The sequence below is a fragment of the Mytilus trossulus genome, chromosome 4 (assembly GCF_036588685.1).
Source record: "Mytilus trossulus isolate FHL-02 chromosome 4, PNRI_Mtr1.1.1.hap1, whole genome shotgun sequence".
In the NCBI taxonomy this organism is placed as follows: Eukaryota; Metazoa; Mollusca; class Bivalvia; order Mytilida; family Mytilidae; genus Mytilus; species Mytilus trossulus.
Genome location: NC_086376.1, coordinates 43,123,846 through 43,268,024, shown reverse-complemented (window position 1 = coordinate 43,268,024; position 144,179 = coordinate 43,123,846). Strand labels below are relative to the sequence as shown.

General features: G+C 31.9%; 4 protein-coding genes and 1 long non-coding RNA gene across 6 annotated transcripts; 2 read left to right on the top strand and 3 right to left on the bottom strand.

Annotated features, from left to right (window-relative positions):
- Window positions 1–37,987: 37,987 nt before the first annotated feature.
- LOC134713953 (uncharacterized) lies at window positions 37,988–56,124 on the bottom strand. The gene is made up of 6 exons (XM_063575220.1): window positions 56,008–56,124; window positions 55,040–55,160; window positions 52,779–52,900; window positions 40,111–40,222; window positions 39,172–39,295; window positions 37,988–38,227 (listed from the first exon to the last, which is right to left on the bottom strand). The coding sequence occupies exons 1-5, from the start codon at window positions 56,092–56,094 to the stop codon at window positions 39,186–39,188; spliced, it is 552 nt and encodes a 183-aa protein (XP_063431290.1). The 5' UTR covers window positions 56,095–56,124; the 3' UTR covers window positions 37,988–38,227; window positions 39,172–39,185.
- Window positions 45,413–50,362, top strand: LOC134715331 (uncharacterized). The gene is made up of 3 exons (XR_010106662.1): window positions 45,413–45,543; window positions 49,376–49,517; window positions 50,136–50,362. It is a non-coding gene; the product is annotated as an uncharacterized LOC134715331 (long non-coding RNA).
- A 15,517-nt stretch (window positions 56,125–71,641) lies between the features above and the next one.
- Window positions 71,642–101,389, top strand: LOC134713952 (uncharacterized). Its single transcript, XM_063575219.1, has 7 exons — window positions 71,642–71,984; window positions 79,352–79,893; window positions 82,352–82,939; window positions 88,419–88,517; window positions 93,749–94,036; window positions 94,898–95,092; window positions 100,544–101,389. The coding sequence occupies exons 2-7, from the start codon at window positions 79,359–79,361 to the stop codon at window positions 101,368–101,370; spliced, it is 2,532 nt and encodes an 843-aa protein (XP_063431289.1). The 5' UTR covers window positions 71,642–71,984; window positions 79,352–79,358; the 3' UTR covers window positions 101,371–101,389.
- A 21,005-nt stretch (window positions 101,390–122,394) lies between these two features.
- On the bottom strand, window positions 122,395–126,963 carry LOC134716628 (metalloproteinase inhibitor 1-like). Its single transcript, XM_063579637.1, has 4 exons — window positions 126,852–126,963; window positions 124,828–124,949; window positions 123,089–123,200; window positions 122,395–122,513 (listed from the first exon to the last, which is right to left on the bottom strand). Exons 1-4 carry the CDS (start codon window positions 126,961–126,963, stop codon window positions 122,395–122,397), a joined length of 465 nt encoding a protein of 154 aa, XP_063435707.1.
- Window positions 126,964–131,797: 4,834 nt separating this feature from the next.
- On the bottom strand, window positions 131,798–140,523 carry LOC134713951 (metalloproteinase inhibitor 2-like). Of its 2 annotated transcripts, none has more exons than XM_063575216.1 (6): window positions 138,348–138,422; window positions 136,337–136,445; window positions 134,027–134,151; window positions 133,201–133,312; window positions 132,449–132,567; window positions 131,798–132,068 (listed from the first exon to the last, which is right to left on the bottom strand). In XM_063575216.1, exons 1-6 carry the CDS (start codon window positions 138,405–138,407, stop codon window positions 131,892–131,894), a joined length of 702 nt encoding a protein of 233 aa, XP_063431286.1. In that variant the 5' UTR covers window positions 138,408–138,422; the 3' UTR covers window positions 131,798–131,891. The 2 variants fall into 2 exon arrangements, with proteins under 2 accessions (XP_063431286.1, XP_063431288.1); XM_063575218.1 differs by lacking the exon at window positions 138,348–138,422 and adding an exon at window positions 140,332–140,523 and having other exon boundaries at window positions 131,804–132,068.
- Window positions 140,524–144,179: the final 3,656 nt, after the last annotated feature.

Genomic DNA, 144,179 nt, shown 5'->3' with positions numbered 1-144,179 from the left:
TTTCTATAGTCTCATATCAATTCGGATCACAACAAAAATAACTGAGAGTTAAAAAAGGTTTACAGTAAATACTTATTTACTCATTTTAATTTGAAAATGTTTACCCCATGGAATATACCCCGTCATATTATGTATGTATGTGCCTTTCCCAAGTTAGGAGCCTGTAGTTCAGTGGTTGTCGTTTGCTTATGTGTTACATTCAAGTTTTTTGTTCATTTATTTTTTGATTTTTTTTTTTTTATGTAAATACGGCCGTTAGTTTTCTTGTTTGAATTGTTTTACATGGTAATTTTGGGGTCTTTAATAAAGCTGACTATGCAATATAAGCTTTGCTCATTGTTAAAGGCCGTGCGATGACCTATAGTCGTTAATTTCCGTGTCATTTTGGTCTCTTGTGGTGAACTGTCTCATTGGCATCATACCACATCTTCTTTTTTCTTTTTTTATATTTATACATTTTCGATTGAAAAATGTCAAGTGTAGTTTGGGAATCCTTTGCTCATGATCCCTTACAGAAATAGTCAGATATAAAACTTCGTATTTAGGAAGGATGCAGGGCTTTGTCAAAATATACTTTAGTTTTGTTTGAATTTTTAAAATTAAATATATTTATATACAGATGAAAATGAATTTTTGAGAAATTTTTTAAATTTTGCATTCACTGCACCTAAAAGACCTAAAAGTACTAGTGGCCTTAGGATTTTAAAAATAGCAAAAAAAGTAAACGGTCATGGTACATTTCCAAATTCATTTCTGAATGGTAAAATGAAAGTACCTCAGTTAACTGTGAATGTATAATTTTTTGCAGTGTTAGAAAGTGGTGAAAATTCTAAAAAGGCTATCATTATCCCTTATGGCCAGGAAATACTACCGTGCCACCTAAAAGTCATGTACGTTCTACAACAAAGTTTACATTACAAATTATATAATTATCCCGAATAAACAGCTGTCATGGAGGCAATGAGCTATTGGAAAAACATTTATTTAAAAATATATAAATCTTTGTAACATCGAGTTTAAATATTTATAGTTTTTCACTTGCTTTCCATCACGATATAATTTTCGAGACGTTTTTTCAAACACAACCAAATCACCCACCATGACAGCATTTTGTCCAATCACAGAAAGGATTTTCGAGCATGTGTATTCTGTTGCCATAGTTAAGCGTCCTTAAGTTCAAAGGCCACAAACCGAAACTATACTGACTACGTTGGAAAAAAATATCAGCAAAAGAAGATCTGCAAACCAATCAACAGTTTAACTTAGAAGAATAGTCGTCTTCTGTGTTGTGACAATTCTGACTTATTAAGTAAACGTTTTTTTGTATATATCTTTTGCTTGATGCAATGCTGTACATTCGTGTCTACACTCACAATTCAATTCATTAGGCGTTTAACTGTTTAACGCACGCCTTCTTAAATGAAAATTTCCGGCTTATCATATACACATACTGTTTATAAGTCAATAGTGCCCTCTTTGTCGTATTTTGGCACACAATTATTCGACAGCATTGGTTTTTATTGCTCTTCAACATCTTATTCAATTTTTTGCTTTCAATCTGTAATGATTCTCGCGAGACAAGAGATTTATGTAGACAAAACGCTCATCTAACATCAAAATTATAAGCCTGGAATCTGAAAAGTTTTTACGCAAGTTTAGAAAGATTCGTTAGTTTGAAAACGTCGCCAGTCTTTAATTTTCTCTGTAGTCCGTTTGTCCTTCTGCCGTTTTTAAAAATTTTTTTTTTTAACCTTCATCACCAAAGTCAAAAGCAAGTCTAATAAGCGCTAGACTCCATTCAGCCTGGTGGACCTAATGTATAGATAGTGTGGTTCAAGTTTTCTTGGTTTCTGTGAAAAGGAAATATTTAATATTGATCATCTCGACTCAATTCGTCAGCCTGGAGGACCTCGTGAAGATACTGTGGTCAGAATTTTTTTTGCTTTCCCTTTTTGTTTTAGGATCAATACTTTTGAATTGGTAGGAGCCCCTTTTGATCCTAGATTGCCCCCCCCCCCCCCTTTTGAATATAATTTGCTGATGTATTGATCCAGGAAATGAATAACTACTATGCTCATCGTTGTATTGTGGTTTATTAAATGTAATTTGCATGCCTTTGTCCCTGTGCCAAAATAAACTATTATTATGATGTGTGAACGACTCAAACATGGTTGTTCGAAAAATGCATGAAATATTTGCCACTGGACATTAAGAAACCAACAACCAATCAATGAACTAATGGACTGAAGCTTATACAGAAGAATATGATTATGTATAGTTAAATCTTGATGGAAATGACAGAACTTGGCTTCTGCACCGAACACAATTCTACACGGCATAAACATAGCCGATGGTAACGTTATCGTCGACATGTCACAGATACAGCAAAGCCGGTAAATTTTAGCGCAATTTAAATAAATCGTCGTTTTATTTTGTGCTCATCGGTAAATCGAAGTAAAAGAAAGAAAGTGTGGTGAGTATATATGTATTTTGTACCTTTTTCTCTCGTACTCGTGTTTTCGGTCCTTTCTTTGTATACATGTAGCAGCCGGATATTTTTGACTTGGGTTTTATTTAGATTATTTTTAACTCTGTTTTCTAATACTGTTTTATTAACTTTGAGTTGACCTTTTTTCAACTACAACGTATTTATTTAAACGAAATTCTAAAGATGTATCTTTTTTTATACAGATATGGACATGTCAGCAAACTTAAAGGATAACGAGCCCAATCAGCAGCCTGTTGTCAAGTTGTGTAGGGCCATTATAAGTGTAGCTAAGTTCGAACTGAACTGGAGCAATTAAAGGAAGCTATAAAGATTGCAGAAGCCAGAGAAGCAGAATTTGCAAAGGAATTAGGTAATGATTTAGTTGACACAGTGCACGTCATTAGGTGCTGCATTTTTATTTGTTGGTAGCTAAAACTTTTAATTTTCTATAACGTCTCCGTTTAGTTATGTTAGACACTATATAACCCTTTTACACAGCTTTTATAGTGTACATGTATGCCCCTGGTACACATTGTCTTACGTATCGAATATCAGAAATGTAAATCTAACTTTACGCATCATGTCAGGCAAATTTTCAAATTCATTAATCTTTATTTTTGACAAAAAAACCCTCTTTCTATTGTATTTGAAGAAAGGTTCAGATATGGGGACAATTTCGATGAAAAAGAAATGTCGATTTTTAGCAGAGAATTCTCTCCAGCGAAGCAAAGTGTTGCAGAATTCAAATTTACTCTTAATTAGTTTTAATGCATCGCAAGGGGAATAAGGAATCGGAAGAAAAGGTAGAAACGAATTACTTACGGAAGAATTTAAAACAACATCAGTTGAAACTGGTAGAGGACAGTGAGATTGTAAGGACAAAATCAAATGAAGCTGGCACAGAGAACAGTGAAATTGCAAGGACAACATCAGATGAAACAGGTACAGAGAACAGTGAGATTGTAAGGACAACATCAGATGAAACAGGTACAGAGAACAGTGAGATTGTAAGGACAACATCAGATGAAACAGGTACAGAGAACAGTGAGATTGTAAGGACAACATCAGATGAAACCTAACACAGACGACAGTGAGATTGCAAGGACAACATCAGATGAAACAGGTACAGAGGACAGTGAGATTGTAAGGACAAAACTTAAATGAAGCTGGCACAGAGAACAGTGAGATTGCAAAGATAACATCAGATGAAACTGGTAGAGAACAGTGAGATTGCAAGGACACCATCAGATGAAACTGGTAGAGAACAGTGAGATTGTAAGGACAACATCAGATGAAACAGGTACAGAGAACAGTGAGATTGTAAGGACAACATCAGATGAAACTGGTACAGAGGACAGTGAGATTGCAAGGAAAACATCAGATGAAACTGGCACAGGGGAAAGCGGGATTGAAAGTACAACATCAGATGAAACTGGCACAGAGGCAGACGATATTACCGATTTGAGAACATAATTAGACCAGGACACTTGCACTACATCACCAGGTATATTGACAACTGCACTTACTTAAACAAATTGTCCTCAAATTGAATTCTTAAATCGGATTCGGTTTACTGTTAGTTTCTTTGATTTGCACTTCGTAATACTATTTCATTTTTTAAATGTCGATGATAAAGAAACTAGTAACACAACCAACTAAGTCAGAAATACTGATATTCGATTTAAAAATTGACAGATTAACCTTAGTATGGTAACCTTAACGTTTGTCTGGTATACCTTAACTGTAGTCTGGTCATCTTAACCTTAGACTGGTATCCCGTATTCTTTTTATAGATTCACGATATGTTGTATATTTTCTATAAGTTTTAAGTATTAATCGATATTTAATTATGACAGTCGGTGTATAGCTGTAGTAGTAGTTATAGTAGTAATTAACTAAAAATGTTTACATAAAAAAAGTGCAGTATAAATTCCCCGTTCAAGAAATGTAAATGTATTTTAGCCATTTTGCATGTGATCCTCTTTCTGGGGCCTTTTTCCGATTAAAGCTTAATTTACACTTTCAGATTTCATTTATGGAACATTTTATAATGATTGATTTTTTATTTTTAAGGTTTGATGATACCAAAAAGGCGTGGACAAATAATTGCATTAAACCCCTTTATAACGAGGAATTTTGTCAATTTCAAATATAGGGTACCATTCAAACTTAGTACAGCCCAATCAACAGTAACACTGAACAAGAGTTGACAGCAAAACGCATTGAGTGTGTAGGTAAAGGTTTTAACTTTCGTTAGCTTGTTTGCTATCTGAACTTTAAAATCATTTGTAGGTAAGATATACTATCCTTCGTTCAGGTAGCACAATACAAAGATTTTAAAACTCCAACTATCAAGTTTTAAAATCTGTAACTTCCTTAATAATGCCTGAAAATTTATAAAAGTGGTTGTTTTGGATAGCTAAAAGATTACTCTTTCAGATTAATGCAATGATAGTATTATGCAACAATTATGTTACCAATTATAATGTTAACTGTGTCTATAATATTTTTCACCAAATTTCCACTTTCAAATGAAATTAGATTCTGCATGGGTATCTCTAGAGGGTTGATTTTATTATATGTTGTTCCTATGGCCAATATCTACAAAAGGGTGTCTCAGATTTCAGATAGAATGTATAGAACAAATTTTACACCTAATTAAACATTATCTTTTTTATGTGGTTAGGATGTTTACACTAATTAGAAATTTATGAGAGAATGGAATACCAAAGAGACAATCTGAGACACTTTTTGAAGCCCATGATGTGTTTATTAAGATTCGTTAAAATTTTCTGTATAGTTAAATAGATGATAGAGCTAAATTCATTCAAGTGAACTTACCCAGATTTTGCCACTAATTACATAATAATTGATTACATAATAATACTGCATCCATTTAAAAGATTAATCTTTTATCTATCTATATGCTCTTTTATTATTTTCAATGCATTCATAAGAAAGTTACAGCATTTCAAAGGTTAGTGATTTGAAGTAAACATGGTAAACAAATCTTTGTATTGTGCTACCTTAAGAGTAGACAAGACAATACTAGTAATAGTTCAACAAGTAAGAAATATATTGTCTGACCAAAACTATCGGATACCTAACACTGACCGCGAGAGCTAGGTTTCAAGAAAACGTTTTTTGTTTTACTCTCGTACTGTACACCTATACTGACATGTTACAGTAGATAAATACATAGCAGGTTACAGACGTTAGAGACATTCAGAAATTAAGTTGGTGACTTCACCGGCAAAACGTTAAATCGCAATTTTTCGAGAAACAATATACAAGAAACGTTGGTCTATTTCACTCATAGAATCTAACTTTTTGAAAAGTAAATAAAACCCGAATAGATTTAAGCCAAACACATCTGATATTTTAGACGTAAGAAGATAATTAGAAGCACGCTGCACAAGACAACGTGTGACTTTAACATTCTTTCATTTCAGGAAACAGATCTGCCGAGTTTATTACAAAAACAAAAAGAAAAGATTGAAAAAGAAGAGATACTTAAAACCAAAAAAGAATCGAACTTGGAGAGGAAAAGGGCAAAGGAAGAAGAAATTATCTTTAATATTGATTTTTGATTCATGAAAATAATATTTTTGATTTTTTATCAAAATTGTTTTTTTTCTTTTCAAGTCGTGTCCAATATAGCTGTCCAAGTTAAGAAAAAATTCACAGCACAATACAGCACTGGTTAACTTACTATTATGTACAAACAATATCAAATCACTACGACAGAGAACATTCAAAACATTTTTATGGAATATACCAAAGATACCAACATTTCCTACATAATTCACTTTCCTGATATAACCTACAATAGTTGTACTTATTTGAAAGTTTGTGGTCTCTTTTTAATAATAAAGTTGGAAATTGAACATTTTTTGTTGTAACTCGAGATTGCTTCCGTCAAATTGTCAAAGGAGTGATTTTAACTTCACCACTTGGAATTATTGGCGTTATAGCTTCCTTGTGTGCGGCAACCATATATCAATGGTTGATTAAACCTTGTTTTATAGCTTGCCATAATTGTATGATAGATGTCAAAGTTCCAATCTTTTACTAAATTGGTTGAGCAACTCAAACAGACATAGTTCCCTTGGCAATTTTTGTGATCCAGCGGCCAATTTGTAAAAACATACGTCATAGTCATATTCAGACACACATGTATATATCGATCGTTAAAAGACCCCCTAAACCAAAACAAAAACTGTTAAAACTGAAATCAGGGATGCACATACATCGAACAACGCTAAATTTAAAATGCCCAAAGCGGCATATAGTACATTGTCAAATTAATAATATGAAACACACCATCTTAAATGAATGATTTTTTATTAGTTGTTAGTGGTTTTGAATTAGCTGTCAGATAACTGCGAGTATTCTCAGATCTGTTCATTGTGTCTTTTTGTGTCGGGATGTATACGTACCCGACCACGTCCACTTGTATTTTTGTCCATCTGATGAGTTAAGCCTTTTCAACTGAGTTTTATAGTTCGTTCTTATGTTATACTGTTATAACACTGTCCCAGGTTAGGGGGAGGGTTGGGACACCGCTAACATCAGTGGCGGATTCAGAGGGAAGCGTAAAGGGCTTTTTGATCGGATTTTTTTTTGTAAAATTAATGATTAATCAGACTAAACTTCATAAACTTTGCCATTTCCCGGGTATTTAATTTTTATACGACAAATCTTTACTTAAGATATTTTTCGCTGGTATTTACTGATTGTCAAAGTCATGTGATTTGCTATGGTGGAGTTGACCAGTGTGTTGAAAAACGGCACTCGGTCATTTTGAAATTCAAATTACATTACAGTAATACACCTGGCTTAGGCTGAGGATGTCATGTCAATCAGGAAACCTTCAAAGCGACACAGGATTGAGCAAGAACGTATTGACTTATATTTCACTATTCCACCAAACAGAAAGTAATAGTAAATACTCTATAGACTAGTACACTCTCATGAAAAATAAGTTCCACAATATTATTTACCTACGAAAACATGATTAACCCCAAATGCCCCAGATTATTTTATAAATAACAAAGATGGAAAATGATCCCCAGTTACCCCGCCGCATTTTTTTCCCTGTCCCAAGTCAGGAGCCTCTGGCCTTTGTTAATCTTGTATTATTTTATTTTTAGTTTTTGTGTACAATTTGAAAATAAGTATGGCGTGCATTATCACTGAACTAGTATATATTTGTTAAGGGGCCAGCTTAAGGGCGGCTCCGGGTGTGGGAATTTCTCGCTACATTGAAGACCTGTTCGTGACCTTCTGCTGATGTTTTTTCTATGGTCGGGTTGTTCTCTTTGACACATTCCCCATTTCCATTCTCAATTTTAGTATAAGCTCTAGTAATATTTCAAGTCTTAGGTACGAACCATTTGATTTGAGGAGGCAGTCGGAGATATTTGAGAGGAAAAAAAATTACTCCGATTCTTGTCTTAAACAAAAATTCTGGCCGTATCTGGATTGAAAACAAAAGTCTTGTCCACTTTTTTTCTATTAAAAACGAAAATTTCTAACAATATAAAATGTTTATAAAAAAGATGTGGTATGATTGCCAATGAGTCAACTTTCCACAAAAGACCAAAATGACACAAACATTAACAACTATAGGTCACCGTACGGCCTTCAACAATGAGCAAAGCCCATACCGCATAGTCAGCTATAAAAGACCCCGATAAGACAATGTAAAACAATTCAAACGAGAAAACTAACGGCCTTATTTAAGTAAAAAAAGGAACGAAAAACAAATATGTAACACATAAACAAACGACAACCACTGAATTACAGGCTCCTGAATTGGGACAGGAACATTACATAAATAATGTGGCCGGGGGGGGGGGGGGGGGGGGTAAACATGTTCAGCGGTTGATCCAGGATTTTGGAAAGGGGTCGAGGCGAAAAAAATTTGGACCCTTTTTGAGCTAAAAATTATAAAATAGGTGTAATATGCACTACTTAAACGGTTCCTGGCTTGGGGCATGTATATTTTATAGTTGCTGCAAAGTATAAGGGTTGGACAATTTTATGCTGTAAGCTCCCTATTAGTTGTCTATCATAAAATGATAGTATTGATCCAAAGCTATGTACTGATATATTTGATGACGGACTTGTCAGTAAAAAAAGAGACATTGAAATTCGATGAAATTTACAATACGACCGACACGACTTAAAAAAAGACAGACAAACAGTTTTTATCAAAATGTTTGATTGATGTGTTTCACCCAACATAATTTAAAGAACCGAAGTTAGGGGTTCCAAATCCACCAAAGACTACGAAAGTGTCTGAAATGACTACACAGTTATAAATGACGGTCGACAAATGGAGACATAAAGGTCACACCCAGCAGGCAGGTTACAGTCTGTTCCCTAAAAAGTATTCAATATAAATATATAAGTCCGGCAAAACAGACATTCCAGTCTGACATGCAAACCCCGGTCACCAAAAAATACGCCCGTTTTTATTTATATTCATTCCATGCTAAACATGCATTTTTCAACTGATTTTTAGAGTTCGTTCTTATGTTGTACTGTTATACCACTGTCCCAGGTTAGCTCAGGGGAGGGTTGGGATCCCGTTAACATGTTTTTTTACATAAATAAGGCCGTTAGTTTTCCCGTTTGAATTGTTTTACATAGTCTTATTGTTGTTTTTTTTTATAGCTGACTGCGGTATGGACTTTGCTCATTGTTGAAGACCGTACGGTGATCTATAGTTGTTAACGTCTGTGTCATTTTTTTTGGTGGATAGTTGTCTCATTGGCAATCATACCACATCTTCTTTTTTATATCATCACATAGATTTGCGTTCTTGCACAGGACTCGGAATCATTTTTTTGGCTCAGAATAAGAATAAGGAGATGTGGTATAATTGCCGTTGAGACAACTACCTACCAAAGTTAAAATTATCAATTATAAGCAACCGTACCGTCTTCAACAATGAGAAAACCCATACCGTAAGAGTCGGCTATAACGAGCCCCGACATGAAAAATATGAAACAACTCAATTTAGAAAACTAAACTGAAGCTTAATCAAAACTATTAATTAACGATAATCAAATATGTCAGATATAAGGTCCGAGATCACAAATATAGTGTTGACAGTGGGTTACTTGCTATTAATTTTTATAATTTTCCAAATGTATTCCTATGTTCAATACAATAAAACTAAAAAAATTTGGGTCCACAATTTTAAAGGAAAGTAGTGATTTGGTCCAGCTACATTAAAAAGGTTAAACATTAGCACATCGGAAGCTGTCAAAAGATTTTAAGACGCCCTAAACATAAAATTGTCCATATTTTGAGTTAGAGCCGATGAAGTTTTCCTTCCTTTTGATATAATTTGTCCCAAAAGTAGTACAGCACACTAAAAAATTCATTGAAAATGCGCAGGTGGGATTTTTTAATTTTCATTTATGTTCTTAAAGAAATGCACTACGAAATAATTGTGGTCTCGGACCATAAAACAATACTGAACAACCACTAAAATACAGATTCCTGATTTGGAACAGACACATTAAGAAAAATCCAAACGCATGAGTCGAAAATAACCTTGATAAAGGCAGCGCAAAAAAAAAAAAAAAACGAAAGACAAACAAAAACCGTATACAAACACAACACAGAAAGCTACTATACAAATCATTCAGCCAATGTATTTACAATATAGATTTATGTGTAGTAGTTTCCACAATTTATTACAATTTCAAGTTTATAGCCTAATTAACCACACAGATTCACAATTCTGTCACCAGCTGACATATCGTTCAAGTTTATCTAAAAGTCCATTTTGTGAATATTTTTTTTTCTTTCTAAATAATCCTTTTTCTCTGAATATTCAATTTTGCATTGATCCATTAAAAGAAGAAATACTTAGTATACCTAATAAATATGAAATGACGTTTGTTCGGCCTAAAACTGCATTTTACCCCTATAGTCTATTTTTAGTCATGTTGGTTTGCAGACAGGTTTATCGGACACAAATATCCCAATGATGAGTGCTGCAAAGTTTGGTTTCAGAGAAGATGTTAGAAAATGATCACATTTTTTTTTTAGGTCAATTGACCATTTTTGGTATGTGACTTTAATAGATCTTTAAATACTTTGCTAATCATTATTGCTGTTTACAGTTTATCGATATCAATGATAATATTCAAGATAAACACCAAAAACTGCAAAATGTCGTTATAACTACAAATTCAGGGACAGCAACACACCAACGGGTTGTCTGATTCATTTGAAAAAATGTGGCCAACCTTATGAAAATTTTACCTTTATGTGAAAAGTAAAATCACAAAAATACTGAACTCAGAGGAAAATCAATACGGAAAGTCCATAATCACATGGCAAAATCAAATAACAAAACGCATCAAAACGAATAGACAAGAACTGTCATATTCCTGACTTGGTACAGGCATTTTTAAATGTAGAAAATAGTGGATTAAACCTGGTTCTGTAGCGCTAACCCTCTCTCTTTAATAACAGTCTCATCAAATTCCGTTATATTTACATGATGCGTGAATATGCCTTAAATGTAAAACATTAGAAAACGAAAAACATTTTATATTAGATTGTAAATTAAATATGGAACTAAGAAATAACTTTTTTAACAACTTGGATTTTAATTTTTCTGTTAAAGATTTATCTGATGAAGAAAAGTTGATTTCTATACTCCATCCATCAACACCATCACAAGTAAATAAATTGGGGTCCTACATCAAAAGGTCATTAGAACTGAGGACAGGGGACACTGGAATAGTTACGGTAAATGGATGATTGTGTACATATATATGTGAAATATAGTTATATTGTTTATTATTTTATATGTCACAAACTTAATGTTTTAGTTTATAAGGCAATAAATATTTGAATTTGAATTTGTTAAATAAAGTCACAATTAATAAAATAGTCAAAATATGGGTACATCAGTCATCATCGATAACAATTTTAAAAGGGACAATTTAACAGAACACAAAAACATCTATCTATGAAGAACACAAAAACATTATCTATGAACACATGGATTGACTTGAGTGTCTGACGTCATAAAATTTGTAAACGTCACATAAATTTGTCGTTCAATGTGCATACAAACAGTTTTAAAATTTACATAGGCAATGTAAGCATACAGAGTTAAAAAATCAAAAGTATGCAAGAACAAATTACAGACATAGACCGAGATTTAAACTAGTCCAAAAGTTATAGTTAGAATTTATGAAAATCCAAAAATAGTTAATTCCACTACGCGATTAAAAAGTAAAATCACAAAAATACTGAACTCGGAGGAAAATCAATTTGGAAAGTCCATAATCACATGGCAAAATCAAAAAACAAAACGCATCAAAAACGAATGGACAAGAACTGTCATATTCCTGACTTGGTACAGGCATTTTCAAATGTAGAAAATGGTGGATTAAACCGGGTTCTATATAAATGCTTTTGACGTTTGTGGTTCAACGTATATAGACTATAGTAATTCATAATAGAAATATATCATAATGCTATATAATAGACCAAAATAATACTGACGGGATATTTTACAGTACAGAGTCACGTAATAAGAACAAAAGAAATACAAAGAGTCGCATATGTAGTCTACAAAACAAACCACCAAAAAATGAAAGCCAATACACACACATTGACGAGATGTATAACGGTACCGAGCCACGTCAAACGGATATCACATAAAACCATTCAACAGTAAAAGTAATATTAATAATAGAACAAAGACAAATGAAAGAACAGTAAAACATCAGTACGCAGAATCTATACATCGAGACCATCGTGAATTATTTGAGAAGTTGATACGGAATATTTATCAACAAGGTCTTGGTACCTTCCGATGAACTTTTTTAGAAAAAGGACGAGACGTTCTTTGACATACCCCTGGTTCATCAACTTTCTACTCAGACACTTATGACGTTTTACAAAGTCTGAGTAGGAGCTGCAAGCTCTTGAATATCGAATAAGTTGGGAGTTGGGAAATATATATCCCATATGCAGGTGAAGTTGGTATGTTGCTACTAAGGTGGGCGAAATTTATAATTTCAAAATTAAAATCGTCTCGTTTATTTTCTCTTAATGTTTTAGTTTCATGGCAAAAACTCAATTTTAAAAGGAACAATTCAACAGAACACAAAAACATCTGTTGATTTGCGTGTCTGACGCCAGAAATTTTATACGTCACATATATATTTGTCGTTCATTATACATACAAACAATTTTAAAATTTCACACAGGCAATGTTGGCATACAGGTTAAAATATCAAAAGTATGTAAGAATAGATTTCAGAAATAGACTAAGATTTAAAATAGTCTAAAATTAAAATAGAATTTATAAGAATCCACAAATAGTGAAAACCACTACGCGATTGAATAATTTTGACTTTTGTGGTTCAACGTATTTTGTAATTCATAAAAGAAATATATCATAATGACATATAAAAGAGAACAATGTCATGCTGACGGGATCTTTTAAAGTACAGAGTCAAGTTATAAGAACCAAAGAAATACAAAAAGTCGCATATACAAGAGGGACGAAAGATACCAAAGGGACAGTCAAACTCGTAAATCTAAAAAACAAACTGACAACGCCATGACTAATTTGAAAAAGACAAACAGAAAAACAATAGTACAGATGATACAACATAGAAAACTAAAGAATAATACAAAACACACTACCAAAAAATGAAAGACAATACATTTGAACACATTGACGGGATGTATAAGTACCGAGCCACGTTAAACGGATATCACATAAAACAATTCAACAGTAAAAGTAATATAAATAATAGAACAAAGACAAATGAAAGAATAATAAAACACGTTTTTAAGATGATAAACAACATCAGAACGCAGAATCTATAAATCAAGAGCTCGTGTTTATAAGATTTTGTTTTGACGGTATAGAGAACAGGTTAAACATAAATGAATATTTAGTTTAGTGTATACATATTCAATAGAAGTAAGAGACGTTGACCATCAGCAGTGTTTATGTATAGCTTATATTTATTGTCAAATTTGGTAACAATTCTGTATTTAAAACCAATAAATTATCTTTATTTCGTTCTCTATCAGCAGGACAAACACAAATATACAAAATCTGTTTGAATGTGTTTCAATGACACAAATTCTGAATTGTGTAACTGCACATGCTTTTTCTAGTTTTATATCAAAGCTACTGGTAATGGGATTGTCTATACAATGTTTATGAATTTATTATATCTATAAGCATTATAGTTAAATAAAAAAAAGAAGAAGATGGGGTATGATTACCAATACGACAACTCTCCACAAGACACCAAAATGACACAGAAATTAACAATTATAGGTCACCATGCGGCCTTCAACAATAAGCAAAACCCATACCGCATAGTCAGCTATAAAATGCCCCGAAATGGCAATGTAAAACATTTCAAGCGAGAAACAACTCTTGTCATTGAGGAATATTACAATAATTATTATACACCCTTATTAGACATAACTCAATTAACAAACTTAGAAGAGGAATTCTATATGTTTGTAGAAATAAACTGATCAGCAAATTTAACTCTCCCCTCCCTTGTTAATTAATGTTAAAGCTATTCATGCTTTTTCAGTGCGTTCATTTTCAATTGCAACATATAGGGGTCTTTGTCTGTATAATTGTAAAAAAAAAACCAACCAATAATAGCAGTTATTAATTTCGGACTATTTTTGCAAAATATAAGCACATTGGGTACGTTCTTCCACTTGTGTTCTCTGATGCTGAATACACATGTACTTTTTTTTTTTTAATTCAAATAGGACCAGCAACAAATGCAATAAGACAGAGAGAACATTTCAACAATTATTTATTCAGCACGTTAAAAAAACCAAAATAACTGAAAATAAGCATATAAACATATGAATGGTATAACGCTTTATAGGGCTACAAAAAAACATATTTTATAAAGAGGTCTAGGTAAGAGTAGTTGGTTTAATACAATCTTCTATCAAATCAGTTGAAAAAAACAGAGCTGGAAGTAGACTTTAAACTTAATTTTTCAACATTGAATTATATCCAGACTTTTTCGTAAATACCTCCAATTTGTCATCAGTAACAACATATTTAGATTTGAAAATGTTTGGTTGAGTGGTTCAAGAGTAAAACCACTGATTCGACTAGAAACGCCATTTTTTCATTCTTTCACGCACCTCCAAAACGGTGACAGTAAAATTCATCAACGTGATCTCAGAAATATTCCTAAAGTATTTATAAGGCTATGAAATAAACATATTGAAAACACAAAACAAGATTACAAGATTTTAGTTTATCAAATTTTCCAATCACTGGATTGTAGACACATTCGTAATGCACTCCTACCTCCAGTTCACATGTCAGGTTTAGAACCTTTTTACATACACCATATTTCAGTAGGCAATCTATTATCTGTGTTATATCAAGGAAGTGTTTTTAGCAAACATTGCAGTTTTTTTGTACGAACGACTTCCTGTCTGTAAATTTAAGAAAATCTTGTTTAAGTGTTTGGTTTTTCATTCACCTTTATTATACTAGTATTTGATTCACGATAATTCAAATGCTTAATAACTAAGCAATAAAGATTATATATTGCGTAAATTTATTGAAATATATAGAAGAAAAAAAAACATCTTTCTAGGATAGAAGTAGGCTGATTATAAATAATATTCAACGAAAATGAATGGAAGAATAATTGCAGCAATTAATAAAGCGCAAAAAAATTATCATATTGTTACAGGCGAGTGAGTAGGGGTCGAGTGTACTTTATATTCCGTATGATTCATTATTGATAGTGTTCCTTGGTCTTGTTTTGAGTGTAGTTTGTTGACTCAAGCATAATCACATATAACATTATGAATTCAGCGTTAACAAATGACTTTTATTCTTGTCCAGTATGAATCTATACATCTCAATAAATAACGTTTGCAAATATTAGCAATAACATAGTATAATCATAAATTGGAATAGTAAGATGCTGGCCTTCCGAACCCCAGATGTAACTTTTATATTCAGATTTTCAAGACTGTATCCTATCAATATTACAATAATGAGAGAATGAAATATACTTATTTCATGAAATTACGATACTAGAAAGTTTTTAACGTGGTAGGACATCGTATCTTTACATCTTTAATAATTGTATAATTTGCCAAAAACTGCTATTATAAATTGTAAACATTGAACTGGTTCCGCATCTTGTTTAAATATGAAGCCACTTCCTATTGAAGACCTGCTGAAGCGGGAATATTTATAAATACGGTATTTGGTTCCTGGATGTCCTTATGTAAGCTTTTAGTTTTAATATTCCAAAAGATGTAAAAAGATACATATAGACTTGAAATGCTTATCTGACGTCTCTGATGTTGCCTCCTTTCCCTCCTCGTCCTTGCTCAGCATCGGTAAATATCTAGCAGTCTCCGTGTTGTCTACCTTCTAAGAGGGCTGTCTTCAATTGGAACTGGTTTGCTTGATTTTTTCTTTTCTGCTGTAATCTGCAACTTTTTCTGATTGTTCCTGGTTTGTTGTGATGCTCTAAGCTTTTCTGGTTGTTCCTTTTCTACTGAGATAATTTCTAGGTCGCCTACATCTCCAAAGGAGTCCATGATCTCATACTCCGGCTCTTCTCCAATATTTGACTGGCCAGTTTCTTCCCTTGTTGTTTCCTCTGCCATTTTCCGGGACTTAGCTTCAAATGTCACCTTCCCCCCAAAGAGCTTCCGGACGTGTCTTTTACCAATCCCCAATACCTTGGTTAGTAGCCCTACTCTGACACAAAATAGTGCTTTTGATGTCCTTGTTAACTTAAACTAACCAACAAATTTGCAGAAATGAAACTTTTAGTGAAAGAGAAATATATCTAGATCATTTTTAGCCAAAATTTACTTGTTTATGAGTTTGCATTAAAAATTGAGCGCTCCATAGTATACTAACGTTAGATTTCCAGAAAACCAGTTTTTTTTTGGAGTACCTCTGTTTAAAGGTCAGTTACTTTGTTAGAAGGCTTTAACGTAATGTTGAAAATTGGCATGTAGAAAGCTGATACATGTACAATAAAGGATATATCTGGTTTCTATGAAGTTAAACTTAAGGTAAATATTTAGAAAGCTGTGAAAATTGCTAAATTTGGTTGAACAGATAGGGATAGCGCTGACCCTCTCAATTTGATGACAGCTTCATCAAATTCCGTTATATTTACAATAATGCGTTGCGTTAACTAAGCAGGTACAATAAATAAAACCGTCAAAATATAGGTACAGCCGTCATCATCGTGTAACAATTTTAAAAGGACCAATTTAACAGAACACAAAAACATCTATCAAATAAAAAAAGGCAACAGTAGTATACTGCTGTTAACACTCATAAATCCATGGACAAAAAACAAAATCGGGGTAACAAACCAAAACCGAGCGAAACGCATTAAATATAAGAGGAGAACAACGACACAACACCGAAACAGACCAATCACCAGACAAAACACCACGAGAATAACAAATGTAACATGAAAACCAAAAACATGAATTTGGGATAGACAAGTACCGTGCCACGTCTTATCTCATTATCTCAAAAATAAGAGAAAACACAAACGACTCAACGTGAAAATGCAACACAAAGAGAAACGAACAATATTATTACAATGACCATCTTCCTGACTTGGTACAGGACACTTTTAAAGGGGAATAAAAGTGGTGGGTTGAACCTGGTTTTAAGGCATGCCAAACCTCGCACTTTAATGGCAAAGTTAAATATAACATTGAAATGACAACATAATATTACAGGACTACAATACAAATAAATAGGAGAACATAATAGACACAGAAAAACATGATTAATAGATAACAAAAAGCATCAGGTTTAAAATTCAATACGCCAAAAACGCGCATTGTCCACACAAGACTCACCAGTGACGCCCAGATATAAAAGATCGAAAGTGAAAAAAGTACAAAGTTGTACAGCACTGAAGATCAAAAGTTGAAAAGGTTTCGCAAAATACGGCATTGTTTTTATGCCCGGGATAAGAACATTCTTATTATATAGAACAATTCATGCTATTGCAAACAGTAAATTTTATCAAATGAATATGAAAGAAATATACACAAAGAAACTAAAGTAAAACTAATTACAGAAAACTAAACCTGAATACATAACGCCTAGATATGAAAGATCGAACGTGAAAAAGATACAAAGTTGTACAACACTGAAGATCAAAAGTTGAAAAGGTTTTGACAAATACGGCATTGTTTTTATGCACGGGATAAGAACATCCTTATTATATAGAATACTTAATGCTATTGCAAACAGTAAATTTTAACAAATGAATATGAAAAAGATATACATAATGAAACTGAAATATTAACTAATTACAGAAAACTAAACCCAAGTTTATCACAAAATAGACACACATCCGAATCAGTCCAGGCGTCAACGTAATTAAAAAAGAGAGAGCCGTGGTGTAGTGGTTAGCGCATCGGACTACTAACACAAAGGTTCCTGGTTCGATTCCCGTTTGGGATGAAAATTTCAGGAACTCAATTTTCGGCTCTCCCTTGACACCATTTGCGAGTATGGTCTTGAGGAAACGATGATAGTCCGTCGGACGGGGACGATAAATGGCTGACCCGTGTTAAGAGAGAGCCATATCTCTTGCACGTTAAAGACACCCTTGTAGATTTCGAAAAAGAGTAGGCTAATGCCGCTACAAGGCAGCACTCGCACCCGCAAAGTGGAAAGGGATTAATATAAGTTGTAAAACTTGTTTCCCAATCCACTATAAATAAATATGTTTAAACTAATTAAAAAAATTGTGACGTCACATACGATGGCGAAAAGGCAGAAACGTTATGCCACATTTGAATTTATGAAATTTAGAAACAGCATGACGTCACATATGAAAAACTATCATTCATAAATGAGATAGAATTAGGATTGATTTAGAACTAAATACTGATAATTCATTTAAACAAAATGCATATTGCAATACTTATTAATAGCAATTAACTGTAATATATATATATGTGTCCAGTTTGTTATGAATCCAACTTCAAACGTAAATAATCGTACAAAATTTAATATAATTAATAAAGAGGAGGTGATTAATTTTTCTATACGTCATACCTAAATATATAATAAGAAGACGTCAACACATTTGACAAAATCTGATGAGAATTACAAATATAACATTAAACATGTAAACTAAATACATGAATTTGGGATAAACAAGTACAGAAACACGTCTTATAGTAATGCGAATTCACATTCAGCAAAACGGTCACAATCGGGAATAAGTCACGTTTGGTAATTAAAAGATTAGACGACATAATGACAAACCACAATCTACCATGTGGTAAAAATGTCTTTAGCTAGTTTGGTTAAAGAGACATCATATGGATCAACCAATTCGTGATGGTGTCCATAAAATTTACGGAGTGTCAATTTTAATCTGTCCTCCTCATAACTTTGTTGGAGCAGTTTCTGCGTAAGGAGCACACTCCTGTATATGAAGTCCGTATAGTGTGAAACATATCCATTGATTTGCGTGTCTGACGTCAGAAAATTTTATACGTCACATATATTTGTCGTTCATTGTACATACAAACAATTTAAAAGTTTCTCATAGGCAATGTTAGCATACAGGTTTAAAAAATCAAAAGTATGTAAGAATAAATTTCAGAAATAGACCGAGATTTAAAATAGTCCAAAAGTTATGTAGAATTTATAAGAATCCACAAATAGTAAATTCCACTACGCGATTAATAATTTTGACGTTTGTGGTTCAACGTATTTCGTAATTCATAAAAGAAATATATATCATAATGACATAAAAGAGAACAATATCATACTGACGAGAACCTTTAAAGTACAGAGTCACGTTATAAGAACCAAAGAAATACAAAAAAAGTCGCATATACAAAACACACTACCAAAAAATGAAAGACAATACATTTGAACACATTGACGGGACGTATAAGTACTGAGCCACGTTAAATGGATATCACATAAAACAATTCAATAGTAAAAGTAATTTAAATAATAGATCAAAGAAATGAAAGAATAATAAAACACGTTTTTAAGATGATAAACAACAGTACGCAGAATCTATACATCAAGAGTTCGTCAGTGAGGTTTTGTTTTGACGGTATACAGAACAGGTTAAACATAAATGAATATATAGTTTTAGTGTATACATATTCAATAGAAGTAAGAGACGTTGACCATCAGCAGTTTTTTTGGTATAGCTTATGTTTATTGTCAAATTTGGTAACAATTCTGTATTTTAAACCAATAAATTACCTTTATTTCGTTCTCTATCAGCAGGACAAACAAAAATATACAAAATCTGTTTCAATGGGTTTCAATGACACAATTCTGAAATGTGTAACTGCACATGTTTTGTCTAGTTTTATATCAAAGCTACTGGTAATGGGATTGTCTAAACAATGTTATGAACTTATTATATCTATAAGCATTAGAGTTAAATAAAAAAAAAAAAGAACATGGGGTATGATTACCAATAAGACAACTCTCCACAAGACACCAAAATGACACAGAAATTAACAGCTATAGGTCACCATGCGGCCTTCAACAATGAGCAAAACCCATACCGTATATATATAGTTAGGTATAAAAAAAAAAACGAAATGGCAATGTAAGACAATTCAAACGAGAAACAACTCTTGTCACTGAGGAATATTACAATTATACACCTTTATTAGACATAACTTAATTAACAAACTTAAAATAGGAGTTTTACATGTTGGTAAAAATTAACTGATCAGCAAAATTAAACTCTGCCCCCTCCCTGGTTAATTAATGTTAAAGCTATTCATGCTATTTCAGTGCGTCTATTTTAAATATTTCAACATATAGGGGTCTTTAGCTGTATAAACCCAATAATAGCAGTTATTAATTTCGGTCTATTTTTGCAAAATATAAGCACATTGGGTACGTGCTTCCACTTGTGTTCTCTGATGCTGAATACACATGTACTTTTTTTTTAATTCAAATAGGACCAGCAACATATGAAATAAGACAGAGAGAACATTTCAACAAATATTTATTCAGCACGTTAAAAAAACCAAAATAACTGAAAATAAGCATATATACATATGAATGGTATAACGTTTTATAGGACTACAGAAAGACATATTTTATAAAGAGGTCTAGGTAAGAGAAGTTGATTTAATAAAAATCTTCTATCAAATCAGTTGAAAAAAAAAACAGAGCTGGAAGCAGACTTTAAACTTAATTTTTCAACATTTCATTATGTCCAGACTTTTTCGTAAATACCTCCAATTTGTCATCAGTAACAACATATTTAAATTTGAAAATGTTTGTTGGAGTTGTTCAGGAGTAAAAGCTCGGATTCCACTAGAAACGCAATTTTTTCATTCTTTCACGCACCTCCAAAACGGTGACAGTAAAATTCATTAACATGACCTACGAAATACTCCTAAATTATTTATAAGGCTATGAAATAAACATATTGAAAACACAAAACAAGATAACAAGATTTTAGTTTATCAAATTAACCAATCACTGGATTGTAGACACAGTCGTCATGCACTTCTACCTCCAATTCACATGTCTGGTTTAGTACCATTTTACATACACCATATTTCAGTAGGCAATCTGTGTTATATCAAGGAAGTGTTTTTAGCAAACATTGCAGTTTTTTTGTACGAACGACTTCCTGTCTGTAAACATAAGAAAATCTTGTTTATCTATGTGTTTGGTTTTTCATTTACCTTTACAATACAAGTATTTGATTCACGATAATTCAAATGCTTAATAACCAATCAATAAAGATTACATACTGCGTAAATTTATTGAATTATATAGAAGAAAAAATACATCTTTCTAGGATAGAAGTAGGCTGATTATAAATAATATTCAACGAAAATGAATGGTAGAATAATTGCAGCAATTAATAATGCTCAAAATATTTACCATTTTGTTACAGGCGGGTGAGTAGGGATCGAGTGTACTTTATATTCCGTATGATTCATTATTGATAGTGTTCCTTGGTCTTGTTTTGAGTGTAGTTTGTTGACTCCAGCATAATCACATATAACATTATGAATTCAGCGTAAACGAATGACTTTTATTCTTGTCCAGTATGAATCTATACATCTCAATAAATAACGTTTGCAAATATTAGCAATAACATAGTATAATCATAAATTGGAATAGTAAGATGCTGGCCTTCCGAACCCCAGATGTAACTTTTATATTCAGATTTTCAAGACTTTATCCTATCAATATTACAATAATGAGAGAATAAAATATACTTATTTCATGAAATTACGATACTAGAAAGTTTTTAACGTGGTAGGACATCGTATCTTTACATCTTTAATAATTGCATAATTTGCCAAAAACTGCTATTATAAATTGTAAACATTGAACTGGTTCCGCATATTGTTTAAATATGAAGCCACTTCCTATTGAAGACCTGCTGAAGCGGGAATATTTATAAATACGGTATTCGGTTCCTGGATGTCCTTATGTAAGCTTTTAGTTTAATATTCCAAAAGATGTAAAAAGATACATATAGACTTCAAATGCTTATCTGACGTCTCTGATGTTGCCTCCTTTCCATCCTCGTCCTTGCTCAGCATTGGTAAATATCTAGCAGTCTCCGTGTTGTCTACCTTCTAAGAGGGCTGTCTTCAATTGGAACTGGTTTGCTTGATTTTTTCTTTTCTGCTGTAATCTGCAACTTTTTCTGATTGTTCCTGGTTTGTTGTGATGCTCTTAGCTTTTCTGGTTGTTCCTTTTCTTCTGAGATAATTTCTAGGTCGCCTACATCTCCAAAGGAGTCCATGATCTCATACTCCGGCTCTTCTCCAATATTTGACTGGCCAGTTTCTTCCCTTGTTGTTTCCTCTGTCATTTTCCGCGACTTAGCTTCAAATGTCACCTTCCCCCCCAAAGAGCTTCCGGACGTGTCTTTTACCAATCCCCAATGCCTTGGTTAGTAGCCCTACTCTGACACAAAATAGTGCTTTTGATGTCCTTGTTAACTTAAACTAACCAACAAATTTGCAGAAATGAAACTTTTAGTGAAAGAGAAATATATCTAGATCATTTTTAGGCAAAATTTACTTGTTTATGAGTTTGCATTAAAAATTGAGCGCTCCATAGTATACTAATGTTAGATTTCCAGAAAACCAGTTTTTTTTTTGGAGTACCTCTGTTTAAAGGTCAGTTACTTTGTTAGAAGGCTTTAACGTAATGTTGAAAATTGACATGTAGAAAGCTGATACATGTACAATAAAGGATATATCTGGTTTCTATGAAGTTAAACTTAAGGTAAATATTTAGAAAGCTGTGAAAATTGCTAAATTTGGTTGAACAGATAGGGATAGCGCTGACCCTCTCAATTTGATGACAGCTTCATCAAATTCCGTTATATTTACAATAATGCGTTGCGTTAACTAAGCAGGTACAATAAATAAAACCGTCAAAATATAGGTACAGCCGTCATCATCGTGTAACAATTTTAAAAGGACCAATTTAACAGAACACAAAAACATCTATCAAACACATCCATTGATTTGCGTGTCTGACGTCAGAAAATTTTATACGTCACATATATTTGTCGTTCATTGTACATACAAACAATTTTAAAATTTCTCATAGGCAATGTTAGCATACAGGTTTAAAAAATAATAAGTATGTAAGGATAAATTTCAGAAATAGACCGAGATTTAAAATAGTCCAAAAGTTATGTAGAATTTATAAGAATCCACAAATAGTAAATTCCACTACGCGATTAATAATTTTGACGTTTGTGGTTCAACGTATTTCGTAATTCATAAAAGAAATATATATCATAATGACATAAAAGAGAACAATATCATACTGACGAGAACCTTTAAAGTACAGAGTCACGTTATAAGAACCAAAGAAATACAAAAAAGTCGCATATACAAAACACACTACCAAAAAATGAAAGACAATACATTTGAACACATTGACGGGACGTATAAGTACTGAGCCACGTTAAATGGATATCACATAAAACAATTCAATAGTAAAAGTAATATAAATAATAGAACAAAGAAATGAAAGAATAATAAAACACGTTTTTAAGATGATAAACAACATAAGGACGCAGAATCTATACACCAAGAGTTCGTCAGTGAGGTTTTGTTTTGACGGTATACAGAACAGGTTAAACAAATGAATATATAGTTTAGTGTATACATATTCATTAGAAGTAAGAGACGTTGACCATCAGCAGTGTTTTTGGTATAGCTTATGTTTATTGTCAAATTTGGTAACAATTCTGTATTTTAAACCAATAAATTATCTTTATTTCGTTCTCTATCAGCAGGACAAACAAAAATATACAAAATCTGTTTTAATGGGTTTCAATGACACAATTCTGAAATGTGTAACTGCACATGTTTTGTCTATTTTTATATCAAAGCTACTGGTAATGGATTGTCTAAACAATGTTATGAACTTATTATATCTATAAGCATTAGAGTTAAATAAAAAAAAAAAAGAACATGGGGCATGATTACCAATAAGACAACTCTCCACAAGACACCAAAATGACACAGAAATTAACAGCTATAGGTCACCATGCGGCCTTCAACAATGAGCAAAACCCATACCGTATATATATAGTTAGGTATAAAAGACCCCGAAATGGCAATGTAAGACAATTCAAACGAGAAACAACTCTTGTCACTGAGGAATATTACAATTATACACCCTTATTAGACATAACTCAATTAACAAACTTAAAATAGGAGTTTTACATGTTGGTAAAAATTAACTGATCAGCAAAATTTAACTCTGCCCCCTTCCTGGTTAATTAATGTTAAAGCTATTCATCCTATTTCAGTGCGTCTATTTTAAATATTGCAACATATAGGGGTCTTTAGCTGTATAAACCCAATAATAGCAGTTATTAATTTCGGTCTATTTTTGCAAAATATAAGCACATTGGGTACGTGCTTCCACTTGTGTTCTCTGATGCGGAAACACATGTACTATTCGATTCAAATAGGACCAGCAACATATGCAATAAGACAGAGAGAACATTTCAACAATTATTTATTCAGCACGTTAAAAAACCCGAAATAACTGAAAATAAGCATATATACATATGAATGGTATAACGTTTTATAGGTCTACCGAAAAACATATTTTATAAGGAGGTCTAGGTAAGAGTAGTTGGTTTAATACAATCTTCTATCAAATCAGTTGTAAAAAAACAGAGCTGGAAGCAGACTTTAAACTTAATTTTTCAACATTTAATTATGTCCAGACTTTTTCGTAAATACCTACAATTTGTCATCAGTAACAACATATTTAAATTTGAAAATGTTTGTTGGAGTTGTTCAGGAGTTAAAGCACTGATTCCACAAGAAACGCAATTTTTTCATTCTTTCAAGCACCTCCAAAACGGTGACAGTAAAATTCATTAGCGTGACCTACGGAATATTCCTAAATTATTTATAAGGCTATGAAATAAACATATTGAAAACACAAAACAAGATTACACGATTTTAGTTTATCAAATTAACCAATCACTGGATTGTAGACACAGTCGTCATGCACTTCTACCTCCAATTCACATGTCTGGTTTAGTACCATTTTACATACAACATATTTCAGTAGGCAATCTGTGTTATATCAAGGAAGTGTTTTTAGCAAACATTGCATTTTTTTTGTACGAACGACTTCCTGTCTGTAAACATAAGAAAATCATGTTTATGTGTTTGGTTTTTCATTCACCTTTACAATACTAATATTTGATTCACGATAATTAATATGCTTAATAACCAAGCAATAAAGATTACATATTGCGTAAATTTATTGAATTATATAGAAGAAAAAATACATCTTTCTAGGATAGAAGTAGGCTGATAATAAATAATATTCAACGAAAATGAATGGTAGAATAATTGCAGCAATTAATAATGCTCAAAATATTTACCATTTTGTTACATGCGGGTGAGTAGGGATCGAGTGTACTTTATATTCCGTATGATTCATTATTGATAGTGTTCCTTTACTTAGTCTTGTTTTGAGTGTAGTTTGTTGACTCCAGAATAATCACATATAACATTATGAATTCAGCGTAAAAGAATGACTTTGATTCTTGTCCAGTATGCATATATATCTCAATAAGTAACGTTTGCAAATATCAGCAATAACATAGTATAATCATAAATTGGAATAGTAAGATGCTGGCCTTCCGAACCACAGATGTAACTTTTATATACAGATTTACAAGATTTATCCTATCAATATTACAATAATGAGATCTCGAGAATGAAATATACTTATTTCATTAAATTACAATACTAGAAAGATTTCAACGTGGTGGGACATCGTATCTTTACATCTTTAATAATTGTATAATTTGCCAAAAACTGCTATTATAAATTGATAAGATTGAACTGGTTCCGCATATTGTTTAAATATGAAGCCACTTCCTTTTGAAGACCTGCTAAAGCGGGAATATTTATAAATACGGTATTCGGTTCCTGGATGTCCTTATGTAAGCTTTTAGTTTAATATTCCAAAAGATGTAAAAAGTTACATATAGACTTGAAATGCTTATCTGACGTCTCTGATGTTGCCTCCTTTCCCTCCTCGTCCTTGCTCAGCATTGGTAAATATCTAGCAGTCTCCGTGTTGTCTAACTTCTAAGAGGGCTGTCTTCAATTGGAACTGGTTTGCTTGATTTTTTCTTTTCTGCTGTAATCTGCAACTTTTTCTGATTGTTCCTGGTTTGTTTTGATGGTCTTAAATTTTTCTGATTGTTCCTGGTTCGTTGTGATGGTCTTAGCTTTTCTGGTTGTTCCTTTTCTTCTGAGATAATTTCTAGGTCGCCTACATCTCCAGAGGAGTCCATGATCTCATACTCCGGCTCTTCTCCAATATCTGACTGGCCAGATTCTTCCCTTGTTTTTTCCTTTGCCTTCTTCCGGGACTTAGCTTCGAATGTCACCTTTCCCCCAAAGAGCTTCCTGACGTGTCTTTCACCAGTCCCCAATGCCTTGGTTACCTGATTTAAGGTGTGTTTTGATTCTGACAACTCTTATTCTGTTCTAAAACTTTGTGGCGGCTCGTGATCTGTTCCCCCCCCCCCCCCCCCCCCGTCCTTCTATAAATGTATTCATAGAAGGCCAGCATCCGGCAAATAAACTCAACTCAAACCATGCAAAAAACACCAACAAAACAACTAAAAAAATATCTATAACTGTTCATATCCTAAAATAAACTTGACTAGGCTTAGTCAGTCAGCATCCCTATCCTATATCTCAATGATTTGACTAGTGGTTGGACGGACCACCCCCAAATCTCTCTCCGACAGATCTGCCATAAAAATATTTACTGCAGTATATCCAAAAATAAAAGTATGAACAGGTACAGAATACTGAAGGACTTTAATATTCCTCTAATATTTAGCCAACTGGCTTATCCAATTGCTGGTCGTTATTTGCTTTCTCTAAATCCATAATTCTTCGAAATCTGCTTGCCCACGATGGTACATTCCTTCCTTGATACAGTGCTAAACGACCCACATGATATACAGTAGACGGCTGTCATAACCTTCTCTTTACTTGGTAAGTAACATCATCTTTGCTCTTTTCAATTATAAATGGTCCTTTCCATTTAGGTGTGAGTTCTGAACATACTCCCTTTGTCCTTATTTAAGTGCTTTCCTTGCAAATGCATGATTTTCTTTTAATTTATTTTGTAGGTGTGCCACATAGTCATCTGGCGACCGATTTCCTTGAATTTCAGTATCTGGCTGTGGGATCACAGCCTGCAGCGGTAAAGTTACCTCCCTTCCAAAGAGCATTAAATTTGGTGTCTTGGAAATAGATGCATCTACGGAAGATCTGAATGCCATCACCTGTTGTAGATACTGGTCCCATTGAGCTTGTTTTTGTTTATAGTACATCGATAGCAGAAGCAAGTGTTCTATTAAAACGTTCCACACCACCGTTGGATTGTGGTATGAAACTCGTAGTTCTGGTTTTATGAATGCCTAGTAGATTGCACATTCTCTGGAAAGTATCGGCTTGAAAGTTTCTCCCTTGATCTGAGTGTAGTTGTAGAGGGGCTCCAAATTTTGTTACGAAATGGTCTATAAATGCAGTACAAGTCGTTGGACTTTTCTGTTTTGGTAAGGCTATAGCCTCTGTCCATTTTGTAAGCAGGTCTGAGATGACTAAGATGAACTAATTGTTTCGTTTTGTTAACGGCAGTGGTCCAAAATTGTATAATGCTACTCTTCCATTGGTTCTTCTGAGAGGTATGTACCCAAAGGTGCTTTATTTCACTCTTTCTTGGGTTTTCATGCAAATCAACTGTCGCATGAACGGCAATATGATTGACCATATTCCTTCATGTACGGCCAATAGAATCCGTTCTTGAGCTATTCCAGTGTCTTGTCTACGCCTAAATGAGCAGCTGATGGTACGTCATGAAATAGTGTAATAGCTCTTGTGTTCGAATCTTAGGAACAATCATTTGTTTTCTGGCTGCTTGACCAATGTTTGTTTCAAACCTCCTGTATAAAACTCCTCCATGCATTTTTATTGTAAGATTCGATGTTCCTTTTTCTATTTACTTGTTTTTTTATGAACTTTATTTATCTTTTTGTCGTTTTCCAATTTGTCATGGCATTGTCAATTACTTTTCAGCATAAAACAAGGTAAACTGAAGATATTCTGACGTCATGATAAATGATAAATAAATGTAGAATGTGCAGGAGATATTTAATTTTTTCACTTGAAATTTTCGTTGATTTATAAGTACGAAAATTACTTTACATACGTATTTGAAAAAAAGTATTATTATCTTGTTTGAAAGGCCATGTAGCGAGCAGTTTAATATACTGATACTTCCATTATATGTATCAAATAAACCGATATGTTATAAAAACAAAAAAAGTAACAATATGAAAATCTTACTTTAGACAACCATCGTTATTTGTATTATAAAATAATTTGCATACTCTTCTTCACCACATGAGATCAACCCGGATTTTGTTTATGGGATGGGTAAAACATAGTTTTCAGGCGTTAGATATTTCATTGATTTAATATGTACATTACCAAAAGCACTTCCACAAAATGCCTCTTGCAAATGTCTCTTTCGTCTACATTGGCAACCAAAACATGCATACTGCATTAGTGACAACATGAACAAAAGAGTTATCAACAACATATTACCCTAGGCCTGTTTCTGCAAAAAATAATATTAAATTTCTGATTTATTTTTATCTTCGATCATGAGTTTATTGTATCAACTTATTAATTTCTTGAAGATCAAATGGTAAATAATTATAGTGAAACGTGTTAAAAATCATACACCTAGTTTTCTGTTTAGCAAATCAGTCATTAAAACGTAATTCTACAAAGGAACAGTTCGCATTTTACCCTGCTCTTGACTTTTCGAATCGTGTTGACACTAAACTCCGTAACAGTGGTGACATCTTCGCTTAGGTTGACTAAACTGGACCCCTGTTGTGTTCACTTATCGCTTCACTTACGGTGCGAAGGTTTAGATAGAATGGCAGACCAGTGTATACGTTGACTTAAAAATATAGCTAATTAACGTCACTACACATTTGGTGTTGTCATATGATACCTTTATATGCATCTCTCAATACTTTTAAGTGTGAAGTAACATAAAAGTATTTATCACTGCAGTGCAATAATCCTATGATACTATCGCAATATTTAAATCAAACTAGAAATGTATGAGTCGTTTTAGTTTCGGCTATTGAAAATCAAGTTGATAATATTACTGGTTAACATGGTTTATTTGAAAAACTGAAAAACATGGAAAACTGCCATAAGAAATACAGACACCAAAACCATAAGTCTTTTTTCTCTGTGCCTCAGTTTTGTGTCTTCAGCGATTTGTAGTCTTTATGAGCAATATATTAGTTTTTGTCGTTTACCGTTTTTGAAAAGGTTGCTATCCCTCTACGTTATTTTTTGGAGAATTGTCTCGATCATTTGCACTTTTACCACTTTTTATTATGTATTTGTTAGATGTTCGCCGATTTATGATTTCTGAATACTAATTTCAAAGGAGCATAAAAATACACACAAAAATTAAGGGATTATTTTTTCAGTTAATCATGCTATTGTATTATTTTGCTTTCTTGTCTTACGTTTTTGCTAATATGCTTTGTCTAAATGCCTTTTAGTTTATCTTTGTTGACATATCGACATATAATGATTAAGATTATAAGACAATATTGACTGCTGTACCCCTCTATTTTATTTTATAGAGTTTTACCTTTGATGTCTGTTTGTTTTGTTTACACATAATTGTCATAATAATAGAATTGTGCGCGACTATCATACATGCGAAAGGTTAAGCTAGCAAAAAAAGCCACAAGTTAATCCCACCATTTTCTATATAAGAAAATGCCTGTATAAAGTGAGGAATATGACAGTTGTTATCCATTCGATTGGTGTGTTTGAGCTTTTGATTTTGCCATTTGTTAAGGGACTTTACGTTTAGAATTTGACTAGTTGTTTGTTATTTTACTTCAAATAAAATGCACAATGTCATCACGTAGAATCTATCACTCAATACCATCCTGTATGGTTTGTGAAGAAACTCTCCATAGATGCTTAGACGGTTACATTGAATATTAATCTTTTAAGTCTTGGAAAATGCCGATGAACATTTTGAGAATAAAGAACGACACGCTCTTTGACAAAAAACCTTTCTCATTATTTTTTATGCAAAGACATCGATAAAGTTTTACAAAGTCTGCGTATCACTTGGTTATCGTTTAAACGGAGAAATGTATAATCCAAATACGGATGAAGTTGGAATTGGGCTGCTCAGTTGAGACAAATTTATTATTTGAAGGGAAACTTGCCATTGATCTGGTGTTGAGATTGTCGCTGTATTCAAATTCGAGATATAGGTCTAAAAGACCGAAGAAGATGTATCTTGTATCCCCTAATTAATGTGTAGCGAATGTTACACTTTTGATAGAGAAAAGGGTTTTCAATTTTCCTTGTGTTGTTAGGGTGCCAAAACATATAATATAACCCGTAAAACAGACAAAGAAGAACAACACAAAGCACAACACCAACACAACACAAAACAAAGTAAAAAATAAATACCAAAAACAAACCAATACACTTACTTTTATCTGTCGCTACTAATGTAAAACCTTTATCATTCACGACCTTCGACTGAATAATTTTTATTATTTCATTCACCTTTCGACATTTGTTTTGACAATGTGATTCTGATACCTCATTGTATGCCACAATTTTCTGGTAGAAGCCAGGTTTAACACTGTTAATAATATAAGTTGTTTCAATTTACCCATCCATATTTACAAATTTTACTTAGTTAAGTAAAAAGAGATACATATATATCTTTTTACATATCTTTAATTGAATATTCCCCTAAAAAAATAGATTTCATCCACATGTTATGTAAGTTGTACTAAATTCAAAGTCCGGCTGTACTTGTATAAAACTTTATTTGTTACAAGGATGTTGTTGATAGAGCCCGAAATGTAGATATAATCCGGGTAATTTAATCAATTGTTTGTTGTCCATTCGTTTGTTGTATTGTATCATTGGATTTTGCCATTCGATTAGGGACTTTTTCTGTTTTGAATTTTCCTCTGAGTTTAGTATTTTTGTGATTTTACCTTTTAATAAACTTTTTTTAAAAGATAACAAACTCAACACTTTAATTAGATCTTTGAATATTGTTTTTAGTGAATTTTAGGTTGTAATGATTGATATTTTAGTCTAAGATGCAGGCTTTTTTTATTAGTTGCTATTGGCTTTGAATTAGCTGCTATAGTAACTGCGAGAACTCTTAGATCTGTATTGTGTGTGTCTTTTTTGTTTAGATGGATTAATAAATACCCTGCCATGTGTATTTGTAAGATGCTTTTTTTGCTATGTAATCGATCTGATAAGTTAAGCCTTTTTATGTGATTGTTTTATAGTCTGTACTGTAACACCACTAGTGAGGACTGTGTTTAACCCGCAACATATTTTGGCCTGTCCCAAATCAGGAGCTTGTAGGAAGTGGGTTGTCGTTAGTTCGTGTCTGTATTTTTAATTAATAGTTTTATTATAATTAGGCAGTTAGTTTTCTCAATTGAATTGGTTCAAATCTTTCACGTCGGGGTCTTTTATATATATCCCCAGTTCTCAATGTCCTAAGTCAGCAGTTGCGTTGGTATGTTGGTGTTTTTCGTTTCTTGTTGTCTTACCCTTGGTTATCCTGTTTGAATTTGTTTACACTAGTCATGTTGCGTTCCTTGCTGTTTTGTATGAGACAAGGGTCTTTTGAACTATAATTGTTTTCTTATTACACATTGTGACTTAGATGGAAAGCTGTCTCATTGTCAGTCATACCACATCTCCTGATTCATATATATATATATATGAATAAAAAAAAGTACAATATATCCGGATTATACATAAAATATTTAATAATCACAAGAACTTTCATGTTTTTCAACAATCTTCAGGTGAAAGGCGAATAATTGTAACTATGAGACAGAAGTTAAGTATACGTAACGTCATAAAATAATTACAAAAGGGAGATAAACGTTCTTAAGTTAAATATGGAAAGTCACATAAGATGTAGTATACATTCGAGCGTCACTGATGAGTCTTTTGTTCACCAACGCGCGTCTAGCTTGAAAATAAAATTTCAATCATGGTATCTATGATGAGTTTATTTACAACCACTGCGTCGATGCCACTTTTGGTGGAGTGTAAATTCCCCAAAGGTATCACAAGCCCAGTAGTAAGCACGTCTGTGTTGACTTTAGTTATCATTGATATGTTCATAATTATAAATTAACTATTCAGGTTTTGAAATACTGTGGCTTTTCTTACTCAAGAATATGTATACATTCACTACAAAAGTCAAAAAGTCTGAAAAGACCAATTTTTGTCTGAATTTGCATGAATGTTTACTTGACATTCTTATGATGTCTGCATAATTTTTACAAATTCTTGACATAGTATTAGTTTGTCTAAAAAGGTTCTTGATTTTTCTTGACAAGTGTCTTGACAGTATTAACCTTGTCTTAAAATTTCTCAACACTTCCTGTATCATCTGATAAGAGTCTGGATTTGTCTTGACCAATTCTTGACTGTCTTAAATTTGTCTCGATCTGTCTTGACATTCTTAATAATGTCTGAATATTTCTTGACATATTCTTGACATTCTAAATAATGTCTGAATATGTCTTGACACATTCTTGACAGTATTAAATATGTCTTGACACTATCTCAACAATATAAATTTCCCCTGAAATGTGTACAGACTTATTCTGCACGGTTTATGACATCTTTGGGGTTTTTGTGGCTTAAGAAAGAGGAGGGGGCGGGGCTATTGTGTTGGTCAAATAATTTGTTATCATCTTGATTCAAACTCTAATTTTTTAAAACAACCCAAAATATTTTTCATTCAAATTTGGGTGTTGAATTTAATAATTTTTTATCAACAAAAATTTGTGATAACTCCTTCCTGAAAAGGAAAAAAAATGTTTAGATCTATATTTTGTATGTATGTTTGAGACCAATGAAAGCATTGTTTAAACATTATAAAATTCAACACTCAAATTTGAATAAAAAATAGAAATCATTGATGGGACCCATTATGAATCTTTTTTGTTATTATTATTCCTGGAGAGGTTGATAATTTTCTTTTAATCTTTGGAATCATTATGGCAGGTCATCTGATAAGTTGTATGGCTGCCTACAGGTAAATCAATAATTTCTATTTGACAGTTGCGTTTATTCTGGGGTGTGTAATGGAATACCCTAATTTTATGGGGAACATCCTGTCTATGTGTAATACTTAATATATATTGCAACAGATGACATTACACAAATATTTCTTCTGTTAAATGAATGATATTTATTTCAAATATTCAAATATTCAAATATTTTATTGGACAAAGCACATATGATACAATGCGTATTCCAAGATATAAACACATTAAACATGACAATTTATGCAAATACAACATAAAGAAAACATTTGAAGTACCAATATTTATATCATCATAATTTGCTATTTATATAAACCACATTTTTGTACAATAATTATTTACCATATTAACATTGGATATTATGAATGTAGAGTGAAATATGTCTACCGTATGATTGGTTTTAATCATTTAATTCATAAGAATTTGTATTTAAAAAAAAAAAAAAACACATTTAAATTGTTTAATATCAACACACCCTCATTTAAATTATTTTTTACATTCGATTTCATAGCCATATTTGCATTTGTGAAACTATTTGAATAACCAAATTTTCAATTATTTTACATGTCCAACTTTTATATTTGTTGTAAGAAGTGTAACTTAAAACAACAGTATATTATGTAAAAGAAATAAAGATTAAAGTTATATTATGAATATTTGTCATGATTTGTAAAACTCAGAACTGTCAAGTAAATTTTAGACACAATTCAAAATGTTTAGAATATGTCAAGCCATACTGAGAAAGAATAAGAATGTCGAGAATATGTCGAGAAATTTCAAGACCATATTCAGAATGTCAAGAATATGTCGAGTAAATTTCATACACATTTGATATAAATGAGAATTTGTCAAGAAAAATTAAGACACGAGTCATACTTTTGGAGAATGTCAAGTAAAAGTTCATGCAAATCAAGACAAAAACTGGTCTTTTCAGACATTTTGACTTTTGTAGTGATTGTTTGACTAGCTTTGATACACTACAAAAGTCAAAAAGTCTGAAAAGACCAATTTTTGTCTGAATTTGCATGAATTTTTACTTGACATTATTATGATGTCTGCATATTTTTTACAAATTCTTGACATAGTATTAGTTTGTCTAAAAAGGTTCTTGATTTTTCTTGACAAGTGTCTTGACAGTATTAACCTTGTCTTAAAATTTCTCAACACTTCCTGTATCATCTGATAAGAGTCTGGATTTGTCTTGACCAATTCTTGACTGTCTTAAATTTGTCTCGATCTGTCTTGACATTCTTAATAATGTCTGAATATTTCTTGACATATTCTTGACATTCTAAATAATGTCTGAATATGTCTTGACACATTCTTGACAGTATTAAATATGTCTTGACACTATCTCAACAATATAAATTTCCCCTGAAATGTGTACAGACTTATTCTGCACGGTTTATGACATCTTTGGGGTTTTTGTGGCTTAAGAAAGAGGAGGGGGCGGGGCTATTGTGTTGGTCAAATAATTTGTTATCATCTTGATTCAAACTCTAATTTTTTAAAACAACCCAAAATATTTTTCATTCAAATTTGGGTGTTGAATTTAATAATTTTTTATCAACAAAAATTTGTGATAACTCCTTCCTGAAAAGGAAAAAAAATGTTTAGATCTATATTTTGTATGTATGTTTGAGACCAATGAAAGCATTGTTTAAACATTATAAAATTCAACACTCAAATTTGAATAAAAAATAGAAATCATTGATGGGACCCATTATGAATCTTTTTTGTTATTATTATTCCTGGAGAGGTTGATAATTTTCTTTTAATCTTTGGAATCATTATGGCAGGTCATCTGATAAGTTGTATGGCTGCTTACAGGTAAATCAATAATTTCTATTTGACAGTTGCGTTTATTCTGGGGTGTGTAATGGAATACCCTAATTTTATGGGGAACATCCTGTCTATGTGTAATACTTAATATATATTGCAACAGATGACATTACACAAATATTTCTTCTGTTAAATGAATGATATTTATTTCAAATATTCAAATATTCAAATATTTTATTGGACAAAGCACATATGATACAATGCGTATTCCAAGATATAAACACATTAAACCTGACAATTTATGCAAATACAACATAAAGAAAACATTTGAAGTACCAATATTTATATCATCATAATTTGCTATTTATATAAACCACATTTTTGTACAATAATTATTTACCATATTAACATTGGATATTATGAATGTAGAGTGAAATATGTCTACCGTATGATTGGTTTTAATCATTTAATTCATAAGATTTAGGAATCAAAATTTGTATTTTTAAAAAAAAAAAACACATTTAAATTGTTTAATATCAACACACCCTCATTTAAATTATTTTTTACATTCGATTTCATAGCCATATTTGCATTTGTGAAACTATTTGAATAACCAAATTTTCAATTATTTTACATGTCCAACTTTTATATTTGTTGTAAGAAGTGTAACTTAAAACAACAGTATATTATGTAAAAGAAATAAAGATTAAAGTTATATTATGAATATTTGTCATGATTTGTAAAACTCAGAACTGTCAAGTAAATTTTAGACACAATTCAAAATGTTTAGAATATGTCAAGCCATACTGAGAAAGAATAAGAATGTCGAGAATATGTCGAGAAATTTCAAGACCATATTCAGAATGTCAAGAATATGTCGAGTAAATTTCATACACATTTGATATAAATGAGAATTTGTCAAGAAAAATTAAGACACGAGTCATACTTTTGGAGAATGGCAAGTAAAAGTTCATGCAAATCAAGACAAAAACTGGTCTTTTCAGACTTTTTGACTTTTGTAGTGATATCTTAACATTTTGTGGTTCACATTGACATAGCCAGTACTCAAAAAGACCTTAATCATTGAGAAATATTCCAATGCTAACGGATAAACCATGTATAAATCTGCCCTTGATAAATAGATCCGAACAATGCCGTTACTAGTTGACACAATAAAGCCCTGTTACCTTCGCTTAACGTTTAGTGAAAAATATTTGTTCAGCATATTCTATAACTAAATGATCCACATATTTGACAGACAAAAATCTTCAAAATTACCATTCTTTATGATACAAATTAAAAGATAATTGATAATAAAAACAAAAAAACATAAATACTACAACAACAAAATAAATGAAAGAATGATTAAAAAATAAATTATACCAAAATACTAACTTTGATTAGTTTGTCTAAACTGAAAGCAAACATCTTACACTGCTTTCTTTTATTATTTTAAGCGAAAGCGAGCAGCTTGCACTGCTTTCGGACATTTTGATTTCATTGAGGTTCAAGTTTTCTCGTTTATTGTCAGCAGAGATTTCGCTTTTTTTGTGTTAGATTGTCGGCATTAATTATTATATGCCAACAAAGGCAAAATTATAAAACATTTTCATAGGTTTGATTTTGTTTTTTAATGCAAGCTGTTCCATATGTGTATATATACTATACTAATCACCTCAATTTTATATTTTTACTATATATTTATCATCTTAATTTTAAATTGAACATTACACACACCGTGTCGGGAGACATTAACCTTTGCATAACATAATGGCTAGTTATGCCCCTACTGCTGGTTCTCTAAATTTCCCAAAGATATCGCAAACCTGTTATCTAGCCCTTCCCTAGCAATATATAATTAAAATGATGTAATTGATATGGAACAGCATGAATATCAGCAAGATACATTTATGTCAGCCACAAAAAAATGTTTACCAATAAAATTGAGAATGGAAATGGGGAATGTGTCAAAGAGACAACAACCCGACCAATTAAAAAAACAGCAAAAGGTCACCAACAGGTCTTCAATGTAGCGAGAAATTCTCGCACCCGGAGGCGTCCTTCAGCTGGCCCCTAAACAAATATATACTAGTTCAGTGATAATGAACGCCATACTAATTTCCAAATTGTACGCAAGAAACTAAAATTAAAATAATACAAGACTAACAAAGGCCATAGGCTCCTGACTTGGGATAGGCGCAAAACTGCGGCGGGGTTAAACATGTTTGTTCAACCCTCCCCCTATACCTCTAACCAATGTAGAAAAGTAAACGCATAACAATACACAAATTAAAATTCTGTTCAAGAGAAGTCTAATAGTCATTTACTTTTTACGTACACGTACTTGTGTATTGTATTTGCTAAACGCACAAATCCCTTCGAATCTGGACCAAGTTTCGAAAAGATCACTTAAAATGACAGAATATCATTCTTATCCATTTGTATTCACCGTATTTTTGTACGTGTTTTGATAGCTGTTTTTTCTGCTTCATAATCGATCTGATGAATTAAGCCCTTTAAAGCTTATTTTTTATAGTTTGTTTTTATTTTGTACTGTTACATCACTATCATAGTTTAGTGGGCGCCTTCTAACAGGTTTAATCCCGCCACCACATTCTGTATGCGTCTGTTGCAAGCCATGAGAGCCTGGTGTTATCATTTGTCCTTAAATTTTCTAAATTTAATTGTATCATAAATGTTATGTCTGGGCATTTTAAAGTCGACTATATGGTATAGGTTTTCTCATTGTTGGGGGCCATACGGTTGCATATATTTGCTTAAATCCACTTCATTTGAACTTTGGTGAATAATTGTCTTACAATAATAATTGTAATTATACTGCATCTCATTTTTATTATATTGAAATGAAAAATATACACCAATTGTAGACATCTAACATCAAATTGCAAACCAAAAAAAACTACTCGAAAACCAATTATATTGTAAGACATGTTCCTTTATTTTTCACTTCCGACAAAATACATTATTTTTTTCTAAATGTAACAATTATACATAACTTCAAGTATGCACACACATTTAACTTTTCGTCTTCTTTTCATTCCGATTTTTTTTTTTTTTATTCTTTACAGCTTTTGTATGTCAGTTGAGAACCAATTGCATTTCCAAAATAAGTTCATAGATGATTCGTTAGTTCTTTGTTGTTAGGACGTATCTCCTGTAAATATCATGGGAAATATTATATTTTAGATTAAATACTTTATTCAAAGAATATTATAGGTTTATTGCATAAATATTGGGGAATATTGTCCCGAGTAGAATTTTATATTGCACGAGCTTGCGAGTGCAATATATGTTCTACGAGGGACAATATTCCCCAATATTCATGCAATAACCCTTTTATTGTATAGCAATATAATATTTGAACGTACAAATTGGTTTAAAACTAAGATTTTGTCGTTGATGACGTCATGAATTTGAAGATTTATTGCACTAGTGCAATATTAGAATTTATTGCACGCTAACTTTTGGTTACTTTCTGTAGGGAATATTATATTGATATACAATAATATATAATCTTATAGTGTAACAAATACGGAACAAATATATAAACATTGAGAATACTGATAGATTAAAAAAAATCGCTGGATGATGTAAGTGATAACATAATTTAACCTTTTTTGAAACAGAGAGTAATGAACTATTTACATTTTGATCAGTAAAACAATTCTTGCAGAAAATTCCTATCATCACGTCTTAAATATTCTCTTCGAAAAATGAAATTCATTTCTGTTCCTTAATTTGCTTGTTTGAATATAATTTGCGATCAACGTTTGTCAAGAAAGGGTAGATTATGAATTCAATTGGAGCCCAGTTTTACAGTTAGTTATAATGTTATTTCTAACAAAATTTTGCTTAAGAAAGGTTTAAGATTTTATCAAGTTTAGACTCACTCTTTCAATTTATAATATGTATTTTTGTATATATATGTGTAGTTTAAATTGTTCATTTGAAATTTATATCATATATAAATACACATATATATCTATTTTTAATTCGAAAATCCCTTAGAAGAAATTAAAAGAATTACTGGTTTTGAAATTATCAGATGTTATATCTTACAACGATATTTGCAGAAGATGTTAATAAATTACGACTTACTAAACATTAATTTATTAGCAAGAGTATTCTCCTCTCAATCCTTCTAACTGTAAAGGTGTCACCCCATTTCGTTCCTTGTGGGAACATAAACTAAAGGTTAACTGACCATCGTCATTAACTCCGCCTGAAACATAAAAACAATTGTACCTATAAAAACAGTTTTAAAGAACATACTTGAACCAAAAAAAAATTTCTGACAAAAAAGGTTTGGAAAAAGTATCTGTATCATATTTACCACTAAACCGGATAGCGTAGAAAATAATTGAATTTGTGGTTAAACCCAATAAAAGTTTAAATGATTTAAAAAATGGCATAATTTATATAAATAAATACGGCAGATTGTACTAATCTAGTAAAAATTACATGTCACATTATTTAATACGACAACAACCCATTTAGTGTACAAATGGATAATAAGTGACACCAGAATTGAAACAATTCAGATATAATATACTTATAAATCGAACAGTTTGAGAGCACTGTTAACAAACCAGAAGTTCTAAAGACTTAACGTCCGAACTGTCAGGGGCCATATGTGCTCTAGGGTAGTGTTTCAAATAGAATTAATATGTTTTTTTTTGGAAATGTTTAACTATTGAAATAAGCAGCATCAATGGTTTGGAAGGTCCGTACAGAAATAATAACTAAACAAATAATCCACTAGCTGTAACATTCACCCAGTCGTTGTAACTTTTGATAAAAAAAATACAAGGCCTATAATAATATAAAGTACAAGTGTTTTGTTTACATAGGACTCCTCGGTAGTGCTTGCACCAAATCAGTAAGTTAGAAATATTCATTTCGAAGTCTAGTAAAGATTAACAATTTATATGTCGGATAATGAAAATTACACTATTTATTTCGTGCGTCCAATGCACTTCAATAACAGCCCACATTATTTCAAATTGATATCAAAACAAGCACATATAAATATACAACCTATAATTAATTGTTCGGTATCTAATTCTAAATTTCCACCACACAACGACCCGCTAGCATCAGTAACAGCTTGGATAACATCTCCTGGTTTCACTTGAACGTGTTCAGGTGCCTTTTGCAAGAATAAAAACAAATGTCAAATATATATTTTTTTTAATCTATACATTTTTATTATGTTAAGGCACAAGCGTTTAATGTTTAATTTTTCATTTTTTTTTCTATCGGGAAAGCATTTTTTATTAAGTGTAATAAATAGCTTTGTAGTCAAACGCGTGTGTTTCTTTGCTCATAGCAGTGTTAATGATAGTTAACTAATTTGTATTTTGTCATTGCGAAATCGTTGCGTTTCTCAGATGTGGTATGATTGACAAAGACAACTGTTCAAAAGAGTCCCTAAGAAGTTGATTAAATCCTATTTCTCTAATTCTATGAAAATTTATCCCTTTCCGAACCCATTGTATAAAAAAAATTAATCAACGTGTGGTTGCTGGTGATTTTAAAAGATCAACGGATGATTTTAAGGGCCATGACCTTTTTAGCTAACTGGATGAATCAAAATTAGATAACAGGTGTTAATGAAATTGACAACTTCGTGTAATGTGAAAGGCACTCGAAGGGGATCCTCCCTCCGCCCGAATCCCGATTCCCTCCGCCTGAATCCCCGTTCCCTCACTCCGGATCTGTCCGGACCACTCCGGAATATTCCGGACCCAGGTGAATCCCGATTCCCTCACTCCGGAATATTCCGGACCACTCCGGAATATTCCGGACCTGGACGTGAATCCCGATTCCCTTACTCCGGAATATTCCGGACTGGTACGGAATATTCCGGAGTCACCTTGGCTCCGGACTCCGACCACTCCGGAATATTCCGGACTCACTTACCATGCCCAATTTTGAAATTGCAATCCAGTCCGGAATATTCCGGAGCACATTTTTATGGCCTTTTTGTGTTTCAGGAGAACGTTTAAATCAAAATCAAGTAAACATTCGTAAAAATAACAGATTGAAGTCCTTCTCAGTGCTTGAAATTAAAATTCAGTTTAATAATGAGTTCGTGCAGTGACAAATAGGTGTAGTTTTTTCATAAGAGTTATACGTTAAATATGGTTCCAATAGCTTGTTTCTGTGATGATATATATAAAAAGTAACACGAATAAGAAAGAGATAAATGAAAGAGAGATGAATATTTGGTATTCAAATCAAATATATCTTTCTTGTATTTGTATACTTCAAATGCCCTTTAATGGGTCAGTACATTTATCACGAAACACTTTCTTCACTTATTTCACATTTAATATAAATTCTTTGTGGAGTATAGAGGTCGTCATGATTATGGAAATTAAACTTGGAACATCAGGTTGGTCAAAGATTAAAATTAAACATTTCGTGGTTCCTTTTGTTTCTGGTACAAAAATGATGTCTGAATTTTTTTTTACTTTTTTTAAATCGCAAAATAATTCTGGGATCGGTTTTACTTCAGAAATGTCTCTCTTTCAAATAAGGGTGTCGTAAATGTCCACTATGAAACAAAACATGAATCTAACTCATTGTTGAGGGCCTTGCGACAACATACAGAGGATAACATTTAGTCATTGGCAATCTTACAACATCTTACATAATATATAACAAAGTTTAAACCATTGCCATGAAGATATAATTACAGTAGATGTATGTTTCATTATAACACGTTATTTTGATTGGCTACATTGCAATCTCGCGTTATTCCTTAATCAACTTCATAACACAATAAAATTTCTCATGCATAATGACACGCCGAGGTTCCACAATAAAGTGCACAAGTAAGTTAAATGAAAACTTGATAAAAACCGTGTTTTCATGATCCTAGCTAAAAGAAATGTAATTATAAGTATTGAATGCTTCATTTTGTAACTTCGTAAGGTTGTAATAGCGTTGACCGTGTGCACATTTTTTTAAATAGAGCGCTTCCGCGCTTCGTACAAAATGTACTTCGTTCAACGCTTTTACATTCCGATGGAGTTACAAAAAGAAGCATTCAATTCTTAAATAATGGTTTTTAAAACCCGGTTAGAAAAAAACTAATTTGACAGAAAGCAACCGAACAAGGGTTCACATAAGCGCTGCATGTGTCTTTAGAGTCTCTGCATTATGATTTCACATTGATGTTGATTACAGAAACCTCAATGATTGTTATTATATAAACAAATGTAAACTAAAATTTTATGTGTTGCTCTCCTAGCTACAAAATGTATCCAAAATCAAAGATGTGGAACATAGGCCGTGTTCACATTGACCTAAATTTGGTGTTGTGTTCGTGTAACTCACACATAAACTAAACATAATTACGTTCCCATTGATAAAACTCAATGTTTACATGTAGTGTAAATCGTGTTTTGTATACATGCAGTCCATAGTCGATGTAGGCCTTGTGTAGGTTAAGTGTACACAAAAATAAGCATTCAGAACTCTGATTTTCCCATGTATATTTAAAAAAAGAAGCAATTTTTATATAAAATTGATACTTATAACACTTATGAATAAAGTTATTTACAAAAATATTTTTCTATACTTGATATATTTATTTGTTATAAAAACACTTTACGTAGCCTTATTAACCCCATATCAAGACAGACAAGACTCATTCACCATTATTGCCGAACACATAATCCATTTGAAAAGGTCTTCCCGAATCGACTGGACGTACACACTGACAGAAATATTTGCCACTGGCCTTTACTCAAACAATGATTCACTCAAAAATGCATTACTGAAAAAGGGTGAGGTTTAGTATCTCAGATCCGTTAGATAGTAAGAAATAACAAAAACAAAAAACATCACCCCTTCCTTTTTTGCTAAATACTCTTTGGAGAAAAAATATAATTTGAAACAAACAGAAAAGATAGAAATGTAGTGATCCTTAACATCGCAATTCTGTTTCTTTGTCTTTAAGCACGCTGATGCAGCCTATATTTTTAATGCGTAGTCGAGGCATCTTTAGACTTCTGCAAATCATCCAAAATGACTTTTTAAAGGAGCAACCACTTTACCTAAAAAGGGGGGGGGGGGGTCTTAGTCTGATTTTTTTCTCGCGCGAAAGTTAATATTCAATTTTGTTCGATGGTACCAATTCAATATTTAACACCATAATGTATGGGGAAACTTTGGAATCAGACTATATTTTCATTTTTATCATCTGTATGACCCGTTTTTTTTTAATCAAATTGTGGGAAAATCCATCCTCCCCTTTTTTTTTTTAGGTCAAATGGTCGTTCCCTTACTGCTAGAAAAGTTGTTCGAAAATTTGAGTTCGGTTCTACGTAATGACATTTAAATGACATATAGTTTACAAGTGTGAACAAATCTTATGTACAGGTAACTAAACAAGGTGTATAGATTTGGACAAATCTTATGTGAAACTAGTGTAGATTACATTAAACCAAGTGTAAACATGCTTACTGTACACGGCGTTTGGTGTGAACACGGCCATATTCTATCATAAAAATCATTTGGTAATTAATGCAATTAGTGTCTCAGTTAACATTATTAATAACACCATATAGGAAAATCGCAGAACTCCTTTTGTCATATAAAACACTGTCACACCTCCAAACATACTATCCACACTAATCTGTGTCCACACTTGTTGTGTATGTAATATATATTTTGAACTTTACTGAACTGATATATTACACATGTCACTATAATAAAAATTACTTAATTACTGTTAACTGTTTTACCAATTCATATGAAGACATGGAAATGTATCAAAATAACCAATTATCTAATTGGTTACAATTTTACATGAACATTTGTGATTTTTCAACCTACATGTCTATGGAAGGAAAAAGTCGTAAACGTATGCTCAACCCGCCACGATGGCGATTAGATATCACCTAACTTCATTCCATTTGATATTAATATATATTTCTTTTTGTTTGAAATTGGATTTTCGCCGTTTGCTATTTATAAGAATTCTATATAGATTGGAACTAGTAGTATAACAGTGGTCATTGTATCGTACATAAATATTTTGAGGCCTACGCATGAGGCATGAGAAATCTGAACAAATATTTATTATATAAGTTAACAGAGTTACACAAGGGAAATGATATGTTATGAGGAGCTACTTGTCCTATTTCTGTGTTTGTTTCGTTGGTACCGTAAATGATTGTAGAGTAAAGATTCCTATGAGCAAAATTTAAAGACGTTTGATGATCAGCTAAATAAAAGGACAATAAGAAGTTCCACTTTCCAAATTGTTTTGGTTCCTGTATTTTTGTTCCACACACAGACACATATAAAAAAAGACGATGTGGTATGATTGCCAATGAGACAACTGTCCACAAGAGACAAACATGACACAGAAATTAACAACTATAGGTCACCGTACGGCGCCCAACAATGAGCAAAGCCCATGCCGCATATGTTTTAAACCGAAGCAAATTATCTATTTTATTTATATTTTGATTAAAAACATTTTGGAATTACAAAACAAAACTATGTCCATGGCAGTTGATTAATTGGTTATTTTTTGCTTTCTATATTATGGCATATAATTCCGACATATTAAAAAAAAGTCGGACATGTGTATGTACCTGTATGGTTTTCAACTACTTCAAGTTTACTTTTTCTCGCCCTCACAAAAACAAAAGCAAACAAATCTTGATATAATAAAGTACAAGTTTTACAACAAAAAATTACGAAAAAAGTGTTACTATATTGAATCAAGTACTAAAATACTGAACATAGGATTAACATCCTTTGTTCGACCTGTTCGTCAAATGCGTTGTTCACTGTTCGGTCTTTTAAAAACGTCATTTGTGCTGTATTTAGACACCTCTACCAAGAAATTTGTTTTGCATGCACATGTGTAAAACAAAATCCAAAGCAATATCATAGGTTCGAACGTTGTTTAAACTTGTATATACATGTATATCATATCTGTACAGCCTTCAAACCTATGAAGCATAAATAAATAATAGAAAAAATATCGTTAGTGCTATTTGATAAATAATGTAACATAAACGCGACAAACATGTTGCAAACAGAACCTTTTGCTGATTGCACTTCAATTTATTTATTATGACAGAATACGGTATTTTTCAGTTTTAATTCGCTTATAATTTTAAAATACTTCTAGTAAATGTAGGTTCAGTGAGAAATAATATAATAACACATGATATCTAGAATTCAAAACCATGCAGAAATACAATAGGCTGGTCCTCTATCTCTAATATACCGTACCGGGTATCTCAAATATCCTTTAAAGGACAGGGAACAAGTCTTTCAATGTAGGTATTTTGATTGGTTTAATCAAAATGTTAGGTTAAAAAAGTACTGTCATATGTAGTTTTGCAATTGAATTTCGACAGAGCGACAGTATTTCTTTCATCCAGCAAAAAGAAGATTGGTAATGGAATATCGTCAACGAGAAAACAAAGATAGAATACGGTACTTATATTTTGGTTCTTCAAGTTGTTTTTGTTTTAACAGTTATAATTGATCAAAATATAAAAAATATATTTTAATTTAAGATCATTTTCGTAAGAAATTTAAAACAAATAATAGTTTGACTTCGGGACAGATTTAAGAATAGCATTGTATGAAGTATATAGAGTTCCCATTTTTAGGAAGGAGTCTCACTCTTGACTGAAACCCTTTTTCATCTTTTATTTGATGTTATAGAATAGAACGATTAAGTTTTCATCTTTGTTAAATTGAAATTACATCTAAGAGTCGATTTGATTAATGAGACGATTCCTATGACTTTCCGAATATACGATTGTTTGAAAAAGGCTAAAGGCACATACATGTCCTTAGTAAAAAAATCATGTCCTATAGTCCTAAAAGCGCTTTGAAAAAAGTCATAGGGGACTATGTTCCTATACATATATGTATTTTAGCTATCATTTACTTGAATTGATTATACCCTTTTGAGCCGTTTGTGACAGTTCTTATCTATAATAGATCACAATCCCAAAAACAGATCAGAGAGCCCTATCTATTTTTTGGTAAACGGACAGAAAGTCACAGGACAAAAAATCACCTAACAGTCACAGGACAAAAGTCACAAATAAGCTGTTGACAATTGTTTGAATATGTAAGAGAATTATCTTGAAATGATTACTTTTTAATACATATATTCATAATAAAGTTTAGAAAATGTGTCATTATACTTGAAAAATTATTTAATTTATTTAAATTTATTAATGCAAAAGAAAGATTTCTGGGCACCATGAAGCCATTTAAGTGCCAACTGAAGCCACTTTGACATTTTGTTTTTTTTAAATATCATTTCATCATGTTTGATATGCTTTTGATAAATTTTGTTAATAAGTTGGTTTATTTACAATAGTTCAAGAAAAATACTAAAATATTTTTGTAGAAATAGGCGTTTTTTATTCAAAGAAAATATCAGAAAAAATGAATTGTGACTTTCTGCTTTACTTTCTAGTTTTTGGGGTCCTCATTTAAGTTATAAGGGAACTTTTTCTAATTTTCGATTAAGTCTAATATATAATTCATTCTAACGATTTGATTAATTATGTTATGTAACAATCATTTCATTAACTCTTTAACAAAATAAGTTTTGACATGGTTGTTATTTATTACTGTATATTGCAATTGACAAATATCCTCATTAATACTATTATCACATAGGTATTATTATGTAAGATTTTATAATGTCAGGTAAAGTCTGGTAACAAACAAAATTACACGGACACTGTGTAATCGAATTTAACATTTACCTGTAATCTTTCGAAAGAAATTATGTTTAGGTACGATCTTTTTTCCTTTTTATGAGAGATTTGGAGTATGAAAGCGGACACGTTTTTCTTCTTCTTCAAATACGTTCTTTGCCACTAAATTTATTTTTAAACGCCCTTCATAGTAAGGGCCGCATAGAATGCCATTTCTTTAAAGATTACTAAATGGTATTGGTTTTGTACATCGTTAGAGGCCATACTGTGACATATATATATATATATCTCGTCTTTTGGTCGTTCGAATATTAAAGGAAGTATATTTTTTTGCGTTTTGCAAGTTTTAGATATGTAATATATTTATATGCATGCTTCTTTTTCTGTTCAACATCCAATCCAATGAAGGAAGTCTTTCTTTTTTACAAAATAGAGTAACCACTTAGTAACTGTTATGCCGTCCGATTCGAGGTGTCTGGAAAGTAGTACACTATAGTATAGAGCAATTCTACATATACAAGAAAGCCGGTAAATGTTTAAGTGGTCATGTTCCAGACCATATGAGTATTTGGACCGTACGCGTACGGTCCGGACCGTATACGTATACTCGTACGGTCCGACCATACGCGAACGGTCGGACCGTATGAGTATACGCGTATGGTCCAGTACGAGCAAACAATAGTGTCATTTGATCATATGGGTTTAATCTAAACAAATACATTCTTTCTTTTTCGTTTTACAAATTAATATTACTTCAATAAGATAAATAAAATGAATTAACGAGTAATTGAAATCCAATATTTGTTTAATTGTATCTGAATCCTATTTTGGTACTCTCGCCCAAGGTGACACTTGCTACCACAAGTATAACGTACTACTATTTTTTATTTACACGTTTGCAGTTCATGCATGTTCCGTTGCATTTGCATTTTTGTAAAGTTGCTAAAATATTTTTAAAAATATCCTCCCACATTATGTTTATTTCCTATATCTTTGATTTCAGTGATCATGATTTAATTAATGTATTACAGATCGCATGCTAAATACACGAGATTAACGGAATTAATTAGCGTAAATTTTTAAGATAGTTAAAATATATTTTTTACTTCAATTACAATTAAGTTAAGTTATGTTGATCTGTTATACATGGTATATGCATTTGTATCTTATGAACTTGACCAACTTCTAATAATTAGCCAGACCGTACGCGTACGGTCCGACCGTATGAGTATTTTGAAAAAGTACGCATACGGTCCAAATCCTCATACGGTCTGGAACAGTTATCTTATAACATGAAAATGAGAAAGAATACCGATTAACACGTATAAAAAATATACCGAAAAAATAACAAGGGCGTATCAAGAACCTGGAAGTCAGAAGGGGGGGGGGGGGGGGGGGGGTAATAGTAATATCAGAGACATATAATATAAATTGTATTATATGTCTCTGGTAATATTTTATTCATTATAAGAATTTAATTGATTACGCTATATTACAATAATTTCGTTAACTTTTTTAAATGGTCTTGTTTCTTTGAAATTGGTCTACTTAATATTTTAAATCACAGATGTCAGATCATCATTTCTATAGTTCTCTATCGTTATTTTTTCTAACATTTCACTTTATTCTTTTGTCAATTAATCTTTATTATAATTGTCCTAACATGTATGACACGACGTTAAGTAACCAACAATCACCTCTTTAATTTTTACAATATGCAATTGCGGTTTATTAATGATTATATATAAAAAAAAAATGACAAACAAATTCTTTTTTTTTTTTGTGGAAAGAGGGTTGGGGCAGTATTTTTGTATAAAAGTTGTTGGTTTCCTTTGAAAATAGGATTGAAAAGAAAACACGACATTCAGTTAGAAAATCTTATTTTGAAAATAGAAATTAAAATTTTTAAAAAGATCATACTTTTCATATCAACAAGTACATGTATATACATTTGTTGTTTTTAACATCAAATCTTTTAAAAGGAGGTGTCAATATTTACACACCAAATAATAAGTTGTCATAAATCACGCATGTTGAAGCTGGGATTAATTAACGGATAAAGCTATAAGATGTCAAATCAAGCTGAGATTTATTTCCGGTTTAGATTTATAATCTTTTATTCGTCAGCAATACAGCTTATAGAATTATAAATATTACAAATATTCAATTACATCAGTGAAATATATTAACATTTAAACAATTAGTCAAAAATTCATTTGAAGTTCATTATTCTTTTCACATACTAAAATAAAATGATATTCATCTTCAATTACTTGTTTATCAAACATATTACAAAATCTCAGATGTCTCTCAATATTTTAAAATCGATCAGTATTATATTCAAACAGCGAGCAGATATGCGATATTTACAAATAAATGGTTTATAAATATAATTAACAGCATGATCTTAATAACAAAATGTAACAGGCACGTGTCAGACGGTTCATCGATTTTCGGCATATCAAAGAAAAACGGACACGTGTCTAAATAATGTTGAATATCTTGTTTATTTATGATTATTTTCCGATACAATTTGAAATTTATGCATTTAATATCATATGTAAAAATAATACATATTACAGCACTCCTTCTAGTCCTTCAAGAGTGGCATTGTATAGTCCTTAGTGCACTCAGGAATCCTTCACCAAAGATTTAACAGCTGAATGTCCTGAATAGGAGCACGTTTCCTATGACATTAATATGCAGAGAAGCATTTTGTGAAAGGTTATTATTTACAAAAATATATTTTGATTTATCATGAAATAGAAAAATATACATACAAAAACGTTATATGGTTATGTCATACTACTGATGTTACGCGACATTTCTCCTCGAACCATCGTCCCAGTCAGCAAAAACACAAAATAGCAAACACGCACTTGACCAAAAATAATTTGATAACAGCGACCTATGATAGATACTTGTTACAGTTTAAGAATACCGAAATATATTTTTTTTTATCTTGATGCCAATACAATCTTCAATTCATTGTCGGGTTAACAAGAACGAATTCACAGACCTTTGTTTCATATTGATTAAAAAAAGTATCTAGACTAAATATTGACTGATTTCCATATATCTGTTTCAACTGAACCTAATACTGGTACAATAGAAAATGAGTTCCAAAACCGAAAGTCATTGAAATTTTCTGACGATCTTCCGTATCTTCCAAGAAAAATGGTAGGTAAAATACTTATTTCACATATTAAAGTGCATGTCGTAATGCTAAACCTTCACATCACATTTTATTTGTTTGTTCAAAATAGGTGTTTGAGAAAAGGGAATTGCATGCATTGATTCATTCTTATTTATTGAGTGTACATTTTTATATTTCTAATTCAGCAGTGACAAAACCCTTTAAAGGTATCTAAAGGCGACTTGGCCAAAAATCCTGGCAGAATCCAGCCTAGCTACGGATCTGAAATGGAGTACTGGGTACGGCTCAACAGACCCTCATGAACATGATCCAAAGTTGTAGTGAGGACGGAACCTTTTTGGGAAAGCATGGCCTATATTTCATTTAATTTCATCCGTTTGTCTTTTGATTAAATCATGTTAATGATACGTAATATTCTTGTTTTTTTTTTCTTTCAAATTTCCAATTGTTACGTCATAAAAAGGCTTTATATATATAGTGATGGGGTAAGATTGCTAATGAGAAAACTCTTTACAAAACGCTAAAATTAAGAACAAAAGTTCAGCAATGATCAAAGCGTGTACCACTTATCAGCTATAATAAAAGGTCCATCAATGACAAATGTTAAACAATTTAATCGAGAAAAACTAATCAGAGTTATACACAAAACAATAAACCAAAAAGCAAATACGTGACTTAGCAAGTTAGCAACAAACGACACTGAACAACAGGTTCCTAACTTAGTTCATATCCATACATACAGAATGCGACGGTGTTAAACATGTTAGCGGGCGCCAAACTCTCCGCTTACCATGTTCATAATGCTGTTTCCACTAAAACTAGATGAAATTATATTTAATTACTTCCTTTTAACCAACAGTATGCTGCGATAATTGCATGTTCAATATCCCCCTACAAACTTATCAATCATTACTGAAAATCATTAATAAAAAAGTAATAAATTTGATCCAGACCATGAGTATTTGGACAATACGCGTATGGTCCGGACCGTATGCGTATACTCGTGACCATATGAGTATTTGGACAATACGCGTATGGTCCGGACCGTATGCGTATACTCGTGACCATATGAGTATTTGGACAATACGCGTATGGTCCGGACCGTATGCGTATACTCGTGACCATATGAGTATTTGGACAATACGCGTATGGTCCGGACCGTATGCGCCACGTATGCGTATACTTGTACGGTCTAGTTCAAGCTGGAACATATCTTTTATTGGATTTTAAAAATCAATTTTATTATAATTACATGAATAAGATGAATAAGTGAACATTGGATTTTAATTGAAATTAAGTATTTATTTAATTGTCTATATGAATCCTTATTTTTTTAATTACTTAATTTATTTCCATAATAAAATTTTTGTTATCTTGATCTGTAATATATATTTTAGTCTAATCAGTGAACTTGGTTAAAATTAGCCAGACGTACCGTAGGAGTATTTTGAAAAAGTACACATACGGTCCAGACCCCACGAGTATTTTGAAAAAAAAGTACACATACGGTTCATACCGTACGCGTACGGTCCAAATACTCATATGGTCCAGAACATACTAACATAAATTATAATATAGTAATGTATGTGTCATTTGGACTATTGTAAAGCGTTATCACTCCTACCACGTCTTTTTTTTTCTCACAATTTGATTAATTTGGAACTCTCTTTGTAGTTGAAAACAGCAATTTGTATTCTGAGAAATAAAACAATTTATTGTAGTTATTAATTTCTCAATGACAGGGTTTCATTATAAGGAATTGCTACTCGTTTGAAATTTGTCAACGTTCAGAATATTCATGACATAAAGTTGTCGTACTTTTCAAACATTTTACTGTGTACAAAGTTTCAAATAATTGTTCGATCCTTAAATTTAACTGTCTTGTGTGGAGAAATATCGTTGCCTTGATGGCATCTAAATTTTTCGGTGGTTTCCTTTTTCTGGTGTTAAAACATGTCTGGACAATGGATGGACATCTCAATACGTTCTCTAACAGACCGTTAAAAGAAATCTGGACATATCCGTAGTGATTAAAATAACAATTCAATTGGTCACATTTGACCGGAGTCGAACTATTAATTCAGTTTTGATACTTTTGGAGATTTTCGGTTAACAAAAAAAACAGAAAATGTCTTTTTAATCACGCGTAACAGATTATTAAAAAGTTACTCGTGGATTATCAGATTTATCCAATCTCGATAATTAAATTATAAATTTTAAAGTGCTCGCTGAGGCGGCTCAAACTTTAAAATTGATAATTTAACTATCTCGATTGGATAAATCCGACAATACACTGGTATCAATGTAAGAATCTATATATAAATATCCGTATAGTCTTTAACAATGACTATACTGATACAGTATAAGTAACTATACAATTTCAAATTCAAGCAAACCACTAACGGCTTAATCAATTGTAAGTGATCTTACTTATAAGATTGGTACTATGCAGAAAGAAAGAAAAAAACCCCGATACAAGCCGATAGACTAAAATAATGAACCTTTCTAAATTCATTTCAAATATAAATAAATCTGTAATAGTATATTTTTACTAAAACAGGGAAAACCAATTCAATATTACAAGACGCCAATAAACAACATTAATAAAAAAAAACGTGATATGACCCATTATATATTCTTTTAACTGTGTATCAAATTAACCAAATATCAGTCGTAGTTTTCCGTCAAATGTTGACTAATCTCCTATGGCTACATCAACGCCTTATATAATGACCTCAATAGGCTAAATGCCGATAGAGGGTGCTGAATTATTCGAATTATGTATCAACAGGAACGCTCTTTCTAAAATGACCTATGTATGAACTCACCTTAAACACTTCTATTACGTTGACGTCATATATTCTCTCGACATCCCAATACCTGTTGCTGCTGTACAAATCGCCTTCAATAGGTGCACTGAGTTCCTCCTTCACTGGTTTACCTTTTATAACTAAATTCAGAATGAAAAATGGGCAACAAATAGATAAGCATGGCAGAAATCAAAAAAGAAGGAACATCTTTTTTTTTTTTATTTTGTTCTCTTTTACTTTATACAAATTTTAAAACTACAAACAAGTAACTGTTCAATTCTAAATATAATGTTTTGAAAAACCAAATATGAACTTGATTTTGTGTAGAGTAAAATTTAATATTCAATGAGAAAATAAGGCAGCTAAATATAATTAATGTTATAAATACAAATAATGGTTTGCATACAATATGTTTTTGTTTTATATCGCATAGGATATCAGTATATCTGGAATACGATTTTCGTAATTGTCAATCGGTTCAATACAAATGAATGATGATCGTCTTAATTTGGATGAACTATATCAAATGTCTACCACGAAAGCAGTTTTTACTTTCGCAAAGTTTCGCGATTTGAACTAGCACAATTCTAAAACTCCTTTTTAACGGCCGTTTGTTCGCGCCGTTTATATATTCGGACTCTTTTTGAGCTACTTTACTCTGTCAATTTCAAATATTTTTAAATTTAGTTCGTTCAGTGCTGTCTATCTGGTAATTTTACAGACGTTATCATGCTTATACATGTTATACCATCATAATTCCCGATAAAGTTTTAGAATTGTGCTAGTTCAAATCGCACATTATTATTTGTATTTAAAGCATATATGTGAGCTTTCTGTTGTAATAAGCCATATAACCTAGGTCATGTTTAACAATTGTTTAGAATGGTGCAAGCGTCTTAACTGATGTTCGGTTAGACTTTTCTATTGTATAAATTTCAAGATTTAGGAAAGTTTAATCTAAGAAGACTTAGATATGATTCATTAAACATCAGAATCGGACTGCGGAAGGATATCTGTCATCCAAAATATTTATAAGTAGTTACATTTATAGTTACCTTGTTATGTATTTGGAGTTGTTGTGTACACTTGTTTAGGCGTTTATATTATTTATTAATTGTGTACATGTATCGTTACTCCGTAACTATCCAGCGCCCTCGTGGGAAAAATCGTTGACTACTATTCAGACGTTTATATATATATATATATAATTTAAAAGTAAAAAACACAAAAAATCACATAATAAATCGAACCGCTGGAGATGCGGTGAAAGCGCTAACAGAAACAATGTTCGATATATGATGTGATTTTTTGTGTTTTTTACTTTTAAATTATATTTTCTGTACCAAGGACTTTTTATTTATATACAACTCGCCTAAACATCAACCCAACAATGTTAGATCTGTAAATTTGCTTTCGCAAATTTTTGGTTCTTCCCTCGCCGGGATTCGAACCCATGCTACTGTGATATCGTGACACCGAATCGCCTGCACTGCAGCCGTCCCGCTAGACCACACGACCACCTGGGCTCTCAATAAAAGAGCTTTCGGTGGCCATATGTTACCTTTCCACGTCAGTTTTAATCTAGCGGCGTACTACAGTACATGATATATAAGGCATGAAGATGTTATTGTTACAGATCAGCTAAATTATCTATAGTAAAGGATCCTACAAATTAATGTAAGATTCAGTCACAGAAAATAATTATATTCATAATCTATATATACAACTCGTCTAAACATCAACCCAACAATATTAGATCTGTAAATTTGCTTTCGCAAATTTTTGGTTCTTCCCTCGCCGGGATTCGAACCCATGCTACTGTGATATCGTGACCCCAAATCGCCTGCACTGCAGCCGTCCCGCTAGACCACATGATCACATGGGCTCTCAAAAAAAGAGCTTTCGCTGGCCATGTGTTACCATTCCACGTCAGTTTTAATCTATCAGCGTACTACAGTACATGATATATAAGGCATGCAGATGTTATTGTTACAGATCAGCTATATATATATATATATATATATGATTTTTAAAAAAAATAATAACTCTTGCGTTCTTTAAAGAACTAACTGAAAGACAAAAAAGACATTATTGCATAATAAGATCGTTCTTTCACAATTTGCGTCATCATTTATTTGTATTGCAAATCTTTTTCAATTAATGTTGGATACCCATTCATTTCTAGTATGCTAAATTACAATCAATCGTTTTATCAGTTCACACTTTCTATATATATACAGTGTAACTGTTTATACCGTGAATCAAATGAAATACTTTACCAAAACTGCTTCTACAAAAGGCTACTCGAAGAGGCCCTGTGGGGGCACATGAGCAACCAAAACATCCGTTCTCCGTTAGGAACAACATCAACAATAGAGTAATAAACCACATCGTCAGTGTCTGACAAAAAATATAAAATGTATTCTTATTTCAGATCAGAAATCTATAATGGCAATATTTCAATAGAAAGCTTAAAAAACATCAGCCCCTTAGTGACAAAACTATAAAGCACCTGAGATCAACCCCAGTTGTTGGTGCGATTTTTGTTGCTAAGTCTATGATGTGTTTTGTGTACTGTCGTTTGTTTGTTTGTCTGTTTGTTTTCTTTTTTAGCCATGACTTTTTAGTTTATTTTCGACTTATAAGTTTGAATGTCATCTAGGTATATTTCGCTTCTCTTTAAACATGTTTAGGTATAACTATAAACATTTTAAACACTGAATACAATTATGTTCCCTACTTTGATGTATATGTGTATATACAGCGTGGTTAAACTTGTTATTTTTTTTAATCTCAACCCTGACAATGGAATGCCGATCATTGTAGATGTCATTTTTTGTGGATTAAAAGAACATTGTATTATCGTGCATATTTGACTTTGTGGTTTTGTTAAAGTCTGCATACAATCTAAGTCTTTTGAAAATGTGCATTTGGAATATACTGCCCCGGTTTATATCGTATAAGGTTACTTGCACAAAGGACTGATACATGTATCTATTAGTACCAGCTAGCGCACTGTGTAACTAATAGTATACAAAAACCAAAGAGTAAAAACGCTTATCTTGATATTGGTTTAGGAGAAAACAATAGTACAAAAACAAGCATAGCAATAACGTACATTATCATATTAGTTGCAATGAATTAGCGTGATTTCTCAGTAAAAAAACCCCGATGATTTCACAAGTGAAAAAAATCTGTAAGAATAATACAATAATAAAATAAAAATAGAATTATATAAAACACTTACTTTTTTTTGATTGACTACAAGCGAACAGCTTACACTGTTTTTGTACATTTTATTTATATAGAGTGAATATAAATTGCCAGTAGACATATTTCTATGTTTAAGACTATGGAAATTCGGCATTTGTTAAATATCATATACAAACGATGGCAAGCTGTTCCTTATGTTTATAGATACTATATTAATCATTTTCATTTTACATTCACCTAACATTCCGTATCGGGAGGCATGATTATAACCCTTATAATGTCAACAATTATATATATTCCCTAATAAATTACCTTTCGGTTCATATTGACAATACTCTTGATGCTATGTACACCTCTAGCATGTAACTTGCCTTTGCGTAATGTAAATCTAAAATAACATAGATTTATGAGAATTGGATAGCGGTATACTACTTTATTAATGGTTAAATACGTTGCTGTAAAATGTTGAAATTATGTCCTTTTAACCTACCTGTTTTGGTAAGATTTGTATTTTTTTTAATTTACCGGTCTGTTTACGAGTTATTTCTAGAGTGTGATAATGAACTGAATTGTGTTGAACAGGAGAAGAAGGAGAAATTCTATAAACTGATGGACAGTTTGAAGGAATTGTCCGATAATTAAACCCAGTATGTAATACCAGAGTCCAACTGCTCCATTTTGAGAGCCTGCTCACATTCTTCTAGTGTTTGAATAATTTGTGTTTCGAAATGGATGAACACATTTCAATTAACCCAATTTTATTGCAGCATTGGATTAAGGAATACTAAAAGGGGGTTTTGGTTGAGTTAGTCGACACTAACAATGGCGTTAAACGGCAGAATAAAACTTAAGTATGAATAGAATACTTAAACACGAAAAAAGGCAGTATTTGAGCCACTTAATTTCAACGATCATGACAAAAAAGTTCTTAAACGATTCTTATATCAAGTTTGTAAAGTACCTCTGTAAGGACATTCAAGTAAAAGAACAGTGTAATAATTATTTTTTTGTTTGGGGTTTCAGTGTCGCTTTTAAGCGCAATTATTTGGTTTCGGTTGGCAATTCTGATTTTGAAGGTGAATCTGGTTGTGATTCCTCATTTTTTACTTTCTTTTTTATTGATTGGTTTTTGCTTTACGCCGCATGAACGCACAACGTTTATGTCGAGGCTAGAGCCTATTAAAATATTTTTACAATTTAAAGTATATCTTTAAAATCATACAAGGGGTCCTTCAATAAACTGAAATTCACGTCTAAAGCAAATTGATAATTTACAAATAAAATTCAACACTATGCTAATGTGATAAAAACTAAAATCATTTTAAATTTATACAATAGTTATCAAAGGTACCAGGATTATAATTTAGTACGTCAGACGCGCGTTTCGTCTACATAAGACTCATCAGTGACGCTCATATCAAAATATTTTAAAGCCAAACAAGTACAAAGTTGAAGAGCATTGAGGATCCAAAATTCCAAAAAAAGTTGTGCCAAATACGGCTAAGGTAATCTATGCCTGGAATAAGAAAATCTTAGTTTTTCGAAAAATTCAAAGTTTTGTATACAGAAAATTTATGAAAATGACCACATTTAATGATATTCATTTTATAAATAGTTTCAAATTCTTTAAAGAATGAAACAATATTTGTAATAGGAACACTATTAAACACATTTTTTTGACATTGAAATGCTTCCTACGAGTATCAGCAAAGTCAATACTATCAGATCATTACATTGCATTCTTCATATCGCATGTATTATCAGCACTAGCTTTAATATCAGCCGAAGAGCCGCATGGCTTGAGGGCTGATAATATATGCGATATGAAAAATGACATATTATGATATTTTTATCATTTGCTTCAACAATGGAAAAAATAATCCATTAATATAGTGATCCTTTTACGTGGGTCTCAAATAGATGTTCAAAGAGTAAAAAGTTCACGGACGTCGGATCCAAAAAGTAGTACATTCGATATGAAATCTTTCTATCATATGCCTCAACACAGAAGAAAAACAGCAGCATGATATATTTTAATATGGAAGATACAAAAAATGATTCAATAATATACATAATGTACACTATTTGGAAAAGTCAACATTTTAAAGAAATTTTCTAAATTATGTTTGAAAATTTCAAAAATGCATTTATTTAATCATTTGTTTGTTCGTTCGTTTGTTCGTTTGTTGGTTTGTTGTTTTTTTTCTTTCATTTTACACAATATATTTCCTTCATGCAAATCTTTGATTCCTTTCACGGATTTGGCTATACTTTTTGGATCTTGTGGATTATAGCTCTTCATCTTTAATATTAGCTTTGGATTTGAAATATTTTGACCACCAGCATTACTGAAGAGACATGTATTGTCGAAATGCGCATCCGGTGCAGGACAATTGGTACCGTTAATGTTATTACTACCATTGGTTCGATGACTCTGCTAGTGGACTGTTAGTCCCTAAGGGTATCACCAGCCCAATAGCCAGTACTTAGGTACTGGCATGAAAATACGAATGTTTTGTGTTTTTAAAATTCGCTGTTACAAAATGTTAGAAAATAATATAAATCAAGGAATGTATCTACCTCATGCAAAACTCTGATTTCTTTCACGGATTTGGCTATACTTTTTGGATTACCATCTTTTATTTAAGCTTTGGATATCAAATAGTTTGGCTACTAAGTATCACTGAAGAGACATGTATTGTCGAAATGCGACTCTGGTGCAGGGAAATTGGTACCGTTAATGTTATTACTAACACTGGGTCACTGCCTCTGCTGGCGGACTGTTAGTCCCCGAGGGTATCACTAGCCCAGCAGCCTGTAATTAGGTACTGGCATGAAAATTCGTATTTTTTGTATTATTAAAATTTGCTATTACAAAATGTTAGAAATTAATACAAATCAGGGTATGTATCTTCCTCATGCAAAGCTCTGATCCCTTTCACGGATTTAGCCATACTTTTTGGACATTTTGGATTATAGCTCTTCATCTTTTATATAAGCTTTGGAATTCAAATATTTTGGCCACGAGCATCACTCAGTAAACATGTATTGTCGAAATGCGCATCTGGTGCAGGGAAATTTGTATAGTTAATGGTAATCCAGTATCCAAATAATTGTTTTATGCAATACTTTGTAATGTTTTTTCACTGAAAACGTACCATTGAGGTTTATTTTCCGGAATTTGCCGAGTATTACCAGAATGCAATGCGATAACGTAACGGAAAGTTGTGATAAAAGTTGAAGCTTGTGATAAACTTTTCATATCAGCCCGCTGAGCACCAATTCGAAAAATATTGAGTTATGTAAATTTAATGCTATTATCATACGGGAAAAATCAAAATGTTATATAGTCTTAAATATGTAATGAAATTAATTAAAACACGTTTAATAGTATACTTGCATTTGCAAGGCAGTAGTATGAACATTGCGGTTCACCTTTATTTTTTAAAAGATACTCGTGTGTTATTCTACTATGATCAATACGGCATCTAGAAATAACACACTGATCTTTTCTGTACATAAAATTATGAAGAGGTTTCATTACATTTAAAATCTGGAGACTTGAGAATTATCGGGTTTTTGAATTTTCGTATGTTGCATAGCTTGTAAGCATGAAAATGAATAGGAACATATGTAATTCATTGATATTACACATTTCCCCTCTACTGACTCCAACCAGATCACAAAGACGCCTGGCAAACATAATACATTTTTTCCTAAATTTTCTACTTCGTGTTTAAAATACCAAAATTGCATTTTATTAGATTACATATTTCTATGATTATTTTGTTGCAGCAATAAATTTTTTGGCTGCAAACTATGCAAATGGTCAACCCTTTTAAGATGAAACAATGCTTTCAAAATTTTCCGCACACACGTTGAAATGGTTGTTTTCTGTCAGACAGTTAAAAAATTATTTTTATATAGGTTTTATGCCCCGCAACTTATTGCTATATTTCATTATTTGTTATAATTAGCATTGCCATTAACGCGGGAGGTTTGGCATGCCACAAAACCAGGTTCAACCGACTATCTTTTCTTAAAAAGTCAGGAAAATGGCCATTGTTGTATTATAGTTTGTTTCTGTGTGTGTTACATTTTAATGTTGTGTTTCTGTTGTGTTGTAGTTCTCTTTATATTTGAAACGTTTCTCTCAATTTAAGTTTGTAATCCGGATTTTTTTTCTCTGTCGATTTATGAATTTTTAACAGCGGTATGCTACTGTTGCTTCTATTTATACCCGGTACATCCGTCCGTCCCATTATGTGTATGCAGTTATACCAGATAACTCCTTCAGCTGTTTGAAGGATAGGAAGTTATCACTTTGTTGGCTGTTTATACATAAATTGAAAAAATGCATGTGTTCAGGGTTTTGAATTTTATTAATAATTGCTCTTTTCTGGGAGATAATTAACATTGTCCTTATTGGAGTACATAGTTGCATAGTAGGTGCATTACATTTACAGTGAACCATAGACCTATGCGCTTCCATGCTCTTCTTTGTGTACTAGTATTTCAAAATAACACTTTGCATCTGCGGGGGGATCAGTTGTTTCTTCCAGGCACAATGATATCTCAAAGAAAGTTTTGATGTTCAAATAATTTAATAGAAAGGAAAGAAAGACCGAGAGAAATTCACAAACTCCCCGATCTTCTAGAGGAAGGTCGAATAAATTTGCCTGAAAACCCATACAGTAAGCAGTGATGAATGTGACGAATAATATTAAGCACGCTATGACATATTATAAAAAAAAGATCAAGATAACATCCAGGCAGAGCTTGCCCTTCTTTTTGGATCAACAGAAGATGACGAAATTGAAGACTTGCTTCCATGCCCAGTTAACTCCTTTGAGGATGTTGTCCAATGGGGGATAAACTGGAATAGAAGCAGTCTACAAAGAAATTGATAAGACAGTATTTGTTTTGAATAAATAATATAAATGGAGAAATATTTTCTCTCATACTTCTATTGATATCTTAAATGTATTTTTAAGAAATAGGTATAAATATAATAATTAACTTTTTTACAGATACAGAAGATGCTCAATCAAACATAATATGGAGAGGAGGATTTAGAAAGACATGAGTGAGGCGATTATAGAATATCATCAACTGATAGTACTTCATGCCCAGAAATTGACAAACAAAGTTAAAACTTATCTTTTACTACATTAAAACTTTAAAACACTCCGATTCTACTATATGTTGTATTTGAACAGTTCCTATCCCTAGATATGTGAAACTTAACACCATGACGTTCCCATGTTAAATACAGGCGACAGTAGTATACCGCTGTTCAAAACTCATAAATTCATGGAGAAAATAAAATCGGGGTCACAAACTAAAACTGAGGGAAACGCATTAAATATAAGAGGAGAATAACGACACAACATTAAAATATAACACACACAGAAACGCACTAAGCATTTGACAAAATCCTATGACAATAACAAATATAACATCAAAACCAAATACCTGAATTTGGAATAGATTAGTACCGTGACATGTCTTATAGTAATGTGACCAAACACTAAAAAATAAGAGAAAACAAACGACACAACGGAAACACAACGTTAATCCTGAGGTGAGACCGAACAGGGTAAAGGAGTACTATGTATGCAGATAATGAAGTTTTTTGTTGAAGGTTGCGGTTCACACATATTATAATATGTTTAAAAAATTAGAGGGGAATGAATACATACAAAGTCAAACCATGACTGATAAATGTTTAAATTAATGAACGGATCAGCTGAAAACAAACAGTACAAAATTTATAAAAAATCCAGAATATTTATTACTAATGATACAACAAGTATATGTACGTTTGGATAGACCGCAGACAAAAAGTTTTATGAGTTCCAGGGAGATAAACAACCCATTAGCCAAAGGATAGAAAAGAGCATATCGGGGACCCTAGGATAACATACGTGTGGAATTGATGTGTACAAAGAGGGATTATTCCATGTCCATTTATTGACTCCCTGAACCACCCCCTTAAGTATCTGCGACTTACCAGTTTTTTTGTTTAACCAAAATATGAGCTTTAAATCAAAAGTCATAGATTCATAAATACTTAGTGTCAACAACAAGAAAATTAAAAGTCAATCCTAAACTGCCAATGTCTTATCAGCATTCAAGGACTAAAACTGTCTTTTCATCAATTAATCAACACTTTAAAATTAATCTTTTCTCCAAATCTTCCCAGTAATTTAAGTTCATCGATTCCTCAACATCTTTCACACAGCGTGAAGCTTGAAAAAACCAACAAACTGACACAGCAGTATCATTCTAATAAATGCATTCACTTCAATCAAATATAACTAGTAATTGAAACAAGTCTCCATCAAAGTTTCTAGAAAGTAAATGAACACAATCTTCCTCATTTTCAAGAGGTCTTCTTAGAAAATATATATATACACAACAGTTTCATCAGACATTATACCTCTTTCTAGTTCATTAATACAGTTGATCAAGTTATTGTCACTTTGTGAATTATATGTAACCTTACTTTATGAGGAAAACATTTTTTAGAACCATGGTAGCTTGAAGCAATGTGTATCTGTATCACCAATTAACTCATTAGCTATAGGATGAAGTAAATAGAAATCTCTAGACCTGCTATGATAACTTGTAAAAATTAAAAAAATGTAGAATTTCTCACTTGTTGTCAAATAATTACATTATATGTATGTTTCATTATAATACGTTATTCTGATTGGCTAATTGCACATCACATGTTATTCCGTAAGATATTGCATGAGACAATAACATTTCATTCATGATGACACGAGGTCCCACAATAAATTGCACAGGAGAATTTAAAAATTAAACTTCATGAAAATCGTGTTTTTATAATCCTAGCTAAAAAATGTAATTATAAGTATTGAATGCCCCTTTTTGTAATATTAAAGGGTTGTAAAAGCGTTGACCGTGCGTACATTTTCAGAATGAAGCGCTTCCGCGCTTCATACAAAATGTACTTCGGTCAACGCTTTTACACCCCAATAAATTTACAAAAAGAAGCATTCAATTCTTAAATAAATTGCATTTGGCAAGAACTTTTGAACTAATCATAAATATTTCATCGATAATCAAAGTGTCTGTTGATTCAATAGTGTGTTTAACATAATCATAAATTTCGTCTGATTTTATTGAATGAACAATTTCGTCGTTCAGGTTCCGCCCGTCACCCATACCTGACCACTTGTGTACCACCCAATTTTCCGTAATGGTTCGAGGGTATGTCAGTTGAGTAAGCAAAAGGGAAATTTTCAATCCTTTATCTGGGATCATTTATAACTTTACTCAGTAAAAATGTCTAACCATAGCCTGATTGACCAACAGTTTTTAAGTTGTGGCCATCCTTAGCTAAAACATAAATATCAAAATATGTATATAATCTCTGGTAAAAACTGGTGTCAAAATGACATTCTGATTGGTTTGAGGTAAGGGTTGTCCAGATTTATACTGTTTTTTTGTAAGAAAAAGGCTTAAAATGCCATATCATAGGCAAGTTATATTCATGAAATTAAGAAACAGTGAACTTTGCCTTAAAGATATAACGAACAAATATGAAAAGGTCAAGGCATCGACAATGTCACAAACGAGTTGTGTCTGATGAGAATAAAGTGTGAACAAGGGCATTTAAACAAAAACAACTATAGTTCAGCGCTAAAATTAGAACATTTCAAAGCATCATTGAATAATGACAAATGGATCATTGTCATAGACAAGATGGTCAACGACAAAGATGGATATGTTATAACAGGTGTGACATTAACAGTTAATAAGTTGTTTTAACATTGTACTTGACCAGATAAAGAGAAAATAACCATTCTCTGTCTCAAATATAAAATCTATTTGTACAAAGACTAGAAACAGGACGAATCAGAAGCTTTGCAGAACATTTCTATATTAAAGCTGTACCTCCAAAACTGTAGAAGGAGATATCTTGTCAAACCATAATCTCTTTATACATCTAGTACCATCAAATTCCGTATAACCTGTCCTTTTCAAAATATTTTAGAAAAAGACAAAACAATTCCACCAATCGGTCTTCAACGCAGCAAGAAAATCCCGCACCCGGAGGTGGTCTTCAACTGGCCTCAATAAAAAAAATGTTTACTAGTTCAGTAAAATTTAAAAAAAACACACAAAACTAACAAAGGCGAGAGGCTCATTACCTGGAACAGGTGCAAAAGTACGGCGTCGTTAAACTAAACATGCTTTGTAAGATCTCAACCCTTCCCTAATCCTCTAGCTAATGTAGAATAAAGAAACACAAAGCAATACGCACAGTAAAACTCAGTTTAATAGAAGTTTATTTTAGATAACAAATATTGACATTTTTACTAATTCCTTGGAAATTCTTTCAATAAATTTGTTGTCATTTGGTGTTGTTTTCAGAGGTTTTTTTTTCATTATTTGATTATCAAGTTAAACGTGGTTAAAAGATATTTATCAGCATTTCAATGAAACTTTACCTTTACGAATATAAATTATGTAAGTACACAGTCTCATTTCTTTCATCTTTAAAGAACAGAGAAGTAGAGATTTGTTATAGGTTTTAAATGAATCAATACATGTCAACTTCCATGAAGTAAATTTTCCTTAGTTTCTTAAATATTTTAGCAATCATTGTTATCTTGTAATATGTTTTATAGGATATTCTATACAGGATATCTTTGTCACTACCTTCCTTTAAAGTTGAAAGAAATATTGATTAAATATGCACTATGATTCAGTTTTGTATTGCACTTACCTTTCTACATTATAGACTGAATGTATGTTAGAAAGGTTGAGACTTCTTTAGTCATTTGTTATAAAAGGAAAAAGGATAAATCACATTGTTTTCTCCGATATGTGAAAAACATTTTGGTATGTATTATGAAACATTTTGGTACGTATTACGAAACATTTTGGTATGTATTATGAAACATTTTTGTATGTATTATGAAAAATTTTGGTATGTATTATGTGGAATGTATTACGAAACATTTTGGTATGTATTATGAAACATTTTGGTATGTAATATGAAACATTTTGTAACCAACTTTTTCATTGATTGCACCAAAAGATACAATTTATCTTTTATATTATACTTCAAATGTAAAATATGGTTGAAAATGTTTTATATTGCTGTTCAATTGAAAAAAGTAAAATCACAAAAATACTGAACTCCGAGGATAATTCAAAACGGAAAGTCCCTAATCAAATGCCAAAATCAAATTAAAAAAACACATCAAACGAATGGACAACAACTGTCATATTCCAGACTTGATACAAGCATTTTCAAATGTAGAAAATGATTGATTGAAACTGGTTTTATAGCGCTTAATATCTCACTTGTTTGACAGTCGAATCAAATTCCATTATATTTACAACGATGCATGAATCAAAACAGACATGATAGGTAACATTGTAAAAATATGGGTACAGCAGTTATCGCTGTGTCACAAAATTTTTGCAGAATGCTACAAGTTTTGCTGTTTCTGGTATTACATTTTGAAATAACCACGATTGCAGTGCTGTTTAAATATTTTCCAGCAGAAATTGGGAATATCTGACTGATGATATATATTGACTTTCCGTATTTATCAAACCGGAAGTTAATGGAACACGTATAACTACGAACTCTAACAAGTCAATCGGTAATTCTCGGGTGACTCCGCTACTCTCCTTGATGAGGTACGGAATCGGCCGAGTTGTGACGAATATTCATCAAGACTTTAGTATGGCTTGTACAGATAACGACAGAAAACTATGGTTGAAAAAGTACTGTTTACTCTAAAGATATCCTGTTTATAGGTATTTTTGGTTTGTTCGTTTGACTACGACGTTGCCTGTTTATCTATAACATACGACTATTGTTGTCCCTTGTGATCAATTTTCGTGTACATGCAAAAACAGTGAACACGGCAGTGAAGTGACATATGACGTGTTCAAACACGGGAAAGGGGCATCTACATTGTAATGTAATGATTAAAATAACATTTCATTGCAATCATGGTCTTTGTAATAACAGCTTCACCATTTTAGAAAATGTTATTAATTATTCGTGTACATGCAATTATTCTTCTCATGTAATATAGCAAATCACAATTACTCTTCTTATGCTTATAAAATGACATTGTTCATTACTATTCTTACCGTTTGAATTTACATATTTTGTTTATCTAGATTTAAAAAGAAAAATGGATGCTGTTATTTCAAATTGTAATGTTTAGTCGTCATTAATATCAGATTAAACCACAATTTGATTTAACAGTTTTAATCAAGAACCTTTTTTTTATTCAAATAAATTTCACAATAACATTAAAATAATCAAAGGATATACGCATCACCTAGGTACATTGTGTTTGATCGTCACATTAGACTAATATCAAATTATATATAAAAACACTTTTTGTCTTATATCTCTGAAACTAAAGAAAATATACACTGGTTGCATTGTTGCAAGCATCAATTGTAAACAAAAAAAGCAGGTGTGGTACACAGGCTCCTTAGAGCCTCTAGTTAATTGTATGAACTTTTCACCGTTTTTGAAAGGTGTTGGATGTTCAAATATTTTTACTGCGAGTATTGTTAATTATCGAGATGGGTATTTGATGAAGTAAATTTGATACTGTGTATGTTGCGAATAGAATAAGAATAGTCTACGAACTATTATCAATAGAGTGAACATACTTTACTCAAACAAATATTGTATTACTAGTATTGATTTATAATGTATAAATGTGTTTCGCTTGAATTGTTTTACATTTTCTTATCGGGGCCTATTATAGCTGACTACTGTGGATTCATTATTATTCGTTGGATACCAATTTTCGTGGATTTCGTGGGCACAGTCAAACCAAGAAATTCAATATTCAACGAATGATAATTTTTCTATAGGTTTGAATGCAGACTTCAGCAAAACAACGAAATTAAATATCCACGAATACGCAAGTTTTCTAAATCCACGAAAATTGGTACCAACGAAAATAAATGAATCCACAGTACATGCGGTATGGGTTTTGCCCATTGTTGAAGGCCGTACGGTGACCTATAATTGTTAATGTTTGTGTCATTTTGGTCTTTTGTGGATAGTTGTCTCATTGGCAATCATACCAAATCTTCTTTTTTATATATTAGATATTGCAATATTTGTATAACTAACGTGACTTATAAATTTGAGAATGGAAACAGGTAATGTGCCAAAGAGAGATTAACCCGACTGAAGAACAAAAAGGCCACATATAGGTTTTAACACAACGAGAAAAGATTTATAAATATCTTATAATCGATGTACATTTTTAACACTTTAAGAAATCATCGATCACTTAGGAATATTTAACCAATATTGTCAACAATCGTTTATCGATATTCCATTTTAACGTTTCAATGTACAATATCCTATTTTAGAAAAAAAAATCTTAAGGACTCGCATGTACCAATAATTGAGGAAGTCTGGTTGTATCGACATGAAAAACATTTCGTGCCATTGAATTTTAACACAATCAGGGGGAAAATACATATTTGTCAATGCTTTTATATTAACTTCCGGATATCCTTCTGTATCCACTTCAAGGGTGACTTGGGAAAAGAAATATGGTCACTTTTGCCTTCTTCCGACGGCGATAAAACCCTTACTAAAGTGTAGGGTCCGTTTTCAATGTATGATGTACAAGTTAAAAGAGACATTTTTTTCAGAATGAGGCCGTTATATCCGATGCCTCGTGAAAAGAGCGTGACACGCTCTTTTCACACTGAAAACTATTGCGACAACTATCTAAGAGGTCCGTTGGTGGCCTGTAGCAAAGCCAAGTATCTGCTCCAATCCAATATACTCACATTTGCTAATGCCAGGCAACATTTCACTCGGAAAGCATCTATTTCGAGGTCTACCTATTGTATTTATTTATTATTTGTTGTCGACCTGAACATGTTTTCAATATTTGCAACTGGACGTTTAACAATCATGTTTTCTTCTGTTGACAACCATGTCGCATGTGGACTTGTACACAAGTAGCGGGAAAAAATACTGGGGAAACACCTTTAACAGACAACAATGTCTGGTTATCTATAGACATTTAAATAGGAGTGACAGGAAAAAAGTTAAACTTGGTAAATATAAACGGTACGAGATAACTATAATTCTGTAGAAGCATTATGATTGAAAAAATGTACATTCTTAAACATTTCCACTGATTTGTCCATTTCTTTTTTTACACTTTAGTAGTCCAAAACGAAACACAAAGATAATGATTGTTCATTGTTGTTGAACTGGTAGAGATTGTATTCAAATGTTATATGCCACTTATAGAAATTTCTATCGTACTTTTAAATTCAGTCGGTTTGAAAAATTATTGTGGCATTCCTATAATGCAGGACAAAAACATTTTTATTCTAAATCTATTAAATAAGAACAAGAGTAGTATGGCTAGAAGATTAAGTGCTCAATGAGATTAAAACTTCAAAAAAGTTTATAGATTGATTCAGATTTACCATAATCACGAAACATATTTTCTTTCAGTCTTTATTACATACTTTGTTGGTTAGGACACTGATTTACAAAGCATATTTTAATTGATTATAATTATTTGGCAATTAAGCAGTAAAGAATTTACATTATATGTATTTTGAAAGATATTGATAATGATTTGAGTATCAAAAGATGACAGCAATCCTATTTTATTTGCTATTTTATTAAAACTATAGAGAAAATAATGGAAACTTGGTGAGAAGCTAATTATTTTCAAATAAACTTAAGTTTAAAAAACTAGGATTTCAAAGTTGAAAAGTAAATGATACTAAGAACGAATCAGTTCTTGTCCATTTGTACAAGCAATAAGAACAACATATTCACATGACAATTTTTATTTCAATCTGCAGAGTTTTGCCATTGATACATATAGTTATACAGCAAAGCTTTATTGTGTAATACATTTTAATTTTGTATTTCGGTTTTGACTAATTTCTTTATTTGCAAAATTTAGTGGAATTATTTTTTTTTTAAATTTTGACATAGTTTAGTTTTTTTATATGTTGACAATTGTATATGTGCGAAAGAATTTATCCTCCACCAAAATAAAACACTGCTTGTTAGTGAATATTCTATATAATATAAATGTTATTTCAAGGTAAATATAGTAAACCAATCTCATATAAAATTATTTTTTTTAAATCTCAAGAAGCGATTCTATATGAGGTTATAGGGTTAAATATACTACCACAACCCACCACCACCCCTATAATAAACTCAGTTTTGTGTTCCGCAAGTGTAATAATTTTTTTTTTTTAATTTTGACATAGTTTAGTTTTTTTATATGTTGACAATTGTATATGTGCGAAAGAATTTATCCTCCACCAAAATAAAACACTGCTTGTTAGTGAATATTCTATATAATATAAATTTAATTTCAAGGTAAATATAGTAAACCAATCTCATATAAAATGATTTTTTTTTAAATCTCAAGAAGCGATTCTATATGAGGTTATAGGGTTAAATATACTACCACAACCCACCACCACCCCTATAATAAACTCAGTTTAATAAGTGTAATAATCAATGAAACGAGAAATTAAAACTAAAGTTATTGTGTTACACAGGTAAATTATGACGTATGTGAGTACATCGTATGGATGTAATTTTTAATCATCTAGTTAATTACGATGAGAACATGTTGTAAAAGTGAATTCCCAAAGCAGAATCCTTTCTACTTTTATCCTTGCTGAATTATTCACTAATCTTAGGCCGTGTTCACATTGACCTAAACTCGGTGTTGTGTAAGTGTAACTCACACGTAAACTAAACAAAAGTATGTTCCCATTGATAAAACTTAATGTTTACATGTAGTTTAAATCATGTTTTGTCTACATGAAGTCGATACTCGATGTAGGCCTTGTGTAGATTAAGTGTACACAAAACTAGGTATTTAAAACATTAGTTTCACCGTGTATATTTGAGGAAGAAACAATTTTTGAATAATATTGATATTTAATACAATTATTAATAAAGTTCTTCACAGAAATATTTGTCCAAACTTGATATATTTATATGCTCTTAAAAAAAAACTTAACGTAGCTTTAATAAGCCCTTATCAAGACTCAAACCAGCATCATTGCCGAACGCATAATTCATTTGAAAAATAAGATCTTTCCGAATCGACTTGACTTGCACAGAAATATTTGCCACTGGTCTCTACTCAAACAACGATTCACTCATAAATGCATTACTTAAAAAGTGTGGGGTAAATGTTTTGTTTGTCTAGTATCTCGGACCCGTTTACACTTAAATTACACTTCAAACTAAAAAGAAACATTTGCCGATCCCTTTGTCGAATTCTCTTTGGAGAAGAAATAATATTTGAAACAAACAGAAAAGATAGAAATATAGGGAACCCTTATATATCAATCCTTCTTCTTCGCCTGCAAGCACGCTGCTGCAGCCTACGTTTTCTACTGCTTAATCGAGACATCTTAAATATTTTAAACTACTGCAAATCATCAACATGGCTTTTATAAAGAAACAACCACTTAACTTAAAAGAGGAAAAGGGGGGGGGGGGGGGGTATTTATTTATTTGAGCCAGAAATTTTTTCGCGCAAATGTCATATTGCGGTTTATTTTCGATGCTGGTAATCAAATTTGTCAAATACTCCTTGGAGAAAAAAAATACCATTTGAAACAAACAGAAAAGATAGAAATGCAGTGATCCTGACCATCATAATTATTTTTCTTCGTCTGTAAGCACCCTGATGGTGAACCTACGTTTTTAATGCGTAATTGAGACATCTTTAAACTACTGCAAATCATGCAAAATGGCTTTCTTAAAGGCGCAACCACTTTACTTTAAAAAAAAAGGGGGGGTAGGGGGAAAGTTTTTTTTTTCGATGGTACCAATTCAATATTTAACACTATAATGTATGGGGAAACTTTGGATTAAGAATATTTGTTCATTTTAATCATCTGAATGACTGGCTTTTCTTTAATTAAATTGTTGGAAAATCCACCCACCCACCCTTTTTAATGTCAAATGGTCGTTCCCTAACTGCTAGAATAGTTGTTCAAAAAATTGAATTCGGTTCTACGTAATGAAAATTTAAATGACATATAGTTTACAAGTGTGAACAAATCTCATGTCCAGGTAGCTAAACAATGTGTATTGATGTGAACAAATTTAATGTGAAACTAGTATACATTACATTAAACCAAATGTAAACATGTTTACTGTAAACGGCGTTTGGTGTGAACACGGCCTAAGCCGATTATAGTTTCACATTCATTCTTTCAAAATAAAAATAAAATACTTGCAAGTCTGACTAATAGTACTCTCAAATAAAGATTGGTTTTCAACATATATTTTAACAGTCCAACAGATGTTTTATAGTATTTTGTAAACATAAAAAAGGAAATACGAATTTTTTGGTTATTTCTTTAATTTCAGTCAGTTGTCGAGTTCTTGGTCGTTTATAACGGTTTTATCATTTTTCATTTAAGTTGTACTTTATACAAAATGATAACCTTTCTAAATATTTAAATCCCCATTTGGTATTGTCAATCTTTAAGAACAGTGTCATGATCAAAACTAGGTGCATTTATATTACGTTTCAATATATATTTTTATACACTGTCATGCGCAAATTAACGTTACATTCATATGATTTCATGTGTTATTTTACCTTGGGACAACTTTACCAGTATACGTTTATTGCAAACTAATGTCTACCTGAATGGAATGAATATAAAATAACGAGAAGTGGTATGAAACACAACAATCCAAAACATGACATATGACGTAGATGTAGGCAACTAAAAATATCCGTATGGATTATAACTATGAGAAAAACAAGATTTCGTATTTCAAGCTAAACCGATGTTTCCACAAACCTTACGTTAAAATTATACAGGATTACTAATTTAAAATGAACCACCAGATCATGAATGTATGAACATTGCGAGGCGCTTATAAACTACCCAAATCAGGATAACGAATATACATGAAGTGTTCCAACAAATAATTCAAGCTAAGTATGCATATTCATTCAATATTTCAAATGTACACCTTTTAGTTTTAAATGCTTGATCAACATGTATAATAGTTGAACAGATAAGGAATTTAAACATTCTGAAAGCTATTGAATTCATATAACAAATATGACATATCAACCATAATAAGACTCGTTTCTGCTCGTGTGTGTCGACATCTGATGTCATTTGTGCACTTTTAAGTCCATTACATGCGGTCTCGTGTATAGAAATAATAAAACAAATGGTTCTGCAGTAGCAAACATACATTGACATTCGTTATGAAATGTTATTTTGTAAAAAGGAGACGAACACCCAATAAACAAGAATGTTTCCTCAGTACACGAATGCCCCACTCGCACTTTCATTTTCTATGTTCAGTTGACCGTGACATTTGGATAAAAACTCTAATTTGGCATTAAAATTAGAAAGATCATATCATAGGAAACATGTGTACTAAGTTTGAAGTTGATTGGACTTCAACTTCATCAAAAACTACCTTGACCAAAAACTTTAACCTGAAGCGGGACAGACGGACGGATGAACGGACGGACGAATGGACGGACAAACGAACGGACAGACGAACGAACAGACGGACGAACGGACGCACAGACCAGAAAACATAATGCCCCTCTACTATCGTAGGTGGGGCATAAAAATTCAAATAAGACTGTTGCACATGGTATACTACTGCATATAGATAAAGTATTTTAGAAATTATTAAACATATTTCAAAGGCAAAAAAAATACTTATTGTTTATCATAGAAATCGAAAAAATTAAAGAAAATGCTTAACTTAAATATTTTTGTAGAAAGGAATTATCAGAAAGTCCAATGACAAGCGGAGTGTATCAAACAGTTCAACGCATACAATTATAAAGCAAAGTACATTACATTATACCAAATTCAAGACATTAAATAATTGATAACCAAACAGTCATGACTAAATTGTATAATTATATTTTATAAACAAACACATATTAAAAACCGCCATAATGAAGAGAAAAAGTATTGTCTAATTGTTTTGGAATTAACACTGCGTTCATAACAGCCGCGCAATGACTATATGGCTGCAAAACTTGTGAAAATTTGATAACAAATGCTCAATTCACTAGCTATTTAAATAAAGAGTCTTGTTTTACTAGAAGTAACGATGATCTGAACTGTAAATCTATAAATGTCGTCTATGGATTAGAGTTCTAGTGTAACCTTTGTGGATTGGTTCACGTCGATGATACGAAAGGAAGGCCAAACAAACGTACAGCGACCATATATCAGATATAAACCTCAATGCAAACGACATTCTGTACCAGCATTTTAATTAGCCAGATCATTCCATCGTTTCTATGACAGTTCGTATAATCGAAAACAATATACTAAAAGACTAACAATCCTCAGCTTGCTACGCCTCGCTGTAGACAAAAAAAAATGATTACTGGATTAGTCAATTGGGAACTGCGACACCTTATAGTTGCAATCTCACAATTGATGGTTTATGTATTTGACCTAGTCCTTCCTGTAGATCGGTAAATGTGATGAATATTTCCAACTCTACTCCTCGACGTAGACGCAGTCATGGTCATCGTCATTATACATCACCTACTTTGCACGATGCATTCATTAATGACTTGCTATTTTTTACAAAAAAAAGCCGTTTGGTATTCATCACATTCCCACGAAACTGTATTCATCGCCCCCGTCAAAACTTTATTCCCTGTTCAATAGATGCTCGGAAACCACTGTTTTAAACCCTCATTCAAACCAATACAATCTTACAGCTATCATTTCGGATATTGCAACTCACAGACGTTTCAAACCAGTTTGCATTGGAAAAGACGAAAAAAAGAAAGAATTTTTCTTTAACTTTCCTTGCCAACAAAATTCTCGATGGCGTCAACTAAGGCAGTATCCTTCATCATAAATTAGTTCATTCGCAAATAACTCCATATTTTTAAAATCAGCTTGTACCAAAAATCTATACCAAACCAATTGCATCTAACATTTTCAATTACAAACACGTTTTGCAGGTTCTCCACATTAACGAGTTTAAGTTTAAAACCTCCTGATTGCACCTGTGATAGTTCCCAATTCACATATAATCTGGCCGGCTACGTTATTACCGGGAACCCTAACATTTCCAATTACCCTTCTATGCGAAATTTGTTATCCAAAACTCCGAAATATCGTGAGCATAAATCCATCAATTGGAAATACAACTTAAAAAAATACTGAAGAATTCAGTCGAGGATTATCCCAGCCAATGGGCTAAACACGAGAAAGAAGACGTAGATATTATTTCCAAATGGATCAAGACTGTGAGGTCGTTGATACAAATCCAAATTAGGAAACTAAATGGGTATGTGAATACCCACGCTACGCCAATTTTTAAAGACCAAAATGTTGCAAATCCCTTGTCCTACCTTCAAGACAAATATGTTGTTATCCCTGCAAAAAAAGCCCTAAACAACACCGGTTCTGTTTGTAAATACCATTACATAAACTGCTTGATAAATGAATAAGGTATTGAAAATTCATTTTGAAACTTAATATATACCCTAATGACACTTACCAAAGAGGAAATCATGGATAATGATAGGTCTGTTCTATGTTCCTTTGAAATTTGAACCAAAGATGAAAAACTGGATCTTCCATCACTGTATTGGATACTTAAACTACATAAGAGTCCTACCAACCAACGGTATATTGCTGGGTCTTCCAAGTGCTCCACGAAACCTCTTTCTCAATTATTAACATCCATTTTATCAGCAATCAAAGGCGGGCTCCAAAGTTATTGTAAAACTGCATATTCTAGAGGTGGTGTAAATCAGATGTGGATACTCAAAAAATCAAAAGATATTGTAGAGAACACACAATTTAAGACTCTAGCATTAAAACATTTGATTTTTCTACACTTTACACAAGTATTCCCCGTTCCAATCTACAAGACAAATTAGTTCATTGAAAACAAAAATGGCGACCGCAGATACAAGTATCTTGTCTTGGAGAGGGATACATCATACTCTGTAAAGAATCACTCTGATTCAAACAAAAAATTCTCTGAAACTGACATTATCAATATGATAGATTTCTGGATTGACAACATATTTGTTAAGTTTGGAATTCCAATGGGAACCAAGTGTACACTTATTCTTGCAGACTTGCTTCTTTATCATAATGAGGCTGACTTCATACAGGAACTTCTTCGGAAGAAAAACAAGAAGTTAGCAATATGCTTTAACTTTACCTTCCCCTATAAAGATGATGTTCTCTCGCTAAATAATACAAACTATGGTGACTATGTTGAATCAATCTATCCCATCGAGCTAGAGATAAAGGATAATGATTTACTTGCTGCTCACAATGAAGCTATTAAACCAACAGTTCCAAATGGTGAAGTTGGAATCATCTATTCGTCAATTTTACGGACGCCATCACGATTTATTTGACCGTTATAGAATAACCATTTCATAGATGATATCGGATATGTTCCTTTTTTCGTTACTACAGTAACCTTCCCTTTTCACGAATTTGACCTACCGAATTAAACTCTTTACCCAATTTGAAATACCATAAGCAACACGACGGACGCCACATGTGGAGCAGGATCTGCTAACCATTCCGAAGCACCTAAAATCACCCCCGGTTTTTGCTGGGGTTCATGTTGATTAGTCTTTAGTTTTCTATGTTGTGTCATCTGTACTATTATATGTTTGTCTGTCTATTTACTTTTGGCCATGGCTTTGTCAGTTTGTTTTCGATCTATCAGTTTAACTGTCCCTCTGGTATCTTTCGTCCCTCTTCGATAAAAACTTGTCAGGATACGTGGAAGTTCAAATGAGTAGACGGTGTATATCTTATTGTCAGCATATATAGATTAAGAATAGTTTTGCAGGGTAAGGGATTACCGGATTTATTAAAAGATCGAACTATTATTCAGTATACGTGAATTATTTTGCATCTTCATGTTCTTGAGATTAATATAAGAGATAGGCTAATTATGTATGTGTAGTGGTCGCTTATGGCCTGTGGAAAATACGTTAAGTCTAATTATTTTCAATGCAGGATCTGATTTTTACTAGGCAAAACCCTTTTAAAAGACCAACACTTTTCTTAATTAGATATATGTCAATGTATTGATTTTCCGGATAATCAAAGAATTTGTTTCAAAGTAACTAGTTTGTATAATTTATTTAATGTCATTCCTGTAAAAAAAATTGGAAAATATTTAACATTTTAAAAAAGTTGAACAAGTATAAGTATATATAACGATTTTAAACATTTATCACTTAATCGTTTTGCCAAGTTTTATATGTATATGAGTTAATGAGATCTAATAAATTGAAAGACCTTTAGTCTGAATTTTAAACACTGTCTTTTGTTAAAATGCTTAAATTTGACCTCGTCGCGACATGTTGCTGGTGATCGGACACTATGCCAAAAATAATTGAACGCCACTCTATAGCAACAGTACAAACAATCGATCTTTCAATGATATTGGTATATCATATTTCGTGTATTTTTTGTTGGAGAAATATTATTTACAAAGTTTTAAGACATTTGTATCTATGATTTTCTTTTCTTTTTAGATAATATAAAAACAGTTATTTAAACTATGATTATTGCCAATGAGGCAACCAGTCAGTAAAGATTGTATGACGCAATAATCACTATTTGATAAGAAAACGTATTCGACTTTTTAAATTAAGCGAGTGTACAAAAATATGATACACAAGTTAAAACTGTATTAAATAGAATTCAAGGTCGGTGCAAGAAAATGTGAAAGCCGATTGACAATCTCAAAGAAATTTATATGTTTTGATAACAATATTTATTTATCAACCATCAGTGTCTGTTATAACAAACTTAACAAAATTCATAATAATCCATTCAATGAATTTGGAAATAATTGACAAATAAGACACTTTAATCATTTTAAAAACTATTTTTTGAATGAAAGAATAAAATGTGCACATTTTTACATCTGAATGATAAGTTTTAAACGTAAATCTTGGTGTTTTTTTTTGTTTCTTTTTTTGTTACATTTTGACAGGATATCACGCACGATACATTATTGGATAATAATATTACTCATATTCGTTTTGAGTTAATAAAACCCAATTCACATGCCTTATCACTCTTTTCTCACATTGTTTTTCTATGAGTAATTCATATAATTTAAATACGAATAGTTAATTACAATATATTTGCAGTATTGGACGATAGGGATTTTTGAAAAATGATTATTGTTGTGATGGAAGTATATATTTTCCGTCCTTTTTTCTGTACAAGGACCGGTCTAAACAGTTGTCCAGCCTGTCGTATGCTAACTTATGCCAGTCCAAGGCAACTAACATGTTATCATGTTAAAGTACGGTACAGGTTATGACTGAATCCATCACTCTCACTTGTTTTCTTTTCCTAAATGCCAAAGGCAAATATACAAACATGGTTTTGTTTTTATAAAAAGCATAAACTTCAACATAATGCCTGTTCATTACATTCAAGGATCAAAATACGAATAAAACTTAACACATTGCTTGCAGCGTTAGAAGCACTTTTCTGGACTGACGACATCATAAACACTCAAAAACCAAAACATTTAAAACAAGGACTGTATAAAAACGCTAAATTTCAAAAGCTGAGTGATCGAAAGGAACCTGAAAAGAAAAGACAAACTCCTTTTAAGTATACTGTGCCTACTATAGTTGTCGTCCTTTCAAGGAATGTTTTAATAAGCACTTGTTCATGTCTTATTGTTTTAAGTTTATACAAGTTTGACATAATTTTAAAGGCAGTATTTATTGCACCTATAATACAATCAGATGTCCGATCAAATCTTTTATGGAACAAATACTTTAGAGCTTTATATGTAATTTAATAACAAAGTTGTTCTGTAACAAATATTAGTCAATTGTATTGAATGTTCAAATCGTCACACAAGTTTGAAGTATAAATAGATCTGTGACATATAGTAGAGATTAGATATGTAATTCAATCATTGTTTTATTTTAATAAATCAGATCCTCGTTTGTTAAACATTCTGTACGTAAGGTATGGGTTAATAACTAGATTTCTGAAAATATATTTTATGGCACAAAATACTTAAGATATTTCTGTACGTAAGCTATGGGTTATCAATATTTGTTTTACAAATTTTTTGTTGTGCACAGTAGGTCAACAGAAATTGAAAGCCAATATAAATAAGACTAGAGGCTCTAAAGAGCCTGTGTCGCTCACCTTGGGATATGTGAATTAAACAAAGGAAGCAGACAGTTCATGACAAAATTGTGTTTAGGTGATTGTGATGTGTTTGTACATCTTACTTTACTGAACATTCTTGCTGCTTACAAATATCTCTATCTATAATGAACTTGTCCGTGTAGTTTCAATGGAAAATGTTAGTAAAAATTTACAAATTGTATGAAAATTGTTAAAAATTGATTACAAAAGACAATAACTTCTTAGGGGGTCAATTGACCATTTTGGTAATTTTGACTTATTTTTGAGTCTTAAATTGCTGTACATTATTGCTGTTTACAGTTTATCTCTTTCTAGAATAATATTCAAGATAATAACCCAAAACAGCAAAATTTCCGTAAAATTACCAATTTAGGGGCTGCAACCTAACAACGAGTTGTCCGATTCATCTAAAAATTTCAGGGCAGATAGGTTAACAAATTTACCCCTTGTCAGATTTGCTTTAAATGCTTTGGTTTTTGAGTTATAAGCCAAAAACTGCATTTCACACCTATGTTCTATGTTTAGCCATGGCGGCCATCTTGGTTGGTTGACCGGGTCACAAAACACAATTTCTAAACTATGATTGATTGATTGACAGACGACGACAGACGACGGACGCCGGGCGCCAAGTGATGAGAAAAGCTCACTTGGCCGTTTAGGCCAGGTGAGCTAAAAAGGTGTGGTGATTGACAATAAGAAAAATCTCAAAAAAGAGACCAAATGACACTGAGATAATCAAGTATAGAAATCAAGCTTGAAATGATCCGAAATTAATAGCATTCCTGTTTAAAAAAAGACAACTGAAATATTTGAAGAAAACATATACTGCTGATATCAGATGCTCTGAAAGGCTTCACATGTTGCACTCGTCCTGATCACTTTATTTAACTTTTTTTTTTTGGGGGGGGATATATAGTTGGCCTGTTGCGAGTTTAAATACATGAACCTATCAAATATAGCGTCATCCTCTAGTGGCAGTTTAATTTTCCCTAACCTTCATCCCGGACGACCTCATATTTGACATTGAAGGTTAATCAAACACATCATTAATTTCTTATTCGCCTTTCGAATTATGCAAACGTTGACTTAATAAATAAAATATTAAACGTCTATTTTGGTATATATTTTAGACACAACATGCCGGCAACATCAACAGAAATCCAAGCGGTGCTAGGTAGTTTTGTCCTTGGACTATTTCCACAAGTTATGCAATGGATAATAAAAGAATACATTACTTCAAGAGGATTGACAGAGAAATATAAACAGAAAGACATACGTGCCCCTCTAACGGTTAGTGAAATAGCATTGATGGACAAACTTCCCGATATGGTGGATTTCACAATCGAATTATGCTACAAGATATTACGTTATGAACATTTATTGCCTGAACCGATGTGTAAGTGGGGGAATGTTCCAAGCGATGAAGACGTTGAAATCACCGATGATATTCAACGAATATTAAATAGAACGAATGAAATTATCAGAATGATGTCCGCCGATATTTCCGAAGACTACTATGAAGAAGTGTGTACTACAACACATGACGTACTAAAGAGGGTAGATAAATTTCTTAATATGAATACCTGCGCAGAATTGTATCACACAATTTGCCATTCGCAATTAGATCCTACTGTCATAGTTTCAAAACTTAGGGAGGTCAAGCAGGTCAATGGTATGTATTTTGATATACTACTCGTGTACCTCCACAAGGGAAAAAAAAATGTTTTAAAAAAAAGCTTCAATATTTTGATACGTTACGATACCATAAATATATCAGCATAAAAAGCCAAAGAAGAAAAAAATAATTCTCAGTTGAATTAGTTCAGGAAAAGATAGAAACAAGAAGGCATACAACAATACTAAGCATTGCGTAGTGAAACAAAAACTGAGATACACGAACCTATCAAAAACGGTGTTAAACTAAGAAGGGTCAGCAGCTCCTGCTCTACTTAGACACTTGTCATTTTATTGTGTTTAGTTATAGTAATTGGTTACATCCAGTGATACGCACCCAATAGGCGGATTGGTCATATAAACTATAAACGTAACAGCTTCCTGGTAATATAATAAAAAAAGTGACAAAATATCGATTTCTAAGGGGGAAATTCACTACGGAAAGTCCTTCATAAATGGCAAAATCAAAAGTTCTAACGAATGGAAAACATACCTGACTTGTTACAGACACTTCCTTATGTAGAAAAATGTCCGAGCAAAACAAACAAACATCATAGAACAAACGTCCAAAATGAGCACTCAGGAAATCCCAAATACAAAAATATATCATTTGACAAGAATGAATTTTTGGCGATTCATAAGTCCTTCGTGGCTTCAATGAACATTACATTGAACAACAAATCTGAGAACTTATTTTGTTTGTATTGGATACATGAACTTCATAAAATTCCGTACAACGTACAAACAACGGTTCATAGCCGGCTCATCTGCATGATCGACTAATGAATTGTCCATTAGTTTGACAAAAATTCTGTCCGTAGTGAAAAAAGAACCTAAAAATACTGTGAAACTGTTTACTTGATTTACCATATGTGGATTCTAAAAACCTCTAAAGAACATCTGGATAATTATGAATCTCGACCTTTTTCTAAATTACTTTTATCAATTTTTTTCAACCCTATATACCACCATTCCCAATGTGAAATTGAAAAACCTTTTAAAATAAAGTAATCCGAAATGCTTTTCAACATAAACATGGTACATACGCTACACATTTATTACCTTTGGACTGCAAACGGCGTTTTTTGTTAATAGTGAACAAAAAGGTAAAACATGATACATAGAGGAACAAGTGATCAGCATGGCGGAGTTTCTAATTGACAACATATTTGTTGAATTTAGAGGCATTCCTTTGGGGGCTAATTGTGCACCTCTTCTTGCCGACCTCTTTTTATTTCTATATGTATCGGTGTTTCTTTCAGACACTTGTCTAAAACAAGAGGACCAAAGAAGCCAGGTCCTTTAATTTCACATTCAGATATATTAATGATGTTCTTTGGAACTCTCAAAATAGAAATAGGTGCTAACTTACAAATTGTGGCTATTTGTAAACATAGGACTTGTTACAGACAAAACTATTTCACGAGTTTATTCTATTACAGAAATTAAATCATAGTTAAATTGAAATATTAAGGCAGAAGTTTTCTTTTTTTTTTAAATTTTTCTAGTACAAATTATTCTTATTTTAAAATGGCGAAAGGAGTTACACATGCAGCAATAGTTTTCGTCAGAGTGTTTTTTTTTGATTGCCCGTATACCTAGGTAAGCTAAAAAGGCCCTTAAGAGCACGTTATTATCTCAGTTATTGCTATAATTTACCTTTCGAGTGCATGGACTTTGGTATTGCATTATTTGGGAATACACGCTTTGGTTCTGCATTTCTTCCTTAAACCCAGTAGGCATTTTTAATCTTAACCTTATAATGCAATTGTGTATTCCCTATTTTGTTTTCTTATCATTATATTTTTGGTAGTTCACTTACCATAATATAGCCATGTTATTGGATTATTTTTAAAGGGCGCATATTTTTGTTGATGTAAATCTTTTTAGCCGTTTTTATTTATCATCGATATTAGTTGTGTTGCTTTCTTCATAAATTTTAAAATCAATAAATCGTCATCCCACGATGTAATTCTCAACCTGTTTTTTTTAAACCTATATTGTTGAATGTGTTTACCTTTTATAATTATTTAGTAATGTATGCTAGCAGAACCTCTTTTTTCAGCAAGTAGTAGTCTTGATAACTGAACTTTGTACTTTTTTACTGCTACTATGTTAACACATTACCAGATATTAGCTATATGTTTCACCCAGCATAAAGCAACTACTATGGTATATATTAACTCAAATCAGTTATTTATAAATTGAATAAGATTGCTTCAAACCACCAAAATGTCCCTCTAGTTGAATACATTAGAAATGGAAGAAAAATAGTGTTATAGCTCCTATTAAAATGATCAAACTATGAACATTGTTAAACGGTCTATGATAATTTATGTATTTCAAACATACAAAGACATTGCCATTTTCCAAAGAGGGGGGTATATAAAATTAAATTGAAAGTTAAACTGTATTTACCTTTGATGCATCTCTATAACCTTTTCACTTACTTGCAGTGACCCACAATATTCAAGAAGTTGATGAGAAGAAGGAACGTTATTCAAGACTGTTACTGGTTGTCATTGAAAGTTTTCCGAATATGCTCAGAAATGTAATCCAATTAGTTAAACCAGCAATGGAAATGTACAAAATGTGCAAACCTCGTATGGAAGACTTTACGTCTGATCAGCAAGCTAAACTAGAAAAGTTAAAAAAATCAGAGTCTTATGATTCGTTGGATATATCAATGATATACAGATTGCTTAAACAGTTTTCGCTAATACAGTCTCCGACAAATCACTGGGGAGGTGTTCCAGGCGAAAAAGATACAACAGTAGCAGATGACGTCGAACGCATACGCTATTTTAGAAACAAACTAGCTCATATGTGCAGCACAAATATCGGGAAGGTTGAATTCGATGATTATTTCAACCAGTTTATTGATATTGGTCGTAGAATGGATAGAATACAAGCTAGAAGATTTGGTCAAAACTTCCAAGATACAACATTTGAAAGTGACATTATTGGACATAAGACGTGCAATATGGATACCCAAATGCAGATCAAATACATGAACGCATTGAAGGAGCTTGAGAACATTAAATGTGAGTCATATATCTAACTTTGAAAAAAAAATATTGTAAAAATGTGTTTCACTTAGTTATAATAGAAAGTAATTTAAACAAATATAGAACTCAAAGAAAATTCTGAGCGGAAAGTCCTTAAACAAAAAGACAAAATGAAAAGTTCAAACACATCTAACGAATGGCAAGTAAGTGATGTTGTCGCTTATGGTTTGGTTTGAGTCATGTACTCGTGAATTAAAATACAACAAAACAGACTGCTTTTAGGTCTTTAATTCTAATCACATATCAGAAACTGCTATGCTATAAGAAGAGTTTAGCTGCCTATTTTTTGAATGATTTATTCATATCTCAGTAATTGCAGCTTTTTTCATGTCTTACAATAGTAGAGGGGAAAAACAATGAGATGATTACTATGCAAGGTAGATGTCGATTGAACTCAGTTTTCTCTTTACGCGGCTTATTACAAGAAAATCAATAAGATAAGAGAAGTTCAACTATGATAGTTAGTGTTAGCTCTTCGTGGACTTTTTTAAAATATGCTCAGAGGTATAATCCAATGCTTATTACGTTAAGTATTATATACAATATGTGTCTGAATCACTTCTCACTTGATTATCAATCAAAAATACAACAGTTGCAATCGTCAAATACTTACGATGCATTGAATTTATCAATGATTTGCACATTGTTTTAACATTATATAAGTTTTTTTCTGCTAATATGTGGGACGGAGCATCGTTACAGGATGATTTAAAGTCGAAATGCACATACGATGCAATTAATTGTCATCTTTATTGTTATTACATACCATGTAGACTCATTTACCGTCATCGATCAGAAGAAATATTAAAGTTTTCTGTTCGTCTGCTGATAAAAATATGTCCCTTTTAAGTGTGCTCGCAACATTTATATAAACGTGACAAAAAGCATTCTAAGTTATATGCAAGGGCAACTTTATACAAGTTACTGCTGATTAAAAATGCTAATATGCTTATCTATATTTAGATAAAGTCAAACGTGTTCATTTAGTGCGGTGACTGAAGGTAGATTTTTTTGAATTTAATCTCCCCACCGAACACACACCTATATAATATATCATTGGAAAGAGGAAATCGTTTACTATAATAATATGCCTGTCGTCAGGACTTGGTATGGTCACATTTTTTTCAAATTGAGGTCAAAGATCATATGTGAATATCTGTGAAAATTTGGGAGGGTTTCAATTTTGACATTTTTTTCTATTTCTAAACTCTACATAAATACAAACGATACTGTTTTGGCTTTATTAATGTTTGTTATTATACATAAACCTTAATCATTAAGATTTATTTTATCAAAAAAATCCTAAAACGACGTTTTATAAACAAAACTTCAAAAATTAAGTTTTCAACCTATAAAATGTTAAGAGCACCTTAACCTTTTGAAAAATTTCAATTTCAGGTAAAAATCAAGTATCATGCAGGACAATACTTTAAAATTATTTTTTAAACTATCATATTGGGTGAGGTATCAAATCAAAGCAATAGAACAATACAGTCAAATATGACCTCAAATTGAATTGCGGATATTTCAGGTTTTATTATAGACTATTCGTTGCTTTTGGGTTTTTTTTCACTATTATTACTGCTTCCATATAGTTTTATCTGTTGTTGCGTATTTTACTCTGGTTAATATCTATTACATTATAAGTTTTGTACCTATATCCCCCCTTTTTTTTCCTTGCAACGTACCACAAACTTCAAAAGTATTCCATATGAAAAACAGAAGATGTGATATGATTGCAAATGAGGCAACCCTCCAAGTGAGACATAAATTACCAATACATCCAGTACGGGCTTCAACAATGAGTAAAATTTATACTGCATAGTCTTCAATTCACGAAATGAATATTGTAATACAAACGAAAAATCTCTCGACCTGATTGATGTACAAAATGAGTAGGAAACAAAAAAAAAATAGTATATAGAAACATACGACAAACACTGCATTACCGTCTCGTGACTTGAAACAGACACAAACAGAATGTGTCGGGGTTTGACTTTTTTAAGGGCACGCCAACACTCCCCAAACCCGGGGGCTGAGACCGTGTGTTTCAGTTCAACAAGCTCTGTACCTAATCAACCGTTTTTTCTATCATCTTCATTTTCACCAACCGTCACAAGACATGTTTTTAATATTTATATACATTTCACTCATGGCCACAGGTATGCACATGAAAGGTTCTGCTCAAAGCAAACACGTTATTTTGAGTTTTTCTTTACAAGTACATACAAGGTATTGTAGGAAATCCGAAGACATTTGTTCCCAAAGAAATACCAGCTTTAAACCATCCCTTTCAATTCATCCAACTTTGAAGATTTAACAGAGATCTAAAATGGGGTTAAGATGACATCCATATGCTTGTCTGCAAAGATGATGGGGAAATATTATGCATGAGACATACACACTATCTTGATTTCGCTCAATTTCATGGTTGGCAACACATTAGATGTAGCGTCGCACTCTACTTTAAGAAGTATAAAATCCATTGGCATTCAATATTTCAACAAGGTGTTTCGAACCAAAATCATGGTACATTTGTAAAGCCAATCCTAAATGAAAAGGAGTAAAAAAAAAATGGTCACACAAACGGTTGACCCAACAATTGCTTAAGCAATTACGCAATTTCTGTGATGCCATTTCCTGAGAATAGCCTTGGCTATGCAGTTTCATCGAGTTACCATAAAATGAATTGCAATAAAGACGAAGGCATTGACTGAATTGAAGAAGAAAGAGACAATTCATCCGAAGTTGGGTATACTTCTGTAGAGTTTGTAGAGCTGTCTTTTCTATTGTATACTTGCAGTGGAATGACATATCTGTCCGTTATTTGTGTCTATTACATTTGACATACAAAATTTTGAGTTCAGTTTTCAATCGACTAACAGCTGATATGGCATCTCAAATAGTTATTTTGCTACAAAATATTGTTATATTTGCCTTGAACTTGTTGAAGTTGTTTGACAACTGAATTTCTATAGAAATCAACGAGTTAAGACTGCATTTTAAGTAGAATATTTTAAATTAAAATCAGCTGGAAGAAAAGATCTACTACTAAGTAGTATATTTATCAAGTAACGGTGTCATGAGGAATGACCATTACATCGTTGTCAATTGCCAAAATAAAATTAGTAAAAGCAGTATTGTGATCTGAGATATCTGCTTATTTTTCCGTTTTTAGCAAATAATTTGTAATGCAACCAAAATGACAGAGTGCTCAAGAAGTTTAAAAGATGGACGGGAAACTATTTCAACTTTAACTTTATCTGACACGGTTAAAACGTTCTTAATACGCTCATCTGATTCAAACTTGAGTAGTTTTTTATCTTTCGAAAATGTTTTGTTGCAACAAAATATACAAGCGCTCCAGTTGAACGACTGCATTCTAGAACGCGTACACATACCCGAAACTGAGGGACAACAGTCCGATAATTGTATGTCGTCATTAAATATCAGATTAGAAGCTTCCTCGCTCTAAAAGGGGGGACACATATGTTTACTTGTGTAACCTTTGAAGCATGAACAATGATACACAGCTTGCACGGAATTCTGTAAATTAACAGCTTTCGCATGAAACAGTTTGATGTTCACCTCATCTAATCTTTTATTCAATACAGATACAAAAATCGACTTTCCTATACTGGGAAATTGACTCAAAATTTCAGTCCATTTTTTCTTTTCTTTGCAAATTAAGCACTGCATAAAATTTAACAACTTTTGTCTTTTCTTTGGACTTAATGGAGCAAGTTGAAACATACTTGACATATCACGGAATATTTACTGAAACTATCCGTCAATTATTTTGATTTTACAATTAGACTTTTCTGACAAAGTATATTTAATGTTTTATAACAAAAAAACAGAGAATATAAACACATACAAACAAAGAATGTAGCATATATCAGTGCACATATGTGTATATACTAGCGAAGAGGTAGTAATATCATATATCAGTTGAGAGCAAATTATTGACTAATAAACAAAATGTGACGGAAGGCAAGTGATTAAGTTCCGTGTTGAAATTGAAGTTTTTTATTCCATTCTTTTTCCATTGATTTCTTAAGTTTTTTCTTATATTTTGGTTCCGAAATTTTTATCACTGATTAGTTTTATGAAATACTATATGCTAAAAATATTATAGAATAATTTTTATTGCTACTATGAAGAAGAAACTAAAGTTTGTGTCTGAATTTGCAATTAAAAATCCCTCAATTTTTAACAGTATTAACTTCGCAAATTTTATAGAGTATAAGAAAATGAAATACTAAATAGAATATTTCGATATATGAAAATAGCTTCAGGAAAAACTAATTCAGTTAAATGTAAGTGAACATACACAATTTTTCATTTTGAAAAAGGGGGGTTGAAACTCTCCAATATACTACTAGTCATTAAAACGACTTTTTAGAAAAATGTGACCGTACGAAATTCTGACGACAGGGCAAAAACTTAAGAAGACATATTTGTCTTTAAGTTAAGACCATTTTTAGCCGTGTGTTATTTGGGGAGATTAAATTCGCGATCTAGACGACTTTTTACACTTCTGTCACCGCACTAATTTGTCAAATTATTATTGTTTATTTTAAACTAAGTGGTGTTTTGTAATTTGTTCATGTTTCAATGCCTTATATTTCAGAAAAAATTTGCTTTAATACAGCCGCGTACCATATTTTATATCATGAACTAATATATTCTTCTACAGGATAATCAGTTACAATGGTAACTTTAGGTGAAATAAAAAGTACGATTTATAAATTTCCTGCTTTGATGCACTTTTCCGAATTTACCTTCCTCATGTATCATCAAAGGTAAATATCAGGTAATTTGTTAAAGATTCAAATTTTTTCACGATATGATATGCTATAGAGGGTTGCTGCTCACTAGGAAGCTATAAAACCAAGAGTTCCAAATGGTGAAGTTGAAATCATTCCTTCGTACATTTTATGGACGCCATCACGAGTTGGTTGAACGTTATGGAATAACCGTTTCAAAAATTGTATCGGATATGTTCCTTACGTCGTAATTACTACAATCCACGTCACTTTCATGAATGTGACCCACCGAATTCGAGTATTTACCGGATTTGTTACTACATAAGCCACACGACGGGTGCCACTTGTGGAGCAGGATCTTCTTACCCTTCCGGAGCACCTGCGATCACCCCTAGTTTTTAGTGGGGTTCGTGTTGTTTATTCTTTAGTATTCTATGTTGTGTCATGTGTAATATTGTTCGTCTTTTTGTCTTTTTTATTTTTAGCCATGGCGTTGTCAGTTTGTTTTAGATTTATGAGTTTGACTGTCCCTTTGGTATCTTCTGTCCCTCTTTTATAAAATTTCGAGTTATGACGAAGTTGCTGAAGATTATCATTTAATTGTCAACCGATTGTATTTTTGAAAATCATATCGACAGACTCTAATGTATTTTTATAATATTCTATGAAAGTTTTCCATTTTACAGTGAGATACGAAAAAAGGCCAATAAAATTTTTCTGGGGAGACAGCTTTCAAAGAAGTTTGGTAAATCTGAGATCACTTTTAGAGGACGCAAAGTTAGAAGGTAATTTTCCGATTTTTTTTTGTATATTGTTTTAGTTCTGATTGCTTAAAGAAAAGGCAAAAGTATTGAAATTGTGACTCTTAAAAATTTTTCGTATCCAATCGAACGAAATATGATATTAAAATAGTGATACTCAAAACTATTGGGATATCCTGCAATGTATTACAAAAAAAATGCATCATTACAATTGGCTTTTTGTTAGGTTAATGACGACTTTCAAAAATCATATTTCTCTCGATTATTGGGATTTGTTTATTCTACAATGAAATTCGAAACACTCACATGCTTCAACTGAACATAATTTTTTGTCGAATTTGTTTCTTCTTTCAGGCGTACAAAAAACTAATGAACGTATGTTGTTAATAGTAGTATGTGTCAATGACTTACAATACCGTAAGCGGACCGAATCAAAGAGAAACATCGAAATTATTTCCAGATTATTGTTATCATAAAAGAAATAGGTCTGATGGCTCTTTAAAAAATCACGTCGCTTGTTTTTTTTTGTATTTCTTTTTAAATAAAAATGATATTTATTATTATACTGCAACTTATCGATTGTTGCTCGTAATGGAAATTATTATTTCGCAATAACAAAAAAGAGAGTACTACGTGTTTTATAATTATTATAAAAAGAAACATATTCCAATGTGCAGACATGCAATAAGGATTAACTTTTTTATTTCCAATATATCCAAAGAAATGTTTGCCGGTATTACATTTATACATATTGTTTCTCTTAAACCGTTAACATCAGCAATCAAAGCCGGACTTAAGCGTTATTTTGATACTACTTACTATAGGGGTGTTTTGAATCGGATCTCGTTAAATCTTAACGTCTCTCCTCTTGCAGTTGACTTTTTTACCCTTTGCAAAGAAATTCTTCATTCAAAACGTATTTGTATTCTCTTCAGCTTCGTACTTGTAAGGCTTTCTAACTATTTTGATATGAGAGTCATTGATGAGTTTAATGAAGACGAAACGCGCGTCTGGCGTATTAAATTGTAAGCCTAGTATCTTTGATAACCATTAAGATAACATAATGCTAGCTAGCATTATTTTTTAACTTCACACTTTGCTATAAATATAAAAAGAGGGACAAAAGATACCACAGAGACAATCGAACTCATAAATCGAAAATAAAATGACAACGCCAAGACTAAAAATGAAAAAAAGACAAACATACAAACAATAGTAAACATGACTCAACATAGAAAACTAAAGAATAAGCAACACGAACACTTCCAAAAACTATGGTGATCTCTCAAAAAATTATTTAAAAAATTCCTAAACGCATTCATCCTATCGAAATTAGAATAAATGACACCACGGCCGACACTCGACTAACCGTGAGATTGGTCGGTTAATCTATATTGAGTATGTGGCTATATGGGTGATTGGTCTCCACATTTTCCACCTATTAAAACATTTCATAGTCTGCGAAATTTTCAGTAAAACTAAAAGGTGTTGCGCAAGTATGCAGTATGTATGCTTATACGCATACCAATTTTTTTTATAAAAGGCGAAACAAACAATTTAGATATCATTAAGTCGGCCTCATATCTTGACTTACATCTAGAAATTTACAATGAGGGTAGGTTGAAAACAAAACTTTACGACAAAAGAGATGATTTCAGCTTTCCAATTGTGAACTTTCCATTTCTAAGTAGAAACATTCCAGTTGCATACGGGGTATATATCTCCCAATTGATACGATATTCCCTTGCTTGCATTTCCTATCATGATTTTCTTGATAGAAGGTTGCTACTCACAAAGAAGCTATTAAACCAAGAGTTCAAAGTTTAAATCATCCCTTCGTAAATTTTACAGACGCCATCACGTGTTGGTTGAACGTTATTGAAAAACCGTTTAACAAATGATATCGGACATGTTCCTTACGTCGTACATACAATCCCCTTCCCTTTCATGAATGTGACTTTCCGAATTAGACTATTTACCGGATGTGTTATCACATAAGCAAGACAAATTTTTCGAACAATGATATCAATATAATAATAAAAACACATAATGTCTGTCTTTTTTAGATGTAACAAATATTGCATGCAAACAAATTCAATCAACGTGTCATTTTGTGTACAATTTGTGTGTGTAAAATGTGTATAAATATATTGATGGGTAACCCGCCTTTTCATTTAATAGATCGTACATCGAAGCTAGAAACATAATATTTACACCACTGGATTCAGTACATTGAAATGTTTTGTTAGACATGAATTATGTTTATGATAAACATATATTTACAAAATTAAACAATGGAACATGTTGAACTTTAAATGACTTTCTTAATAACACCTGATTAACAAACTTTAGCCAAACCGATTAACAAACCAAACGCCGATATAGCCGCATACTCAATATAGATTAACCGACCTATCTCGCTTAGGCTTGTGTCGGCTGTGGACACAACAGATAATGATAAGTCTCTTTGATACCATGACTTTCATCTAAAGCTTAAGTGTCGGAAAAAAATATGACAATATTTATTTATCTTCCTATTCTTTATAGCAACATTAAAGAAGGGGTTTAGGTATGGATTTTATATCTACCAGATGATATGATAGTCCAGAGCTTGTATGCGGTTCACTGTATTATGAATTTTCGAAATGTTAACAAACCCCATGCCGACGTATATTATGTTCTCTCGTAACCATAATTTTGTTCCTTTTCGCCGAAACAAAAAATCAATAAACTTGTATCTTCACGATCAACAGGCTTCTTTAATGTAACACATATGATCGATAATACATAGAAAAGACCTTTTTCAACTCTCGAATGTACCCTACCAAAAAGATGTTGTCATCTTTTAATTATAGTTCGTTCTAACATATTTAAAACCGTATTCATAACACAAATATATCATTACTAGAAGATAAAAATGATATTCAAAATATTGACAATCGTCAAAAATATACAAATTGAAACACATTTTCTATAGTTACTGTATATATGATATTTCACTTTTTAGCAAGTACTTTAAAGAGTATATCTAACGGTTAATACGGCGAATTTTAGGAGAGACCAACGTTTAAACAGCGAGCTTTTGCCATCACTCAGCGTCTGTCGACGCTGTCGTGGTCCGCCTGGTGTAAACTATTTCAAACATCTTCTCCTATTAAACTGCTGAATCAATTCCAACCTTAAGATGATTTGTGGGTTTTTTTTGCGTTTCGTCAAAAAAACAAAGCTGCCATGGCAATTAATGGAACATAGTGGTGAAATACAGTTTTTGGCTTATATCTTCAACACCAAAAAATTTAGAGTAGGTCTGATGTGAAGCAAAATTGTTGATTAGATCAAGTTCAATAAGCCAAGGAATTTTTAGATAATTATAACAACCCATTGTTTGGATGCTGGCACTAGATTGGTAATTTTAAGGATTATTTGGTTTTGGTTACTATCTTTAATATTATTAATGATCAACATAAAGTGTAAACAGCACAAATGTTCAACAAATTATTAAGATCTACAAATAAGTTTAACGACTAAAATTGTTAAATTGACACCTTAAGGAGTTATTGCCCTTTAAAGACAATGTTTCACAATTTGTTCATTTAGTTTGCTTACTTTACAAATCTTCATCTTTGAAACGGCTGAATCAATTTCAGTCAAACTTGGGCTGAAAGAGTTTCAGAGTATCTTGTATAGATTCTATATTTCATTTCCTTGTACGTCACGAAACATAGCAACTATAGCTAAAATAGAACATAGGGGTAAAATGAAGAAAATATGAGAGATGCAGAGAACATTTAAATTGAATGTTTGAGCCACTCATTAAAAGAGGGACAAAAGATACCAAAGGGGCAGTCAAACTCATAGATCGAATAGCCAGACAACGCCATGGCTAAAAAGGAAAAATACAAACAGATAAACTATAGGACACATGACGCAACATAGAAAACTAAAGAATAAAAAACACGAACCCCACCAAAAACTAGAAGTGATCTCAGATGCTCCGGAAGGGTGAGCAAATCCTGCTCGATCCACATGTGCCATCCGTGGTGTTGCTTATGTGATAAAAAATCCGGTAAAAAGTCTATTTCGGTAGGTCACATTCATGAGAGGGAAGGGGACACAAGGATCATATCCAATATCATTTCCGAAACGGTTATTCCATAACGGTCAATCAACTCGTGATATCGTCCGTAAAATTTACGAAGGGATTATTTCAACTTCACAATTTGGAACTCTTGGTTTAATAGCTTCATTCTGAGCAACAACCCTCTATCAAAATAATCATGATAGGAAATGCAAGCACGGGAATATCGTATCAGTTGGGAGATATATACCCATTAGGCAGGTGCTGCTGGAATGTCGCTACTTAGAAATGGAAAGTACATAATTGGAAAGCTGAAATCATCTCTTTTGCCGTAAAGTTTTCATCCGACACTCATTGTCAATTTCTAGATGTAAATCAAGATGTGACGCTGAGCTAACTGTATCTGTGGTATCCTTTATCTCTAGTTCGATGGGATAGATGCGTTCCACATAGTCACCAAATTTTGAACTATTTAGAGTTAAAATTAAAAGGATATCGCTAACTTCTTATCTTTCTTATTAAGAAGTTCCTGCATGAAATCAGCCTCATAATAAAAAAGAAACAAGTCGTCATTTGTTCCTATTAGAATGTCGACAGTCGGTTGAAAAACACGTCCTCCGAACGTTACAAATATGTTGTCAATAAAGAAATCAAGAATCTTGAAAATTTCAGTTTCGGAGAATTTTATGTTTGAAACAGAGTTATCCTTTACAAAGTAGGATTTATCTCTCCCTAATAGAAGATACTTGTATCTACGTTGTCCGTTCTTTTTTTATGAAGCAAAGCAATACCAACTCTTCAATTTGTCTTTTAGTTTGGAATGTGGAATACTTGTGCAAAGAGTAGAAAAGTCAAATGTGTTAATACTGTTCCAAGATAAAAGAGAGTTAGATTGATGTTCTTTAAAAGATCTTTGGAATTCTTAATTATTCACATCTGAATCACGCCACCTCTAGAATAGATAGTGTCACAATAACGTGAAAGCCCGTCTTTGATTGTTGATAAAATATTGGTTAATAATTTAGAAAGAGGTGTCGTGGAGCACGTAGAGAAAAATAAATTGAAAAGCAAAAACAATCATTGAGGAAAGATTTAAGCAAAAATATTACAGGTTAGCTATTCAGGCTCTTGAGAGCTTCTTCCTTATAGAGTTCTGAAAAATTTCCTTTTGTTGCAGGAAAAGAGAAAATCCGTATACAGATAATCTTCGAGAACCAATCTGATGGGGAGAAAAATACAAATATACTTAATGCCATTAAAGACGAGATAAATGAAGGTTTGAGTGGGATAGAATTCATATCGGCAACACAAGGGAGTTTAATTCTGAATGTAGATGTATTGCTAGATATGATGAAAACAGATGAATTTTTGCAATCTACTATTGCTTCATTGGTGGAAAAGATTTCGGAACTTATTACGCTCTCAACCACTGATAGAATCGATATTATTTTGTCACATACTGAAGGTATTTTTATTTCCAAAATTGATATGTTTATTGATTTATTCTTATATAAAGTCCAGTGTACTGAGGGAGATATATATAGTTTCCAATTAAACAGCTTAGATTTTGAAAGGTCGAAAAACGGTAGGTTTAGGGGAATTCGGACTGCCACTTGTAAATAAATGTGTCTTCAAAACGTAACCTACTGACCCTCAAAGAGTTGTTTGAAGGGTTTCTGACCAGCTAAACAAGTTGCAATCACACAACACGAGGCATGGGTATTAACTAGCTCATTTGAACAGAACTGTGTTCTTAATGAAGTATTTATTCCTGTCAAATAATTAATATTGTGGAAACTGTACTCCAGCTTAGCTTTTCCTAATAACGGATGTGATGAGTAATTGCTATAAGGATAAGGACAGTAAATGCAAAAAAAATAATGGGAAGTGATGTAGGGTTTATTATAAAGTTACATAAAAAATGAACTCCGAGGAAAATTTTAAACGGAAAGTCTCTTTTCAAATGGCAAAATCAAAAACTGAAACACATCAAACGAATGGACAACAACTGCCATATTCCTAAATTGGCACTTGCAACGGCCTTGAATGATGACAAATCACCATATAAATAAAATTTCAAACAGAAAAGTATCATCTTTGTGACGAATATTGAGGGTACAACAAATATTCCAGTACCAGCTTTCAGAAAATGAATCAAATCTGCATGCATGACATGATTATTAAGTCCAAGCACAACATGTTGAAAACGTGTATTTTGGAACTGTTTCTAGAATGACAATACTCCGTATTTTAACTGATAAATATACTATAACTTCTTATTTAAATGTTTTACTTATTGAAATTTCCAAGTATTGATGTATTCCAGAAATTAGAACATGGACTACAACAATAGTGAGTGCAGACCCAATTTACCTAGACTTGAATATTGGGGCTAGGTTACTAAAAACCGATGATCAATTGAGAGAACAGCTAAGTAAAATATCTGAAACCATTTCCAAACATGGCAACGGAAGGACAACATACTCCGACATTTCTGCAACACTTTTTCCCATAAATCTTGGTAACTAGTTTGTTGGTATTGGTTTATCATTTACAAACATATAGAACTAGTATAAGTACCAGGTGAAACAGTAAAGAGTAGACTTTTAGAGCATATTGGTCCAGTTTTCAGATAAGAAAAAAAAATCATTATCAACTTTTTAAATAAGTTTGAACGGTGTATATGATTTACTGCGATACTGACACTTCAAAAGTCAAAAAGTCTGAAAAGACCAGTTTTTGTCTTGATTTGCATGAACTTTTACTTGACATTCTTCAAAAGTATGACTCGTGTCTTAATTTTTCTTGACACATTCTCATTTATATCAAATTTGTATGAAATTGACTCGACATATTCTTGACATTCTGAATATGGTCTTAAATTTTCTTGACAAATTCTTGACATTTGAATACTGTCTTGAAATTTCTCGACATAATCTCGACATTCTTATTCTTTCTCAGATTGGCTTGACATATTCTGAACATTTTTAATTGTGTCTTAAATTTACTTGACAGTTCTGAGTTTTACAAATCATGACCAATATTCATAATATAACTTTAATCTTTATTTCTTTTTACATAATATACTGTTGTTTTTAAGTTACATTCCTTACAACAAATATGAAAGTTGGGCATGTAAATTAATTGAAAATTTGGGTATTTAAATAGTTTCACAAATGCAAATATGGCTATGAAATCTAATGTATAAAATAATTTAAATGAGGATGTGTTGATATAAAACAATTTAAATATTTTTTTTTTTTATAAATACAAATTTTGATTCCTACATCTCATTAATTAAAGGAGTAAAACCAATCATACGGTAGACATATTTCACTCTACATTCATAATATCCAATGTTAATATGGTAAATAATTATTGTACAAAAATGTGGTTTATATAAATAGCAAATTATGATGATATAAAAATCATTCATTTAACAGAAGAAAAAATTGTGTAATGTCATCTGTTGGAATAAATATTAAGTATTATACATGGACAGGATGTTCCCCATGAAATTAAGTTATAACACACCCCAGAACACACGCAACTTTCAAATAGAAATTACTGATTTACCGGATGTTATCAGTTGACCTGCCATAAACATTCCAAAAATTAAAAGAAAATTATTATCTACTCCAGAAATAATAATAAAAAAAAGTATTCATAATGGGTCCCATCAATGATTTCTATTTTTTATTCAAATTTGAGTGTTGAATTTTACTGATAATTTTTAATCAATGATTTCATTGGTCTCTAACATACATACATTGTACATAATATAGATCTAAACTTTTTTTTTTCTTTTCAGGAAGGAGTTATCACAAATTTTTGTTGATAAAAAATAATACACATATGAAAAAAAAATGTTTTTGGGTTGTTCTAAAAAAAAAGAGTTTGAATCAAGATGAGAACAAATTCTTTGACCAACACGAAAACCCCCCTCCTCTTTTTTAGCCACACAAACCCAAAAGATTTCATAAACCGTTCAGGCGAAATTAATACTGTGGAGATAGTGTCAAGACATATTTAATACTGTCAAGAATGTGTCAAGACAAATTCAGACATTATTTAGAATGTCAAGAATATGTCAAGACATATTCAGACATTATAAAGAATGTCAAGAATATGTCAAGACAGATCGAGACAAATTTAAGACAGTCAAGAATTGGTCAAGACTAATCCAGACTCTTATCAGATCATACAGGAAGTGTCGAGAAATTTTAAGACAATGTTAATACTGTCAAGACACTTGTCAAGAAAAATCAAGAACATTTTTAGACAAACTAATACTATGTCAAGAATTTTTTAAAATTATGCAGACAAATTAAGAATGTGAAGTAAAAATTCATGCAAATTCAGACAAAAACTGGACTTTTCAGACTTTTTGACTTTTGTAGTGTGATGAAGTTATAAAAATAGTAATTCGAAACACATTGATTAATAATGTGAAGTCATATTCAGTGTTTTGAGAGTACTTCATGTTGCATGGCCTATCAAATCTGAATACCATTATTTTCCCGTTGCAGACGATAACCCGTAATGAATCAAGATCGACCAAATCTATATTTTGTATTTATTTTAATTTTGGTTCCTACCAGAATATGCATGAACTAGTTGCTACTAGACGTTACACAACCAACAATGAATCGCATATCAAATTTAACCTAAGAGTTTTGCTACTACAGCCACAAAAGTTGTTAGTATCCTTAATCAACGATATTTCACACAATGATATTTTCTTTCACAATGAATTGACACCACTGCACTACAAATGTAATGATTTCAAATAGTTAGCTTCTCTTTTCTCAGACGGAACATACCATTGAACTCGTCATATGGCGTTAACATATGTCAATTATACATTATGTTTTTGCTTATCTATTATATACAGACTTTATTTACAGGCGTGTTGTCCTACATAAAAACAGCTCCAAATAAAATTGAGGAAGAAAGATTGAAACTGACACAAAAAAGAGTTACGGTTACCGACACAATCTGGTTGAGCGATACGTTACTTATAACTATATAATATTGCAAGACATACTTAAATACAGGTTTTGTTTCAGTTGGCGATGATTGGTTTATTATCTCTTGTTAACAAACCTCTGATAATTCTGGCGTATATACAAAATTTAGTACTGGTATCTATGATGAGTTTTCAGGACAAGAAAAACGTAGTATTAAAGACTAGGTTTAAATAATAAAATGAATCTACCATGGAAAAAGGTTATTTTGGCTTTTGGTTTCAGTTCGAACCAAGTTTAAAAAGAGAGGGTATTTTTTTTTACAGATCTTCGAAATGCTTTAAGAACAATATTTTGTATTTAAAAATAAAACCTTCGTTAGAAATTGTCAACTCTATAATTCATTATATATCATCACATAATGAAAAATTAATTCGTTTTTGATGCGTTTTGTTTTTTGATTTTGCCATGTGATTATGGACTTTCCAAATTGATTTTCCTCTGAGTTCAGTATTTTTGTGATTTTACTTTTTAGTATTTCTACTATCTTTAATTGTGCATTTATATAAATTCGCTACTTTTTCAAATTAGTAACATTGATTCAAAATTTGTCGATATGACAAAAAGGGTGAATTTACAGTATCAGTACGTATTTTACTGCAACCAGATGGACAAGTCGTCCATACATCTTCTGTGAATTTGAAATAATTTAAGAAATTTTATAGAATGAAATTTCAAAACAAGGTATCCGTATTGTCACACTAGTACCAAGGTACTACATTTATCAAAATTAAGTTGATTGAAAAAACTGACTAAATAAGGCACTGATTTATCTTGCAGCCAATACAAAAATCAGTATTTTTTTATGACTTGTATACTTCCTGTACATAAAAGACGATCGTATTTGGATTATATTTTATATTTAGCTTACAATCAAGATGATTGCTTTCTTGATCGACTTCATATTTGTAACTTTTGAAGACGTGTTTTGCAACAAACAATCGACTGTCCAATGTGTCCCTCATGTGGTTGACATGTTCAATAATTCACATGATGCTGACTTTATACAGGAACTTTTTAGGAAGAAAGAATAGAAGTTAGCAGGATCCTTTGAATAAACATTCCGCTTCATAGATGATGTTCTCTCAATAAATAATTCAAAATATTGGAACTATTTTGAAAGCATCTATCCCATCCAAACTGATATAAAGGGTACAACTGATACAATTAAGTCTACTTCATATATTGACTAACATCTAGTATTTGAAGATAAGGATCATTTGAAAACAAAATATTATTAATAAAGAGATGATTTCATCTTTCCAACTGTGAACTTTTAATTTCATGAAACAATATAATCCAGCAGCGTCTGCATACGGAGTATATATCTCCCAGTTGATACGATACACCGTGGCTTGTATTTTCGTTTGATTTCCTCGATAGAGGGTTGCTGCTCACAAGCAAGCGATTAAATCAAGAATCCCAAGTAGTGAAATTGAAATAATTCCTTCGTAATTTTTTGGACGTCATTACGAGTTAGTTGACCGTAATGGAACATCAGTTTCAAAATTATAGCATGTGTGTTCTTAATGTCGTACCTACAAACATGTCCGTTTTTCCCGAATGTGAACTACCGAATCAGAATTATTGCCGTGTTTGTACTAACATGAGCAAAACGACAGGTGCCACATGTAGATCAGAGTCTGCTTAGCTTTCCGGAGCTCCTGAGATAACCCCAGTTTTGGTGGATTCCTGTTGCTCAGTCTTTAGTTTTCTATGTTGTGTTTTGTGTATTATCATTTGTCTGTATGTCACTTTTTTTCTTGTTGTCATGGCTCTGTCCGTTTATTTTCGACTTATGAACGTGATTGTCCCTTCGTTATCTTTCACTTCTCTTTTACAAAAAATAAAAATCTTAAACAAAAAAGAATGACAACAAAAACATTACAAATGCAACAATCAGTATATGTATCAGAGATAGTTGAATATAACTATATGGGCTCAACGAAAGAGTAACTCTCATATCATGTATATATCCTATTATCACAAAATGTAAACTTACATTTTGGTTCAAGCCATAGTCTATTTGACAATAACTAATTTGCGTATGTTATAATTATACACTCAAAACAAACGTCGATCCCACTTTTCAAAAGTTAACTGATGCATACTCGTTTTAACAAAGGAGTAAGTTCGGTAAGGGCCATATTTGATCCCAATTATAAATTTCATAGTTAAAAGACAATAAATGTTTAAAGTTGCCTTAAAGACATGTTAGAAAGTTAAACAGAACTGTTTTTGTCAAAATTTAATTTAACACGTTAATTTTTACATCCAAAAAAGGTCAAGATAAGGGATTTTGGTGAAATTTGACAAAATCAGCTAGATTACAACTAAATAAAAGATCAGGAAACATTGAGCGCAGGCGCCTCAAGCTTAAGATTCAAATAAGACATGTGAAATGTATTCACAAACATTATTTTAAAAGATCTTTGTTGTCGACGTATGCGCTCTACATTTCCTGTCCAGTTATCTATTGAAATTTACTCATTTTCATTGATTTTTTCGTGAAAAATCATTATGAGTACAACTTGTGACGTCATAATGAAACACAGAAACCTTAAATTTTCAACAAAATGGTTTATATCCTAGCTGGTCAATGTATTAGCTATAATTTTTCGTGATATTGGTCGATAAATCCGAATATGAAATTTACGCTAAAATAAGCGGCCATTTTAGGACCTTATCGAACATACTCCTTTTGATTGAAAATAACTTTTGAAGCCATAAAAATTTAACTAGTGAAAGGGATTGACTAACTTAAATACAGATTTTACACGATATACACAATCAAGAATGCTGTTGATTGGCAATGATGATTTATACATATCTTTAAGTAAACAGCGCATATACATGCATCTCAAATTAAAGTCTATATAAAGAAATTAGCAATAGTATTATTGTTGGTAAAGATATCAGATCAAATACTTTATTGACTATTTCAGAAAATATAGTAACCAAAGAAGAATCGTTTCCTCGCGCTCAAGCAGCCGTCAAAGACAACATGCATGTCTCTGCCACTTTTCGCAAGCATGTAGACATCAAATCCAAAGAAAATAAATCTCAGGACATCAAAGACTGTATAAAAATAGGCAATATGTTACTGTTTACTGAAGATAATAAAAATCAACTCATTATTTATAATGCAAATGGAACTTTGGAACGTACTATTCATCTGGATTCTGAACCTTGGTATTTAACGGAGATCAACAGAAACACTGTGGCAGTATCGTGTCCACGCGCTAAAACTGTATTGATAATAAACATATATACAGGTTCTGTCAGCGATAAAATTATAACAAAGGATAACTGCTTTGGACTATCATACAATGATTATCTCTATGTTATAGTTGGATCTAGTTTACTTTGTGTAATGGACTTAGCTGGCAAAGTAATACGTACATGTACCTTAAAATTAGTCGATAACTGCAATATTACAGTGCACAAAAACCTGCTGGTTTGTATAAAAAAAAATACATTAATATGCTGCTTTTCTTTAGACGGAAAGGTTATTTGGGAGTTTGAAGAATACAAATATAAACGTTTACGTCGTGTGACAACAGATGATGAAGGAAATGTGTATGTGACTGATGAAGATACTAACGTTGTATTAGTTATATCTAAAGACGGAAAGAAGATTAAAGAAATTCTCACGGAGTCCGATGGAATGGTCATGCCAGCTGGTATTCATTTTGATAAAAAAGAAAACGTTCTCATGATTTGTAGTGACGAAGAGGCCTGGCTTTTTGACATCATCAAGAACAAGAAGTAAACTTGTAAAGCTATTCTTTTAATTTTTAGGATTTATTGCGTTTTAGTACATTAAAATAAATTAACTATACTTGATTAAATGACCTACCAAAGGAAATATGTACCCCATAGTTGCTCTTTCAGTTAATGTATATGCAATCACTCAATTTAGATTTAAATTTTATTTTTCAGTACTTTTTTGTTGAAAACATCGTGGTGATGTAATACACATCGCATAATTATTGAGAATTTATTCCCCTTCACGACCAATTAAAAATGCAAGTCATTGCGATAGAAATTTGTAGTTTCTGTGAGGAATATCCCGCACCTTTTGGTTGACTGTAGGTTTTAACTTTATCCTGGTTATAGATCCTCTTCCAATTTAGTTTATACATTTATTGACCAACATTGACTAGTTTTGATTATTATTTTTTTTTATCGAATATCAATCGAAACATTTGTATTAAAACGTACAGAGGAGTAAATTATTTCGACAATAGTTAGCTTTTAATTGAAACAGTATGATTTTTTCTTGATTATATTTAAGGTCAGTATGTGTTTACATGAAAATTATCAATCGTTTGATACGACGGGTGTCATATGTAGAGCAAGATCTGCTTACCATTCTGAAGCACCTGTTATCATCCGGTTTTTTTATGGGGTTCATGTTGCCTACATTTTATTATTCTATGTTGTGTTTTTGTGTTATTTTTCAGTCATGGCGTTGTCGGGGTAATTTAAGTTTCAGGTTTAAAGGTTCCTCCGGTATCTTTCGCACCTCTTTGATAATAGTTACTTAAAAGGTTTTCCGAGTAACTGTCTGTTCGAGGTCACTTTTTTACATTTAAAAGGTTTTTTTTATCTTAATTTTACTATTTTTATGTTGTTACTATTGCAACTAGAGCCGCGTTATGTAGGAAAATGTATTATGAAAAAGAAATACACAGTTTCTTGATTAATATCGGCCGAGTAATTAACTTTCATGATATACTATTTATTGTGTATCGTGTATGCAGTTCATTCAATTATTTTAACATGTTTCTTTACTTACTGAGAATATTCAGATTACACATTGATTTTTATAAACAATATTTTTTGTTAGACTGAAATATCAAAAAAGGTTTTTAAAGGAAAAAAAAGTGTTGATTTTTTTTATTGATAATGACAAATTTATAAGACTGTGCTTTCTTAGATATTAATATTTATGGGTTAATTAAGAATAAACCTACTTGTTCGTAGCTTTATACCTCTCTGTGTCAAATTTTGCGAGCTAAAGCAATCATACATATTGTGTCTTGGTTTAACTAAATTGTCCTTCTATGTAAAATAAAATATACTTTAGCCTGACTTATTATGCTGATAAACTGAACATACATCAAACTGCACATAATACTGCACTTGTACCTGAAAGTTAAAAGATGCAAAAAAACACAGACACTTCTTACCTCAGCAACACGAAAAATATACCTTCTCATTTTAATTTCATTTATTATGTTTATTCAGACATGGTTCTACTGCGAACGAAATTTCTTAAGCTACCATATGATTTTAAAATTACCCCTAAAATGTCTTAACTCCAAAGTTATAGCTATGCGTATGTGTAATATATATATTAACTTATCAAATATTATTTTTGAGAGGTTCTACATTATTGTTCTGAACCTAACATCAAACATACTACTAGTATAATAACGTCTGCCATACCTTATTTCATTATAGTTCTAATTATAGAACAAACACAAACTTATGTCAGAATGTATTTCACTGAATTCAAGTTATTCGAAATTTTGTACCATAACCCGATTTCATTTGTTAAGTAAGTTCAGAATGGGATTAAGGATACAAGTACACAAATGCTACATATTTTTCTCATAAAATCGACGCACAAGAGCAATAATAAAAAAAAAAACTAGCCAAACTGGTTGATAAATTTTTGTTGGAATTCCTCTTTCCCCATTTGATTTTTTATTAGTTTATTTGATTGTGAGATTTGTGAAATAATACATAAAAGTGAGAAAGGAAATAGGGAATGTGTCAAAGCGACAACAACCCAACAATAAAGCAGACAACAGCCGAAGAACACCAATGGGTCTTTAATCCAGCGAGAAACTCCCGCACTCAGAAGCGTCCTTCAGCTGGCCCCTTAAAAAAGTATACTAGTACAGTGATAATAGACGTCATACTAAACTCCGAATTATACACGAGAAACTATAATTACAAGACTAATAAAGGCCAGAGGCTCCTGGCTTGGAACAGGCGCAAAATTGCGGCGGGATTAAACATGTTTATGAGATCCCAACCCTTCCCTATATGCATGTATGTATTCATTCTATATTCATGTTTGTTTCTTTTTTGTTTGGTAACACATTATGATAAACTGGACATTGTCTGGTTAGAAAAGTATCAAACAGAAATTGGTAGCCGCAAAAAAGTAATGATTCATAGTACAACACATGGTCTGTGGTGTGTGTCGTTGTTTTACCGTGTCAATGAATTATATGAAACATTTTTTTAATAATTTTTGGCGTTGGAGTGTGTCTTTAACGTATATCCTTTACTTGTTTTTGGTTTCGATAGGGTACAGTCCCATTGACATATATTCCACGTTTGTTTTCTTCTAATTCATTCCGTATTGTATTGTATAGTATCCGTATGTCTCATCCTTTTTATCTTTTGTATCGTTGGGTATTGTATTCTTGGAAGTTTCCACTAAAAATGAATGTTACTTTATTCAAATATAAGGACTTTGTAAGCTAAATCTACCAATTTTATAAGATATTATGATTTTTTTGTGACAATAGATACACATGCTAATATGGAACTAAACACATGTATTCAAAAACCAGTTGTTGGCATGACACGGGTTTTGTTGTTCTCATATATGTTATGATGGTATGATACTAAACCCCTTACGGAAAGTATTGTGCCTGGTATTCATATATTTTCAACCAGTTTAATTGAAGTCTGGAGCTGGCATGTCAGTTACTTATGTGTTTTTGTCATTTTTTTTTTTAATTTTCTTTGGTTACATCTTCTGACATAAAATATCAGATAATTTAAAAAAAACTTTATTTTGATTCGGCATAAGTACAAATAATTTAAAAGGAAAAAAAAAACATATTCAATTGGAATAGAAACCAAAGCAAAAAACCCACAATTACAAGTTAGTTTCTATTGGGAACCAAGTCTGCCCTATTCTTGCCTACTTGTTCCTTTATTATGTTGAGGTTGACTGCATACAGAAACTTCTAAGGAAGAAAGATAAGAAGTTAGCAATATCCTTTAACTTTATTGTCCGCTATATATAAATAATGTTCTCTCATTCCATTATTCAAAAGTTTTGTGACTTGTTGAAAGCATTTATCCCATCGAACTAGAGATAAAGGATAAAACAGAAACAGTTAGATTTGCCTCATATTTTGACTTACATCTAAAAATTGACAATGGAGTCGTTTAAAAACAAAGCTATTGATGATTTCAGCTTCCTCATCGTGAACTTTTCATTTCTATGTAGCAACATTCCAGCAGTGCCTGCAAACGGAGTATATAACTCCAAATTGATTATATATTCCCGGGCTTGTATTTCTTATCATTAATTCCTTGATAGAAGATTGCTGCCTACAAGGAAGCAATTAAAGCAAGAGTAACATTGGTGAAGTTTTAATCATACCTTCGGAAATTTTACAAACGCCATCACGAGTTGGTTGAACGATACCAAACCACCGTTTCACAGATGATATCGGATATGTTTCCTATGTCGTAACTACAACCCCCTTCTTTTTTCACGAATGTTACCAACCGAATAGGATTATTTATAGGATTTGATATCTCATAAGAAACACGACGGGTGCCACATGTGGAGCAGGATCTGCTTACCTTTCCAGAGATCCTGAGATCACTTCTAGTCCAATTTTTTGGCGGTAAGTCTTTAGTTTTCTGTTAAGTGTCTTGTGTAATATGACTTGTCTGTTTGTTTTTTTCTTTGATAGTCTAATACACTATGCTGTTTTGTATTGCCCCCCCCCCCCCCAAAAAAAAAAATCTTTTTAATTTCTAAAATATGAAATGAGAAAAAAAGGCAAATATTTTTCACCTCCCCTTTTTTCCCCAAAAAAAATCTTTCCTCAAGATATGGTCATTATCTCAATTTAAATTTTCAATATTCTTAGTCTATTTTATTTCATATTACAGATACAAATAAGTGTTTATCATCGTTTTTACCGGTGTTAGAAGGTAATTTTATTTGTGAATCGAATCAGCCAATCAAATGATTTACCTTTGTTTCACATTCAATGTTGACATTCTCTTCCTTTAAATATCTTTACACACATACAATTCACGTGTTATGCATCTCAAGCTAAGGGGTTAAATTAAAATTCACATGAACACGGATTCAACGAGGTCGAATTATTCACTTGCAAGAGAATAACTTTAAATTAATTTTTTCTTTGCTTATTTTGTCAAAATTGAACCTTATTAGCAAACAAAAAGGAATTATTATTTCACTATTTGTATTTCATTACTAATTGAGCCAAAATAAAATATATTAGGTTTTTCATATATCTAGTAGCTAGTGCCCCTTTACAGCTAATCAACTCAAGACAATACAACATTTCTGTATCCATAATTTAAAAGCAGTGTACAAGAACATCCACAACATTATACTTTACATGTGTTTGGATAACCTCCCTTACTCTGCTTTTAAATTGGCTATTAACCAGGAAACCCTTGTTTTCCCCATTTTTTGCCCCTAATTCCTAAAAGGTTTGAGCCATAATCCCCCATAAGGTCAATCCAACCCATCCCCTTGTGGTATGGAAACTTGTGGTATAATTTCAGAGAGATTCATACATCGTTCCACAAGTTATTGTCTGCAAACTAGAAACATGCTTATTTTGGGCTCTTTGTTGGACCCTAATTCCTAAACTATAAAGACCATAACCCCCAAAATCAATTCCAACCTTTCTTTTGTGGTTATAAACATTATAAACATTTCATAAATTTCTATTTACTTGCATATAAATTAGAAAATGTGGTATTTTTGCCAATTAGACAACTGTCCAAAAGAGACCAAAATGACACGGACATTAACAACTATAGGTAACCGTACGGTCTTCAACAATGAGCAAAGCCCATTACGCATAGTCAGCAACAAAAAGCCCCGATAAGACAAAGTCAAACAATTCAAACGAGAAAATTAACGGCTTTACATGTATACTAATGTTATTGTCAGGAAACTAAATGTCTTCGGACGACACAGACAGCGACGTGATACCAATATACGACCGCAGAATTTGTTGAATTGGTATAAAAACAGACATGTAATAATCGGTGGCTTAGGTCGCTAACGTTCCTTTAAAATAATCTCTTATATTAATTTTTTGAAGGTGAAAAAGGGTTCATTTAATAAAGTCCACCACCAACCAGCATACTTACCATAGTTCTATCTTGTGCATGCTGATTTGTTTATGACATTAATTATTCGTCCGAATGTTGCCTCCCACCCGCCACCAATCCTGTGTATTTACAGCAGGATCAATTGGTAAGTTGATGAGAGATCTAAAGAAGGTTATTTTTACATTATTATGAATTATCATGGGATAAATTTTTTTTAATAAATTTACTGTTTCAAAAGTATGAATTATTCGAAATACTAAGTATTTTCGAATCCCAGGCATAGATTAAAAATGCCGTATTCACCATATTGTTTTTTAAATCTGTTCCTCAGTGCCCTTCAAGTGCGTACTTAATTACCTCAGTCCTATTACATGTAAGCATAAAGTTTTTGGAATATTGGGTCCTCGATGCTCTTCAACTTTGTACTTGTTTGGCTTTATATCAATTATGATATGAGCGTCACTGGTGAGTCTTGCTTAGACGAAACGCGTCTCTGACTTATTAGATTATAATCCTGGTACCTTTGATAACTAATTATTATGCATTTTTAACTTTGTTGGATTCGAGCGTAGCTGTTGAGTCTTTTGTAGACGAAACACGCATCTTTTGTAAATACAAAATTTAATCCTGGTATCTATGACGAGTTTACATGTATGTACAACCACTTGGTCGATGCCACTGCTGGTGTAGATTCAATTCCCCATGGGTTTCACCAGCCTAGTAGACAGCACTTCTGTGCTGACTTGAACAGTAATTGATACATGTATGGTCTTATTTATAAATTACTAGCTACTGTTTACAAAACTTTTGAAAGGAGTAGGTCTGGTAAGACCCTTTTTTGGCCCCAAAATATGACAGTTTTACAAAATTGTTAAAATGTAAACTTTTAGTTATTTATTGGATAGTAAAATGGTTCTGCTACATAAATATGGGCTATTTTTGACAACACAATGCACATATATTGGGTACTAGCACCATAAAGTCATGCTAAATTACTGAAATCTTAACAATTCCAGGATTTTACTTAAATTTTAGACGGTTTCCGTGTAAAACGAAAGTGGCCGCATTCGTGTTCATCCAAAATATTGAAATGGAAGTTGTATATGATGATAATACATAACATATATAAAGGTTGAGGATGAACACGGATGCGGCCACTTTCGTTTTTGACAAAAACCATCTGAAAAGTGACATTTTTTCGCATATTTGGTAGATTTTTCATACTTGAGCTTGAATCGGATCGTTTTTAATGACGAAATAAGTTAAAATCTGTCACATAAATAAATGGAAATATATGAAATAGACACTTAAGTGTTTAAAAAGTGGTCAAAATCTTTCGTCAGATGAAACTGAAATTTGAGGCCAAAATCGGTCCTTACCGGACCTACTCCTTTTTAAATACTAAGGCTTTTCTTCTTTAAGAAAAGATTACCTTAGCAGTATTTGGCAAAACTTTTAGAAATTTTGGGCGTCATTGCTCTTCAACTTCGTACTTTTTTTTTTTGGCCTTTTAACCTTTGTTAGATTCAAGCGTCACCGATGTGTAGAGGAAACGTGCGTCTGGCGCAAATACAAACTTTGATCCTTGTATATTTGATAAGTCTATCTTCAACTAAATACTTGTTTGGCTTTCCAACTATTTTGAGCGTCACTGATGAGTCGTATGTACACGAAACGCGCGTCTGTCGTATGAAATTATAAGTCTTGAACATTTCACAACTATTAACTACATAGGTTACCGTACATTTTAGTTCTTGTCGATTTTCAATATTTTTTGACAGAAACATCTCTCTATCTTCATATGATCTATTTTCAGGTCGGCTTTACTGACCTTCAGAAAATAGCACTTACTACAGGCCCGTAGCCAGGAATTTCAAAAGGGGGGTTCGTTTGACTCACAAACTCGACTTTAACAGTCTCAATTCGAACAGAAGATCGACTTTAACAGTGCTTATTAGTTTTCAAGGTGGGGTTCGTCCGAACCCCCCTGGCTACGGGTATGTACTATATTGGCCTTGTTGAGATGTCTTCGGTATTCTTCATTCATACAATTTGAATACCTATAGGTTGCATTTCTGTAAATATTGACAATGCAATTTCCCATAGGAACTCCGTTTACGGCTAAAACTGTACCACTTTTACTATGAAGTTTTGAAAAAAATCTTATGTAGATTTGAAAGTTCATTTGTACCACATTTTTTTTCAAAGGTCAAAATATAGGGCTGTGCGACATATTTTCAACGTTTATATGCCCTGAACTTCTCAGAGTTTAAACTACACTAATTTTCTTAACTACCCCTATCTCGAATGAAAGGTCACCACAAATTTCAATGTAAACAATATGCACGTGTTTATTTACTGGTAACATTCCCAAGTTCTGTCTCTTCGATATGGAACACAGAGAGCATAACTGGGAACCAGTATGTAAACAAAATTAATTTTCTATAAATATTCAATTTCTCCCCAAAAGAGGCGTGTTTTCAGAAACAGCTGTATTTACAAAGTGCAACCTATAGTTGTTATTATCTGTGCCCTTCGGTATCTTGTGGAGAGTTGTCTCATTGGCAATCATAACCCATCTCCTTTTTTTCTATTAATACAATTTTATTTAAACATTCTATGATGTGTTGGTTTTTTTTAAATGAGTGACTTCGCCTGATAAGAACTGAATATACAATTACCTTTAAACAATAGAAAATGAAAACAAAGATTTTGAAACAGAAAATGCCAACATCAAATGTGTACAGAGGTGAAAATATAAAAGAAAGCATGCGTAGCAACATATGTGATGAATGATCACTTCGAAAAAGTTCTTCCGTCTTCTCTCCAAGAATATCATATTTTCTTTACATTGAATAGGATCTATACTACGATATTTCGGGCTTTATCAACAGATGATATTTTCATAAATTTTGTAACTTTGTATGCTTATTTCAAATCGTTAGCCCTTATTAATTTTCGAGATTTTTTTGCTGCATATGATATATTTTTTCGGTTTATTGTTTTGTGCATCTATATGATGAATAAGCCGTTAGTTTTTCTCGTTTGAATTATTTTACATTTGTTATTTTTAAAGGCTTTAGTTGATTACTATGCGGTATGAGTTTTGCTTATTGTTGAAGGACGTACGACGACATATGTAATTGTAATTTCTACGTCATTTGGTATCTTCTGGAGTTGTTTAAAATGCAATCATACTACGTTTTATCATGTTTGCATAAACATAGAAATATGACAAATACATTGCAGTAATACCTGTGATAACCCATCTCCTTTTTTTCTATTAATACAATTTTATTTAAACATTCTATGATGTGTTGGTTTTTTTTAAATGAGTGACTTCGCCTGATAAGAACTGAATATACAATTACCTTTAAACAATAGAATATGAAAACAAAGATTTTGAAACAGAAAATGCCAACATCAAATGTGTACAGAGGTGGAAATATAAAAAAAAGCATGCGTAGCAACATATGTGATGAATGATCACTTCGAAAAAGTTCTTCCGTCTTCTCTCCAAGAATATCATATTTTCTTTACATTGAATAGGATCTATACTACGATATTTCGGGCTTTATCAACAGATGATATTTTCATAAATTTTGTAACTTTGTATGCTTATTTCAAATCGTTAGCCCTTATTAATTGTCGAGATTTTTTTGCTGCATATGATATATTTTTTCGGTTTATTGTTTTGTGCATCTATATGATGAATAAGACGTTAGTTTTTCTCGTTTGAATTATTTTACATTTGTTATTTTTAAAGGCTTCAATTGATTACTATGCGGTATGAGTTTTGCTTATTGTTGAAGGACGTACGACGACATATGTAATTGTAATTTCTACGTCATTTGGTATCTTCTGGCGTTGTTTAAAATGCAATCATACTACGTTTTGTCATGGTTGCATAAACATAGAAATATGACAAATACATTGCAGTAATACCTGTGATCAAAATGTCAGTATATAAGGGCAGATTACCGCCACACATTGCGCCGTTGGCTCCGGTAACAGCTTGAAAAGTATCACCAACTTTTATATCTGTTTCTGTTGGAAGCTGTGGTACACAATAAATCAATTGTAGTAATGTCAAATTAGGGTAACAGATGATAGTTTAGCTTTAAACTAAATCATGGAAGCAGTACATTAAATATTTCACCTATTAGATGTATACTGTAGTGTATTTATTATTGCAAATTTTGAATCTAAAAACAAATGCTAGATCTTATTATAATTGCTATTTCAAGAAAAAGAAACAAATGTTACAGTATTAGATATCAGAATGCGGGTTCTTATAGTTGCGATACTCACCCAGTCGCACTGTTCACATAAATAGATACCTTACAACAATTTTTAAATTACAGTCAATACATTTGCACATATCGAAACACATCAAACTAAACTTTATTAATAAAATTGAAAATCGGGTGGTTAAAGGACAATTATATCCTCTCACTGAAACTACGAAAATATTTTAGTTGGGTGTTTGAACTCGTTGCATATTTTAAGACATGTTCCTGTAAGAGTAAGGTAAAAGACTAGCCTTTTTTTTTTTTTTTACTAAAAGCTACTTATGATCTTCAACACTTTTTGAAAAAAACTATAAAGTTCCCATAATGCAATCGCAATTCTAAAAAGGTCATTATTTAAAATATTTACAGAACAATTTAAAGGTTTGTGTGTTGAACATGTGGATCAGTATGATATAACTTTGTGTACAATAAAGCTAATTTTGATACAAAAAGCTCCACTTTACACGAACCTTAAAAACCTCTAACTTCAACTTCATAGACGACATCGTCATACACTCCGGAAATGGACCATTGTTTATCGGAAGATCTTTCGGTGTTGATCTATATCTGTTGATTGATTTGCCTCTGATTACTAAACAAAATCAGATATTTATTTACAAGAATAAGTAACATGTTATTATTAACTTTTAAATATATCTTTAAGGTCAAGTTACAGTAAATGGGCTATGTCACAGATTTCAGTAAAATTTGGCATACAACTCTGGCTCGATGAACTTCAACTGAAAATCGAAAAAATGTTGCATTTATCTCAATTATCATTTGAAATATTATTGATTGAATTCTTACAAAATGGGTGAACATTTGTATAGAAAGCACATAGAATCGGCGAAAACCCGTCTAAAATTTGTCTTAAAATCGCCAAATCTCTAATTCTACTCCATAGATTTTTCTTAAAAAACTATATGTTGTTGATACATAAATTTTTGATATAATGATGCAAAATAAAGATAGGGTCACCGACTTCGTTTGTACGGTATACTTCATTTAAAGTTGCGTTCTTTGTGAAAAAATCAAACAAAACGTCGAAACAATCGTAACGTTATCGCGTTGCAGGCCGTAAAACGTTGATTTTTGACGTTTTTCACTGCCAGCAAGGTAACAAATTGCTTATTAGACAAAAAACAAAGTCGGTGACCCTATGATTATTTTATATCATTAAAACAGAAATGTATGTGTCAACAATATATAGTTTTTTAAGAAAAATCTATGGAGTGGAATTAAAGATTTGGCGATTTTAAGACAAATTTTAAAAGTTTTTTTGCCGATTTTATGTGCTTTCTATACAAATATTCACCCATATTAATAGAAATCAATCTGCAATTTTTCAGATAATAAAAGAGATAAATGTATTATTTTTTCGATTTTCAGTTGTAGTTCAACGAGCCAAGGTTGTATGCAAATTTTTCGCAAAATCTGCGACATAGCCCATTTACTGTTCCTTGACCTTAAGGAATTTCTAATATTAAATACGGAGATGCTGTATGATTACAACTACATCGTATCTATGTTCCGGACCATATGAGTATTTGGACCATATGGTCCGCCCGTACGAGTATGGTCGGGGTAATTAACAAGTTTACAGCTAACACCTAACTCTCCATAAGGTATAACCCTTGTAGTTGTCACGTCATTAACAAAGACGATATCAAAGGTCATTTCATCATATTATAATAAAAAAAATAAGCAGTTTAATTTGAGCATTTAATTTTACTCACTTGTCACTACAGTAAACACATTTTATACACATAGTCATAACCGACTTATTGTTACGAGTGCATGGCAATATGTCGACTAAGGTAGATATTTCCAAAATTTCTTAATTTCCCGAGACTTCAGTATCACTGCACGCAGCTGATAAGAATTGGCTAGCTTTTCGCTCGAATGCAAATGATGTAACTGCAAAGGATCGTGCACAATCTAGACTTGCAAATGCAGAAAAAGTTATGGTACCGTGTGGAAGTAAATGCTATCCTAAGTGTAATTTTAAGAATACAATTCGCGATGTTATTAAGCCAAACAAGTATAAAGTTAAAGAACATTGAGAATCCAAAATTCCTAAAAAGTTGTGCCAAATACGACTTAGGTAATCTATGCCAAGGATAAGAAAATCCTTAGTTTTTAGAAAAATTCAAAGTTTTGTAAAAAGGAAATTTATAAAAATGACCACATTAGTGATATTCATGTCAACACCTAAATGTTTACTACTGGGCTGGTGATACCCTCAGGGACGAAACGTCCACCAGAAGTGGCATCAACCCAGTGGTGTAAATAGTTATCAAAGGTACGATAGTTATAAAAAAACGAGAAACGAGAAACACTTAAAGTACTTAAAAGAAAGAATAACAAAAAATATAAACAGCCATGGTCAGACCATACTTTTAATTTACAAAAAAGACAAATAAATAATCCAAGTGACAAAGTTAATAAAACTAAATATTAAAACCAGATGAAACAGATAAAAACAATGATAACTCAGATAAAGAAATTATTAAAACAAAATATATATTACAAACTACTTAGTGATATTGTAAGCGAATTCACAGGAATACTGGAAAACTTTAAAGTTGCCAAGACCTAAATAGAATGAAGATAGAGATGTTGGGTGTATTTTGGAAAATACTAAAAATGCTAAAAATAACTTCAGAAACCAAGGTGCTTGCAAAAATGTTAACTTGGGTTTCCAGACAAACATAGAAAAATTCTTAAAAGAAGCTGAAAAAATTGACCCACAATGAGAATACAGACTTCCCGAATTCCTAATGAAATTTCCAAGTACACCAGTAATCTAACCTTAAAAGTTATAACAAACTTTTCAATTTAATATTTTCATCTGTGTGCTTCCCTACAAACTCGAACCTTTTTATATACACCGGTTCATAAATCAGGGGACAAATCAGACATTAACAACTATACGGATATAGTGTTAACTAATTCCATAGAAAAACTATTAAGTGCCATGATTATAAATAATAGAATAACAAATATTCTGGAAGATAAACTCAACAAATCCTAATTTGGTTTTAGAGAAAAACATAGAACCACAGATAGTATTTTTATATTTATATCTGTCATAAATAGATATATTCACAAAAAGAATCTATGTTTGATTGATTTAAAGAAAGCCTTCGACTCCATATGTAGAGATTGCTTATCATATAAGTTAACCAATATGGGTTTTGTAAACATTTTTATAATCAATCAAAAAAACAACTTAACCAGACTAGAATTTGCTTTTAACATAAACATCTACAATCAGACCCATTCCATACACAAAGAGTAATACAACAGTGGTATTCACTAATCCCAACCCTCTTTAGTATATTTATCAATTATATTAGTGATCACTTCGATAGTCAAGACTCAAAACAAGTCTCACTCCTTGAATAAAAAAGGAAGCCTTACATTTGTTGACGATCTGATCATTCTCGCAGAAAATCAACAGGGACTTAAAAACAGTTTAAAGTAATTAAATGACTACTGCAAAAACTGGCAACTTACAGTGAATACAAAAAAAAAGTAAAAAATTAAAGTATTTTCAAAATGCAAAACGAATGACAACTTCTTTGAAGATAAACGGAAAATCATTAGAGGATGTTTCTGAATATTAATTGTCAGGAAATGTAATAGTTCATTTATACAAAGTACACTAGAATTGTCATAAAAAGCTACAAAAGGTATTTTTTTCTTTAAAGTACTTGGATAGTTGCCTTTAGATGATTAAGGTCGTCAGAGTCATCTACTGGTTGTTATGAAGTCCCATATAACAAAAAGAAAACTCTTTCAGATAGAAGCTTTAGTACTATTGGGGCAAAATTATGGAATGAACTAGGTACAAATGTAAGAAACTCTAAATCGTTGGATACTTTTAAATGTCGGTTGAAAACATTGTATTTCGAAAATTATTTTGAACTTTTCTGACTTTTTTCTTGTGTATCACAGTATATATTTTCAATTTTGGGTATTGTACATACATATTGTATTTTTGTATAGTATTTTTGTATTTTATATGTCATTTATGTACAACGCCATTGAATACATATTGTATATGTAGAAATAGGCGTTCAATTAAGTTTTCATGTTTCATGTTTCATGTTTCATGTAATCTATTTGAAACAATGGCAAAACCAGTGTTAACATACAACTCTGAGGTATGTTACATGGACAAATATATATCATTTTATAAAGCTAAAGATAGTTAAGAAAAATAATCAGTCAGTTAATAAGGTATCCTTTTTTGACAAAAATCTAAATGAAAAAATCCACTTGCATGCTGTAAGCATGTACTTGGGGTAAGAAAATCGTACTCAAATATAGCAACACAAATAGAGCTTGGTCGCCTCCCTTTTGAAGAGTATATTATACTTTCTCAAGCATTGCTATACTTTTCTAGTCTGGAACCCAACATGTAAACCTCTTATTAAAAGAGGCTTCTGAAATGTGTAATAGAAATGTACTTAGAAGGAATATATACATGGTATACTTACCTTGATATCTCAACAGAATTATTAGATATTAATCCAGAAATAGTTACCACTGTACAAGATACAGGTTCATAAATAAAATAGAAAATCTAATTAAATCTAATCCCAATGTCTTTGTTCAATAATCTGTTGGAAAACAGATATATGTCTTATATGAAACTAATTCAATTTTCTTATACAAAAATATCAAGATTAACTTTAAACAAGAATTCTACCTAAACATAACCATTCTGACTCCAGAAAACTATTTATAAGATACAGAATTAGAACTCTTTTAATAGGAAAGGGTAGACATCTCAAGATCCCTAGATATCAGAGGTACTAAAAATTCTGTAATGAGATAGAAGACGAAAAACCCTTGTTTCTCAAATGCCCAAAATATAAACCCTAATTTATGGATATTTTTTTTACTCAATTAAAAACAATTTCGAGTGGAAAGATACTGCTAAAGATGACATGCTAAAACTTTAAAATATTACTAAATCCACAACTCACAGTCAAATAAATTGATAATACAGCTTCCTTTACCAACCAGTCATTAGTACTGATGACTGAAGACCCAAAACAATACTGCTAACTGCTATTTTAACATTTTATTGTTTATTTTTGTATAAATGTTAAGTTTGAAACAGATTTTTTTTTTAATTCATATTGCAATTAAGTATTTCATTTGATTTTATTTGAATTAAATCCATTTCAAAATATCAAACACGAACAGCATGATTAACTCCATTTTTTCGGCGCCAATCGTCGAGAGAATGTGTATATATGTAACACATAAAAACAAGCATGCAACAATGTCAATTTTAGCATCTAGCTGAATGTCGCGTTCAGTTCAAAATCATTACAAATCAGACACTTTAGATTCAAATCGGACAATGTTTTGTTATTTGTTTTAACTGTTACAATAAGTTGTTTTATTATATAACAAAATAGTATTTGTCAGAAAGTAACCAAAAGTTAGCGTGCAATAAATTCCAATATTGCACTATTGCAATTAATCTTCAACATTTATGGCGTCATCAACGTCAAAATCTTAGATGAAACCAATTTTTACTTTTAAATATTATATCGCTATACAATAAAAGGTTTATTGCATGAATATTGGAGAATATTGTACCTCGTAGAACATATTTTGTACTCGCAAGCTCGTGCAATATAAAATTCGACTTGGTACAATGATTTCCCCCAATATTCATGCAATAACCCTATAGTGTTATAATGAACCCATCTTCATCTGCATGTGATATATTATTATTTCATATCGGTTGAGAAAAAGATTCTCTTATTGGATAAAAAGGGGTCACATGATTTTCATTAATCTTCAGTAATAAATTCCATCGGTCATTAACAGAACAATACGGACCAGAAAATCGGTCGTTAATGAACTTTTACATTATATTGACCGGTGGGGCGTGGTTTACGTCTGATAATGATCGTTGGGGCGTGGTTTCCGTTTGATAATAAATGTTGGGGCGCGGTTTCTCTGTTAATGGCCGATGGGGCGTGGTTTCTCTGTTCAGAAAGATGTTCCTTTTATAAAACATGTTCCTCTTTTTAATATTACATTTATGTTGTTGAATTGTTTATTATATTTTTTCGTTAATTGTAAAATTAAAGAGAACTTAATTAAGAATTTTATACTGAAAAGTTGCACTAAAATGAATGGCAGTATTACTACGACTGGTCTTCACTCTTTGCTATAGAAATCGTACAACTCGAGTTCGCTTTAGGCGTTTTGAATTGATGAGAATTTTTCCAAAACATGGTTTCTCAATGAAATAAACATAATAGTTCTTGAAAAACTGGTCATCATCGTGATACATGGACTGCCCGTAGAACATTGGTATTGACTGCTACAGCGATAATGACCTCGTCTTCGGCTCAGTCATTATCACTATCTTATTCAATACTACTGTCCTGTGGGCAGTCCATATATCACGATAATGACCAGTTTTTTAAGAACTATTATATAAATATACTACGCGGGTCTCAATGGGTTTTAAATACAAAAGAAATGCAATATAAGTGCGTGTTTCTGTCTTTCAAAGCAAAAACAATGTGTAAAAAGAATTGCTGCGATAATATATTTGAAATAAACCTCACTAACTACATTTTTCACTATTATCAAAGAACTTTTTATTAACTTTTTTAATACCATAAATTATAATAAGTGTGTTGATAATTCTTTGGAAGTTTTAGATAAAATACATGTTTTGATGGTCTTTTTTATTATGAAAGTTTTGATTTTCTACTCTATATCCTTCACTATCACACAATCTAATAAAAAAAGGTGTTCCTATTTTAAAATTAAATTGCCTTTTAAAAAATCTCATTACAAATTTATTTATTGTAACTCGTTTAGGCCTTCTGTTTTCAGTGGCGAAAGAGGAGAGCATGATAGGTATACTAACTAGAAATATGAAGACGTGATTGAAGATTTGAATTTTCTAATGGACAACATATATGTACGTTTCGACAATAAAGTATATCGACAAGTAGTAGGTATTCATATGGACACTCACTGCATCCCTTTAATTGCTGTATCGCTATGAATCTCAGTGTATGACCAAACTCTGTGAAGACCCGTCATTATTACATTTGGTTGATACATTCAACAATACATACTGTTATCTTGATGATATATATTTAGTTAATTAATCCAGAGCTATCTAAATAAACTACCGAAATTTACACAAAGAACTTACTTCAACTATATCTAACATAAACAGGAGTAGTTGTCCTTTTCTTGATTTAGACATTTCTATTTCTAAAGGGATACTCCATACTAACGTTTACGTAAAAAAAAGACGGAGATGTTCACTTTCAAGGTACTTCAATCTGTCGATACCTACATTTGGACATAACACATAATCTTTAAATGGCGTCCATACACTTAATCCATTTGACATGCAAGTCTTAGAAACAAGATTTTATGTTTTAGTTGTTATTGGCGTTGAACTAGCAGTCAGTATCTGGGAGTACACTCAGATCTGTACTTTAATTTGCATTGTTTCTTTTTTGTTGTAAGGAATGTATAAATATCCGCTCACGTCTACTTTGTGTTTTTATCTGTTTTTATGCTTCATCATCGATCTGATGAGTTAAGCCCTTTACAGCTAATTATTTAATAATTTGTTCTGTTATGTTGTATTGATAAAACAATGTCACAGTTTATACGGCGCCTTCTTGCATGTGTAATCATGCCACCACATTCTATATGCATCTGTCCGAAGAGAGGGGAGCATGTATTTCAATCGTTCTTGTCTGTCATTTTCTTTTTGTAAATTCTTTTATTAGAATTTAGCTGTAAATTTTCTCAATTGACTTTTACCATATATTTCATGTCGCGGCCTTTTAAAGTCGACTATATAGTATTTTTGTCATTGTTAAAAGTCAAACAGTTGCCTTCAACTGCTTACATCCACTTCATGTGAACTTTGGTGAATTATTGTCTCACAGGCAATAACACTGCATCTCCTTATTTTTATATTGAAATGAAGATAATAAACATCTGGGGTGATAAGAGAACAAAACAAAAACAATTTGCAAACAACGAAAGCAAGAAGTCAATTATGTTGTAACGCTTGTTCTTTATTTATTTTTTTAGCTTTACCAAAACACAATATTTTTTCTTAAATTACACAACTATTTGTATCTACAAGTATGCAGACAAATTCATCATTTCGTCTAAATCTCATTCACATTTACAAATTTCTTATTCTTTACAACTTTTGCATGCCAGTTAACATCCAGTTTTGTCTAAAAATGTACATACTTAGATGACACCTAAGTTCAGTGTAATTAGGATGTACTGTCTGAAAATATCATGCGAAATATCATATTTTAGATTAGTTAATTCAATTAATACATATGATCCTATAGTGCACCAACTATAAACATGATATTAGCGTTGATAATACTGGTAAATGAAAAAGAATCGCACAATAGTGTAAGCAATAACATAATCAAACCTTTTTCGAAACAGAGAATGATGAACTATTTACATATTTAATCAGTACAACATTTCGAAAGGGAAATTCCAGTGATTAAGTTTGAGGACTCAGGGATATGTCAAATAACGTCTCGTCGATATGTCTTTTTTTCTAAATATAATAGTTCATATGAAGATAGCAAAACCTGGTTGATGAATATTCTGTATCAGCTGTCCAAATAATACACGATGGTCTTGAAGTGTCGAATTAAGGTGTTGACGTTGTTTATCATCTTTTTAAAATAACGTTTTATAGTATGCTGCTTCTTGTCTTGTGTGAATATTAATTTACTGTTTATTTATTATTTGGTAATGTCAATCTGACGTAGCTGGATAATACCTTCATTGTATTGTTTTGTTATGATGAATTTTGTATTCCTGTCTTCGTTTTTCTGGTGTGCTGTGCCTATATGCTTTTTTGTGTTTCATTGTTGACACATCTTGTTTTTATAGTGATTAAGATTATATTAGAATGTTGACTGCTGTACTCCTATTTTTGTCTGTCTGTTTTGTTCACACACCATTGACAATATTATGGAATTTTCTGTGACTACTATATACTAAGTGAAAAGTTAGTAAAAAAAAATACCTTGGTTTATTTCACCATCTTCTACTTAGGAAACTGTCTGTACCAAGTCAGGAATAGAGGACAGGTGTAATCCATTCGTTTGTTATGTTAGAACTTTTTATTTTGCCATTTGATTTTGCCCGCGTCACACTGTCCCGATTTTTATGCCGATGGCAACACGATTATAGAAATTTTCAAAATCGAGACTGATCTTATCCAGATCGGGCTATTCGTAGTGCCATTTTAACCATCGTAGAACCATCGTCCACTTTTTCTAGCCTTCGGGAACAACTTCGGAGAGGGTTCTTAATTTTTTAACATGTTAAAAAAAAACAAAGGTGCGTCCGATGTTGAGGGTTGGTATTGAGTTCGTATCACCATCCTCACCATCGTAATGTCACCGGGAATGCATCTTTGAATATCGTATTGCATTCGTGTTTCCATCGTTTCCATCGGGCAGTTTTAACATTACGATGTCTACACGAATTAATCACGAAGCTACCCGAAGGTCTTACGATGGCAACACGACTTCGTGAAGACCTCGTTATCCCGTCGTGTTGCCATCGAATAAAAGTACGAAGGCGACAAGATGGAACTACGACGGCAATAAATCCAGCTAAATGATAGTTAATTTTAGCGCTAAAACACATTTAAAGTGCCATGCGCGATATGCACTGGTCAGTCTAATACGACAGCTAAGAAAGACATTCACGAAACATGGGGCTCATATCATCCGATTCTATGAGAACAAGAAAGGCGACAGCGTTGTTTCTACTAATTCAAATGGAACAGGAAGAGCAGCTATTACAGGCTTAGGATTTACTTTTACAAGTATAATATTATTTTTTTTAATTTTTCATACCAAGTAACATAATGAAAATCATAAACGCGCCTAGTACACCAACACTGCGGGTACACGTATATAGGGAAAACAACTTTTTCTTCATTATTCTGATTTTTTATTGTATCATCTTAGTTCAAGTGTTGTCACACGAATGTTTACTCCATGACCATTTTGTTTTCTATAATTCATATTTTGCCGCATTTGTTTCTTTCCCCACATCCTTCCTTTTGTCTATATTATTATGATATTTTCCTGGAAAGAGCTCTTATTGTCTTGTTTTACAACTGCCACTGTGACCTTGACCTTTGAACTTTAAAGTCAATAGCGCTTAAGATATTCTTAACGAGTAACACCATACCAAGTTTTGAGCATTTTGGTTCTAGAGTGTCCATAACAATTTTATCTACACGCAACGTACATGTAGTAGGCGAGGGGATAATAAACTAAGTTTTATAAGAATTAGACAAAAAGATCGATTTATCGCGGACTTGTGTCGAAACGATATGTTGTCGAAATTCTGTTCGTATCATAAAAAAGTTCAAAACAGGTAGAACGCATTTTTAGATCGTTTGTATACTTGTATCATATTGCATTTAATTTAAATACATCGTAAGCTGTACACGACGTCTTTTTGACATCGTATGGCCATCGCGCCATCATCGTAATCCTTAGTGTAGCCTTCGTAATCCATCGTGTAGCCTTCGTGATCCATCGTGTAGGTTTCGGCTGAGATATGCAGCTTAAATACCCGTATTCGGTTAACCTTCGTATGTCCATCTTTTGCTATCGTATATAATTTCGGCACCATCGTATATACTTCGTTATTCATCGTACTTGGTTCGGTTACGTTTTGGTATTTTAACGAGATCGGGACCAACTTCGTACGAACTTACAATTTTCGCATTCGGGTGTCCATCGTATATAAAAATCGGGACAGTGTGACGCGGGCATTAGGGATTTCCGTTTTGAATTTTCTTCTAAATTCGGTATTTTTTTTATTTTTATTTTTCCTTCGCTCTTATTAATACTGGCATTTAAAAAAAAAGTTCTTTATTTCTGAATCATGATTTCCTAGTTTAAATATAAATTGCGATCAACGAAATAAGTTCTATACGTTTGTCAAGAACGAATAGATTATAAATTCAATTTGCCAGTTATTTGAAATAAAGATAAGTTTTTTAAGTTAGAAATAAGTTAAGGTATATCAAATTCATTTGCATAAGAAATTCTTTGGATTTTATCAAAGACTCTGCAAATTCATAATTTATATATTTGTATAGGTAGCTACGGATATTTAATTCCAGATTATACATAAAAAATTTTAAATTCGAAATAAGTAATTAAATTAAAAAAAACTACTGTTTTGTTTTTATTTTCAATTGTTATATCATACAACGATATAAACCAAACAATTTATTACTACTATTTATCGATTCACTGAAAATTATTTTAATAGCACATTGTCAAGTAGTCTTTTCTCATGCCTGCTAACTGCGAAGGTGTAACCCCATTTGGTTCCGTGTGGGAACATGCATCAAATGTTATCTGACCATCATCATTAACTCCGCCTGAAACATAAAAACAACCTGTTGCACCTACACAAACTGTTTTTAACAACATGTGAAATTTGAACCATTAACATTGTTCTGAACAAAACAAATTTGTGTAAAAGTATTTGCATATCATTTGAATGTCAAACGAATCTCTGGATCTATCTTAAGCAGGAAGGCTTAAACTAAAACATGTGAATGTGGATGATATAGAAGACGTAAGCACGCGAAAAGTTACATTGTATAATCACTAAAAAGGACCTAAAGAATTGCAAAATTCAACTTTTGTCATATTTGCCTTCAAGTCTTAGTTTCTATAATGTAAGTCTGTAAAATGGTGTCACAATATTAAGAAACCCTTGATTTTATTAAAATACAAAAACATAAACTATTTGTGATATATTATATTATACACAATCCAGATAGAATTGAAAAAAAGATATATACATTAACATGAGAGTCAACTCTTCACTTTTCAATCTCATTTTTATTCTATAATTGACGCATATTGCTTCTGGATAGTGATGCAATATGTATAACATTGCACATCATAATTATAATAGATATAAAACCAGCACATATACATATACAACCTAAAATTAGTTGTTCGGTGTCTAATTCCAAATATCCTCCACACAATGAATCCATATGATCAGTAATAGCTTGTATAACATCTCCTGGTTTCAAGTGAACGTTGTCTGGTGTCTTTTACAATAAAAAAAATGTTCAATTAAATTCTATTAAAATATTTCAAAAAAACTATATACTTTTATTAATATCAAAGCACATTTGTTTCATTTTTCATTTTTTTCTTCTGGAAAACAAAATGTTTGTTATGTATAAAAAAAAAAATTATTTTTATTCAACAACAAATTGCACTTTCTGCTGTTAACAATGAACCTCACCAGTCCAGCATACCAGTGAAGAGTCCCTGTTTGTTAATACCAGAAATCCAGGGTTGTTTTCTGGTAAGCATCAATATATTAAATCAACATTAGTATTATAATCTAACAGCTAAGTTATAAAATAATCAGCAATGAAATAATAAACAAGTAAATATCAGCGAGATTTATTTGTTTACCTATACATATAAATAGGAAAAAATACTATTTGGATATCATCTAGCAATATAAATGATTTTTGAGTATAGTTTCCGGAAACTTTCCATATTTTCTCCGTTAAAGTGTGCATTGTTTTTCTATCGAATAACTACCTGGTTTGAAACAAAATTGTCACACCGGTTTATGCGACTTTAAAAATAGAACAAACAGATGTGATATAGCATTATAACAGGTATGTCTAAATCAAAATTTATCAATAGTGTAAAGAAGATCAAGAGTAAGACTGGTTTCTTTTTCAAATCTTCTTTTTGTAACGGTAAATTGATATAAATAGCCTCGATATTAACCTTAACATGTGGCGGTGAACAGTAAAATTTATATTACTTCATCAGTTCCTGATGTGTAATTTTAAAAATTATGTTATGTATAAAATAACTGTGAAGTTAAAGTGGATATATGTTTATTTACATTGTCAGGTGTCTTTTACAATACAAAAAATGTTCAATTAAATTCTATCAAAATATATAAAAAAAAACTATATACTTTTATTATGATAAAAGCACAATTGTTTCATTTTTCATATTTTTTCTTCTGGAAAACAAAATGTTTGTTATGTATAAAATAACTGTGAATTTAAAGTGGATATATGTTTATTTGCTCCGCACAGTATATATCAAGAAAACTGAAATAATTTGCATTTTGTCCTTGCGATTTCGTTGCGTGTTCCTTACTACATCTATTGTAAACTACGAAGATATGATATGAATGCCAACATGACATCTATCCAAGGGAGTTCTAAAGAAGTTGATTTGATTTTATAAAGATCTCCATATGGTCTTTAACAATGAAGAAACTTATACAGTATGATAAACTATAAAAGTCAAATTACAGTAAAACCTTACGGTCTGATCAGTTGTAATCTGACTTATTTTATTTGTACAAGGCAGAAAATACACAAATTGACATAAGACCAGACAAAAGACTAACTATACAAGGTACCGATCTCAATTTATTTCAAATGTGAATAAATCTGTGATATCATAATTTAACTTAAACACGAAAAGCAAGCAATTAAATATATATCTTGAACTGTATAACAACTTCACCGATAAATATCAGCCGTACGAGTTCGTCGATCGTCTGTTAAAAATGGATGATCCCAAACGTCAATATGCCGCTAAATGCCGCTAAATGGTGCAAAATTATTCGATTTATGTATCATATATATCAACATAAACGCCCTTTCTGAAATGATCGGTTTATAAACTAACCTTAAATACTTCTATGACGTTGACGTCATATATTCTCTTGATCCAAGGGTTAAAACCGCTGCTGTACACATCGCCTTCAATAGGTGGATTGAGTGCAACCTTCACAGGTTTCGCTTTTATAACTAAATTCAGAAGGAAGATTTAAAATAAAGATAGTAAACGAAAAGATTTATAAATCAAAATTTTAAAAGAAACGGAACATCTGTTATATAAATAATTAAATAAATATTAACCTTGTTATAATTATTTTCTCATTTATTTTATATAAATTTACTACATACCCGTTCAAATATAAAGGAAATATCGTGAAAATATCAAATATGAACTTGATTTTATATGGAGAAAAATATGATATTAAATTAGAAATTAAGGCACCCAAACAAGATTACTGTTAAATATTCAAAACATGGTTTTCATATATGTCTCTGAATCTGTCTTTTATTATGAGTATTAGTAACAATTTTAAGTTTATGTGAAACGTATCAGTTCCATTAAACTCAAATTCATGTGGGACAGTCTATTTTCATGAAGGGGATGGTCTTGATCTTTCTATGAAGTTCAACATGTCTTTCATTGCATAATTTAAATGTTCTAGCTAATTTCATAGTATATTTTTTTTAAATACGAAAGAAGACCGTTCTTTACAAGGATGATAATTGTGTTAAATATTGATTATATACAGCTGGTCATTCCTGTTATAATCTTAAATTAAACTCTGGACAGAAGCGGAGCTTTGTCTATACTAGTATTTAATACTAGTATAGACAAAGCTTGATGCTGTTATACTGTAAATTTTGAATTATTCCTGCATTGACCAACACTTACTTGGCATTTGGCGTCACAGATTTGAATTACATCACAGATATGGTTCTTTTGATAAAATAATTGTTTCAGAAAACTCATGGGGTGTTCTCAGTGGAATTTTTGTATTTATGTTGCATTTAAAGGGGTTCTTCGGGGACAATTCAGTTTTTAGGTAATTTCTTAGAACAATTTTTCAAGAGATATTAGCAAGAAATGAGAAAAGAAACTTCATTGGTACCCCTTTTGATTTGACTTTGATATATGTGCTTAAAGGGAGTCCCATTTTTTTTGATAATTTCTATCTAAAAGAATTAATAGGTGTCCATAAATGAAAGGTGAAATGAGTTTTGGCACCCAGCAGTTAAATCAATATATCTTCTTACTGGTGACATATTTTAAAAATCTGAGACACTATTTTGTAGCTAGTGAATGGTTAATTAAAGTGACAAAACAATTGTTTACTACCAGTTGACCTGAATGTGCCATTTTCACCCGAGTTGAAAGACCACTTATTTGGCAAATAATGAGCTATTGTTGTTTTTAGATTAATCATACCAAATAAAGAAAGGAAATACTACAACTACAATAGTAGTAATTTTCGAATTTACCATGATAACATTGTTCAACCTATTTGCAGGTTTGCTGATGCTGCAGTCTAGTTTACTGGTACAGATATGTTTAAAACCTTTTAAAACGCCACACTTGCGTTCTTTAAATAACCAACCAAAAGATGAAAAGTCATAACTAGATACATATAGCATGTAATTTACACTAGTTCTTACACAATTTACGTCTACACGTATTTGTATTGCAGATTTTTTTCAATTATATACTTCGGATAACCAGTCATATATAGTATGATAAAATCATAATCAACTGTTAACTGTTCATTTACATGAATATCAATAACGTGGTCATTTTTATAAATTTCCTGTTTACAAAACTTTGAATTCACCGAAAAACTAAGATTTTCTTATCCCAGGCATAGATTACCTTATCTGTATTTGGCAAACCTTTTTGAATTTTGGATCCTCAATGCTCTTCAACTTTGTACTTGTTTGGCTTTTAAAATATTTTGATATGAGCGTCACTGATGAGTCTTATGAAGACGAAACGCGCGTCTGCCGTACTCAATTATAATCCTGGTACCTTTGATAACTAATAACCAATTAAAACTTTCCAAATAGTGTTTATACCGAAAATCAATTGAAGCACTTTACCAAAACTACTTTTACAGAAAGCCACTGGTAGAGGATCTTGGGGATAACACGAACATCCAAAACATCTGTTCTCCGTTAGCGACAACATCAACAAAAGAGTAATAAACCACATCGTCTGTGCCAGAAAACTGAAAAAATTAAAAACTTTCTTTTTATTTCTGGTCAGGAATCAGTAGAAATATTCCATTAGAACTTTTGAAAAAAAACGACCAGTGACAAAATTATTTAGCATCTTAGATCAACCCAGGTTTTTGGTCGGTGTCTTATTGTTCAGTCTTAGCTACGATATGTTTTGTGTACTGTTCTGTATACTGTTTACTCTCAACCATCACTTTGTCATTCCGATCAATGTGGATACCAATTTTCCTGAATTGATGATCATTGTATTATCGTGTATATTTGCCTTGTAGTTTTGTCAAAGTCTGCATACAAGCTTAGATATAGGAAGATGTGGTGTGAGTGCCAATGAGACAACTCTCCATCCAAATAACAATTTCAAAAAAAGTAAATCATTATAGGTCAATGTACGGCCTTCAACACAGAGCCTTGGCTCACACCGAACAACAAGCTATAAAGGGCCCCAAAATTATGGTGAAAAACCATTCAAACTGGAAAACCAACGGTCTAATGTATATATAAAAAAGAGAAACGAGAAATACGTATAAATTACATAAACAAACGCTTAGCCAATTGAAAATGTGCACTTCGTTGATCATAAACGAGTTTCTTATGGAATTTACTGCCCCGGTATATATCGAATTGCGTTACTTGCAAATGGGACTTATACATTTATTTATTAGTCACTGTTAGCACACTGTATAACTAATAGTACCAAGAAATATAAAGTAAAAACTCTTTATCTCGGTAATAAGATAATAGAAAACAATAGTACAAATACAAGCAAAGAAATATCGTACAGTATCACATTGGTTGAAATGAATTAGCGTCATTTCCCAGTGAAAGAAAAAAATACCGATAATTTCAAATGTGAAAAAATCTGACAACATGATACAATGTGTGTTGTAGCAAAAATAAATAAATAATATAAAAAAGAATTACAAAAAAACACTTACTATTTTTTGATTGACTAAAAGCGAACAGCTAACACTGTTTTGTACATTGTGTTTATATATAGAGTTACAAGTTGACCCGACCATTGTCAGTGGACACTACCTTTTCGTTAGACTATGTACATGAGACATTTGTTAAAAAACATATGCAAACGACGGCAAGCTGTTCCTTAAGTTTAAAGATGCTATATAAATCATTTTTATTTCACATTCACCTAACATCCCGTGTCGGGAGGCATGATAATAACCATTAAAATGTCACCAATTATATATATTCGAAATTTGTCTGAAGGTAAGTTTCAACTATTGAATGACCTTATGGTTCATATTACCACTACTGTTGTTGCTCTGTAATTCCCTTGATGCATCGTACACCTCTAGCGTGTAACTTGCCATTCCGTGATGACGCAATGTAAATATGAAACAACATAGGTATAATAAACGAAACAGCTTTCATTTCATCAAAATTGAAAACAATAGAGCTAGCCACAAGAAAAAAACATTACCAACAGTGGTTTTTTCTTCTTTTACGTTATTTTGTATTGTATTTGCTAGATTCATAAGCTCCTTAGACAATTAGGACTAAGTTCGGAAGAGGTCACACACATACTTACTATTATCCTTATCCTTAAAGACAATAGTCAAAACCATTATATATTTTAGACAACAGGAATTATTCTAAGTTATTCATTTTATCCCAGGCATAGATAAACTTAGCCGTATTTGGCACAACTTTTTGGAATTTTGGGACCTCAGTGCTCTTCAACTCTGTACTTGTTTGGCTTTATAAATATTTTGATTTAAGCGTCACTGATGAATAAAGGCAACAGAAGAATACCGCTGTTCAAAACTCATAAATCCATGGACAAAAAAACAAAATCGGGGTAACAAACCAAAACCGAAGAAAACCGAGGAAAACGCATTAAATATAAGAGAGGAACAACGACACAACACCGAAACGCAACACACACAGAAACGGACCAAGCATCAGACAAAACACCACGAGAATAACAAATATAACATGAAAACCAAATACATGAATTTTGGATAGACAAGTACCGTGCCACGTCTTATCTAATGAGTCTAATGTAGACGAAACGCGCGTCTGGCGTACTAAATTATAATCCTGGTACCTTTGATAACTATTTACACCACTGGGTCGATGCCACTGCTGGTGGACGTTTCGTTCCCGAGGTTATCACCAGTCCAGTAGTTAACACTTCGTTGTTAACATGAATATCAATAATGTGGTCATTTTTATAAGTTTCCTGTTTACAAAACTTTGAATTTTTCGAAAAAAACTAAGGATTTTCTTATCCCAGGCATAGATTACCTTAACCGTATTTGGCACAACTTTTTGATATTTTGGATCCTCAATGCTCTTCAACTTTGTATTTGTTTGGCTTTATAAATATATTGACATGAACGTCACTGATTAGTCTTACATAGACGAAACGCGCGTCAGGCGTACTAAATTATAATCCTGGTACCTTTGATAACTAATTAGGGTAGGGCAGCTACAATCACAGTTGTTGTATCTATTCGTTTGATGTGTTTGAGCTTTTGATTTTACCATTTGATAAGGAACTTTCCTTTTGATCGGAGTTAAGTATTTTTGTGATTTTACGTTTACATTTATTTAAAATTTGAGTGGGTTAATTGGGTATGTGACTCCGTTTTACAGTATCCATAGAGCAAAGCCTTAACAATTTACACTATTGTTTGACATCTAGTTGTACACGGTTAAACTATCATGCATACAGGATAAAAGATACATTTTGTTTAACCCTCTCTTTAGTTTTACGACAACATCCATTTAAATTGAGAAATAACCAATGCTTACACCAGTTTTTGATATCTAGCTTGTTTCCAGTTTTATGAATAAGCATGTTTATAGATTTCCTCTATTTTTTGTGCTATTTTCACATTTTTTAATTCTTCTCGTGAGAAAAATATTTCTCTTACCTGGTAATTTTGTGCTATTTTCATATTTCCTGACCGGTTTGAAAAATATTTCTCCTCACTTTTGAAAAATCTGTTCTCGGCAAATGATTGGTGGAAATTTAATCGTGAGGTTAAATTTTCTTCTGTGACTTCATGAAAAAAGTACACAACTTTCCTCAAATCATTTAAAAGGAAGGATAAAAATCATAAAATCAGAAACAGATTCAACCACTGTAACTCTTAACAGTTAAATTTTAATTATTCAAAAATTTGACTGTCTCGAGTAGAGAAATATCGTAATACACTTGTTGTAGTTGTGGAATCTATTTTTCTCCAATTGAACACTAGTCATTTCGGGCCCGTTTCTAGGTTGCAATTTGTTTTGAGCCAAGGTTCCGTGTTAATGACCGTACTATGACCTATAATGGTTTACTTTTACAAATTGTGACTTGGATGGAGAGTTGTCTCATTGGCATGCATACCATAACTTATTATATCTATTGAATATACGGACACCAAAATAACTGGGTCGCTAGTTTTATAATCTAACAGAAGAACGACTCTGCAAACAAAGTGACACGACTGGTATTTGAAAAATAATTTAGTTTTTTTTTTTAGTTTATTAATTATTAGTGTAAGCCAAAGTTGAAAACAAATTAGACAGATATATTTGGTTAGCGTGACAACAATTTGAACCCAGCAGACAAAACTGTGTTAAAATACACACAAACAAATGGTATTGGTTTTGCTTTATTTTTTAGGGGCCTTTCATAGCTTGCTATGGGCTGTAGGTTTTGCTCACTGACGAATGTTATACTATGACCGATATATGCTAATTCCTACATCTTTCTGTCGCTGATGGAGAGGTATATCATGTGAGAATTGTCTCTGTTGGCCATCATACCACATTTTCTTATTTTTATAAGAATAAATCCGCCGAAGGCATCATGATAGTCATATTGTGAATATTTTGAAACGTAAAGTAATATTCAAAAATTTGATTGTCTAAACTTTATAACGAACTTATAAGTAAGTTAGTCAAAGAACAGATTTGCACATTTTGAATATCTTTTTATATCGAATAACAAGTTTGAGAATGTTTGGTAGAAAATATTCTATTAGGTTTTAAAAAAACTGATGGTTATAAAACATCTTTATATTGTTTTTCCCCTACATCGTACAAAGGATTCCAATTAATATAAAATGGCAAAGAAGAAGTTTTCAGTATACAAACGTGTATCTCTTTCTTTTGTATAGTTTATTGACAATAGAAATAAACTTATCATACTATCTGATACCAGGATTAAAATTTTGTATTTGCGCAAGACGCGCATTTCGTCTTCAAAAGACTCATCAGTGACGCTCGAATATATAAAATGTAAAAAAGGCCATATAAAGTGCGAAGTAGAAGAGCCTTGGGACTAACAATTTCTAAGAGTATTTTCATGCCGTATACGATGCAGGAAATACTTACCCTTCTGGAGCACCTGATTTCACTCTCGGTTTTTAGTGGAGTTCGTGTTGTTTCTTATTAATTATTTATAACTGTTGATGTAAATGTCCTTGGTTTTGATTATTTGGTTATTGTCTTGAAACAAAGGATATATACACTTTGATGATAGTTATATATGTGAAGACTCAGATTTAGTAACCTTCAGATTGCAATAATCGGTGGGATAGGTTTAACGTTTCTATTAAAGAACCTGTTATATACATTTTTTGAAAGAGAAAAAAGGTTATCTTCATTCATTCAATTTAAATATCAAAACTTACTCTAGCAGCTTTCTACAGGAATAATCTCGTTATAATAAAAGATCTATATCTAAGCAAAAATGGACTATGTTTTTGAATACAATAAAATTTGGCCGCGTTCAAAAAACATAGTTAGTTTTAGTTCATAATCAAGTTGTTCTCAGAACAGAAATAAAACTGTCTTCTGTAGGTTAGAAATTGTTTTTATTGATGTACTTCACATCTACAACATATGGTTCTTATCTTCAATATTTTATTTAGCTACTTTTGGAAATTAGTTTCGTGTAGGATTTCTGCATCTGTTATTCTGCTCAACATCCCAGTTGCATGCTCCAGATTTGTCTTGACTACATCGCCCGAATTCCGATAGGCACATTGTATTATAACCTGGAAACTCATCCATATAACAAGTGTCCATTTTCTTTGTGGGATCACCTTGCCATGGGTTAATCTATAAATATAAAAAAATACAATTCTTATTTTCTTGTTACGATTGGTACAATTTAATTAATATATCTATCCTAATACGTTCTTTTAATGCCCCGCCATTGGTTCAATTTTTAAATATTAATAAACGACAAAATAAACGTATTAGGATATACGTCATAAAAAGAACAACCCTAAAACGTAAAACAGATCCAGATTAGGCATCTAAAGTTACCATTGATACTAACTTAAATAATAGACTATACTATTGTTTTGTCATTACGGCTCTACAACGACTGTAATCTATTCATTTATGACAAGCAGATGTTTGACAACGACTACTGAACATTTACAATAAATCAGTAAAATGACAAAGTCAGCTTAATTACATGTATTCAAACTTACTTTACACTTGCAATCATACTGTCCTCGGATACCTTCCAACTGAACATTGGTCAGAGAGCTGAACGCTGCATTGAAATTACATAAACCAAACCTAAGCTTACTTTTCCCATCTTGTTGACCTGAAAATACAGTTTGTATTAATTTTGTTAATACTGTTTTATTGTCTTTGTATACACCATGTCTTTTTACAGAGGTGAAAATATCTAAATTAAGCATGCATAGCAACAGATGTGAATGACTGATCAATCCGGAAAAGTTTTTCCTTCTCCTGCCTTAGAATATCATATGGTCCATACATTAAATAGGATCTTAATTACGATACTTCAAGCTATATCCACTTAGCGGCTTTATCAACTGCTCTCATGATCAGTTTCATACATTTTGTAACTTTGCATGTGCTTATCTTTAGTAGTGAGCTCTAATTAAGTGATGGCTGTATATAACTTTTTTTTCTCGTTTATTGTTTTGTGCATAAATGAGGTCATTAGTTTTTCTCGTTTGAAATATTTTACATTTGTCATTTTGGAGCTTTTTATAGATAACGATGCGGTATGATTTTTACTCATTGTTGAAGAACGTACGATGGCATATGTGATTGTAATTTCTACATCATTATGTATCTTCTGGAGTTGTCTAACTTGCAATCATACCACGTTTTCTCATGTTTGTATATAAAACCAAGGAGGTTATATTAGATCTAATTTAACCTCCTTGATAAAACATAGAAATATGACAAAGATATATTGATTTACCTGTGATCAATATGTCAGTATTTAACGGAAGATTACCACCACACATTGCCCCGTCGTCTCCCGTAACAGCTTGGACAGTATCCCCAACTTTTATATCTGTTTGTGTTGGAAGCTGTGGTACATAATAAATCAAGTGTAGTAATATCAAAAGGTGGATAAGAATGATAATTAAGCTTTAAACTAAATCATGGAAGCCATACATTGAATATTTCACCAATTTGATATATTTTGTAATTACAAAAACAATTGTGTATTTATTATTGCGATTTTTGAACTGAAAAAAAGGCTAGATTTGATTATAATTGCTATTTCAAGAGAAAGACATTTCATACACATAATTATATAGAATGCAAGTTCTTATAGTTATAATACTCACACAGTCGCATTGTTCACATAAATAAATACCTCGCAATAATTTCTAAACTTACAGTTAATACATTTGCGCATATCGAAACACATCAAACTACACTTTAATAAAAGTGTGATTCGTGTGGTAAAAGGACAATTATTATGTTTCTTCTTACTGAAACTGCGAAAATATTTTAGTTGTGTGTGTGAACTCGTTGCATAATTTGAAACATGTTCCTGTAAGAGTAAGGTAAAAGACTAGCTTTTTATTTACAAAAAGCTACTTATGATCTGCAACACTTGGAACGTTTTGAAAAAACTATAACGTTACCATAATGAAATTGCAATTCTAAATAGACCAAAATAAGTATTTACAAAACAATTAAAAGGCTTGTGTGTTGAACATGTGGATCTGTATGAAATGACTTTGTGTAAAATAAAACTAATTTTATTACAAGAAGCTGCACTTTACACTAACCTTAAAAACCTCAATAACTTCAACCTCATAGACGACATTGTCATACATTCCCGGATATAGACCATTGTTCACCGGAAGATCTTTCGGTGTTGATCTATATCTGTTGATTGCTTTGCCTTTGATAACTAAACAAAATCAGATATTTAAGTACATGAATAAGTAACATGTTAATACTTACTTTTAATAATATCTTAAAGGAATTTCTAATATTAAATTAGGAGATACCGTATGATTGCAAATGAGACAACTACATCGTATCTATGTTCCGGACCATATCAGTATTTGGACTATGGCGTATGGTCGGGATAATTAACAAGTTTACAGGTAACACCTAACTCTTTTTTAGGTATAACCCTTGTAGTTGTCACGACTTGTTGTTAAGAGTACATGGCAATATGTCGACTAAGGTAGATATTTCCATAATTTCTTAATGACTGTTATGAAATTTCCTGAGATCTCGGTATCAATGCACGCAGCTGATAAAAATGCTAGTTTTTCGTTCGAATGCAAATGGTGTAAATGCAAAGGATCGTGCACAATCAAGACGTCAAATGCAGAAACAAACTATGGTACCATCTAAGCGTAAATTTAAGAATACAATTCACGATGAAAACTTACTGTTGCATCAAAATTTGATTTTTACATAGCCTTCGAATTATAAAATTAATACATTTTTCATGTAAACATCATAGACAAAATTTATTAATATTTGAAACCAAATTAATGAAAATTTTTAAAAATTGACTATAAAGGACAATAACTCCTTTTTGGTCATGTTGACTTATTTGTAGATCTTACTTTGTTAAATATCATTGCTGTTTACAGTTTATCTCTATCTATAATAGTATTCAAGATAATAACCCCCAAAAAATCTTTAAAGATTACCAATTAGCCTGAATTAGGGGGACAGCAACCTAACAACCAGGTGTCCAATTTATCTGAAAATTTCAAGGCAGATAGGTCTTGACTTGATAAACAATTTCACCTCTATCAGATTTGCTCTAAATGCTTTGGTTTCAGAGATATAAGCCAATGTTCACATTAGGTTACCCCTATGTTCTATTTTTAGCCATGGCGGCCAATTGGTTGGTTTGCCGGGTCACCGGACACGTTTTTAAAACTAGATACTCCAATGATGACTGTGGCCATGTTTGATTAAATTTTGTCCAGTAGTTTCAGAGAAGAAGATTTTTATAAAGATAACAAAAATTTACGAAAAATTGGTAAAAAATTACATTAAATGGCAATAACTCCTTTAGGGGTCAATTGACCATCTTGGTCATGTCAACATATTTGTAGATCTTATTTTGCTGAACATTATTGTTTTTGACAGTTTATCTCTATCTATAATAATATCCAAGATAATAAACAAACACGGCAAATTTCCTTAAAATTATCAATTCAGGGATAGCAACACAACAACAGTTACTGGTTGTCTGTTTCATCTGAAAATTTCAGGGCAGATAGAACTTGACATAATAAACAACTTTACCTTGTCAGATTTACTCTAAATGCTTTGGTTTAGAGATATAAGCCAATATCTACATTTTTCCCTATGTTCATTTTTAGCCATGGTGGCCATCTTGGTTGGTTGGCCGGGTCACCGGACACATTTTTTAAACTACATACATGTACTCCAATGATGATTGTGGTGAATTTGGTCGAATAGTTTCAGAGGAGAAGATTTTTGTAAAAGTTTACAAACGACTGACGCCAAGTGATCAGAAAAAACCCTTGCCCTTTGGGACAGGTGAGCTTAAAAAGAGAAAAAAAAAATAAAAGACCCGAGTCCTTGTTTTTTGTTAAAATCAATTAAAAATTTTGCCGGGAAGTTGAGCGCTCATATCAATTGTTGTTGGCTGTTCTCTCATACTACTTTCTTGTGACATATTATTGACATCATCTATGCAACTCTTTAAGTTCATTCTCTTTTGCTACCCCCAGACATTTGAAATCTTACCATATGTAGCAATGTTCCCCATTAAAGCAATTGCATGCTGTATTCGTTTTATTTTGTTGCAATGATGATAGTGTAGTCATTGAAATTTCGAAATTTACCACGTGTTTAATAACTTATCTGTATAACAACTGCTGAAACAGTATTGGGAAACGAACAACAAAAATCTTTTTCTCTGTCATACTTTTATTGTAATTGATTTATTTCTTCAGAAAGAGTGTTATCAATTCTGGATTAATTAAGGGGTCATTAGGGAACATTAAAATGAATCTTTAGACTTCAAATGAACAAACAACAAAAGCTTTTTGATTTCAGAGAGAACCGTTAAACAAACTTTTCGGCAGCAAACTCACCAACTTCACTTCCACAAAAGGCCGTCTGTGAATGACTTGGATAACATGAACAACAGTATCCCCCATCAATAGTTAGAAACAGTAAAAACAAGCTTAATGTCCTCATCATCTGCAAAACAGTAAAAAACAAGAAAGAAATTATTATCTATCTTTAATTCTAATATTTCACGAAACTTTAGTTGTGTATATTTTGTCTATTATTATTATGAATTCATTCTACTTTGACTTGACAATAAGGCTAAATTCTTCTTTGTATTGAAAATCATTTAAAATCCTCAATCAATCGCAATTCTTTAAGGTGGTATCTAACACTACAGGGAGACAACTCTGTTAAATCAGCTAAACGTGTTAATTACGTTGTGTTGTTAGGGGAATATTAAGCTTCTCAATGATCTAAATTAGTGTTTGTCAAACTGCTATATAACCAGTGTATTTTTTCTGATAAAACGGTTGGTTCAAATTTTTGAAATTTTCATATTTTTGTCAAATAGTCAAAGTAAATAATTTTATAAGAATTAAAACGAGCCAAATTAATGTTAGAGAACGTACCGCGTGTTGGGTAAAATACCACCAAACTGTTCAAATGGTCAGCTTTTTTAATTAACAGTTGTACATAAACAACTGTTATAGTCACAATTGAAATAATTAAAGATAGCAATTTGAAGTACGAATAAATTAATATTATATATTATATAAAGTTTGACTTTTAAATGTGTTAGTATGACTGGTGTTCGCAGTTGCGTCGACTCGAAGTCGGTCATATTGGTAGATTTACTGTTCAGTTGCTGCTTTGTTTATTGTACATACAGTCATTGTAGGCATTACCCGAGTAAAAAGAAAAGATGCGAAAGAGGAACAATCGTAACTTTTTATATCAAGCGTTTTCAGACTTGTATGGCCTTTAACGTTCTGTGTCCATTTTCATACATATAATGATGAACTACTAGTACCATATGTCGTTAGTGGTAAATTTTAAAATATTAAAATTTGACGGCTATTTTCTCATCCTAAATGAAATTATAAAATTTGAAAAGCATTGATTTTGTTGAACGCTTAATAAGTAGTCGCATAGAAACCTAGTTAACATATATAATTTTCAATCTATCAAGGGCAACAACTCTTGAACGGCGAATGTGAAGTACGTAAATGATACACTTTACCCCTACTTTGTCTTTAGTGAGAAAATATTTTTTTTTTAAAAAAGAATTGATTAAACGGTTCATGATAAATAAATGCATGGAAACGTTCGACGGTTTACTATTGTCAACCCGCTGTCCTTCACCGCGCAGTTTTGTTTTAAACTTCAAGAATTGAAGGAATAAACCTGAACTCCAATAGGAGCGAGACCGGTGATGCGTTCAATATTGAATCTGCTACGGGACAGAGGACAATATTGTGTTATAAGGTTGGAAAATGGGAAGCTGACAATAGATTTGACAATAAGTTTCAATTGAATATGGTTAAAAGGTTTTTTTAAACAATATTCTTTTATAGTATATGTTCTCGTCTCGACACGTGCTATACCATTCGACAGTATAAATTTCTATATTATTCCTGTTTTGAGCAATGTAAAAATAAGTTTTATACTATAAAACAATGTACATTCTAAATACATTAACGTAAAATAAGCCAAGCCGGTTTCAGTAATCTCGACGATATTTGAACAAATTCGTGTACTAGAAAATATTCAAGTTACTTACCAGAAATCAATTATTTATTATAAACATTTAGACAAAATCATTAAAGATATTAGTACCATGGCTTAAAATGTTTATCGGCACAGGCACATTTGGTCTATAAAAGACTCATCAGTGCGCTCGAATCAACAGATTTAAAGACAAGGTATACATGTACGTTTCAACGTTTATATTGGCAAAACCAGAACTATAAGACAATATGATACTAGTACTCTTATAGAAATTAACAACTTTTTAATAATCTGCATATTGAAAAATAGCACGCAATAAACGAAAGTTCCACTCCGTATCTAAATATTTATAATATGACTTACCTCTACCTGTACTAATTTAGAAATATCACAATTATTGAAAATCAGTGAATTTTTATACATAGTACATATTAACGTTATTAAATATCCTGCATGAATAATTCACATATGTTAGTATGAAATATGCCATAGGGTATATAATGTACAATGTATCTGTGAAGCACCCACTAGCTAAAATGTGACGACCGATGTCCATTGTCACTAAAACTGAGAGGGTCAGACCCATGTCAGACAAGCTCATGATTGACTTTTATGCATAAATTTATTATTGAACTTTTAACTTTGAAATATTTTCAATTATATTGTATTGTGTATTGTAATTCATTGTATTGCATTGTATTTAAAATGTTTGTTTGTATTGCTTGACCCTTATGGGTGTAATTTTGCAATAAAGATTTTAATAAAGGTAAACATTTAAAGTGCATATTGTACTACTGGAATGAAACTGTTTGTCTGGTATTTTTTTCGCCAGATGTTACTTATCTTTCTTTAATGTCGCTTGTTCGATAATACCGATGGTGGACTATCAGCCCCAAAGGTATCATCGGCTCATTAGTCTGTATTTCGGTATACTGTCATGATTAATAACAAACCTTTATCAGATTTTTCGCTTATCAATTTTGAAATTATGTAGTACGAAGAAACTAAGGAAATATTGCGTTTGATTTGTCCTTTTTTGATCGTCTTAGCTCATACATCCTTTACCTTCAAGTATGGGCTTTTTTGTTTTAAAATTCAAACAGTTTCTTCCGTTTTTTTTCCTATTTTTTCCAAAGTACATTAATATTTTTAAGAGTTTCTTACGTTTTTCATAAAGGGGGTGCACTGATTTAGATAAGTTTGAAGTGACAAAGAAATCTTCAGATGAAAGCATACTAACAAATTTCATTTCAACAGATAACTTTGAAATTTTTATTTGATTTTAGAAATTTATTAAATTGAACTTGCAGATGATGAAATCTTTAAGAACGTCCAACAGGACATTTGTAAAGAAAAGAAATCTGAAGTTTATCTGCGTTCTTGCATTGTTTACACTTTCTATCTCATCTTTTATACCAATATACATTCCTTTTTTCAAAATATTTTCCTATGTCAAACACATGCAACAGAAACGTGGTCAGACTCCAAAGAATTGCTTCAGCGTTATGACATCGAATGGAAGAGTCATAGAAAGAAGGAAAAAAGGCCGTCAAGAAGTCATAATTATTGGTATTAGGATAAATAATACTCGTCCGTGACACTGGAATCAATTAAATTTAATAACTATCATGTAAAAAAAACCATCGAATATAAAATTCTTAATTGTGCAAAAATCTAGCTAAAACCATAAATCATTCATGATCATGCTGGTGTTTCGAACAATTTAGAAATAAAATATAGGCAAATTTAAACATAAAATTAAATGGTTATATCAATGATAATATAGTATTTGAAGCAATGCAAACACACCAACTAGTGGTCAGGTGATTGTTTGGTGGACGAAGCGTCCACTTACAATTAAGTTTATTAGTTAAACAAGAATGTGTCCACAGTACACGGATACCCCACTCGCACTATCATTTTCTATGTTTACTGGACCGTGAAATTGGAATAAATTCTCTAATTTGGCATTAAAATTAGAATGATTTTATCAAAGGGAACATGTATACTAAGTTTCATGTTGATTGGAATTCAACTTCATCAAAAACTACCTTGACCAAAAACTTTAACTTGAAGTGTAACAGACGGACGAACGAATAGACGGACGGACGAACGGACTCACAGACCAGAAAACATAATGCCCCTCTACTATCGTAGGTGGGGCATAAAAAGTGAGGTTCAAAGTGAAGTTATTAAACAGTTAAAAGTCTGTTCAAGTATTCATGATTTATTCCGTCCAATATAGTGACATACTTAACAATACAGACTTGAAGTGAATTGAATGGTTGTTTATATTGAAAAAAGTCAATTCAAATCAGAATATATCATAGCAAACATTATTTCTCACCTCTATCTATGGCAAATCCTGTTTTGATATTAAATAATTGTTGACGAAAACAGTCACGCCAAAATTAGTGTGTTGTTCAACAGCTGCGTAATAGTTGGCACATGTATGACATTTCAGTTCGATTAAATTACAGGATATATAACCAATTTCCAGATAATTTTCCAATTTCTGGTTTTTATATACGCCTGCCAAATAATATTAAAATAATAAAATTATATTACTTATGTGCGTATTTGTCATGTAGCACATGTAGAGCAGGATCTATATACTTACCTTCAAATCATAAAATTAGTTTGATTAAAAAAAAAAACTCTGTTCACACTAGCATTTTTTTTTATTGATCTAATCTGAATCGATCTAAATAAAACCTATTAGCGTTCACATTATCTTTAATCATAACGATCTCTATCGGTCTAATCTGAACCACTGCGTTCACACTACAATTAAATTCGCAATCGATCTAACCTTTTTGCCCGTAAAATTGTTAACACTGTGAATAAATAGAAATGATTTATCAAATTCATGTGTTGATACACTGATACACACATTTGGAAAAAAAATTGGATAAAGTTATTGTTTCTCCTGAATCACAAGTAAAAATTTTAATACTGTAATTTTTCAGTTTCCGTTTAATTTTGAAAAAATAGAATAACAGTAGCAACGAAGTTACAACACGACGCCGGAAATACTGCGGTTCCTGCAAAGAAAAAAAATCGACATAAGAAAAGAAGACACAGAGTTCGCAAATCTATGCTACGGCGAAAACAACATGTTTTCAGTTTGTTTTAAAGGTCTTTTAATAGGGAAGATCGATTCAATTAAACCGATCTCAAGTGAACCGGTCTAGTTTAAATCGATAAAAATGTCCTAGTGTGAACGGGATCTAAGAATCACAGCAGCGAAAGATCAAAATTTGAATAGAATTTAACTGAAATTTCATAAAACTACGTCAGCCGATTATGTTGTTAACTTGATAACATGAGCGCGTCAAGAAATGGTCCCGTCCACATTGTTATGAAAACGAGTCTATCTTAAGAAATAACATTAAATATTATTTTTCGGAGTTGAAACAGATTTAACAGAATTGAAATAAATAACATTGACGTAAACAATGATATTGCAATATTGGCATCTATGCTTTACATAAAATCAACAGTAGTATACCGCTGTTCGAAATTCATAAATCGATTGAGAAAAAAAAAAATAAACTGAGGGAAACACATCAAATATAAGAGGAGAATTACAACACAACAGAAACACTATAACATGTAACACACACAGAAAAGAACTATAATATTACTATGACAATGGCCATTTTCCTGACTTGGTACAGTACCTTTAAGGAAATGAGTGGCTGCACCTGATTTGGCGGCTAGTCAAACCTCGTGCTTATATGGATATGGCAATGTTAAATATAACATTGCAATATATGTCATATAATGTATTGTTCGCAAAAGCGCCTTCAAATGCACAATCTTGACCTGAATGTAAATGCATGAAATTTGCTGTTAAACAAAGGCGAAAAAGGTTATTGTATATAGGTCTCTATTTTATATTTTCTATATTCTAGTGAATAAGGAATTTAAGACAAGCCAACGAATGTGCATACAGAAAAACAGGCAGCATTCACGCAACACATATATAAACAATTATTTAAGTTGTCTTATTGTTTTGATACGGACTTTGATAAGTAATTTATATTTAAAGTAATAATTAAAAAGCGTTGGGACATCCAACTCAATAGTAATGAACGTAAAAAAGACACCACTTTAATGAGTCCCACGTTTATAATTTCCTTCACCAGTAGCGGGTTTTGCGTCTTCATACGATTCACCAATGTAGCACGATTCGAAACAGATCGAATACAATAATTACGAATACATCATTGTACATATATTAATTATATTAAATGCGAATAACATTTTTTTCATGTATTCTATGATCATTTGTGTATATTTATTTTTAATCGGTCAGGATTTCAGTTTTTGCGATAAAGTTATATATGAAATTAAAAAAACAAACAAATTTCAAATTGAATTGTCTGCCGTTTGCCAGGTAACATTTCAACAGCAAAAAGAAATGTTTAATCGTCAAAAACAACCGCTTGAAAGTATGTCTTATGCTTTAGTAGAATAATTGTAATTTCAAGTGTCTGCCATTATGTGAGTTGCAGGTTATTCAATGATAAAAAGTAAAATCACAAAATTACTGAACTGAAGTCCCTAATTAAATTGCAAAATCAAAAGGCTAGCTAAAACACATCAAACGAATGGAAAACAACTATCCTAATCTAGACTTGATATAGGCATTTTCTTGTGTAGAAAATGGTGGATTAAACCTGGTTTTAAAGCTAGCTAAACCGTTCACTTGTATGGTACAACAACAACACGAACCGTCCCTATCACTAGGGGTGATCTCTGGTGCTCCGGAAGTGTAAGCATATATTCTATTTCACATGTGGCACCTGTCGTGTTGTCATCTTTTTCAAAAGCCGGTAAATAGTATAATTCGGTGAGTCACCTTCGTGAAAAAGTATGGGATTGTAGTTACGACATAAGGAATATATCCGATACACAGGCACTTGTCTCAGAAAAAATATTCCTAATTTCCTATATACCTTAATATATTAAGGTACATTTTTTTCTAAGACAAGTGCCTGTGATCTGATACTATCTGTAAAACGGATCCCAGATATTCTATAATTAACCTACTCGTGATGACGTTTCACAAAGTGATTTTAACCACTCTTGGTTTAAAAATGAATAGGTCACAATTTGGAAGCTCTTTTGTCGAAAGGTTTAATTTTCAAACGAACCTCATAGTCAATTTCTAGATATAAGTCCTAATCAAATGCATCAGACGAAATGGCAGTAGTTAACAACCACTGGGGGGGGGAGTCGGCTGTTCGTAACGTTTCGTATGGCCCTATATGGCAGATGACAGTGCCGATAGGAATATATATTTTTTTGAATTCTTTTGGTCGAAAGCATTGGTAGAAGTGGAAATTGGTAAGCATCGGTATAAAATGCAGGACAACACCAATATCAAGCCTTCTGGTGATAAAATATTTACATGACGGAAATCAAAAAGACGTACTTAACTATGGAGGTAGTCGTACGTAACTATGGAGGTAGTCGTTCGTAACATAAAGTATTTTTATAGACCGGCTGTTCGTAACATTAAATAATAATCTTTAATTGTCATATAAGTAACATTATACCTGTGACATAAACAAAAGTTCTTACAGGATGTGGCTACATACTTTTACATCCCGAACAGTTTGGGAAAAGACCTAAAGTCCGCTTCATTTTCTATTTAGTGGCGATATTTTGATGGACACGACTTTGAGTTAATTGGAACGATACTCTTTAACAACTAGACATATTAAACAGTGTATGTTCATTTATTTGTCTTGTAAAAAAATACATTTATTTTAAAGTGTATTTCATTGTTTGTAATTTTTGTGCGTGGCTATGTACTTTATGTATACGGCTACTCCGGTGTTTTGTTGTGGTCAATTTTTGTATTCTAGTCTTCTTCTTGTTTTTGCATTTGTGCTTCCATGTATGACATTTATTCGACTGTCATACAAGTGAGAGGTTTAGCAAACTAGAAAACGGGATTTAATACATAATTTTCTACATAAGTTAGTGCCTGTACTAAGACAGGAAAATTGCAGTAGTTTTTTCATTCGTTTGAGGTGTTTGAGCTTTTGGTTTTGCCATCTGATAAAGGACTGACCGTTATGAATTTTTCTTTTCTTGTTATTTGATATTTTTTAAGTAAAGCATATCGATACTTTCTAATGGCTGAACACGTTTCTGCGTGTTACATAATATGCTTCATTT

Excerpts from the sequence above, each read along its gene's own strand:
- LOC134713953 (XM_063575220.1), bottom strand. The coding sequence starts at position 56,094 with ATGTCTACTGGCAATTTATATTCACTCTATATAAATAAAATGTACAAA. Across the intron at positions 52,901-55,039 it reads CTTTTGTAGAAGCAGTTTTG|TTATAAAAGGTAAACCAGTG; the intron begins GTAAAGTATTTC and ends TTCTGAATTTAG. Across the intron at positions 39,296-40,110 it reads TACCGAACAATTAATTATAG|GCGGAGTTAATGACGATGGT; the intron begins GTTGTATATTTA and ends TTTATGTTTCAG.
- LOC134716628 (XM_063579637.1), bottom strand. The coding sequence starts at position 126,963 with ATGTGGTTTATTACTCTTTTGTTGATGTTGTCGCTAACGGAGAACAGA. Across the intron at positions 124,950-126,851 it reads TTTCTGTAAAAGTAGTTTTG|TTATAAAAGCGAAACCTGTG; the intron begins GTAAAGTGCTTC and ends TTCTGAATTTAG. Across the intron at positions 123,201-124,827 it reads ACGTCATAGAAGTATTTAAG|ACACCAGACAACGTTCACTT; the intron begins GTTAGTTTATAA and ends TTATTGTAAAAG.
- LOC134713952 (XM_063575219.1), top strand. The coding sequence starts at position 79,359 with ATGCCGGCAACATCAACAGAAATCCAAGCGGTGCTAGGTAGTTTTGTC. Across the intron at positions 88,518-93,748 it reads AGAGGACGCAAAGTTAGAAG|GAAAAGAGAAAATCCGTATA; the intron begins GTAATTTTCCGA and ends CTTTTGTTGCAG. Across the intron at positions 95,093-100,543 it reads ACTTTTTCCCATAAATCTTG|AAAATATAGTAACCAAAGAA; the intron begins GTAACTAGTTTG and ends TGACTATTTCAG.
- LOC134713951 (XM_063575216.1), bottom strand. The coding sequence starts at position 138,407 with ATGTATAAAAATTCACTGATTTTCAATAATTGTGATATTTCTAAATTA. Across the intron at positions 134,152-136,336 it reads CTTTTGTGGAAGTGAAGTTG|TTATCAAAGGCAAAGCAATC; the intron begins GTGAGTTTGCTG and ends GATTTTGTTTAG. Across the intron at positions 132,069-132,448 it reads AGTATGATTGCAAGTGTAAA|ATTAACCCATGGCAAGGTGA; the intron begins GTAAGTTTGAAT and ends TTATATTTATAG.